Source organism: Cyprinodon tularosa, unplaced genomic scaffold, assembly GCF_016077235.1.
Source record: "Cyprinodon tularosa strain WSP-4 unplaced genomic scaffold, ASM1607723v1 ctg416, whole genome shotgun sequence".
Taxonomy (NCBI): Eukaryota; Metazoa; Chordata; class Actinopteri; order Cyprinodontiformes; family Cyprinodontidae; genus Cyprinodon; species Cyprinodon tularosa.
The window spans coordinates 464,736-608,914 of NW_024039137.1; the positions used below are offsets into that span (position 1 = coordinate 464,736).

The 144,179-nt window shown below is 36.1% G+C and overlaps 6 protein-coding genes across 10 annotated transcripts in view; 5 read left to right on the top strand and 1 right to left on the bottom strand.

Annotated features, from left to right (window-relative positions):
* Positions 1-15,869: 15,869 nt before the first annotated feature.
* On the bottom strand, positions 15,870-66,840 carry ngfrb (nerve growth factor receptor b). Its single transcript, XM_038298822.1, has 6 exons — positions 66,475-66,840; positions 58,069-58,210; positions 47,227-47,586; positions 24,804-25,038; positions 22,184-22,344; positions 15,870-20,094 (listed from the first exon to the last, which is right to left on the bottom strand). The coding sequence occupies exons 1-6, from the start codon at positions 66,526-66,528 to the stop codon at positions 19,751-19,753; spliced, it is 1,296 nt and encodes a 431-aa protein (XP_038154750.1). The 5' UTR covers positions 66,529-66,840; the 3' UTR covers positions 15,870-19,750.
* Positions 66,841-78,138: 11,298 nt separating this feature from the next.
* On the top strand, positions 78,139-96,556 carry slc4a1b (solute carrier family 4 member 1b (Diego blood group)). 2 transcript variants are annotated; one of them, XM_038298850.1, is made up of 18 exons: positions 78,139-78,204; positions 85,885-85,931; positions 88,246-88,424; positions 88,771-88,906; positions 91,220-91,292; positions 91,498-91,540; positions 91,652-91,836; positions 91,984-92,194; positions 93,077-93,280; positions 93,355-93,503; positions 93,584-93,778; positions 93,871-94,119; positions 94,299-94,388; positions 94,525-94,691; positions 95,488-95,729; positions 95,820-95,989; positions 96,177-96,350; positions 96,442-96,556. In XM_038298850.1, the coding sequence occupies exons 1-18, from the start codon at positions 78,154-78,156 to the stop codon at positions 96,520-96,522; spliced, it is 2,646 nt and encodes an 881-aa protein (XP_038154778.1). In that variant the 5' UTR covers positions 78,139-78,153; the 3' UTR covers positions 96,523-96,556. The 2 variants fall into 2 exon arrangements, with proteins under 2 accessions (XP_038154778.1, XP_038154779.1); XM_038298851.1 differs by lacking the exon at positions 78,139-78,204 and adding an exon at positions 82,949-83,049.
* A 2,134-nt stretch (positions 96,557-98,690) lies between these two features.
* LOC119792280 (nucleolar transcription factor 1-like) lies at positions 98,691-110,961 on the top strand. Its single transcript, XM_038298852.1, has 16 exons — positions 98,691-99,019; positions 99,090-99,280; positions 102,976-103,053; positions 103,234-103,389; positions 103,485-103,549; positions 103,631-103,691; positions 104,506-104,555; positions 105,221-105,362; positions 105,455-105,496; positions 106,782-106,850; positions 107,728-107,771; positions 107,994-108,180; positions 108,268-108,315; positions 108,402-108,461; positions 108,640-108,702; positions 110,417-110,961. Exons 1-16 carry the CDS (start codon positions 98,974-98,976, stop codon positions 110,468-110,470), a joined length of 1,356 nt encoding a protein of 451 aa, XP_038154780.1. The 5' UTR covers positions 98,691-98,973; the 3' UTR covers positions 110,471-110,961.
* A 1,267-nt stretch (positions 110,962-112,228) lies between these two features.
* Positions 112,229-120,480, top strand: LOC119792237 (nucleolar transcription factor 1-A-like). The gene is made up of 16 exons (XM_038298795.1): positions 112,229-112,330; positions 112,418-112,593; positions 113,939-114,016; positions 114,949-115,104; positions 115,190-115,254; positions 115,345-115,405; positions 115,551-115,582; positions 117,555-117,696; positions 117,774-117,815; positions 118,183-118,245; positions 118,550-118,584; positions 118,665-118,854; positions 118,937-118,984; positions 119,064-119,135; positions 119,254-119,322; positions 119,975-120,480. The coding sequence occupies exons 1-16, from the start codon at positions 112,300-112,302 to the stop codon at positions 120,008-120,010; spliced, it is 1,296 nt and encodes a 431-aa protein (XP_038154723.1). The 5' UTR covers positions 112,229-112,299; the 3' UTR covers positions 120,011-120,480.
* A 2,312-nt stretch (positions 120,481-122,792) lies between these two features.
* Positions 122,793-134,291, top strand: atxn7l3b (ataxin 7 like 3b). Of its 3 annotated transcripts, none has more exons than XM_038298845.1 (10): positions 122,793-122,914; positions 123,369-123,402; positions 123,478-123,601; positions 127,488-127,620; positions 128,665-128,836; positions 129,076-129,176; positions 129,290-129,312; positions 129,443-129,488; positions 131,456-131,536; positions 133,377-134,291. In XM_038298845.1, exons 3-10 carry the CDS (start codon positions 123,551-123,553, stop codon positions 133,454-133,456), a joined length of 687 nt encoding a protein of 228 aa, XP_038154773.1. In that variant the 5' UTR covers positions 122,793-122,914; positions 123,369-123,402; positions 123,478-123,550; the 3' UTR covers positions 133,457-134,291. The 3 variants fall into 3 exon arrangements, with proteins under 3 accessions (XP_038154773.1, XP_038154775.1, XP_038154774.1); XM_038298847.1 differs by having other exon boundaries at positions 131,456-131,532; XM_038298846.1 differs by having other exon boundaries at positions 131,456-131,464.
* Positions 134,292-135,801: 1,510 nt separating this feature from the next.
* The window catches only part of smarcd2 (SWI/SNF related, matrix associated, actin dependent regulator of chromatin, subfamily d, member 2), a 10,940-nt gene continuing 2,562 nt past the window's right edge, over positions 135,802-144,179 (top strand). The window contains exons 1-9 of one of the 2 annotated variants that reach the window (XM_038298838.1): positions 135,802-135,961; positions 136,068-136,220; positions 138,055-138,245; positions 139,946-139,988; positions 140,098-140,220; positions 141,646-141,765; positions 142,456-142,551; positions 143,472-143,573; positions 143,672-143,833. In XM_038298838.1, coding sequence (XP_038154766.1) covers positions 136,068-136,220; positions 138,055-138,245; positions 139,946-139,988; positions 140,098-140,220; positions 141,646-141,765; positions 142,456-142,551; positions 143,472-143,573; positions 143,672-143,833 — 990 coding nt within the window. In that variant the 5' untranslated portion in view covers positions 135,802-135,961. Of the gene's footprint in view, positions 136,221-138,054; positions 138,246-139,945; positions 139,989-140,097; positions 140,221-141,645; positions 141,766-142,455; positions 142,552-143,471; positions 143,574-143,671; positions 143,834-144,179 lie in introns of both variants that reach the window. The other variant, XM_038298837.1, reaches the window with a different exon arrangement.

Below are 144,179 nucleotides of genomic sequence, written 5' to 3' on the forward strand. Positions count from 1 at the left end.
AATAATTCCTAGCAATGCACTTACACACAATACACCAGCTTTGCTGATGTAACTGTCTCAGATCTATTAGGTCAAGTTAACCAAAAAAACTGAAGGAAAACAATTTATTTTTATTTGTTTAATTAGTGACTTTAGGAAGCCTGCATAAGAATTATACTAAAGCAAAGATATGGACAAAATATTCTGCAATGTTGATCTTTTTAATGAAATGCTTCTATTTAAGATCAAGTTAAAAAGCCAAATTCACAGAAAAAACATCTTCTGTCAAGACAACAAACAGCCATAATTCAATCTTAATTACATACATGCTTAGTTCAATTATAGCATGTAGTATTTAGTATAGTATGAAACAATGACTGACTTATATTTTCAGTTTGATATCATCATTGTGTTTTGTGTTTCTATATAATCATGTTGGATAGCTGTGGGTGAAAATCAGGCTGATGTAATAAGCGAGGTGATAGCTTTCCACTTTTCTATTTGTGGACATGTGCACTCTCTCGTTCACATATAGCCACTATTGAAAAGCACATTTCTATATTTATTATATATTCTTTTGTTGTGTTAATTGTATTCTTTAATTATATTAAATTATAGCTTAGGAACAAGAGACTGAAGATCACAAGGATCTGATATTATTTTCCCATGAATGCATATCAGTGAAAGTAAACCAAGTAAGAAATATTATAGCAATCTCAGAATGACATTACTGATTTTTTTCTATTAGCACTTCCCTTTTCACCAAGATAATAATAATAAGTTTACATTATTTTTATGCTTAGAAAATCACACCTGTGAGCTCTAGATTTCCATGTACCCAGGAGATTTATCGGAAAATCATTACTGAAACCTTTTGTCTAAGGCAGGACATCAAGAGAAAAAAACAAGCTGTGAATACTGACAGATGACTTCTTAAAAAATAACAATCAATTTATGTAGTTTAAAAATCATGTTTTTCCCCAGTTAAATCTCTGGAAAAAATATCAAACTAGATTTGCTTTTTTAAACTATTAGAGAGACCCAGATCCTAAGCCATAAGAATAATTGCTGCATAATATGTGTTTTTATAACAGCAAACTTGGAATCTAAGAGGGAGATAAGCTATTATTCTACTTTTTTGTTATGTTTGCACTTTTTTTTACTAAAATATATTTTTTTGCCAACATCAGAAATCATTGTTATAAATGACTACAGTGTTTTAACCCCCTGCCCTTTGTAATGTTAAGCTGACACAGAGTATCACTTTCACTCCAGCAGGTTTTTACCCCCAGGTGCACGAAACCTTTGAAGGCAACTTTCCTGTCTGACTTAGTGAACTGTGAAACTTTTCGTTGTTGTACAATGAAGATCCCTTTAGTTCAATGACTTGTCTGGATTGTGTAACAAAAGGAGATAAAAGGTGGAAATTCATAAATAATTTTCCCATAAATAATATGAAACTAATACCGGATCATTTTTTAGAATAGTTATAAAAATCTCCCACTAATCAACTTGAAGCACGACACATGCATTGAAACGTTTCGCCTTGCTGTACATAGTAGCTGATTTAAAGACACAGTCAGTCTTTAAGCTGATTGTTGTTTATTTTTCTAATACACGTTTAAAAATGTTTTTATGTAATTAAAAAGCTTAAACTTCCTGTTAAACAAAGCTTGAAAATGTTTTTTTTAACCCATTTTGTCTCCAAAACGATATCCTTCCCCAAAACTTACAGATTACTTAGAATCTAAAGTGATGGTTTTTAAGAGAGAAAATAGATACCTTGTCACAATTTGATAAAAACCTTTTCCACCTGATTTGAGGCCCACTTCATGCAGTTTCCTTTCAAAGTAGACATGTTATGATTTATTCTGGATTGAACTTTTATGTTCCAAAAAATTATAATACATTTTTTATCAATCTGTGGAAACAGCTTTTTATATTTTCAGTTTCTCAGTGGAAACAACTAGATACAACACAAGCAAATGGAAGGAGAGGCAACCTGTTTATGTGTGGTTCTCCCCTTTTGGACTTTGAGTTTTGAGTTATCTCTGTCATTCTGTTTAGTGGGTATTTGGTTTATTTACCATTTTGTGATATATTTAAGCAGTCTTGAGTTACTCCATGTTGCCCCCTTGTGCCTGTACCCTTTCTCCTGCCTCCCTTCTTGTCACGTCTTGGTTGAGGTTTGGAGGACCCAAATGCAGAGGCAGAGAGGCTGAGGTGAATACTTGTAGTTTTAATGAAAAAATGGTTAACAAAGGCAGTCCAAAAATCCAACTAAAATGTAACAGACCAGAACCATGGAGACATCAAGGGAAAACACGTAGAAGGAGGCAGGGAGAGACGAGGGGAGACGATTGCAGCGATGACAGGACCAGCAACAACAGAGGAACCAACAAAGAGTGAGAGCAGAGGGAGAGCATAATATAGCTGACAGAGACAAAGGGAGGGCTAACGAGCTGACAAGGAGCAGGTGTGAGGAGACAACGAGGGAGCCAAGGGGAAAGGAACACACACACACAAGAGGGCAACAGAGGACAACAGAAAAACATGAGAACTAACAAATCTAGAAATTACAACAAAATAGGAATTAAAAAAATAAAACTAGAAAACAAGGAGCAAAGTAAAGCACAACATAACCAAAACCATGACACTTCTAGTCACTTCTATGCACACCTGCTCCATATTAGCTGATTACCCCAGTCTTTGTCTTGTCTCCCATATATACTCTCCCTGTGCAGTTCTCCGTGCTGGTTTCATTTTGTAGAATAGTTATAAAAATCTCCCACTAATCAACTTGAAGCACGACACATGTAATGAAACGTTTTGTCTTGCTGTACATAGTAGCAGATTTAAATATACAGTCAGTCCAGGATAGGATAGGACATACTGAGACATACGAGAACATTTTAATGATTTATTTTCAGATACATCTCTTTTTGTGACATCTTCTGACTAATAGCAAAATAACCTTTTGAAGAAGCTTAGCTGGACTTCAATCTCATAGAAAATTAGGGGGGCAAAGGGAAGCATGCAATGATCAGCAGTTAAATCAGAGGTTGGTGTTGATTTGGCTACTGATTTTTGAAAAAGGGTGTCAATACTTTGTAATGATACATTTACTAAAAAAGTATAAATAAAATTATAATAAAACCTTTTTTTTTTTCGCTTTTTTCAATCATTTTAGTGATTCTACCTCTTCTTTAATATAACTAACTCATAAATTTTGTTGAATAAAAGTTACTTAAATATAATATATCCTTCTTGCAGTCACAACATCTACAACATGCTGCCACTACTGTGCTTAACACTGAGGATGGGCTCTCAGACTAAATGGTGGCAGACCAGACCGATTAAAATTTTTCTACCTAACAAATAGGAGCATTTGTGACAGTTCTAAAGTTTTGGGGTTTTAATTTGATATTTATATTGTATATATATATTTGTTCTTTACGTTCCTTCTATTCTTGAGCTATTTACATGTGTTCATTGGGTCTTTTTCTAATTATGTAATTCTTGCATTGTGGTCTTTTTTTTTATTTATAGATCATGTTCTTTTATAAGCCCTCCACTGGTTGTTGTAGCTCCAAGGATTCCCCTGTTTACTTTCATGTTCCCATGCCTGGTATTTCCTCTCCTTCATGCCCATTACATTTTCTCCCTACACATGACCTTTCTTTGCAACTTGACTTTATTTATTCACTTTTTTTTTAAACTTTATTTAAAAAATCTTTTTTTCTTACCTTGAACAAACTCTGTTTTTGGATATTTCACAGAACTAAATATGACAGCAGTATGTCTGAGGTGTTGCTTTAAAATACATGCAGACGGGCAACAATTTAATGCAAAAATACTTTGAATTAACGTATTAGAAGCTTACAGAGCGATAATATCATCCTCTCCTTGTTTAAGAGGCTGGAAATCTTAGTGAATGAAAATGCCTGATTCTCTGGAAAAATAATCACTTCTGCATTATTCTGTACCTTGGTATATTGCAACAATTTAGGAAAATCCCAATCGAATTAAAGTTTGGTTGATTTAATATTAAATGTTACGAAAGCTTTTGACTTCTAAAAAGTATTTAGATATCTGGTGAAAACTAGGCTATTATACAATAAGGGTGTATCGGAGTGGCTCATCAACAGACAGCATTGATGTAAGAACCACAGCTGGGTGGAATGCTTAATGTAGAGTCTGCCTTAGAGTAGGAAAAATCATTAAAGAAATATTTGATCCATTTTGAAATGAACCCAAAATCAATAAAGCCTCTTTTAGAAATGATCAAATTATTTTATAGTTGTTGGGGTTTTTTTTCTTTAAGCTGATGATTGTATATTTGTCTAATACATATTTAAAAATGTTTTTATGGAATTAAAAATCTTAAACTTCCTGTTAAACAAAGCTTGAACATGTTTTTTTGGGGGTTTTTTTTTAGCCCATTTGGTCTCCAAAACAATATCCTTCCCTAAAATTTACAGATTACTTAGAATCTGAAGTGATGGTTTTTAAGAGAGAAAATAAATATCATATTGTCACAATTTGATAAAAACCTTTTCCTCCTGATTTGAGGCCCACTTCATGCAGTTTCATAACTTTTGTCTGTTTTTTTTCAAGGCAACATGTTATGATTTATTCAGGATTTAACTTTTTTGTTCCAAAAAAATTACAATTAATTTTTTATCAGTCTGTGGAAACTGGTTTTTATATTTTCAGTTTCTCAGTGGAAACAACTAGATACAACACAAGCAAATGGAAGGAGAGGCAACCTGTTTATGTGTGGTTCTCCCCTTTTGGACTTTGAGTTTTGAGTTATCTATGTCATTCTATTTTGTGGGTATTTGGTTTATTTTCAATTTTGTGTTATACTGTATTTAAGCAGTCTTGAGTTACTCCATGTTGCCCCCTTATGCCTGTACCCTTTCCCCTACCTCCCATCTAGTCACTTCTATGCACACCTGCTCCTTATCAGCTGATTACCCCAGTCTTTGTTCTGTCTCCCATATAAACTCTCTCTGTGCAGTTCTCAGTGCTGGTTTCTTGTTGTTACTTGGCTCCCCATGTTTGTTTTCCCCTGATGTATCCTGGTTTTTGGTTTCCAGGATTTTGTTCTTGGATTTTGTTTCTATTACTTGTTTGATTTAATGAAACCTGCAAGAACTCAACTCTGCCTCCCTCATCTTTGCATTTGCTCCCTCAACCAACCTCTACCCCACCTTGACATTATGATGTCACAGACACTAAACAGAAACAAATAGTCAAAATGTCTAAATTATAATAGGCTTATCTGGATGAAGAGGAAAAATGGCTCTATTATAGGCTCAATAGTTTTTCCTCTCATCTCAGAGGGAAATAGACTGGACTCACCCTCTATCCCACTTTGCCTCTCTATCCACTCATCCATCCATTTGCTCATACAAGACAGATAATTTCATCAGTCTTCACTTAATTGTGTGGGTCGCAGGGAGAGCTTGGCTGTGTGTTTTAGCAAACAGAGGCTGGTGATAGAGGAGAGTTATGAGCAGAATAACAGAACAACGTCTGAAACCGCATCAATTCATTGTTTAGATTGACAGCTTAGGAGAAAATGGTTTAGATAATTTCTTTGAGAAATGAGTACAAGCAAAACACTACGCAGGTAGCTTAGAAACACCCATATTGACAGAATTGCATAACAGAATTTTTATTCAGTTTTTATGGATGGATGTATAGGAGGTGTGCTTTGAACTAGAGCCTTTGCTAATGCTCCCCAGGAACAGAAAAAGAGATAAAACTCAATGTATTGCTAGGAAACTTTCCTTGAATTGATCAGTACTAAAACTGTGGATGGATATATAAGGCAGGGAAACATTTTAAGCATGATAAATTCCTTGTGAAATGCAAAATGTCTATATTCTGCAAGATCAACAACAAAAGCTGTAAAAAAAAAAAAGCTGGAATGTATAGGATATGTAATAACATTCCTTTGTCCACCAAGGTTGGAGCGATCTGTCACTAAAGGAATTCTGCAGTTTTGCAACAGCTTCATGCATGGGTTGGGAGAAATGTGCTAGAGTGAACCTTTTATTATCAGGCTTCTCTTGGCTTCAGCCTGCATTGGGTTGAGCATGAGAAGGATGGAGTACCCAGAGAAGAAGCATGAATTTACTGGGAGAATATGCACAATTTCAGAAGAAAGACTCCAGAATCAAACCCAAAATATCCTTGCTGCAGGGCAGTAGTGTCCACAAATGTGCTATATTTCAGCCTCACTGTTATTGCTTCATGTAATGCGGTTCTCAATTGAATTCTTAAAGCTATATACTGTTAAAAAATTCAATTTCCTGTTTATTTTTGTATCGTTTTTTGATTAGTTTTTTTAATGCATTGGTGAATTAATCAGGAATTTGGTGTTTTTAGGTAAATGCAAATACTACCAAACAGAAATGCGGTCACCTCGATATGTTGGAAGTTTGCTATTTTCTTGTTCTGTAAAAAACATGTTTATTTTTATGATCTGATCCAAAAAAAAGAAGAAAATCACAGAACAGGTCTAATAAACAGTCTCCTGCTGATGTGTCAGGGGTTTTATATTTCAGACCCCACCTGCTTCACCCTTTCATGTTATGTTTACATAATAGGCTATTATTTGAAACTGACCCTCTAATCCACACCTATTTGTATCCAAGGTAGACAAATCCCTGCTTCATCTGTGATACCTTGTCAGAAAGAAACATTTGACCCAAGAGGATCAGTCACTTCTTCTTCTTTACCTAGCCGCCCAATAACAGCCCCTTTCAAATATCAGATCTTCTATTACACACTGGTGACACCAAAGTAGATAAGATTTCATCTGATATCATCTAAAGGGGACATAAAGCTACCTTTTATTTATCACCATCTACCAAGTTGATCACGGAGAGATCTTTTATTGGTTGCACAGAATAAAACACTGACTTGTGACCTTATTTCCAAAGAGGACCTTAGTACCTTACAGAATGTGAACTATAAAGACATATAAGACATGGTGAATGAAGCAGCATTGGAACTGGTTTCTGAAATGCTGATTTTGTTATTCAGGAAATGTAATTTCTGAAACATAGCTTTAAACTAAACTTTGGGTGAAACAGTTTGTCTCTTGTTGTTAAGATTTCCTATTTTTATTAATTCAAATCAGTGACTGCAAACCAACTGTTTTATTATCTGAACCTTCTGTTGTAGGTTGAAAATGCAGCCATGTAGTGCAAGGCAGGGTTGCAATGCACTGATGAATTATTGTAATTACCCTCAACGGAAATATAAACGCAACGATTTTGGTTTTGCTCCAATTTTTTATGAGATGAACTCAAAGATCTAAAACTGTTTCCACATACACAATATAGCAATTTCCCTCAAATATTGTTAACAGTCCAGTCTAAATCTGTGATAATGAGCACTTCTCCTTTGCTGAGATAATCCATCCTATCTCACAGGTGTACCATATCAAGATGCTGATTACACACCACGATTAGTGCTCAGGTGTGCCTTACACTGCCCACAATAAAGTTCCACTCTGAAAGGTACAGTTTTTTTTTTTTTTTTTTTTATGGGATGGGGGGTCTTGGTACTCAGAAAATAAGTCAGTATTTGGTGTGTCCACCTTTTGTCTCATGTGGGCAACACATCTCCTTCACATAGAGTTGATCAGGTTGTCAATTGTGGCCTGTGGAATGTTGGTGCACTCCTCTTCAATGGCTAAGCGAATTTGCTGGATATTGGCGGGAACCGGTGCAACCTGTCGATCTAAAGCATCCCAAACATGCTCAATGAGTAACATGTCCGGTGAGTATGCTGGTAATGCAAGAACTCGGATGTTTTCAGCTTCCAAGAATTGTGTAGAGATCCTTGCAACAGGAGGGCATGCATTATCCTGCTGCAATATGAGGTGATGTTTTTGGATGTATGGCACAACAATTGGCCTCAGGATCTTGTCATGGTATCATTCAAAATTAATAAAGAACAGTTTATTTCAGCATTAAAGGTTTAAAAAATGTTCCATACATTGGTTAGTAGTGATGGGAGTCTTTAAGGAGTCTATTAGGTGTCTTCCAGTGACAATATTTTGCCTTTATTGTCTTTAAATTAGCACTTCATATCCAATTGATCAACTAAACTCAATCTGACTTATTGCCTTTCACCGCCATAGGTCACTTCTGCACACATTCTCTTTCCATGTGAAGCTTTCCTTGTTAAAGACTCACTGCTGGGCAGCGGTTAGCTTGGCAATGTGTTTTCCATTTGAAGAAGGGGTCACTGACTAACTGATAATGGATGCCCTGGCTGTTATATAGTCTGCCTATGCAAATCTGATCTGAGCAAGTCAAGAAAGATCAAGGTGGAGCAAGACTTTTTGCACAGGTTAGAGATTATTGCATCACATTTATTTGCATGTGGAACTCGTAAAGCAGGTTTTAAGAGGATGTCCGTGAACAGTTTTGTTAGAGAAGTACAGAAAATTGTTTTCCTCCCTTCCTTCCTTCTTTTGCATGCGTTATTATGAAAGGTCCAATATTATGCTAAATGTCAAAATAAAAGAAGGTCCCAAGAGCATATTTTTGTTTTTTGTGCAGGAAAGTTTCTCTTAGATTAGGCAGAAACGTGTACTATAATTCACCCTTTTCAGTCCTCGTCTGGACCAGCTGTTTTTACTTTTCACTCCCTATCCTCCTGAAGGCCACACCTCGAAAACCCGTAACCAGGACACACTGCATGAAAAGTGAGATTTTCGTCCCCGTAAACCCCCGTAAACTCCTGCAGATCTGCCTGATTTTCGTCAGTTTTCGACAATTTGCAACCCGTGCTTGTCCGCGTTTGTCGTGCCACAAATTGTCGAAAACGTACCGTGACGTATGTGGAGAGCGATCAGCTGTACTAATGGCCATAATTAGCATATGAATGCAGCAAACCCGCGCGGCTGGCCAGGTCTGGCTTGAATAACCTTCTCAGTATTGGCTGAAACCACTATTCTCAAACAAATGAAATCGCTCGTGATTGGCAGCAAAACCACACGTGGCCACGCCAGGCTTTAATTTTCTTACTGAGTATTGGACGAACCACTTCTTTTTAAACAAGTAAAGTCGCTTGTGATTGGTTGGCAAATATATATATTTACATATATATATTTATTCATATATGTATGTATATATATATATATATATATATATTTATTCATTCATATATTTATTCATTCATATATTTATTCATTCATATATTTATTCATTCATATATTTATTCATTCATATGCTGTGTATTTATGTTATCCTACACTACTACACAATTATTATGCTACCATCAAGGACATGAATGAATTTATACAGGAAATGAAGATTTGCCAGGAAGCTGTTTATGCAAAGAAAGAGCTTTATTAAAACACACACAACTATATACAACGCGTATCCAAACACATGCGTTTCTAAAAATTACAACTCCATGAACGGTCCGTTTGCTTCCTCGGGGTTGGAGGTAACTGGCAGCATTCCCTCCGAGGCAGGTCCGATGTGCAGACGCCTACTGTGCGTGGCCCTGTACTTCGGCATCGCTTCTAACCGGGACTGCAGCTTAGCACAGAGTTCAGTGAGATCCGGCCTACGAAATGGCGGCGACCGTACAATCCATTCAGAGACATCGCCGACGACGCCATCTTCTTCGTCGGACATGAGGTCGACGGTGGCGGACTTCCAGAGTTCCACTTCCTCATCTGCTAGCACACTCTGCCTCGCCTTCAGCAGCTGAAAAAAAAACAATGAATCAGCGCACTGCATATGGACACAACACATCTATCAATGCACCTGAAAAATAGTCACCAAATAAAGTCTTACCCTCTTTCTTCTGGCCCGACTCCGAGCAGATAGCCTGGCAGCCTCCGCAGGCAGCGTGCTGGCTAGCAGCGTGTATCTGAAGCTCCTGCATACCGTCTCATAATACGTCTTACAGGCAGCTGGAAAACAATTAAATGAGAGTGGTATGAATGAAAAAAAAATCAAACGCAAGTCACAGTAACAAGGAAGGAGAAAACATTAAAACAAGTCACTTACACACAATGTCGTCTTTATCAACATCGTGCAAATCCGAGCAAATAGGAGGTCACCGCCTCATTGTGAGGCGACTGTAGTCTGTGAAAAAAAAAAAAGTACAGCATCCATGTCCTTTTACCGCAGAATGAAAGCATATTCTTTAAACCTTACCCCTGCTCCGGTTCATAGCGCCTGCAATTAGTCTCCGAGTTGTGAAGACGGTGTACTGGTTCCTGTGAATCACAAAAAATACACTTTAATAAAGCTTTAGGCTAGGCTGCTTTTAGCTTACCTAGCTAGGCTAGGTTGTCTTTAGCTTGCCTAGCTAGGCTGCTTTTAGCATAGCTACCAGTATCGAACATATATTTACCGCTAGCGTGGCATTGTGCACCCGTCTTCTCTTCCTCGAGTTCGTATATCCCGCAAAGTTGCTCGACTGGGTGGCCAGTTGTCCGGCTTTAGGGCGAACAGTCCGGATTTTCATTGCACTGTCCGGCGTCCGGCGCTGCACCCAGCCGGACGTGTATTTGTCCTCCTTTACCCCCAGATTCCACATCCTCCGCTCGTCACCGCCCACGTACGTCTTCTCCGTCCTTCACCGTCAAAATACGGAGCTGAGCTATTTTTTGCTCCCCTCCGGTCCGTCCAGATCAAGACCCGCTATTGCAATCGCACCAAACAGATAAAAGAATGTAGAGAAGACCCAGTTTGTCAAATTAAATTATAGTAAAAACAGATCGGTATCTAGAAATTAGAGCATAGTTTGTATATATTCCCAAAAACTAAGAGCAATTAATTAAATAATTGGATGCAGACTATTGGTGCTTCAACAGACCAGGAAGAAGTTGTGAGATTCTAGAGTGAATCTCACAACTTTAAAAGAAAATTCTAATTGCAGGAATGGATGAGATGATGAGTTTCGAAGCAGAGAATAAACAGAGTTCATACAAACTATGTATGATCCTAGTTATCCCTGTTACAAAAATCCACAACAGAAAGAAAATATTTGGGCAGAAACTGAACATCTGCTGGATGATGATGGGGATTTTTTTAATATGTCAGATTAAATTAAGCGTTCACAGGTTTTATACAGGAATGAGGAGCTCTAATTTAATGCTCTTTTAATGCTATTAGAAATAATTTTAATGCCATCAACAAGTATCATGTACACAAGTTATTAGTTTACATGAAATAAGGAGCTGTAAGCACAGTTCCATGACTCAAGTTTATACACATACATAAATATATCTCTATATCTATATATATATATATATATATATATATATATATATATATATATATATATATATAGATATGGATAGATAGAGAACATGGTGAAATCATCTTTACTCTCGACAGGCTGCAGCCATGTCATGAATTCCTCTTTTCCAGCCACTTTTTGCAGCTTGCATCGTCCTATTCTCTAGCTCTTTCTCGAGCTTCTTTTCCAAACAACTGCTTTATGATCAATTGCAGCAGTTCTGCACAAATTAATCGTGTTAAAAAATGGTCACTTTTTAAACACCACAATGTATTAAATAAATACAAATGCTGGGAACCAATTCTTTTTTACATTTCTTTAATATTTTGTTCTATTCAGCTACACAAGCATCCTCTTTAAACTACTAAGAATTGTGCTATAAATGTGACTTTACCCGATTCTTATGTACACCTTAGTAATTTATTGATATGCCGCACAATGTCCTCCTTTTTGGTGCTATAGAAATGGCCACCCCCCGCCATCTTGTCCTCTATGGACTGCAACCTGGAGTGCATCGAATTCTCCAGCTGAGTGAGCCGCTCATTCATGTCGGCAGTATGTTGGGCAAGCTGACGAGACAGTCCGCTGATAGCAATCAGCAGTTTCTTCTCGTCAGTCTGCGGGCTGGCCGAAAGTTGTGGACTAAGAGCAGTTGGAGGCGAGTTGAACGCGAGACGTCGTGCAGCCATTGTTCACGTAACAACAAAATACAAACACGGTAACTGGAGATGAAGTTCTTCTGAGTATAGTAACACAAACATGTCTGCTAATATGCTGGTCTCGCGAGAAGTCGTAGTGCACAAAAGCTCACACGTGATTGGACGATGGGGCCGAAGGCTCATCAGGCTCCTCCAATCACATACGACGTCATTGTTATACGGAAGGACTCGCGAGAAGAGCTCGCGTCGCTCCATTCTGGAAGGTGGCGGTAATGCACCTATAAATTGTTTGCAATTGCAATTGTTTGTCTCCATAAGATTGAATTTGAGCAGGTGGATATTAGAGATAATAAATGCAACAACAAGTTTTTGAATCAATATTCTATAAATAATATGTACCCAGGAAGAACAAAAAGCACAGCTCTCTTACAAAATTTTAAGAAATCTATGATAGTCAAAATTAGGACAAATTATTTGAAATTTCCAATTCCTCCTAAATATAAAGAATTACAATTTAAAATAATAAATAACATATATCCTTCAAATGAGTTTTTAAGAGAGAGATTTAAGTTTAATGCTGAGAATTGTGGCTTTTGTACAACTCAATTCGAAACAACTAAACATCTTTTTTTATGAATGTAAAGAAGTATTAAACTTATGGGATCAACTTTGAACCTTTCTGTCTTCTAAAACAATACATTTAGATTTTATTTCCTGGCAAAACATTCAATTCGGTTTATCCATTAAAGAAAAAAAATTTGGAATTTTTAATCAATATTCTAATAATTGTAACAAAGTATTATATCCATAAATGTCGCTATGCAAAATGCTCCCTCTCAATCTCTGCTCTCAAAAATGAACTTTCCCTTTTCAAAAGATGTCTGAGAAAGATGCAGAATTTAAATGCAATTAAATTGTTTGAGTTAATAGAAGAATTTCAGTTGATAGTCCCCACTGATTAATTTACTTTAACTACTATTATTATTTTATTTATTTTTATTTTATTTTATACTTTGTTCCAGCCTGTGCATTTAATTTTATTTTTCAAAAGCAGGAGTTGTGATATTTCTTATTGAATATTGACTTGTTATTTGAGATTGTTATTGTTTTCTTATATATTCAATAACAAAAAAAAAGTGGAAATCTAAAAAAAAAAATTAACCATTACAGCCAACTGATTCTGATTAAAACAAATTTTTGAAGTAAATTATTTTGTGTATTTTTTTTACATAACATTTGCATACACAGTAATCTAGCGTACTTTGATTAAATAAATCAATTCAAGCTAAAATGTAAGAGTCTATAATTAGGCTATACTGAGCCTGATCTATTTCTACCATCTATTTGGGGGATATTTATTGCCACACTTTGGGCCACTTAAAACCAATTTAGCATGCTGACCTATGACCTTATGACCACAGTGTACCAATCTTCTGATGGCTACTTCCAACAGGATAATGTGCCATGTTATAAAGTGAATCATCTCAGAATTATTTCTTGAAACTTTTCCACTTAAGTAATTGTGAATTGAGCATATTGACAGACAACATTTTATTTTTTATCTTAAATGCAAATTTAAAAAAAAAAAAATTACTGCTCTAAATGTATTGCTCTGTCAGCTAAAGATCTGTTTTGGTCTCTATACTTTAATTAAATAAATCAATTCAAGCTAAAATGTAAGAGGCTATACCTGATCTCTTTGTATCAGAGATTTTCTTACCCAGGGTTGCATTTGTATAGCTCACAGCATGTTCATTTACATGTTAAAGCCTCCCCTAGAATTCCATGGGGGGGAGGCATGGGGGGAACACTGCCTAAGAAATTCCACGTCAATTTCTGACAATTTACGGGAGTTTTCGGCGAAGCCTGCAAATTGCCGTAAACTGCCGCTAACCTGAAGTTCCACAACAATCTACAGTGCCGTATATTGACGAAAATCCCACTTTTCATGCAGTGACAACCAGTCAAAGTTCATAAAGATAGAGCCTCGAAACACAGAATATTACATTAGATGAAGACCAGAGCTTAACTGGTGGACTTTAGAGCAGACTGCTCTAGACAGATTATTTCCCCTTATGACATCATAAAGGGCATGCTTTTCAAACAGAGCATTTGAGCACATTAGCTAAGAGTTAGAGAAAGGAAGTGAGTTATTTTCATTTTTGACTCTTACACACAGTCTTCAGGACACATATTAATGTTACAAACTGTTTATAAAGTGAATTTTGCATAATATTCAACCTTTAAAGGCTGCCAGTCTCTATAAAGTTTTCTGTATATATGCCATAAATTCATAGTGATTTATTTTATTTTGATATGCATGATTAAAGCAAAGCAGTGAAAACTAAGTAAAGTTGAATCTGGAGAAGCTTCGATATTTCACATAAATATCGTGAGGTAAACCTGTAAAATACTTTAACATCCCATAGGATAAGTTGCACCTAACTTTCTTATTTCCGGGCCAAAACAAAGACTATGAAACATTTCTTATAACAATTCTTGTTCTTTAAAACTGTGATTAACTTGTTTTTCTCTTACCTTTTCCACTCGTTTTGGATCCGGGGAGGTAAATCATTACAATACATGACTTTTTTATGTTTTTATGCTAAAAAAAAGATCATATTTTCAATTCACCCCAAATCACATGGTTTGTTTTTGTATTATGTTAATTTGTCCATAAAATGAAGCCATGTTGACTATTTCATCAAGATCTTTATATCAATAAATCATTATGTATATACTGTCAAGTTTTAGTTATTTTAGATGCATTTAAAGAGATCTTAACTTTTTTTATATTTTTAGAAAGCATAAGTTAAAAATCATTGTAAAAAAATTATATGCTTTAATTATTGCTCACAGTATAATTCTTACCTTTATAACACAACCACCAACGAAAGCCCAGTGACGCCTCAATATGAAAACAGCATGTGCCTTTTCATGCACCATTTATTTTCCGTTTCATTCACCAGGCAGAGGAAACAGTGCTGACAGCCTGTTATGATAGTGTAGTGTTACCATTTACAACACGTTGTGCCATATTTCATGCAATTAGTTTGCGTAAGCTGAGAAAAAAAAATAACCCATTTTGCTTTGGTCTCCTCCTACCCACAAACCACATAATGTGTTATTCTCCTAAACCCTTCAATAATTAAGCTTTTTTTTATGTTTGTTAGAAATAAACTGAAGGAATATGCGTAGACCTGTTCAGTCCTGAATAATGGTTTCACAAATCAAACTTTGTTGTCAATAAAACTATATAGAAAAGGGATTTGATGTTTATAACCAATTATATAAAGAAAAAAAAAAGGTAAATAAAAAGTGAAATGCATTTTGAGCTTAAGTTAATTTTAATTTTTTTTTTTTTTTTGGTCATAAAAAAAAGAGAAATTCTTGATTTCTCTTTTTTTCCTTCAAGAAAATTTACCGTATATGAAAACAATTTATCATATCATTATGGAAATCTCAATCAAATAATTAAACATGTATGCCAAAAAAATGAGAAGCCAGCAGCTAAACTTCAGTTTAGGTTGGAATAACTACGGTAGTTGGATTTCCAAGTTGGATCTTCATACTTGCAGTGTAGGAAGAAAATGACTGCAATGCTTAAAACAATTTATAGTTGCAAGTATTAATGGTTAATTCTGATTTATGAATAAAACTGCAAATTATTTGGTAATTTATCTCCATACCATAATGCCTCAAGTGTTGCATTGTTGGCTTGTACTGCAGTAATTAGCATCACATGTAAATCCATTCAGTTTTTCAAATAGCTGCTAGAACATGCTTAACATCCCCCCCAAAAAATCTTAATAACAACTGAGTTTTGTTTAACGATTTTTACAGTGTATTTTAATTACTCTTACATTTTTTAGTTTTTTTATTTAATCAACGTGCCAAGCTAATAAAGCTTATTTATATTGTTGAATAAATAACGAAAACTGGTGAGTTAATGAGCTTTATTTACTGCTTGCCTACAGTAATAGCGCTGAAAGTAAATTCACATTCAATATAAGACTTTATATGTATAAGTATTAGTACATGGAACATTCACTGTTTATGTACAATTCAGTCCTGGTTTCCCATTATTGTTTCCTAAGACAGGGTTTTCTCACTAAATACACACCAAAAACAAGGTTTTTCATTCTTACACTCTCACCCAAACCTATCTATAACTCCCTTTTTGCATAATTAAGCTATAGTTTGTGCCTCAAGTGCAACGTAATTACATTCACCTTCTACTGTTTCTAGTGTGTTTAGCCAGAAAGAGAAATTATTTCTATTGTTTGAGATTAAAAAAATTAATAATAATCTAAATTCACATATAAAGTACAGATAATCCAGAGTCAGGATGCGGCCTTTAAGTCTGATAAATCCATTATGAATATAAAAAACTAAAACACAGATACCTCTTAATAGAACAATCTCTGGATTTTCTTCTATCTAATCTGGGACTTAAACTTTGAAGAAGATCTAAAAAACACGGTTGCTGGTGGAAATGTTCCAGATAATCTGATCTGGGAATGTTTTAGCATTTATTCTCTAATCTGTAATATTTTTATTAATGAAGAAGGTTGTCTGCTATAGCTTATTATATTGTACATATTAATACTACCATGCAAATATTAAAACTGTAAACCTTTGCGAATTACCTGATCCACAAATATGATGGACAATTTTGATTTGACTTAAAAAGAAAGAAATTTGTCTTTAATTTATAAATTTTGTTTAATTATTAGCAAACTAGCTTACAGCTTGCTAAATTAGAATAAAGATTTCACATCTCTGCTCCATGCAGTTACACAAACGAACTTCTAATGGCTGATTTTAAATTGGTAATTATTGTGTATGCCTTTACTCTCACAACTGAATGACTACTAAAAGAAATGTAAAATATGGCACTAATGGGTTTGTACAAACATGCTTAAATTAGCCTTTTATTAAAAGAAAAAAAAACGTGCTCTTGTTTGTTGAAATTATATTAGGTGTCATAAAATTTGGTAAACCACTTCTACTTAGATGCACTTGCTAATCCCCCAAATAACTGAGAATTTATTTTCGAATTCTTCCTTCCTCAAGCCTTTGAAACAGCTGATTACAATAATTATAATTAAAGCTCCATTCCTTTATGTTTAAATCAAACATAAACTGTAATAGAGTAAGCAATGTTTACATTTTTACTGTATAGCGGCAACTACAAGAATTTAACTAAACTAAACTAAGGAATAAATGCTAATTATTTACAAGCTGAAGAAAAAAAAAAAGCTCATTACACTTACAAATTCCTAAAATCAACAAATGTACAACATCAACATTCACCTGAAGTTCCCAGGCACTTGTGATGCATAGAAAACATGAATAATTACACATTTAAGTGCTACAATCAAACAGAAATGTAATACCATTTGAAATTGCTTGTTAGGAATCAAACAACCTTTGGAGTACTAGGAGTAGTAACAATACCTTCATACAAAGTAATACAACAGCATTATGCTCAGTATTCTAGTGAATAATAGGAATCTGTGCTTCATTGTAACAGATCAAGATGGAGAGTTGGGTCAGTTAGCCGTGTTGCTTGTATCTTCTGATGTTTTCCTCATACAGGCAGTGAACAAAAAATGTAGGTCCAAATTGCCCTCAACAAAAAAACACTATTTACAAAAATAAAACGTCACATTAGATGAAAAAAATATTCCCACAAATTCAAATTAAGAGACTACAATGCAATGTAAAAACAGTCTGCATGCTTTCACCTGAAAGAGCTGATTAACGTTTATACCTGGGTTTTACCTTTGCATTGATTGAAGTAATCTGAAACGTCTCCATTTCTCATACATCCTGTGACTTTTGTCTCAGCTAGTTTGCCTTTTATTTGGCAGTCATTGTTGCAAACAAAGAGGAAACAAAACTCCACTCTCCTATTTAGCTTTTTTCTACAGACCAGTTTCTACGTCCAATTCGTCCGTTAGAAGGATTGTCCATTGCAAGAATAATGACATATTTAGTCATCCTAAAGCAAATGTATTCAGTTGTTGACTGTTTAAGAGTTGAGCTCTAATTCCCTGAGAATTTTGGACACAAAAAGTTTGATGGTCGTAGTTTCACATGTTAAAGAGTTTTATGGTAACAGGGTTTAAAGGATTTTACCTAATAATCCAAGTGTTTTAATAGTTCACAACGAGATTAACAATGAAAGAGAGAATGTCCCGGTTGCTGCACCTCAGTTACTCATCTTATATGATATAATCAGGGCAGAGTGCTCTCCAGATAGCATGACATTCAAAGCAAAGCACTACGTTCCAGAAGCACAACTTTTTCTCTAAGTTTCGACTGCAGTTAATTCAGTCACTGAATAACTGACAGGAAATACCAAAACAAAGGAAACAGGCCACCATGAGCTTCAGCTTCTTCATAAGAAGACATTGTCAGCCAAAACAGGATTTAAATGTTCTACAGACTAAAGCTGTATGTGTTGAGTCAGCTAGGAGTTAACAAGAAATGAAAACTTTATTTTTTTTTATGCGAGTTACAAAGTACTTAGAATAATAACTTAGCTTACTTACCCAAGTTAAGCACTTTAATTCATTTTTGCATTTTCCTTATATAGTGTGTTTGCTGTAATACATCATGTTGCCCAAAAAAAGTCAAATCAAATTGCCACAAATATCAACATTAAACAGTATATGGTCCCATCAAGAGAGTCTGCCATTGCCTTATATGTGGCAGAATTGAGAGTTTTGTTTCTGTTTCTCTCATACATTTAGATGCAAATGCACAAAAAAATATGATTGTGTGTTTGTTCAGCACACTACATGCATGCAGAGCTACGGACGGTACAGTAGGTGTTTATGAATGTCAACTAAATCTATGCCTACATTAGTAGTCTACTTGTTTACGATGTAAATATAGTATGCAGGATTTCTACACGTTTTGTACCATTTTTAGGGTAATGAGTTATTTGAGTAATTGAGATACTTGAGTCATGTTTCACTGGCTAAAAACCTGGGCCTACAATCACAGGTTGCAACTAGCACTTTTTATAGCACTAGATGAAAAATAAAAACAAAACAAAAACAAGAATATCCACATGCACTGCTACTAATGAGGGAGGGAAGGGATGGGTTCCATTTTCACCTCCTTAGGCTGTCATATTTGCACGTATCCAAAGACTTACAAGAATGACAACCTCATCCAGTAAAAGAAACCAACTCAGTTGTAACAGACGCAAGCCATTTGTCAAATTAAATTTTAAAGGTCTGACATGGCATGTAAATAATGTCACTGAGCAGGTCAGGTCTGGAAACACTTCTGCTTCTTTGGTTACGTGGATGTAGTAGAACATAGAGTAAACAGTGGCAGGGCCAGAGAGATAGAGGATAAGGCAGAAGGAAGCTAACACAAGGTTGTCCACGGAAATTTGCGTTCAGAGCACACAACAGCTCGACACTGTGTTTGGTTAGAGGATTTTATGCTAGGTGTCACCAGCAGTCCAATTGAATTGCACTTTTTCAACTTTCAAATTGATTTCATTTTCCATTTGGTTTAACAGTTCAAATAATTAACCTAATTAAACATATTCTTGCAATTAACGGGTGGACTTGGGTGGAATTGTTTTTTGATATATTCGTTATGTTGTGTGTTTTATATAAAACATTCTTTTTGATAAATATAATTTTAGGGATTTCTTGGATCATATCATGAAGACATAATATCAAGCAACTGTTTCAGGGGTTAATGTGTGGAATAATCTAGGACACTGTTTTTGAAGTACTTAAACATTAAGGTTCAGGTGTTAAGTTTTTGCTGAAAGTTATGCAGAAAAGTTAAACCACGGAAGTAGCAGTCGGCTTTGTACCACCAGGGCTGAGGACCAGACTTTGAGCAACATCCTCGCGGTTGATCTTGCGAAGCGCTGTGCACAAAGCCTCGATGCTTGCACAGTCCTTCCTTGCCCAATCAGACAGGAGCGCTCGGACCGGATGCTCCTCCTGCTGAAAGGTCGCGATCCGCTCCTCCTCGTATCCGAGGAGACCTGCCAGGTTGCACCAGTCACTGTCCTGCATGTGATCAGAGTTTCCTCCTTCATTGCCTCGGGAAAGCAGCTTCTCCACGTTCTCTCTGGTGTGAAGAGGAAGGAGCAGACAAGGTTCTTCATCGATAGTCACAACTGTAAGGAAAAATTTGAAATATTTTATTTAATTAGAATGAATTACTTGCATAAACTTACAGATAGTTATTTTCTAATTCTCTATGGTTTATACAAAAAGCGGGGATCCAATACAAAGTGTTGGATCAAAGACCTATTCAAGCCAGAACTTCAATGCAGATCCAGATACCTGGATTTAGGGAACAGGGTCGTGAGTGGTTTTTGCACACAAAATTTATAAATATTATGGTTTATTTTTGCTTAATAGTCTAGCACTGTGTAGTATAAACCAGTGGTTTGCAAGTCTAGTTCTCATCAGCAACTACCCTTAAACTTTTAGATGAATCCCTTGAACACCAGAATCAAAATCTTGAATTGTATCATCGGCTCTTAGTCATTAGTCATAAGTTGGGGAGTGGCGGGCTAATGTTCTTAGAGAGGTTCTTAGTTCAAGCCCCACAGACTGCCACTCTGGCTCCTTGAGCAAGACCCTTTACCCCCACTCTGCTCCCCGGGTGCCGCACAGTGGCAGCCCACTGCTCCCAGAGGAGATGGGTCAAATGCAAAGGTGAATTTCTCCAGTGTGAGATTAATAAAGTGGGCTATGCAGGTCCACATGGCCTGATAACGAGCCAATTCATTTAATTTGATTGTTAGAGAAGTGATACCTCTATAGGTTGGATGATAGCAGTGCTTAATGACTGCACTTGGGCACCTGTGTGATAACCCATTTACATGGCCAGTTTGAAAAATAATCACCCTTTACCCTTTCATCCTACATCATTTATAATGAAAGATGAGGAATGGTGATAACCAGACAATCAGTCCAAAAAAATCTCAGATCTCTCTGTGCAAAGAAACACACTAAGGTGTATGCATTACTGTATTTGAAGTGAGCCTCATTTCCTCTCAGCTCATTATTGAAGACAGCTATTAGAAGTTAACATAGGGCAGAAAAACACACAGGAGTTACAATAAGAAGTCCTTATGTTTGTGATAGATAAGAAATTTAACGGCCTTGAGCAGCTAAATGTTTTGAGTCACATTTTGTTTAGAACATCCAAAATACACAAATTTTAGATTATGTGTTCTCAGAAGCATGTAATTGCTAAGAACTGATGACCTTTCAAAAATCTTTTATTTTTTTTTTTTTTTACCACATAAGAGTGACTCTCTGACTCTGCTTTGAGCTCAACTGAGAAGCCTGAGGTGAAACATTTTGGAGGATGTAATTTTCTCTTAAACACACACTGAAGGTTTTATGAAAATAATTTCCAATCATTTTTTTCAAATATTGAGATAGCCCGCTGTAAAACAGTGACGTTAAGTCAAAAATAGCAGATATAAATATCAGAGGCCCTTAACTAAAAGAGGGAGAAAATTCCCCAAAAAACAACCAAATCACTGTTAGATGCATGAAACAGTCAAAGCGAGTTGAAATGCTTGCTTAAAGGGGTTTTGCTAAGTAATGAGAATGCAAAACATTTTCATTTTTACTTAAGGCTGTTTTTTTTCTAGCTCTTTTATAAAAATACAACAAATATCTTAAATAAAAGAATGCAAAAGACAGACAGACAGACAGACAGACAGACAGACACACAGACAGATTCTATTTTGTCATTTTGGACACACAAGTGTAAATAAAAATATTTTTTCCATTTTATTATTGTTTTGCATTCAGCTGTTTAGAATTACATTTTGTGAACTGATTCTGAATGATGTTTCCTGTATCTAAAAATCTAAGAAACAGCTTTGGTACTATTTGTAGAGGGTTTTTTTTTTTTTGCTTTCTTTAATGTTTTACAGGTGGTAAAATATGCAGTAACAGTCATACATTTTTTCAACATGAATTAAGCAGCAGTGAGCACAGTCCAAAAAACCTAACTCCTAAACCCTGCAGTTTTGTGGACCTTGTCCTCTGAGTTGCTAGTTTCAAAGGTCATTGTCAACATGTAACTGAAGGTCTAAGATGCTTCATTCCTGAAGGGGAATATTTCTTTAAACTTACTAAGTGGAACAATATAGAGAAAAACTGAAACATTTAAAGGAAAAAAAATACATATATGCACTTATATCCTCGTATTGGTGAGCATTTCAAAAGTGAATTTACCAGTTTGTGACTGAGTCTGGCCCTGCTGCTCTTGCAGACTTTGGCTGTCGACAGAAATACCACTATCACTGTGGAGCTTCTCTCCCTCCGGTGACGGAGTCTGGTTGGTGTTGGTCGTGCAGTTGTTGGCTCCTTGCTTGTTCTGCTTACAGCTGTTCCACCTGATGAGAATAAGTAGAAACAAAAGGGTAACAATAACCATTGTATTTTGGGAGATAGTCCTATCAGGGGTTATTTATGCATGAATGGGAAGAACATGCAAACTTGCAGAAAGGCACCATGTCGGGATTCAACCGATGACCCTCTTGCTGCAAGAAACCCCATCTGACAACTACACAACTATTCAGGACTGTTACTATGGTCTAGACCAGCGGTAACCAATGAAAAATCAGCGGGGTGTGAAATAAAGAAAATCATCAACCAGTAACGTTTTTCATTATAATCTGTTACTTTGAACAGAATTTAACAAAAATGAGGATTTTATGCATCCATGTTATATATTGACTTAAAAGAAAAATGTTAAAATTTCAATTTGAAAATCTAATGTGTTTTTTGAAGTAAAGAACAACAATCGTTCAGTGTGGCAGTGACGTGCGGTGAGGTTCATAGCTGGTGAGGCACTGACGTCATCAGAATCAGATTTGCAAATAGATGCATAGATTGACAGCAGTTTACAGGTTATGTTTCACTTCTGCATCCTTACACATACAAACTGTAGCTCACAAAACACACATTTCCTTAAAAAACAAAACAAAATAAACGTTATTACTGTCTTACCTTTACTTATAAATGAATAGAAGTCCTCCTTATCTTCCTTCAGTTTTAAAAGTCTCTCTGTCTCAATGGAGATCACTGCCAGGGAAGAAAGCCTTCCTTGATCCGTCCTGTTCCTGCCTTATGTTTTCAGTCTCTTGAGCACCCCCTGCCATGAGGCAAGAGAACTGCCTGCCTCACCTCGAACTTGTTCTCTGCCGTTTATAATCGCTCATTACACGAAACACGTTACACAAACACAGTTGGTGACAAAAAGCTCAGTACATTATATACATAAGCCAAATTATTAGAAATAAGTTCACATATTACATTTGTTTAAACCATTTTATTGACGCCGTACAGCAACATGCTCTCTCCGCTTTGCAGCCAGCGCAGAGCCAGGGGTTGCGCAATCCAAGGTGAGGCAGAGCTCGCTGCTGCCTCACCGGCATCGCTTCCAAGCATTTGAATGGGAAAATAAGAAAATTCAGCGATTTTGAACAAATAAAAATCGAAATTGGTGAAGCTACATGAAAAATGAATATTTTTTAGTACAAACCACCGGATGAATATAACAATTTAAATTACTTTATGATTATATATTTTCTTTCTTTCCATGATGGCTGGTGAGGCACTGCCTCACCTGCCTCCCCTGACCGCACGTCACTGCAGTGTGGTATATAGACAATTTCCTGATTGACTCATCTATATCTAGTTTTCACTAGATATAGATGAAACCAATTTTAATAATTACTTTAAACAGAATTTAACACTGAACTGCTTTAGCTGACCTGTGAGACTTTAAACCTGGGTTTGAATGGTGATAAAGACATTCCAAAGCACATTTTCATTTTGAGCCCGGATCGATATTTTCTTTTGATTCTGTTTATGGTGGAGAATCCTGCTTCACAGCAGCAGGTTGAACCAAACATACTAAAAATGTGCATGGTCATCTTTGAGCACACCATTTCACTTTTCTGTCACTAGTTCACCGCGCTTCTTCCAGCAATCTACACTTTCTTTCACATTTTTTCATCATCGTTACCCACCAGCCGGCTTGCCATTGATTTGCCTGTTGTGTCTAAAAGTAGCTAGTGGCAAAAGCTCAGACTGACACATCTCATTGGCTAATATGCATCACATGCAGCCTTGTTCCCGAGGGCTTTAACGTACAAACAGGAGAAGCGGCACAAGTGAAGTTATACACTACCATCTGACAACATTCAGTGATTTATAAATGTTTTAAATCAGGTTGGGTCCGGAATAGCAAGCAGGTGGGTCCGGATCTGGACCGCGGTCCGCTAATCCGTGACCTCTGGTCTAGACTGTTAAAGCAATGAACTTGTTAGGAGCTGAATTGTTCACAATCTCCCATTTCTTTTCTTGGTTTCTTCCAAAATACTAAAAGCAATGCAACATTAATATAACTATTACAATATTAATGTCTAAAACATGTTGTGCATACATCATTTATGGAAAAAATGGATTAGAGGACCATAATGTGACCCATAAAACAAGAACACTACTCTAATATTGAAAAGCAGCCGCAGGTGATTCATTAAATATAAAAATATGGCAAAGAAAGAGAAAGCCAAAACCATGACAACCATATATTATATCCAGGATGTAAACAGATATCAATTTATCATTGAACTTTTATTTGTAGCATCACAAATACATAGATTAATTATAAAAAAAGAAAAAGTAGCAGCATTACGGTTAAACTTTATTCAGTTTTTAGCTGGTAAATCAGAGGCAATGTTGCTAATTGTAACATAGCTTATCCAGCTCTCTGATTCCTATTCTGTAAGATGATGCGCTTCAACCTCTATGGCAAAATATGCACTTTTAACTACACTGTACTCACCTCTTAAAGACAATGAAGGCCACAAGTCCTACAACAACCGCTGCCAGGATGGAGGAGTAGATGGGGATGAGCTTATCGTTCAATCCCGGGTTGAGTCTTTCTGGGGGGTGTCCATCAGTAGTGTTAGAATTGCTTTCAGTAGTGATCTCTGGTGGGAGGTCCTCTAGTGGGTTGAAAACCTCAGGGGGGTCCGAAGGACTTGGAGAAAATGTGCTTACATCTATTGGGTCGTTTGCTGCAAAGAATAAAGAAATATAAACTGGATTTGTTTTGAATGTATCCTAGTTACTGTAAGTTAAAAGGGCAGCATTCCAATAACAGGCTTGAACTTGTTGGCTCCTTTTGGCTACCTGCTAAGTGTCAGTGCGATATTCTTCCTCCTTTCAGCTCTCTGTTTGATTTAAAACTGGAAGAAACACCTAAAGACCTTATAAGTAGTAGGTACAACCTAATAAAATTTCATATATTAGGTTTCAGGGTCCAGATATCTTTAAAAAGCCTTACCTGAGTGTTTAATTAAAGAAGAAGAAAAAAATACCCTACGCAAAACACAGAAACGTCCTGAAAGAAAATAATTTACCCTTCCACTTTCTATAACATATGTATCAAACTCAGAGACCACCAGAATCCAGCAGCAGAGGCATTTTATCTGCTCCTCAACAGCTATAAATGGTAGGATATATCATGTCATAAAATAGATATAGTTTCCAAGTATGCACAAACATGCTAAACCCACTAAAAAAATGTAGCAGTGTGCTATTCGTAACTGAAAAAATGAAATAAATGTTTTATTTATAAAGCTGCAAACAGCATTAAAACATCATTGGTGTTTTAATACAATGCCAAAGGCAAAACGTTAAAGGGAAATATTTTAGGGGATGTTTTTTTTTTGTAATCTGCAGTTTGTCACTTTATAGTTTAAAGATACGTGTTAGATATTTTGCAATCCAAACGGTGTGGATTAAAACTATATGTTTTTGAGTGTGACTGAGTGAATGTGATGATTTCTCTCTATAAAATGTAGTCCATTTACAGTTCCATTTTTAGATGGTCCACTTTTAACAGGGCTAAATATGAGGTAACCTAAACTCAGTACATCATCCACATTTACCCAACTTTTTTTCTCTATTGTCAATTCACTCTTCCTGGTCTGGTGCAGGTCTACAATTCCCTTCCTGGTGTTCTCTGACCGTTGTCTGGTCTTGACCATGGCTGAGTTTGGAGTTTGACTATTTGAAGCTGTGGACAGGTGTCTGTATACAGATAATGACTTCAAACAGACGCCTTTTATACAAGTAATGAGTAGAGGAAAGAAGAGATTCTTCTGCACGTCTATGAAGGCCAGACATTATGCTTGTTTGTGCCTGAGAAAAAACTAGTTTTCCACCAAAACTTTCATATAATTCTTTAAAAATCTTTTATTGTGACATCCTAGATTTTCTTCATTGAAATGTATCCAAATTACAGAGCTTTCTTATATTTCTTACTTGGAGAAAAAAGCAGAAATAATGCTGGGAAAAGCAGCAGTAGAACAAGCAGTAAATTATTTACTGCTATGTTTGCATCATAAAAGAAAATGCTATGTCAGTGTGGGACTTTCCTTACAAGGAATCTTGAGGTTTAATGAGTAATCTCATTTCAAAATCAAATCTTCACTGCTGCTTTAATTCTTGTATGCACCCCTTTGAGGGTATTTTCAAGTGAGAGAAGAAAGCTGATCACAGAGAAAAGTTTAGAGAAACTGAAGCCTTTAATAGATTTTCCTCATGATGGCAGGTCAAGTGGTGTCAGATGACATCGTCTCAATTGATCTTTTTTTCACACATTTAATAGAAGTATTTGCAGCTTTCAGAGACACTTGCAGCTTTATTCGTGAGTTTGTTGATCTATGAAACATGGATGAAGTCAGAAGTAAACTCCTCCCAACAAAAGGTTGCATCTTTATAACCTGCTGCAGATGGAGCACTTTGCATCACAATCTTAAATATCTCACCAAGCAGGATGTTTTCGGTATGAATATTTCTTTGGAGGGGAGGGACAGAAACAACAGCCAAAAATATTGCACATCTGCCAGTCAGATCATTTATCTCCATGCTCCTCTTTCCTTTTTTAAATTCTATCCTCCGTTTTAAGTATAACCATGAATTCATCTCATTCTGGCAAACAAAGGAGCCAACCCCACACCACGCATATAAGATCCCATATCATGGTAATTTACCCCAATTCCCAGGGTAACCATTAATGAGCATAAGAGTGTGTTTGTCCATCCAGTCCTTCCCACATTGCTCCAACCATTAGCAGACATGTTCTCTCCTCACCGCGGATATGGAAACCTATCCTCGTCTGTCACTTACTTACTCTTACTCACATCATCAACAGGAAATAAGCCTGTTGGCTTCCAAGGGCTCTAAATACCTCATGAGAGCTGCTGAGTGCAAGGCATCCATTTTCAATTGAGGAGGTGAAAACATTCACAAGTCAATGCACAGAGCTTTTGTGGGGCTCTTGGGGTAGGAATTTTCAAGCATGTCAAACTTTTTTGCTTATGTACTTGTCAAGATATGCAGCCTAAGGCTATTTTTTTCAACTACCTTTTCTTAAGTTATGACACCCTTATTGAAGAGTTATGCTAAAGCCTGAGCAAATTAGATCTTGGTCAGTTTTTTTGGTGTTCATCACATAGCAAATGTATTAATTTCTTCTAGATTTGTATATTTCTAAATTTGGAAAGTTTATTTTTCTTCCTTACATAAATTCCCCAGTAACTTTCTATTTGGCAGCATTGCTGCTAAACTGAGTTGTAAGTTTACCTACTTGCTAGGTGTCCCCAAGTGCATTCAGCATTCAGTGCATTCTCTGTGTGTTGTGCTTATTTCAGATGCAGTGTTGATGATAGTGGAGGATTTACAACAGTGTGACAAATGCCACGTCTTAAGCAAAGTGTTAAAAATATCTGTAAACGCCTGATCTGTGCAGCACATCATGATTTGTAGGAGCAATGACTCAGCAGCACTGATTTATTTTTGGAAGACGACAACCAACGACAAATGACCAGACAGTGGTCATCTTCCAACTGAGAGGTCAGCAGACGTGGATCGTATCAATTGGATTGTACTCAAATGAACCAAAATGTAACAAACTAGCCAAAAATCGGAATTTAGCTAATTTAATTTTAATCTGATTTGATGTTAACAGGATTGTGTGCCTGCCCTTAAATGGCTATGGATTATTTTATTATATAAGACAGCACTAAACTTAAAGTAAACATTCAAATTTCACTTTTTTACATAGATTGAAAAGACTACATAAAATTTTTCTTCAGCCTCACTTTTTGACTTTTACAATAAATTGCCATGACTATTATTGTAATTTGGTTCAGCAATTGGTTCAACAATTTAACCGAATTTTACCTCAATCAGCCTCTTAACATATGCACAAGATTAGAGAGAATGTTTTTTATGCATACTAATTAGCCGGACTCTAGATGCATTAAGGAGCGTAATCACAGTTCCTCCTTCCCAGTAGCTCTTAAACTTTGAAAAACATCACTGTTCCCAAAAAAATAAGACAGTTTCCATCATCATTTCTCCATTTTATTTTTAGAAACAGTGTGTCACTCTTTTTATGCATATATATACATGAACATTTTGTACAAGTTGCATATCCCACTAATCAGCTACTTTTAACTTCATCTGAGTATGCCAATTACAGGTGCTGGTCATAAAATTAGAATATCATGAAAAAGTAGATTGATTTCAGTAATTCCATTTAAAAAGTGAAACTTGTATATTATATTCATACATTACATACAAACTCATATATTTCAGATGTTTATTTTGTTTAATTTTGATGATTACAAATGACAACAAATGAAAATCTCAAATTCATCATATCAGAAAATTAGAATATTGTGAAAAGGTTCAAAATTGATGGCCCCTGGTGCCACACTCTAATCAGCAAATAACTCAAACCACCTGCAAAAGCCTTTAAATGGTCTTTCAGTCTAGTTCTATAGGCTACACAATCATGGGGAAGACTGATGACTTGACAGTTGTCCAAAAGACGACCATCGACACCTTGCACAAGGAGGGCAAGACACAAAAGGTCATCGCTAAAGAGGCTGGCTGTTCACAGAGCTCAGTGTCCAAGCACATTAATAGAGAGGCGAAGGGAAGGAAAAGATGTGGTCGAAAAAAGTGTACAAGCAAGAGAGATAACCGCACCCTGGAGAGGATTGTGAAACAAAACCCATTCAAAAATGTGGGGGAGATTCACAAAGAGTGGACTGCAGCTGGAGTGAGTGCTTCAAGAACCACCACACACAGACGTATGAAAGACATGGGTTTCTGCTGTCGCATTCCTTGTGTCAAGCCACTCTTGAACCACAGACAGCGTCAGAAGCGTCTTGCCTGGGCTAAAGAGAAACAGGACTGGACTGCTGGTGAGTGGTCCAAAGTCATGTTCTCTGATGAAAGTAAATTTTGCATTTCCTTTGGAAATCAAGGTCCCAGAGTCTGGAGGAAAAGAAGAGAGGCACTTCATCCACGTTGCTTGAAGTCCAGTGTAAAGTTTCCACAGTCAGTGATGGTTTGGGGTGCCATGTCATCTGCTGGTGTTGGTCCATTGTGTTTTCTGAGGTCCAGGGTCAACGCAGCCACATACCAGGAAGTTTTAGAGCACTTCATGCTTCCTGCAGCTGACCAACTTTTTGGAGATGCAGATTTAATTTTCCAACAGGACTTGGCACCTGCACACAGTGCCAAAGCTACCAGTACCTGGTTGAAGGACCATGGTATCCCTGTTCTTAATTGGCCAGCAAACCTGGGCTATCATAACACCTGAGCAGTGCCACAGACTGATCGACTCCATGCCACGCCGCATTGCTGCAGTAATACAGGCCAAAGGAGGCCCAACTAAATACTGAGTGCTGTACATGCTCATACTTTTCATGTTCATAATTTTCAGTTGGCCAACATTTCTATAAATCCTTTGTTTTTATTGGTCTTCAGTAATATTCTAATTTTCTGATATGATGAATTTGAGATTTTCATTTGTTGTCATTTGTAATCATCAAAATTAAACAAAATAAACATCTGAAATATATGAGTTTGTATGTAATGTATGAATATAATATACAAGTTTCACTTTTTAAATGGAATTACTGAAATCAATCTACTTTTTCATGATATTCTAATTTTATGACCAGCACCTGTAAATAGGGGGTCCCCGCTCCATCTCGCCATCAGTTTGGGGGTCCTTGGTCTGGAAAAGAAGACCCCTGTTCTTGAGGGTTTTACTATCCATGTAACTTGTTTGTTAAACCTGCCTGGTATAATTTTCCAGGATTCCTTTTTATTATGTATTGAAATGGAATTTCAAATGGAAAAAATTATAAAAAAAAAAAAAAAAAACATTTGCACCTTAAAGACTACTTTCCTATTTTTCTTTTAATAATTACTCATAAAAAAGACCATTCAAGCAGCACATTTTTCCTGATGTTTTTGAGAATATACTGTAGGGGTGAAAGCTGCAGCTGCTACTAGTGTGAAGTGAATGGACAGCAACAAAGCATTAAAGCAACAATGGGGAAATGCTGTCCCCTCAATGCTAATGGAAACCCTGGTTGGATAAGGATTCAAAACTGGATATGAAGATGAAATCTGATGCACAGTTTCAGAGTTACAACTGATAAAATAATTGCTGTCTGTGGTTCTACAGTAGGCTATGGTGTAATTGAGCAATATATGAAAAAAAAAGAAAAAAAAGAACTATGAACTAGTTCGTTTTTTGGAATTGTGAACTATGAACTGAACTAGTTCATTTTAAAATGTGTGAACTGAACTTTGAACTAGTTCACGTAGAAAGATAACTTTCCCAACACTGATAACAGCCATATGTGTAACTTTGTCCCTCTCACTCTCTAGATAGCCCTGTTCTTGATCACTATCACTGTCACCCTGTGTTTCATGACTGTTGCAGGTTTAATTACAGGACCAAGTCTGGTTGGGAGATATCAATTCTGATGTTAATATTTTGTGTATTCCTTGTAACAAAAACACATTAGATAAAAAGAGAGTTGATTTTTTTTTCTCTTAATACAACATATCTAGTTTCATCCAGCCACCTTCAGTTAAAAACATACACACAGATCCAATACATTCACCTGTCCTGAATCTTCCCAGATATCTTTTACACTCTAAAAAACATATACCCATGGAACAGGACACCATGCATTGACAGAAATGCCCTTTCCAAAAATGTTCCCTCCCCAACTTCTCTATTCATTCTCCAGTCGTCTCTTTTTTATCTTCTGCTTCTATCCTATTTGCTTTATTTAATCTCCAAAGACATATACCATTACTCTTATTCATCCTTTCTGGATTCATATTAAATTCTCTTTATTCTAAACCCTGAATTCTGACCGTTTTCTGTGAGGAGAGGAGACATGCTACTAATATGAGAGTTGACAGCAACATATAATTCAATCCAACCTCATCATGAGACCTCTTGGCATTGTTCTTTGTAATACAGAGATCCAGAAAATTTTAACCTAAAAAAATGCTTTCTAAAGCAATTCTAACTGCATGGCAGCTTCATTGAGTACGTCTGTTTTTCTGCCTCTTTAGAGTAAGTGTCCCTGATGCTTTATACTGTAGCACCCATGGACATAAATGTCTATGGTAGCACCTAAAAGAATTTAGCCATGAAAACAGGGTGAAGATGTTTTTTTTTTTTAATTTAAAGTGAGCATGAGAATGGAAAAGAATGAACATAAGGCAGAATTTGGTGCAAGGCAGGATCATCTGAGTTTTTCATAAACGGTTTATTTATTTGGATTTTCCACACAATTGTCTCTGAGGTTTACAGAGAATCATCTCAAATAAAGATATCTAAGTGATCAGTAGCAGTGGGGATAATAAAGCTTTGTTGGTTTCAGAGTGCAAGAGGAAAAGGGATTACTGCTTTAAGACAAACAAGATGCTGAGGAACAGACAAAAAGACTAAGGCTACAATTGATACTAAAACAAAACAAGTAAAGATTGGAAAATGATGCAGACTCAGATCTGTTTCTCTTATGGCTATCCTGTATCTTATCTTCTACTCAGCAGGATAATGCATCATGTCTCAAAGCTCACTGTATTTTTTCAGTCACAAGCTCTCAACAAAATAAAGCACATTTGAGATGTTCTTTAAAAAGGAGATGAAAACCATAGATGTTCAGCTGATAAAGTCCTAGCGACTGTGTGATGCTGTCTTGTCAATATTGACAAAAGCTCTGAGGAAGCTTTCTGACACCTTCTTGGACCTATGCCATGAAGGATTAAGGTAGTTCTGCAGGTAAAAAGGAGTCCAACCCAGTATTAGCCATGTATAATAAAGCGGTTGTTGTCTAAATCCATCATTATTAGAATTTTTTTCTCAGGACTGCTCTTTGTTTACGTTCCAACATAGTAACCCCATACCACCCACAGCCTTAAAAACAAAAAAATTACAGACCAAAAATCAGAGGCAGAAAATCAGTTTAGACTTCAGGCATCTATTAAGTTTAATACAAACAAGCTTGTCAGTAACCATTTCAAATTTGAATGGTGCAAGACTTGAAATTGTCATGATCTATCAACTGTAAACCAACCATATAAGTATCAAAGCCTTTAACCAGTACTCCATTGAAGTTTATATCTTATTGTATGTTAAATTACAGTAATTTTACCTCTGGCATATTCTGCTAACATCACAGCTTGTAACAGGAAATCTACTTGTAGGTTGTGAGTGTTGTCTAACATGTAATTACATAGGAAGAAGCTGCTGCCTTACAGCCTTGCCTAACTGTTTTGTTTTTTGTTTTGTTTGTTTTTTATGCAAAGGGACTTTCTATGTATAAGCTATGTTCAGTCACGCCTGAGTTGAACTTGTAATTCCAGCTACGTGTGGACTCTTGCAAACAGCTGTTTGAAGTTTTAACACTATGCACTATACAGTCTTACTGTCAATGAAAGCAATGACTTCTTATTTATAAGCTGCACCCACTAAACAAACCTTGACAAGCCCAAAACACATTTTAAATGACATTTTGTAATATTCCTATGCTATTTTTAAAACAAGAGGAGACAAAAGACTGATGTTAAAGAATGGTGTTGTCCGTGTTTGTTTAATCTCTTGTTGAAAGGTCCCTGTCCACTTTGTCATGCTTTCCCTTTTTCTCCTTGAGACGTCTGGCTCTGATCCTAACTTACACAACACATCTCATTTTTCCCCCATGCATGCTTCACCCACACCTCTAAGTGTTCATGCATGTGGCTGGGAAGCTGCAGGGCTGTTGAGATTTGTGTGCACACTTGTGTCACTCCATGTGTGTATGTATGACACTCTAGTGTATGTGTGTGTCTTCTGCGGCAGAACGCGATCAGCACTTGTAGAGGTCAACTTGGGAAACCTGAGAATGCAGAAGAGTAACCCCATCGTTTTTATCGACCAAGTCACATTCTGAGCATCTGTTCTCTTTCTCCTCTTAGAATCTCTTGCTCTTTCATTTCTAAAGCTCCATGTTTATTCTTCCTGTTTATCAATTAATTTTGTCTTATATTATGCTGTTTGTTGCTCTGGCAACTGGCTTCTTGTTGAAAATGGTAGTAGTTTCTTGCTTAAACAGTGAGCCTGACAGTTTTTGTAATTATTACAAAAACTATAAACATTAATAATTTTTGCACAGAAGATCCTCAAAGCACTGAAAAGATGAAGAAAGTAAAATATGACTTCACTTGTTCTTAAACAAAATAAAAAACATGTTTTGCATATACTTCTATCTTTTTTATGATTTTTAGACAGTACTTTTATCAGGTTGTTGCCTAATGCTGTGGAAATAAATATAAAGGGGGCCTTATTCTTAGTTATAGAAATGTATGATGCTGTCATTGTTAATTTTTAACTTAAGACTTAAAGTTTTAAATATTTGTTCAGAACAGGATTTTTTTTCACTGTTTTCTACCAGTTTCGGGCACAGCCTCTTCACGATATCTTCTGCCATATTGTATTTTAATGTCTTTGCTAAGATTTGCCCAAAGAGGATATGAGATTAAAATAATCAGAACTAAAGTCTTAGTGGTTAGAGAAGAGTGCTGGCATTTTGATGAACGCTGCAAGCCCCATTCAGTCCTACACACACACTACCACTTGAGCCAGATCCTTAAAGGCAGACTATGCAACATTTTTCAGTTAATTAATGTGTACCATAACGTTTTGGATGGTTAAATGAGTCATTTCAGGTTGAACAAAGGTATTCTCGGCCGCCCTGGTGGTCTGTGGGGGAAATACCGCACTTGCAATTGCAGGAGCATCGACCCGCACCCACAGGCTCAGAAGTCTCGCGAGAGTCGGTCTTGCTTTACGGCAAGAACTGCTACACGCCCCCAGTTAAAAGCATTCTCGTTGCTAGCACAGTGGCGATCTTTGTGCAGTTATGCTACGTTCACACCGGACGCAGCAAAAGCAGCAAAATCGCGTCTGCTGCTTCATTGTTGCTGCTTGTACCAGTTAGTTCTGATGCGCGGCTGAAGCAGCTTTGCTGCTCTGGCTGCGCGGTGCAAAGGTGTGTGTGACGCGCGTTGGGCGGAGCTTCACTATCCTTTCTCTGCCTTGCAGCTATATTTGCTGTGATCAGTGGGAATAAAGTAGTTTTAATATGTTTTTAAGTGAGAAAATACACCTGAAAATGTAATCAGTGCAGTCAGTTCATTCAGATTATCATCCTGCCTTCCAATATTTTTTCTGTCGGAGCCGCTCAGACCCCCACATACTAGTGGTGCGCCGACAGTAGGAATTCCTTCATCAGCACCCTCTGGCCGGGTCTCCTCCTCGCAGCAGCTGGTAGGTGTTTTTCATCTAAGTAATCCAAACTGCAGGCAGCAGGATAATAAAAGCCAAAGCGCGTCAGATGCTTTAACGTGACCGAAGCGCTGCTTCAGTTGTTCAGACGCGCTGCGCCTGCTGCTCAAAACGCGCCACGGGACCTTTTGCTGCGCCTCAACCATTGACTTTGCATGTAAACTCGCTGCTTCTGTCACGCCAGCTGCTTCCGGTGTGAACGCAGCATTAGTCATTCGTTGCGCTCGCCTTTCTGCTAAGCACTACAAGTTGTTTACCGCTCTCCTTTGGTTATAAGTCTTGATTATTATGAATATTGATCAAATGGAGGCCTGTTCAACACCAATTCAAATGCCTATAATAAGAATATAGGCATTTGAATCTCTGCAAAGGCCTAGTACAAAGCATAATATTTGGTTCAGGTGTGTTGGAAAAGAGATATAGGTAAACCTTTCTTAATAAATACATACATCTTAATAAATATATATTTTACTGACAAAAATCACAAGAGTCAACCTAAAATTATCATTAAAACTTCTTATGCCAGAGTGTAGAACCTTTGCTGGAGGCAAATTAAATTAAAAGAAAATATCATTACAAAAGATACTTTATAAAGACGTTACCCAACACATTTCTCTACATCCTCATGAGACGCTAGACTTTTCACAATGATTTGACGGCACGAGTGCAGAGGGAGTGTTTTGTTCACCCTTGTCACCCAACACATTCGCTGGTGTAAAATCACACCCAAAAGCTTTTTGGCCTGGAATGTCAGGGCAAATTCCTGTGTGCTGGCTGGCAGCTTGACAAGATAGAGTCAGAGTGCATGTATGTCCGGCAGCAGGAATGGTGACACAGTCGCCTTTGAAAAAAACTCCTCGTCGTCACAATGCGCAGACTGTGTGGAACAAGGATCAAGAGGGTTAAAAAAGAGGAGGTCAGCTGTGACAGTACAGCCCAGTTTAGTTGAGATATGGGTCAGTACATGTGATGCAAACTATATGCTGTACAAAGACCGACTGTCATAAACAAAGACTGAGAATTGTTAAGTTTGAATGGGTTTGAGGATTCCTCGTTTCTACAGAATTGATGTGGCTTTACATGCAGAAAATCGGGAATTTTGATGCCATTTTGTCCTTTTGTGATTCACTACATGATTCACATTGTTTTTGTATATTGGTTAAATGCTTTTCAAATTCACATTTGGATACTTATTTTATTATTTGTTGACATCCAGACCCTCCATGCAAATTAAGTCTTTAAATCCCCATGTGAAAGGGGTTGATTTGGACCTTTGTTTCAATTTTACAGCATTTTTTTTGTCTGACTCTGTGGGATATTAAGATTTTGGATACATAAAGTATCTCATTAAATGGGAAAGATATTAAACTAAGGACGCAGATTAGGGTTGTGGCAAAGATCCCCATCAAAGATGGATCTTTAAAACAGTTGTAGGAAGAAAAAAAACAGCTGTAATGCTGATGATTATTTTTTCTTTTAAATTGATACATGGTCCTTTTTAAGAGATACTTGCATCATTTACAAAGAAAAGCAAAATTAAAACTGTTTTTATTTCAAAGTTTCCAGATATTTATACATAAGTACTTTTTTACTTAAAGAACATGGGTGGTAAATGTAATTTATCATGACAAAGTAAATGTTAACTTAATTCAATGTTTACTGTCTTCTGTCTGCATGTAGAGGATGGTTGAGAGCTGGGATTTGTTTTGGTTTTATCCTTGGAATTTTCCTTTTATCTTACCGCAGCTTTTGTTGATTAATTTTAAATAGAACAAATCAATGCACCTTTAAAACTTCACCATAGAAGAACCAATGCCTGTAAAATCATTGTGCATGAATGCAAGGTTAATTGTGTGGATTGTGTTTGTTTTTTCATTAGGGCACATAACAAAATAATGAAACAAAACAAATAAAAAACAGTGCAAAAGTTCACTATTTGATATACTGAGTAAGCCAAAGAGCCCCTTGCGACTCTGGAGCTGCAGGTTGCGGACCCCTCATCTATCAGATCAAAATTGTGATGTTATCTAATTACAACTAAAGCTAAACATGCAACACATTCATTTGTAAATTCCTGTAAAGAATGAGTTAAGGTAAAAAGTTAAATTAGTGCAAGAAACCAGCCAGTTCTCATTTCTGTGTCAGCACATATTATCATCAGTTGATTTAGTATTATGAGTTCAGTAAAAGGGGAATAAAAGGGGCCAGGATAAACAGGGGCCCTGGCCCCTGTTGGCCCCTGTATAGAGATGCCCGTGTCTGTTGGCCTTTTTATGTACCTTAATTCTTTACACACTTGGCTTCTCGTCCCGTCCCTCTCTTTGTGTGCATTATGCTGGTTAGTCAATCATGCTATCGAAGGGCACACCATCTATTGTTAAGGTCAGCTGAATCCAGGAAGGAAACAACTCCTGCCCTTCTCACCTATCGACTCAATACCAAAATGGACATGACCCAGTCAATTTCTCCTTTCCTTCCCCTGAACCTTCATCTTTCCATCTGTAATACTTAATCGGTTATCGTATTGATTTCAATCTTTGCTGAGAAGTAATAGTACCTGGAAACAATCACATGGCTTAGATTTTATTTTGAGTGTGTGTTGTAACTCACACTCAACAACCCCCCCAATGTGCCTTTTTTCTTTAGTGTACATGTCTTTATGACTAAAATGATTACACATGTGCTGCAAACCACAACCTGTTGGTTTTACTGCCTTAGAACCTGAACCTCTGGTTTTGGGTGATAGGTTACAGCACATCGGTCCTGTCAGCTCTGGCTAAGGTCCCAAGGAAGAGAGAGCATCTTTGTCCTTCAGGGCTTTTAGCCAAAACCTCAGCCTGATAAGAACGGGCAGCACCTATTTTGTCAAACTCAAGTACATCTCATTCATCTTTAATCCTGTCAATAAAAGACCTTGGAATGTTGTGCTAGCTTGGCTCCCCACTCATATTAATTATGTATTTTGAAAAACCTCTGTGGGGACTTAGTGTGCATAACTTCAAATCAGCACTCTATTCCCCCTTACTACACATAATTATCAATAACCGGGGAATGCACAGCAAACAACTGCTTTTCAGATAAGGGCCATTGTATTTGCCAACTCTTTATCTCAAACAATTTACATTTCTAACTGGATGTGGTGCAGATATTTATAACTAGCTCATTTGGAACTGCAATACAGGATAAATACAGATGAATTGGACAAATGTATTTTGTATTAGTATTTTTTATTATAAAGATGTTAAATGTTACTCGATTAAGTCGTCTGTCTGTGACATCATGACCATGCGTGAGCGGCGCAGACTTCAAAACAGCTTGGCGGAGTGCGGAGAAGTCACAGAGCTGGAGATTGTTAACAATATTTAACAAGCTTCCGTAGCTGCTGACACCATAACTGCTGCAGCAGCATCAAGGTAACATCAGTCCCTAAATGAAGGGCATCTTGAAAGATGATTGGCTTCAGAGGAGGTGCAATCCTAACTTTGATTGGCTGAAGCTTAAGCAAGGGACATCGCTAGTGGTCCAGGTAAAGCTGATAAGTCTTCCAGAATGAATTTTCACTTCAGCTTCATTACAATGACAGTAATAGCAAGTTCAACCTCTGTTCATTAACCTGCAGCCATGTCAATTGCATATATCATTTTATATCAATGTTTTTATTGTAATATTTTATACAGAAAAACAGCCGTGGAAGCAGCAATTAAATCAAGTTTGGATTTAACCTGAAGAGATGTTTTACCTTTACCTATATATTAAAGTTGTAATATTTCCAAGTAAAAAAAAGCAGTGAAATCAGCAGATAAAACTACTGTTAAAACATCTAACGCATATAACGGATCGGATGCTTTGAAATGAGCTAAGATCATCCTTTAATTGACTCAGAAACCATGAATTGTGATAAAATTTGAATCGTTGTTTAAAATGAATCATTACAGCTCTACCAAAAATATCCATGGCAATGGTGCTGTCAGACTGACTTTGACAACACACCTCAGGTGTAGGTCTATTTGTTACAGACAGCAATCCAACCACTTATTGGTTGACATGAGACATGACGGATTCACTAAAGAAAATGACTAAAAACAATTTGTTGCTACTGCAAACAATTAAAAATCGAACAAAAAACCTACAATCAACCATACGTATGCAAACAAATGCTGCAACTATAAACAAAATACTAAAATCACAGAGAGAAAATTGTGTTAATTAAAACCCGAAGCACGAACAAGCCATGTTGGACCAGACCTTCTATACAAACAAGAAGTCAAAGGATTTCTTATTAAAAGAGAGTCGTAAAAAGAAAGAAAAGCCTTGTTATCATTCTTCTCATTTTGTAATTCCTATTGTCTTACATATTACAGAATAAAAGCATGTATAGTAACATACACATATACATGTAGACTGTCTCAATACCAATCAAATTTTCTTTCAAAAACTTGTTACAGGTAGTTGAATGAAAAGTAAATGTAAATCTATTTCTGCCAGAATCATTTTGGCAGATACGCTCTGGAGCAGAAATCTTAAATTGGTGTCCTGCCTCTTTTAAGTTTGTCTCCAGTTCAACACCTCGGAGTCACATAATAAGGTCGTCAGCAGGTCTCTGGAGAACATGAATGCATTCTATGCATTCTAGGGTGCAGGACTCCAGCTCTGTAACTGAGAAACCCTGCTCTAGAGTAAACCAGTATTTTTTCCCCCAAAAAAATTGGTTGGCATAGCTCAGTATTTTGCAAATGCACCATTTTGACATCAATGAATTTAATTTCCTTGAAATTAAATTTGAATTAAAGCAATTGAACCTGATTCATTCTATTTGACAGAATTGCATTGATGTGGATTGATTTAATTTTTATAGATGTGACTTGGACCTGAGCTCTAAACCTGAAAATGAATGAAGTGTATGCTAGAGGGCATAGAATGCACAGCTTTAGTAATGGGATAGGTTAATACATAAAATAGAACATCTCAGATCAAACCTCTGAGAGGATTTAATGATATTCAGCTCTGGTTAGAGCTCAAACTACCTGAAAGTCAAAGTTGAAACTGCTCAAAACACAAGACTCCCATGATCTTTAACCTTTGACCTTGCTCTGTAGCCTACAGAGGAGTGGAAGCCATATCACGCTTCTTAAGATAACCATCTCGTTGTCAAAGAGTCACCTCTGACAGTCTAGCCTAAAAGAAATCTGGTCAGTATTATAGCATACTTGCTAAAACAGTCAGATGAAAATGTTTGTTGAATTGAAAACATAAATGTATCCCGCTGGGGAAGTTGGTGGGACACTGGAAGTCTTTCTCAGCAAATGTTTGAGATTTTATCCATGGAAACCCTGAATAGTCACTGGGGAAATCCGCTTCTAACCTAATTTTAGGTATAATCAAAACAGAGAAAGAGGAAATCGTGTTTTCTCTCAAAGGATAACCCTGATTAAAGATGTTCTGCTCCTTCCACCTACAGCTAAACTATGTCTCTAGTATCTCAAGTTACAGCTTGCCTTTTCACAGGCAATGACCTTCTGTGTGTTCCTTACAGCCCTTTTACCTTCCTAACTGTGTTTAGCCTTCAGGCCTGCCTCGCCTGACTCCACAACATTAATGGATATGAACATCTGGCAGCGCCACAGATTTTTAAGCCCTGATAACGTGTGTTCCTCCCTAAAAAGATTACATTAGAAATAAAAGGCACATTATTGGGTTAGAGGGAGGAGTAGGATATGGCAATAAAGCCCATATGCAGTGGGCTGTAAGTCATCATGTTTGAAATCACAGTTAATTCACATTCATCATGAGTTATAGTTTATTTTTGTTTTAGTTTTTTTTATCAGAAAGGATGTATTACCGTTGATGTTCTGGCTTCCTGTATCTTGATCTTGGAGTCATCAAAATAAAAGCCACTCCCACTCATAGACCAGAGCCTGTATTAAGCTGTTAAAGCATCATTCTCAATGGAAGTAGCTCTTACAGTAGCACCATACTTGGTAGAAAACATCAATAAATGTTTTCATCCACTTTTGCTTGTCAAATAACCTAATCCATCTGTGGTCTATTTCCCAAGCTGCCTCTAAATCTAGAAATACAACATACAATTTAATACTGTTGCATTAACTCAATCTGTGAAGCTTAAGCACAAGTGAGTGACCCAAGTTTATCATATCTAGACAGGATGCATTTGACGTAATTAAAATTTATGGTTCATACAGTACACTTTTTCCCTTCACACTTTCTGACCTTTTATTCTTGAATACAAATTTTGTTACAGTGAAAAACAAACTGAGCTACCTAAGAAGTTTTACTATCGTATGTTCCATAACAAAAATCAAAACAGAAATGAAATTTATCTTTTAGAGTTTGATCAACAATCAAAGAAAAAACTGTAAACTCTCTGGGTTTTTTTTGTTGTGTTTTTTTATTTTTTATTTTACTGAATGTGTGCATAGCCAGTTAGTCATGATCGATACAAATGCAAGCAAATCTAGATGTGATATTTTAAATTTAAAAAAGAACATAAACTATAAACGCAACATGTAAAAACTACTGCAAGTAAAGAATGTTACTGATTTTTACTCTTTCAATATTGAAGATAGACAAACTGTCAAATCAAACCATGATCTATTTTTCTTTTATTTTTTCCCTTTTTTACCATGCCATTCTAGATCTGTAATTTCCAAGTACAGATATAAAAAGATCTGAACTCACACTTTTAAAAACTGTAAAGGATTTTGTTGTTATTGTAGTATCGTTTGTGTTGGGATCTGGAGATCTGCCACCTGTCTCCAGCAGGGTGCACTGTGGATCTCCAGGGCTGGAGCCCTCCAGCACAGCTGACGTTCATCAGCCCATCAGGAGACCTGCCTATTTAAGCAGCTGCCAGACCTTCCTTCAACGCCGCAGTGTTGACCTAGTTTGGTTAGCACACCTGAGCCTCTGTTACCTGACTGAATCGTTGTTATCTCAAAGAGAGAAACCTGATTCTAATCTGCCTCTGTCTTTGCTCACAGGAAACCTGTCTCAAGTCTGAAGCTCTGGATAAGCTTAACCTGCCTGCCAGCCCTGGTGAGCCAAACCTGAAGATTCCAATCTGGATTTCTCCTGCTGCTCTCAGAAAAGAGCTGGAAACTCTGATCAAGGTCTGCCATTCAAAGTCAGAAGCTAGACGCTGCTGCTGCTTGTGCACTCTGCTGAACCAACAGTCTCTGGACCCAACGGTTCCCTCTCTCACAAGTAAAGCCTGGACTTCTTCAAGGTAGACTCTGAATTATCCAAAGACTCAATTAATCATCTGACTGCCTGGCTAATCAAACTGTCCATCTCTGCAGACATCAGTGAACCCAACCCGGACCAGTACCTGAACCAGTTCATGTCTTTGTGTGAAAACCTATTTCAATAAACTCTGTTAAACTTTTATTCAGCCTCCGTTTGTAATCTGCATGTGGGTTTAGCCTTAAACCAATCATGACAGTTTGTTATGTAATTGGGCTGCAGTCTCTTCCACAGCTATTTTTTTTCCCGACTGTGCAATATATATTTACTCTGTAGGATGAAGTTAAATGAGATTGTTCTTTTGTCTGCTTCTTCTTTTTCATTGCTAACAACTGTGTGTAATTGTCTGTGTGTAAGTCACTGTAATACCCAAATTTGTGAATTTGCAAAATTATTCTTAGCTCTGAAAGTAATTTTAGTTTTACTAACTGCTCTTAAATGAAAATGTTCATGATCAATATGCAAAGTATGTGGCACTTTCAGAGATGTTCATAACTAGTTAAAATATGATTTTCCTCTGTTCTTTTATAGATCAGCACTAGGGTTGTCACGATACTAAACTTTTCAACTCGATACCGATACTAAGGAAAATATTCGATACGCGATACCATTTTCGATACCACAAGGATAAAAACAAAGACTCCAAAATTCTACAGAAAATGTTCATTAATAAATAAAATACAATAAATAAATACAATAATGGTTGTATGCTGTGCACAATATTAAGCAAGCTTGATAAAAAACTTATAAAATTAAAATTAAGTGTTCCTTCCTTGGCTATGCTTTGCACACATAACAATGACACTAGCCAAACCGGTTAAGAAACAAAAATAATCCTCAGCAGCTGCACCTGTTACAAAAAAAAAAGTCTGAAACTGAAAAGTGCAGAGAATTATTCAATCACACAGTGTTCTGATTGTGCTTTTAGGTAGCACAATGAACTGTACCAAAGGTCCTCTAAGGACTCTAAGGCTATGTTCACACTGCAGGCCTTGATGCCCAATTCCGATTTTTTTTTGTGAAATCCTGTTTTTTTTGCGTTGCCTTTCACACTTCCAAATATATGGGATTTGTATGTGATCTCCTTTGTAAACTGCATTTATACAGCTTAAGTGTCCCGCATGCGCAGTAGAGGATGCAATGCGTCACAAGCCAGCATGCTCTGTGTTTATGGAGGTAAACATGAATAGTAGTGCCGGAGCTCATCTAGCGATCTTTCCAAACCTTTAAACCTCAATCTTTTCAAGATGGTTAAAAATAATACTGCTCTTCGCATCATCGTCCACCATAGTGTTTGTTTTCTTGCTGCTTCTGTGTAGCAAGAAGAAGAATAGTGACCTATGTTGGTTACTAATGACATTCAGGTCGGATGAATGTGACCTTGCTGTTCAGACACAGGTCGCATTTGAAAGATCAGATTCGTATCGGATCTAGGACCACATAGCCAAGCGGCCTGGGTCGCATTGGAAAAAATCGGATTTGAGTTGTTCAGACTGTCATGAAAAGATCAGATCCAGGTCGCATGTGGGCCAAAAAAATCGGATTTTGGTCACTTCAGGCTGTGAATGTAGCCTTAGACAACACCCAATTACAGCTTTGCATCTATGCTTTATAACAACAGCATTATTACGCTTTACATTTTTGAGAATAATTTTTGAATCTACTAATTATCAAATACGTTTGATTATTGAGAAGACATTAAATTTGCTTCTTTACTCAAAGTTAGATCCTTTTTGTAGCCTCTGGCTAAAGCAAAAGTGCTCACTTGCCACACAAGATCATACGAGAGGTACAAAAGACTCCTTTCAGCTCAACACTAGCTCTATGTTTGTAGCTGTATTCACATCTTTCAAACCGATGCCTCAACAGACTGCATGGGTAATCAACAGGGTCCTTTCATTGTCAGTTCACAAAAGCATTGATTTAATCTTTGAGGCATCATATCATTGGAATGAAGTGACTGTTCTCATAAGGAATTTCTGATTTGAGGCATGATACCCAAAGGGTCCAATGATATGAAAAAAAAAGTTTATAGATGTGACCTTGACAAAACCCAAAATATTGAAAAAAAAGACTGTAACTCTTGTTTCTGGAGAGGGGATGAGTCGGTGAAGACAATGAGATGAGCCTCAGCTTGGCATTTAGGTCGATGGGCCAACAACGCCTTTAGTGTTGAACTGAGATGAGCTGATAATGTGGCTGACAAATGATGTGTCCAGTCAGTCGGACTGTCTGCTCAGCAAATATGCACTCAGTTATATTCCATTCACTTCAACATGACCCTGGGCCGTGAACCCAGTAAATCAGCTTGACTCTGCACAGTTCATGATAAATGTGTTTGTTCATAAGATAGAGTATACGCCATGTCTATTTGTCAATAAACAATATGAGTTTTCAATACTTATCAATTACTGAAATAATCAACAATTTAGGAATCGATTATTCAAAAATGAGAGTAAACTGATTAAAATATGCCATCTGTTGAAGGACAACCCACAGACAGCTAGAATTCAACCAAAACTGACAGAAATATGCGTGCTTTCATATAAAAATTGAAACCCGAATTTGTCTGTTAACATGCCATTTCCTTTGCTCTTGAAAGGGCAAAATTTTAACATCATTGGGTTAAAATTCTGTCAAAATATCTTATATCATTCCTTTTCTCCCATCTATTGATTAATTTATCGAAAAAATAATCGTCATTCATTGATTAGAAAAATAAGCCTTATTTGCAGCTCTAGGTAGGATATAAATAACTTAAAATACATTTTAATTAGAGCAAAACTATGTTTCTGTTTTTCTTTTTACACTTAAGTTAATGTTACTTTGTGCATTTTATCCGATCATTTTAGAAATGTCCAGGTCATGTTCTATCAGAGTCCTTGTAATGGCAGATTTAAGTGGTCAAAAACAAAGTCCACATACTTTTTGAGATTTATACAAAAATACATTTTGAAAAAGGCACATCCCACACTTCCTAAAATAACAAGGCTGTATTATGCTGAATATCAGATCCCTGACCAAAAAAAAGTATAAAAGAACAACTTGGTTGTCACATTTTAAAGAAAAGACTGTGAGACTACCTCCTAACCCCCAAGATCCCGGCTTGTGACACCGCTTGCCACCAGCTTTATATATTCTTAATCAATTTCCTAGAAATCTATTGGCTCCGACTAAAGGGTCCATGGTTGAACCTTGGGATTCTGAAGATTTATTCTTTCAAGTATTTGACACAAATTCAAAATTCATTTTGAACTGAAAAAGCTTCCTGGGTGGGAAGCTACACGTCTTCAAACTTGGAACTTGGATTACTATGACCTGGATGACTGAGAATCTTCACCGGCAAACTGAAACAAGGTTATTGTTTCATCTGTTTGTACTACTTTGAAAACTGCAATGTTTTTGTTGCTGTATGAGTTTTTTAGTTTGTATTTTCCCCAAAACAATGTGTTACACCTTGCCACCCTGTCTCACTTCCTATCTAACTCATGACACCCCCATCACATTGCGGAGTATCTTTAACCTAAATAGACCATCTTGGTCGTACACTATGAATAGCAGTCATAGGGAAATGTGAGTGGTCCGCGCTGCCCCATACTTCAATGTGTTATAGTCACTACTCACATATAGCAATCTATATTTAATTCTTTTTTTTTCTTTTTTTTTTGATTAAGTGTATTTTGGGGGAAATACAAAATAAGTAGTTATGAGCCTGATCTTCAAAGTTTCAAACTAAGGGATAGGGATGCACACTTTAAGGTGAATATGTCCCATTACAAGTTATGTGATTGTTTTTGTTTTTCTTGTGGCTGTTACTGTTCAGTTTTATTATTTATATTTAAAAAAACAATTATTGCATTTATTGTCTACAGTTCTGCTGTATTAATCTGTGCCGCATAGACATTTTTTCTACTATTACTAATCTTTTAAACTTTGCACACTCGCACAGAATTGCTAATTATGCAGTGAGCATCTTTAAAGAGATCGACTCGGTGCGGTTGGGGTCAGACCACGGCAAGATTGCATCATTGCACCATAGTGGTGTAGAAGTAGTAGTAAAACAATGAACCAGTAAATAAGCCGTTTTGCCAGTATTACCAGTCTCTTGCATCCCTGCTCTTATCTAATTTCCTTTACTATTCTTTGAATGTATCAAGGTTGAGTTAAAATATCTATTTTTTCTTTTTTTTTATCAGTGCATATATTTATTACTGCTGTTGATTAACCATGTGGATAGATTGTTGTGTTACCAAAAAGTCTAGAAAATTAAATCCACCGTCTGTACCTGTAGCTTTTACTTGTAAAAATGACTGGTTCCTCTTTACTTTTCATAAACTGACTTCCTGCTATAGATTGATGGGCAGAAGGAGCAGCAGGCGGCTAAAATAGAACAGCCGCCTATTTCAGAGTAACTGCCAGGTGCCTGCACGTCTGGGACGTTTCAGAAATGCACCATGGTACAGCCGGTGAAACTAAGTGATTGACTACAATTGCTGCAATCAGCTGGGACAGCATGGCGGAGCCGCAACACGTTGCCTTTACACCCGCTGAAACCATGTGGCTACAGTCCAAATGTGACAAATGTGCACAGACCATCTTTGTGTCACTGTACCAGTTCCTTCTTTCTGGTAAAAATGACTGTGAATAATTTGAGTTTTTGGCGCTTGACTTTCAAACATGCTAAATATGAAAAGAAAAAATATGAAAGTCGTCTGTTTCATATATGATCAATTGCTTTGCATCTGGTAAAGAATTAGATATGCATTGCCACAACGTATTTTTACATTTGTCATAATCATATGAACTGCATATTACTGAGAGTTGCGCTTGCTGTTCTGCTCATTTTACACACTTAGTCGCATTTGCACCTGAATTGTAAACCTGCCTTTCACAGGCTATCGCATGTGCATGTGTTTTTATATGTGCATACCTTTAAAACATCAGGCCCTAAGCATACAAGGTGTAAGGCATAAACAGGTATTCACGGCGTTTATGTGTGTTGGAAGGTAGAGACTGGTAAAAGTTACTTTCAGTGAAGGGGGGACCATAACTTGGTAACTAATAAGAATGAGTAATACTACTGCAATAAAATCTTGAATATAAAAAATTGATAAAATCTACCTTTATTAACTCCTCAAAATACATTCTAAAGTATCTGCCCTTTTCTAGGGTACATATCAAATATGATATACATGCTAAGACGAGTACAAAATAGGAAATGAATTATACTGTATATTTTAACAGTATATTTTAGTATAAAATAGAACATATAATAACTTACATTTGCAAACAGTATCGCTGATAGAGGTGCACTCCTGCAACACCTCATCTTCCTCATCACACGTTGTACAGGGGATACATGGGTCCCTGTAATTATCCTGGTCAGAGAAAGTGTCGTCGGTGCATTCCTCGCACACTGTGTCATGGTCCGACTCACACTTGTACAACATGCCCTGGCCTTCGGGACATTTGGTGCAAGCTTCACACCTTTGAGTGACTCTGTTTAGATAGTAGCCGTAGTTGCATGTGCAAATGGCATCATTGGTATCGGTGCAGGGCGTCTGCATGCGGAGCAGCCCAGTACATTTTGTACAAAGCTTGCATTTTTCAGTGTGGCTGAAGCTCTCTGAGAAAGTTTCACCTGAAAGAAGAAGAGTACAAAGAAAAATGTATTAACTATTACAGATACTACACACAATATAGTTGAAAATGATTTTAGTATTACAATAACTTGCCTACAAAACTACTAAAAAGAGATTAAGAAAACAAATATTTGGACAGCTTGAAAAGTTCTGTTTTATTGAATAAAGGCTTTGTAAATGTCGACCACCATATAGAGCAACCTCTCTTTGGAATTTAATTTGTTTTGACTTGCCTCCTTGGGATTAGAACCTATATCTAGATCACAGGTTTCTTTAGTCTCTTCTGCTTTAGCTTAATAAAACAATTCTTAAAGCGGTGCTAAATAACTTTCAGTTGTAGTCGTTTTTGGCTACCTCAAGTGGACAACAGCTGTATTGTTCTGCCTGAAGGAAGACAACTGCTAAGTTCTAATTCATGGGATGCATCCTACGAAGGCCAGATTCGTAGGCCGATTACTTCATAGCGCGGCACCGAGACCTGTTCAGATTGGAAGAGTCCTTGTTATAGGGCCGACAAATACATCCTTCTTTTTTGCACGTTTTGAAGGAAGAGTCCAGTGTATCCTACGTAGCCTTGGATATCTCGTGAATCATTGCGAGTCCATGCAAGCCGGCTTCTCTGTGCTCAGACGTAAAAGATACTTGGCGCCCAATACTGGAGAATATTGGAAGTACAGTTTAAAATAATATAATTGTAATTATAATATATAATTCACATAATAGAAATATGTGAATAGTTCCATCTGAATTAAATGAAAATAGTTGTTTTAAATGGTTCTTTAGTCAGATATGTGATGGGTTATGTTTGGTTTATTGAAATTTTGTTTTTTTTTATCTGTGCCTCTGTAAATGGGTTTGGCTGATATTTAAGGACAGACTCTACCATACCTGCATTGTTGGGAACTATAAATCTGATATGATGCACTGTTGAAGCTCCCCAAAAATGTTATTAACACCCAGAACAGCAGTGAGAAGTTGGGTATTCATTATTTTCCTGTTTTGTGTGTCAATTCTCACGGCTGCGGTAAAAGCTACGGAAGGCTGGAGCTGTTTGAATCAATCAATCATTGTTTGTCAGGTTTACTGACATCCTCCTCAGAGTTGCTTTGTGCTGGTGAAAGCGATATTAACCCCCCCAGGCCATGACAGATGTGTCATTCAACTAGTTGTAAGACAACATTAACTCAAAAAAAGGTTGAAAAGTATTTATTATAGCTTTATTATTATGCAATAATTTCTAATATTGTATGAGTCTCAGTAAAACTTTTAAATAAACAGCTAAGCACACATTTTCATTATTTCACAATATAATATATTATATTGTATAATATAATATCATGTTATATTATATTCTGTAATATAATTCTTTCTTTCCTTTTTCCCATACAACTGGCATTCAAGTCTGTCTCTAAGGTTTAGATGCTAGATGTTGCTCTATGTACCAGGCTTACAACCTCACCAAACGTATGTCTTTCTCCCTTCCATCTTTGCTGAAATGTTGGTATAATCTAATCCTATCTATACCAGTGATTGAGATTGCATAGCTCACTATCTAAACTGCTTTTGCTTGCATGGATTGCAGCTTTAATTGTTGCACTGGGGAGATTTGCCTATTTGGCAGTACAACACAATTTTTATCTAAGCACTTCATCCCTCCATCCATTTTCTGGCACGCTTCATCCAAAGTGGGGTCGCGAGGGGTGCTAGTGCCTATCTCCAGCTGTCTACGGGCGAAAGGCGGAGTACACCCTGGACAGGTCGACAGTCCATCGCAGATTTATGCACTTCTTCTAGCAGTTTGTACCTGTAACTTGCCACGTCATACCGATGTGCAACCTGCTTTTTTAATAAATATTTACCATGTTTTATATATCAGCTTATCATATCATATACTTTCTTTTGTGTGGATTGGCAATTTGTGCGATTTAAGAAAATTAATAACAGTTAAAAAAACTGTTATAAATTCTTTAATGTTCCTTATTATGAAAAAACAATGTATTTAAGTTAGCAGATGCTTTCAATGTAACCAATAATCTTTTGACATAGGTCATCTGATATGTAACATACTAAATAAAATGTCCATCACTTATTTTCCCCAAAATGCATTCAGTCTTAACAAAATGAACTACAAAATTTGAGGCAACCTGATTTTTGCTTAGTTTTTCTTACACTTGCACCTCAAGAAGGAATAACACACCTCTGAAAACCACAATTTTCAAATTTTGGACAGAGAGGACGGATGGTTTGAAAGGGATAAGGGAAGCCATCTCCGTTAAAAGGGGAAAGAAATCTCTGGACAGAGGGGAACGATTCCAAAGAAGAAATAAGCACATTCATCATGATTCAGACACACAACCCATGCACAACTAAAGACTTCAGCAAACCAGATGGTGGCTATTTCTCTAATTAAGAATGTGCTTTCTCAAATGTGTGGTGACAGAATTCAGTTCAGTTCAGTTTTTTGGTCATCAAAACAAATGTAAATGTATGTCTCAATGTAATACAGTAGACTCGATTTATAGTTATGGACACCTACCAAAAGGGTTCAGGGAGACATGAAACCTATTAAAGCCAATCCCTTTCGCTTTCTTGGATAAGAATTACTGGCAGCATTTATTTGCTTATGCCACAAACCTTTCTAAATGTTCTGGGAGTACAAATGAGGAGAGAGAGAAGAATCTAAACATATAAATGCTTTCTTATGAGCTCATTCTCACTGTTTTCCCTGGTTACCTCAGATATTTTTGTTTTATGAGTTGGTTAATTGACAAAGGCTAGAGTCTGGGTGCCTCAAATTTACCGTAAGCCTGATTTATGGTTTCCATAATCGGATGACTGAAAATTCGTACAGGTATATTAGTAAAGTCTTTAACATAATTTGACTTTAAATATTGAGCTTATCAGTCTTTTTTCCCCCTTGTTTTGGTGTTTCTTACACTTTTTTCAAAATGTTTTAGAATTGCTAAAAATAAGTAACAACAGTTTAGTGAAGTTTTTTATTTTTATTTTAAATGTCTGTGCAACTTAGGCAGGTGTGTAAAAACAAATAATGTTATGGATGTCAGATATATTGGCAAAGGTTTCAATCAATAATTTATGGAGTATGGAATTGTATTTCGGCTAGATAGAGAGCTGGGAAATGCACTAAATTATGCAAGAGACCCATTTGTAAAAGCAGTTTGTGTGTGTGGGTGGGTGGGCAGGGAGGGGGCATATCTGTGTTTTTAAGACTGAACAGCAACAGAGATGTAGTTTCACAAGATATAACCAATGCAAATGTGACTGAATCCTTTTTTTTAATCTACAGAATCAAATTTCATTTATTAAAGTCATTTATTAAAATCTAGAGGTACAAAGGACACATTTAAACCTCAGAAGGTTTTCAGCTTTCCTTTTATTTTGTTACAGCTGAAAAACATTGTATTGATCCTTTTGGGATGAATAACGTATCTTTGAGTTTAACTGAATTAAAATAAAATAAAAATGCTTTTAATAGTAACCAGCTTTAGCCCTTTTTTCCACTTCCATTCTTTTTTCAAATCACAAAAAATATATTTTTCCCGTATCATATTTTTGTAGCTGTGATTGTCTCTGGAGCATCCATTCTATTAAGATGTGGTTTTGTACGTGGTTATATGATTTTTTTCGCTATAATGTTTAAGGAAGTTAAAATAAAACTTAAAGCAAAAAAGGATTAAATAATCTATTTTGCACAAATGGGGCAAATGAAAATCAGTAAAAATATACCCTGATTGTTCTTGTTTCTAATTCTAGTATACACATCTATTATTCTAGTATTACAGCTTCTCTCTGTCAAATGGGATTGCAGGGCTTGAGTGGTAAATGATGAATGTTCCAAATAAATAATTTATAGAAACACTGAAGAAAATAGAACTGCTCATCTTTTCTTGGTATGTTCACTTAATAGATGAGCCAGAAAATCAAGCATGATTAGCATCCTTAAAGGCCAAATGAAAAAACTGGATACATTTTCTCTTGTCTTAGTTATGCTGCAGATGTTATTGATGTAAAAGATGTAGAAAACTAAAAACATATCATTCACCAACCAAAAACATGTTGATTTTTTTCTTTTAATGCAGAAAAACCAACATTTTCATCGAAATGTTGGTATGTCTAAATATAAAAGAACTTAAACAAATCTGTGGGACCATTATTCCATACATTAGAACTACATATATCACAATATTTTCTTCAAAAAAACATTCTATTCAGCCATGCTGTTTTTTTTTTCAATCAGTTTTCTCTGTAAATGCAACAAATCAATAGCGAATGCTGCCAGAGGATGCAAAGATTTTTTTTAACATTTAAACCCCTAAATCAAACTAAATAAGAAGTCTCATCATAAGTAGTCTTATAGTTACTCACTTTCATGCCAGGGCAGACACTTTAAGTATTCAGCCTGCCAAGACATTTGAATCTTCATTGCTGCAGACTGAGCTACTGCATAGCATATCATGAAAGCAAATAATATTGGATCATTTGTGCAATATATGCATACCATTTATGAAAATTTCACTGCATAGTGACCATATTTGTTACCTAACAAGTCTTTGAAATAATTTGCGACTTTTCTTTAAATATACCAGACTCCGTGGTTATCATAAGACCATATTATATATCCAACTTTATGCGTATGCTGAAAAAAGCAATAAGCACTACATACTTATTCAAGAAGATTTGCCGAAAATATGTAGATCCATATAGATAGGCTGTAACTACTTTGAGCATTAAATTAAAAATAGCTTTCCATGACAAATCACAATCTTGAGAGTTTGCTTTCACCTTGCGGACAACTAAACCTGATCAGACATTGTAAAATTATTCAGAAACTGATTAAAGGATCACAGTACTTTTTGAACTTTTTCAGGAATATGCTTAAAAGTCTTTTTGTAAAGGCAGGTAGTAGTTATCTGAATTGTTTATTCTGTTTAATTTATTGTTTATAACTAAACTGAAGACAAAAGAAGGTATTGCAGGAGCTACGGTAGGTATACATTCTTTAAGTAGTTCCCTAGCTTAGTGTTTTGTTGAAGGTTAAGTTCTCAGTCTGCATTATTTGCCCACCAACCATGCCAAAAGCTCCGATTCTGCAGAGATTAAATCAGAGATGACGAGAGATAGATAGACCCTGAGACTAAAACACGACAAGCAGGGAGAGGAAAAGAAATCTAACACTGTCATTTGAGATCCAGATGAATCGCAGTTCAATGCAGTAGTGTCTTTAATTGGTGGTGTCAAATGTAGGTCCCTCGCATTTTTGTTTAATTGTGTCTTTTCAGAGCTCCAAACCATCAGGGCCTGCTAGCCATGTGGGTATTTTGGTGTCCAGTCATGTAGTGCAATCCCATTTTCCCACCATCTCCCCATTATCTCCTCTCCTAAACAGACGCACACTCGGACTACTCTGACTGTCCCCCATGAGTCCTCTAAGAGCCATTATCATAATGCCATGCATCAATAATGCAAGTCAATACATTAATAACAGTGACTGCAGCTTGGAGAGAATGAGAAATGGGAGAAGGGAGAGGTTATAAATGCAAAAAGATTAATGAAATACACACTGAGCTCTCTGTCTGAAGGGCAAGATATCATTACTGTTATCATTGGACAAACATGCGGTACTGTATTTCTTTTGTTTTAAACACCCAAATAAGGACTTCTACCTCACCCACTTTGGCTTGCTGTAAAACGTATTGTGATTGTGTGAGTGTGCATGTGATGCATCTATTATTTGCTGAAAAGTTTGCCTTTGTCTCCATTCCAGCTCTACTTGTTCTGTTTTGTCTCCAGTTATCTGCTCATTCATCCCAACTCTTCTTGTGTTTTACTTGGCTAACCTTTTAGTACTTCTGCCAGGCCTCTGGTTTCTATCTGATTTAAATTAACCCTTTGTGGAAACTTTGCACTGTGTGTTATGACTATAATCTTTAGTGAATTATACCAGATTGGTAGGACTTGGATGCACAAAGAAGAGATTTTTTTAAACAATCGTTGGCACATTGATCACCAGACCCCATTAACACATACAAAACACTTAATATCAAAAGTGTTGGCAAAGAGTTGACTTTTTTAATTCATATTCCCTCTTACCTTGTATTTCCTAATGCCCTTCTCTTAAGTCATTGTCCTGATAAACCATTTTGAGGCTTCTCTGGTTGCTTTTAAGCTTGGGAATTGGTTTGTATATGCTTGATTAGCTACAGAATGATAGTTTTGCATTAAATTCCCCACCAGCTGGCCCCAAAAACCATCTGTTGTCACTTAATCACATCTACGAGACACAATGGTAGTTTGGATGATCTAAATGATGTAGGGAGCATGCTTGGCAAGTTTGGGGTGGTAACAGCAGCCGGTTAGTTTAAACCTTTTCTGTTTCCTTCATCTTCTCACAAAAGAGAGTCTAAGTCTTGCTTTGTTTAGTTAAAAGGAGAACAATACTACATTTTTTTTTTTAAAAGAGCTCCAGGAATGTCTGACTTAAAGCAAATTAGGCATTTATTGAATAGAATAATATGCTCATTGTTTGGAGAATAAATGTTATAACAGATCTATATTTACCTGTTAACATAAGAACCATGCAAGGGTGTAAAGCATCATGAGCTCTAATACAAATTTTTTTAGGTTGACTTGAGTGTCCGCGGAACTTTAGATTTGTAAAACATGACTTCCTACCACCTTTGGCTACAATTATGATGTGGCATATAGGATCACTTCTGTTAGTGGTAGGGCAACAGGCTTTGCTACCACAGAGAATAAGGGAGAGACATACTACATACATCACTGTTGGAGAACTGCAGCACAGAGGCCTCTTGTTCGCTGCGCCGATACCTGACCTAATTGCTTACTTCACTCACCTGCCTAACTCTACCCTGTTGTTAATTTTCTCCCATCTTATCCACCTGCACTTGCTGCTTTATATTCGGCTCAGCTCAGCTATCTGGGCCAGATCATTATACATATATGTTTGTTTGTTCGCTTTTAGTTACGTTTTTGGCTCGGGGGTGTTTAAAGCTCTGTAGTCCTGGTTTTTATCCACTTAGCGTGCTCTGTTCCTGTTTTGCCTTGGTGAAGGGAGCCAGTTTAAAGCTCTGCAGTTTTCCTGGTGTCGTGTCTTGTTCTGCGCCTCAGCTGAGCCTGCCTGTCTGCATCCAAACGTGTCTGCCTGAACTCTGTTGGTGTCTTGGAATCATGAACCTGCCTGAACTATCTGTGGGATCATGGAACCCCAGATCTGTCTGTCCCGGTTCTGATCGGAACCCCTGACTGGGCTATGGACTGGATCTCCGAACCGTCCTGTTCCAAACTGTTTGCCTGACCTGGCTCGAACTCATGCTTGCTCACTGGGGCTACTGCATCGGGGACACTCTGGGCGGCTCCCATCTCATCTAGTTGGCAGTGCATCGGCTGGATTCTGCCTCATTCTGAGAGGATGGACATTTCTCCCTCAACCATAGTGCCAGTAATGGGTTGCGCCCCGCCTCCCCCCACAGCCACTGCATATCCGCAGATCCACAGCTCCACATGCAACATGTTATTTCTGTTTGTGTGATTAAACGTTTTGAACTTTCCCACTGTCTGGCCTGAATATTGGGTCCTACATTCTGGGTTTCATTAGAGGGCCATCATGGGGTCACAAAGCCTCCACAACAAATATTAAATATTTATTTTATTTGCAAAGCAGTTTTTGGAGAGGCACATGAGGAAAAAGCCTTTTCTATACCACCACCTCAAAATTTAAACAGGTTAAGTTTTCTACAGCTGAGACTTTTCCTGCAACAGTGTGCTACAGAGTCAGATGAGATCAAAGCTACCTTCACACCAGGCAGATTTACCTGTTATCCCTATGTACAGGTGTACAACAGCCGCAACGCAACGCAAAAAAGATGTAACAGACTTGTTGCCAGCTATGTTTAAGGTTTCCATTTTGGCACTTCCACCAATACGGGAACAATGCGACACAGTTGTAATTGGAAAATCTGAACTTTTGCATCGTGACGATCAATTACGGACTGGATGTGGTTGTTACATGGGGTGAAGGAAGCCATATGTGACTTACTTCTTTTCAATTAAAACTGGAAGATAGCAAAAAAAACTATAGCGACAAAGGTTGTGGTGCTGAATCTCTAAAGAGATTTGTTGGTGTCTTTTAAAAAATCTGTTTTAATTTTGACCTGGGAGGTCTGTTAAATCTTTCATCCTTCATCCTGCTCTTCTAGCTCCAGGGCGAGGCAGAGCCAGTTGCCTCTGACCCACTCTGGTGCTTCTCTGATGAGATTTTGCTCTGATCTCCCGCTGCTACTGTTTGAGCGGCAGAACACCACCTCACTTTGTCCAAGCAATTCCTCTCTAAAGCAGGATGCTTCCAGGTTCTGGTCAGACAGGAGCACAGTGGAAAGGGTCAGCAATCCAGGCTGTGTAACTTAAAGGTCAGAGTGTGTCCAGTTTAAGCCAGAGCGAAAGACATAGTTTAGATGTTTCTGCTAAAAAACGTATCAATTCATCTTAATTTGTACCTGTGAGATAAAATCTGACAAGGTAATCTGCATTTCTTCTTGTCAATGATTGAAAGCATATAGTTTGTCAGGGTGCATTTGCTCATGCCTGAGCAGAACAAGAACTGTGAACAATTACCTATTAAACCTTCCATTTTGCAGAACTGAAAGCAAGTTGCATATTAAATTAAATTCAAAAATATTTTACCAATCTCAAAGGAAAAACAAATCAATTCTGAATTTATTTATTTTTTTGTTAAACAAAGCTGTCCACAAGTGAACTCTTAACTTAAGGTGCAGTATCAAAGACATACAACTGTCCAAAGAAACTCTACAGACATACTTTAATAAATCTTCAATCTCTGTGACTTATCTCATGACCTCCATTTAAATTATTTACTTACTGAAAGACCTCTTCAGTCTAGGTTTGCAATCTTTCACTGACCCAATGGGGTTGACATCTACTTCCTGGCCAGGATGAGGGAAACTTGGGGAATTTATAAGTGAAAAACTCTGGGAACACTATAGAAACTGGCTGTGGACCAGCCATGTCCTCCATAGAGGAAAAGAAAACCTTTGACCTCATGTAATGCCCCCCCCTTCAACATCCAACCACCCCCATACTCAACCATCAATTCACCTCAAAACGACAGGCTTTAATAATACACTTCTGAGACTACCGGTTGTACTCATCTGTTTGAATTTACAATGCTTATTTTTTGTAATAGAGTTCAACAATGTATCCGATGCTTTAAATATATTCCCCTGGAGATCCTTTCAGCAACATCTGGAGCACATCTCCCCTAAGCTACTGTCCTTATGTCTTTTAGTCATCCAGAGCTTCTCTCCCTACATGGTGAAGGCCAGGGGGAGGGCAGCTGTGCTGGAGAATAGCTATGCATGGCATTTGTTTCACTTTCTAGCCTGATAAAAATGATTCTGTCTTTTATGCAGTAAGTTGAATGCTTAAAGATGCATACGCCTCAACATTTAGTTTTGGTTTATATTGCATATTCTGATTGTCACAATGTTAGGTGTTTTATTGTCATATGAGATGAATCCCTAGTTAATCTCAAACGCCTTATTTTGCCTCATATTCTTATGCAATTTGGTTTCCCGTCTTTACTTATAATACGAAAGTCCTGCCAAATAAAACTGTCTTGCTGAAGTAGAATAAGCCTTTCCAAATGTACCATATGCCGCTTTAAAATCAATATAGTTGTTTATCATTAAAGGTTCCAGTGCAAGTTGCCAATGCCAAAGTGTTTTAATGCACGTCTAATGTAGATGGATGGTCATTACCAGCCTTGGCCACATTAAAAATCCATAATCTCAAAAACAGAACAAACTGTTTATCCATAACATATCTAAAGATGATGCTCATAGCTGCTCCAATGATCAAGGTGCCGCACAAAAAGCATCACCTTGATCATTTCATACGGCATCTGGTTTAGAAAAGGCGAACTGTTTATTAGCTAAGCGGAACAGAATAGTAAGTAACGATGCAGCGCTACAATGCTGATATTGCTGTATTGACCGATCCCAATATTGACCCGATACAATATTAACATGAATCCTTCATATTTTTATTTGTGATATTATAGTGTACAATAATAGAAAACTCTTAATTATTAACATCAGGTCTAAGAACAACTGACCCATTTCTTATTCCACAAAAATAAAACAGAATAGAATTAAACTTAAAAAGCAACTAAATATACTTTGCATCTACCCAAAAGCGCTATACAGGATATAACTAGTTATTTACATGTGTACAGAATCTATGTATGTAAAGTTGGAAACCAGTTGGTAGAACCAGTTAAGGAGACGTTGCATCATTAAAAAAACATCTTATCTTTAACTTTCAACAGCTTTAATATTATTTTTCTTTCCTTTTGTAAAGTACGCAGAAGTTAACACATCACAGAATAATTTTGGTTAAGAAAAAATTGTGTTTGTTGTACTTACTGTCAAGGCATGGAGCGCACACAGTCTGTTTGGCTTCGCAGGGTGAGACAACGCCCTCGCCGGGCGGACACTGCTTGCAGCATTGTCCACTGGTCGTATTCTTGCCCGACGGACAAGAATTCACAGAGGCTCTGGAATCAGCCTGAAATTCAAGAAAAAAATGTCAAGCAAAACCCTTACATACATTTAGCTGTGAAAGCATAATATTATAAAAATGTGCGAGTTGCACCATAAGGAGAGGTGTAAACAGTGTTCTTCCAAAAGGCAGCTGAGAGAGATATAATTTTTTTTTTTTTAGAAGAATATGCAACAGAGAAATAAATACAAAAAAATGCTAGACCTTCCACCAATGTCTGTCTTTCTTTCTTTATTTCCTTTGTTAAATATTGGGTATCTGATAATCAGATATCCAGGCCTGGAAAAAATATAAACATTTCAGCTATTTTCTCAATTTCCCATGCTCTTCTGAAAAACAAAACTGCGTATGATAATCTGGCTTATAAACATAGCTGAGATAATCAGCAGAGGACAAATTTATCTCTGTGGTTGAACTGATCTCAACCTCAAGAAAAAATTACTTTTTATGGAGAAAATGTGGTAAAACAAAAAGTTTCCATTGAGATGGTTTAGGCATAAACCCACAGTGTATAAAGTCATCTTAATTTACTGCTATTTTTAATATCAAACTAAACAAGAACATTGCATTATAACTTTTCTTTGAAGTTGGATAAGATGAAAGAGAAGTAATTTGATTAAAATCAGACTTTTATAGCTCTTCTAAACTGAATATAATAATGTACGATACTAGTATTAAAACCACTCTACTGTTTGGTTTTGAAAGGGTTAATGCTTCATAAAACTTTAGGCCAGCTCAGCATATGTATTTATACCTGTAAGTGAGAGGCTGTAAACAAAGCCAAACAATAACACATCCATACCAAGTTAAGTCACTCTGCTCTTCAAGCATTCTTTAGTGTGACCCGCTGAGTGCTTTATCTTAGCTGTTGACAGGAAGAGATGTTTGTGCGTGCCTCTGCTTATGCATAAATGCATGAGAATTACAAACCCTTGCACACTCATGCCTGAATGTTGAAATTCCCACATTTGTGTAAAAACTTTACCTGTGATCTTTGACAGCATCCAGCCACTAAACCTGTCTCACACCATGTTTTTAAAATTCTTATCTAAGAAACGACTCAATTCCCTCACCAAACGCAGATAGGAGCAGTGATAAGTTTCAGATCTGATTGTACTACTCTACGGTTACAACAGGATGGTTAAGAGTCAGACTGCCGTTTCTCCTCAGTAGTTTCCCAATGTGTCTCCCACTCCATGGAACAGGGGCCAACAGAAAACTGTTTTCATCTAAGTTTAAAGCATGCCTCATCCAGTGAGCAACATGTGAGTCAGCTTGTTCCCCACTGGGGCGAATTTGGTTTGAGGCGCATCGTAGGCAAGTTAATTGCATTTAGAGGGATGTGCGTACACATGTAGGTTTTAAGTGAAGGAGGTACACTCTGCATAAATCGTCAGGGTTCAGGTGTGTGTGGAATGTAGCTGACAGGGGAGAGGAGCTACAGAAAAAAAAAAAACAAGCATCCCCTCAGGCACCTCTGAGTCAGCTTATGTGTGTTTCTACATCTGTGGGAGTGTGCAAAAGTGAGCATGCACTCACACAACCTTAACCCTGCTGGGCCTTTGGTCTCCTCAACTTGGAAGTTTGACAGTAAGTACCACAAGATTCCTTTTCTGTTTAAGGATGCACAATGCAGGTAGTGTAAAACTCTAATTACTGTATGACCCAGAATACTAGAGATCTCTTCAATTAAGATGATCAAAAAGATTATTAAGTCTATACAGTTATATCTTCTTACAATGTTTAAGATCTGTTGCTTAAAACACCACTGACTATGCCCTAGAAATGGTACCTTTTAAAAGTGCTTGTTTTGAATTTTGCTTTTTCTTGTCATAGAAAGGTCATGTGACCAAAAAAAAAAAAAAATGGTAGGCTGGAATATTGCATCAGGCAACACACCACACCCTGGATCACAGGAATCTGGGCCAAATGAAAAGACAAAATTAGTGATATATATACGTATATATATATATATATATATATATATATATATATATATATATATATATATATATATATATATATATATATATATATATATATATATATATATTAGAACCAAGATACACATGTAGAACAGTACAGACTTTAGCTGCCCGGGTTTTGGTCAGAATTTATAAAAAGAAAATAGACCATGATCAAGAACAGCAATTTTGAGAGAAATTCAGGGTGTTAAACCAAAGCAAGCTCAAAGGACTGATATGCAAGATATGCAAAAAAAATATCAAACTTGATTGAGCAAATTACTGTAACTAATGGAACCATGATCTCAGCACTCTAGAACATATAAATGTAATCTTAATCAAACCTGAGATATGCAGCAGACATTTATCCAAATCAGACTAGCAAATCCAAATCAAAGAATCAAAAATAAAAGGTGGTTTAGACAAAGGCTCCTAATTAGAGATACCTAATTAGGCATACTCTCTTTATAGGAATAGGGTTGTACATGTGACATTTTTTTTAAGTGAAAAGGGCGGGTTTGTTCAAAAATTCGCAAAAATCATCCACTATACCTTTAAGAGTGTTTCTTGTCTTCCACTGATCTTTTCCTCATTTTTTTCCAAACTTGCAGCACTTTCTTCATTACTATACAAGTTTACAAAAGTAGACATTAAAATGTGGATCAAAGCCACATCCTTTATGGTTCCCCTCGACAGCCCCACATACAACACAAATACACACACATCTGCACCAGCTTGCTGACAAACCTCCCATGATGTGAACGAACCTGTTTTAAAAGGACTCTTAAAATGACTCCAGCATTTGGTATTAGCCTTTTTTTTTCTTTGACATGTTCTTAGCTTCAGGTGTAGGCGCAACAGAACATCGCCTCATACACCAACACTGAGGTTAAATATATCAGCTAGCTAATAACTGATGATCTGAGCAAAAGGATTATTAAAATTATGTACTTTGAGCAAATTTCACGTTAAAGGAGAAAAAAAAAAGGATGTACGCCTTTTTTAACAAGTTGAAGCTCGACTTTCCTAGTTCTATAAGCCAGTTTTGATGTGGGGTGATGAGCTGATTTCCTCGATGATGGAACAATATGTACACTACTTATAAATGCGAAGCCTGGAAAGAAATTCCCTGGGATGTTAGGACAGAATTTTGGTGCTATGATGGACCCTACAACTGCCTGACCTCAGAACATGTTGGACATGTCAACAAAATTGTTGGAACTGAAAAAAGCTGTCACAAAAAACTTGAATCTGACAAAAGTATTGATAAATAAAAATTCTATGAAAATAAATCAATGAAAGTCAGACTTTGCTTTTCAACCATGCTGCTTTTCAACCATGCTCCGACATAATGATTTAAAAATATAAACAGGCCTGTACAAAAAAAAGACTAAAAGACTAAGTAATGTGACCAAAGGGACATGTTAAAATAAGGTGTGTCCAATGATTAGCATCACAGGTGTCTGTGTTCTTATAATCAGTTAGTGTGCCTTTAAATAAGGGGTATAGGGGGGTCACTGTGCTGTTTGGTAATATGGTGTGTACCACACTCAAAATGGACCGGAGGAAGCAAAGTTGTCTCAGGAGATTAGAGAGAAACTTTTAGACAAGCATGTTAAGGGTAAAGGCTATTAGACCATATCCAAGCAGCTTGATGCTTCTGTGACTAGTTGCACATATTGTTTTGAAATTTGGGATCCGTTGGACTATAGCCAACCTTCTTAGATGTGGCCACAGTAGTAAAATTGATGACCAATCAAAGGGAAAGATAATATGCAAATAAAACAAGAAAAAAAATCTGAAGAGATAAAGTTAAATTTCCAAATTGACGATCATCAGTGTCAGATCGCATCATCCAACATTATTTAGGCCAAAGTATCTTAATGTGAAACAACTGAGAAGGACACCATTGTTTTGGCAATATATGTTAATTTTTGGCCGCCCGATATATACCCACCTTTCTGTTCCTAGTATTGATTTGAAAAAAATTAATAAATAGACCACATGAGATAGCACTATGGAGCCATTTTGCTGTGCAGTGCAGCACCATATTTGTAGATGAGGCAGTCACAGTCGAAGACGTGGACTAACTCAAACCCCCAAAATCAAGGATACCAAAATAAATACACAATCAATATCATCTGATGAACATATATAGAGCACATGCTTTTTTATCTATACATTTAATTATGATAGATGGAAAAAAATATCACAATATAAAGAGATATCGCAATATTGTGATAACATCGTACCATGTCCGAGGTATTGTGACATGTATCGTATCGCAACACCCATGCCAATACTCACCCATAGTTGGACACAAACAATAAAAAGCCAGACTGCAATTCAGAAGTACATCTTGACAAGCCACAATACTTATGCAAAAAGTGTCCTATGGACAGTTGAGACAAAAATTTTATTTTTCCACTCTGAGTTCACAGAAGGGAAAACATCCTGATTCATCTGGCAGAGGATGTCTTAAATCTCTGCAGCGTACAATGAAACCTCAAGACTACCAGGGGATTCTATAGAGAAATGCGTCAGAAACCTTGGTATCAGTTGCAGGTCAACAGGATTATGACCCAAAACACACAGCTAAAAACATCCAAGAACGACTGTAAGGAAACCACTGGACCAGTCTAAAGTGGCCTTCTATGAGCCCTGATCTAAAACCTATTGAGCATCTGCAGGGGGCTGAAACATGCCGTCTGGAAAAGGCAGCCTTCGAACTTTGTTCATGAGGAGTGGACCAAAATACCTGCTGAGAGGAGCTGCAGTCTCATTGATAGCTACAGAAATCATTTGATCACAGTGATTGCCTCAAAAGGTTGTGCAACAAGATTTTCATTAAGAGGAAACATCATTTTTGTCCAGACTTGTTTTATGAGTTTATTCTTTTCAAGTAATTCTGTTGAAGCATGGTTAAAAAACAATGTCTGACTTTTATTTGTCATTTTTTTAATGTTCATTTATACTTTTGTCAGGTTCAAGTTATTTTAGTAACATTGTAGTTTCTTTTTTCATTAAACAATGACAAATAATTTTTATCTACGTGTGTTAAGGCATACACCTTTATGTATTAATATATATTTTCATGCATCTGTTGCATTGTTATGCTTACCTAAATCTAAGGTGCTGTCAAAGGCTAATGAGAATGCAAAAAACAAAATGTATGATTTCGATAAAATCAGTTTTATTGATTTAGCTTTCAGTGCATAATAACACAGATGAAGCTTGATCAGATTTTGGAGTATGCAACTGTGCTGACAGTGGAAAGAGGGAAAGAGAAAATCTCAAAAACAGAGAAATGTGTGTTAATATAAAACCGTCCAAAAGGTAAGGAGAAAAGGTCAAGAATTTTAGGTCACCCTCCTTCTGCTACAGAGCAGAAAACGTGGAACTGTAGCTTCCACTGGTGGAATGATTAATAGGAGTCTCTGCCCCAATTGTGTATGTCCCTGACTGACAACACAAACACATCTACCCTCCAAACACTGTGCATCCAGGCACATAAATGTTTGTGCCATTTCTTGTCCTTATTTAGACAATAGAAATACAACTTTCAGAGCCCATAAACAGCAGCCACCTTCATTCTAAAGATGGATTCTTAAGCATAGGCTAATATAACAAGTATATCCTGACTCAATATGGGCATCAACAAATATTTTAGATGAAAATGCTTTAATTAAGCTAAATTGCAAACAGTTTATTTAATATTGCCAAATACTCAGATGTGTTGCTATTTTTATCGGCAGGTATCCTTGACCCAGTATTCCTCTGTTTAAGCGTCTTTTTTTTTCTTTTAACAAAAAACCACTAACTGATAACATCCTTGGTATCCATAGATAAAAAGACTGGCTCAGGGCTACTGCTGCCTTTCATTCAGTTTTCTTTATTTTCTATCATTATAGAGGGCAGGTCTGTGTTAACCCATATTTGTTCTTTTTAGTGACTATCTGCTTTTTTCCTTTTCAGCCACAATTATTCACTTAAAATTAGCAGTATATATTTGTAGGATTCTTCCTGCATTAAGGGGGTTTCTCTCCACTGTCGCCACATGTTTGCTCACTATAAGAACCAACTGAAAAGACAAGAACTCAACACTACTGGTTCAACTTAATTTGGTAGATAATTCTTTTACTTTTTATCAATCACTGCATGTCTATTTAAAAACTAAAATCTTTTTTTATATAGTAGTGTTAGCTTAGTTTTTTTTTTTTTTTACTGTGAACAGTGAACTCATACTTTTAATCTGTTGTAAAACATTGAAAAGATGACTTTGTGGGTTTGGCAGCAAAGCTAATCATGAAGTTTGAAGAGCAAAAATACATAAAAAATGTAGCAATTTGTTTCTTGTATTAGAATAACAGATAAATTAGAAAATAGTTAATATCTCTAATATGTTAGAGAATGGTCATAACTAAAACAGCTTGTTATCTTCTACTTATGCCAGACACCAGTTTGGTCTATTTTCAAACAGTATTTTCCATTCATTGTCTGTGTCCTTCTGTTTGGCAAAACAGCTTGCTCAAGCTGGTCCATAAAGGATTTTGTGGGGCTGAGGCTATAAGTCCAGAAATATAATTCTATTTTCTCTGATTCTATGATTTACATCTGAGGATCATTTATGGTCCCCATGTGAGTGGAGATGGTATGTGGAAGCAGAATCCCATCTTAATATTAGATTAAATTAGATTCAACTTTATTGTCATTACACAGGTACAGGTACAAGGCAACGAAATGCAGTTTAGGTCTAACCAGAAGTGCAATAGCAGCAATTGCAGAATAAATAATGGTTCCATAAGTACTGGACATGGGTTTCTACTGAATAAATATAGAGAGGAATACCATTATAAACAGAATTTTACTGATAGATTTGTCCTATGAATATTATGTATAGATAGTGTTATGAACTAAATTTACAGCTGGATATGTACCGAATATAATATACAGGTGGATATTACTATAAATAGGGTTTTTATCGATATCTACAATAGCACAATATACATATATCACACTGCATTGAGGGTGTCTTCTTTAATAGCAGGTCTTGGCTTTCCAATGAGAGCCATCACCCCATAGCATCACCCTGCCTCCACCAAAAGTGGCTCATTTTTAGAAGAGTGAATTTCAGTGGCACATCCAATAGATTGTCTTCATATAAATGCAGGACACTGTAAGAGGAAGTCCAAAGTATATAAGAAACATTGTTAAAATAAAAGTTCCTTATGTTTTGTGCCAGATCCATTTTTATTATTTATGAGATGAACTCACTTTAAAAAATCAAGGATATAATCAATGCACAATGGGCATTATGGATTTCACAAAAGAAAATTAATACTGCTGAATCATCACTGCTGAACAATGACAACGGAGATGCAAAAGACCATAAGATGGAGAGGTAAAAGAAGAGGAGGAAGATTGAGGAGGAGGAGGAGGAGAAAGGTCCAACACCTATCAATATTGCATGTGCTGAGCCAGCAAATTGATGCTTAGCCATCTGTAGGAGCAGCTGCCATGTACTGTAGATGTACCAGGCTCCTAAATCAGGACCTCAACAACCTCATGAACACTGTCCGTGTGCTGTCACAAACTGGGAGATTTATTTCCTGGCTGGACCAGAAGGTAATTCAAAGGTATTATAAAACACAACTGTCAAGGCGGCTCCCTCTCCTGTTCTCCTGATGTTTGAAAAATGCCCTGCTACTTTTTTGGCTCTTGTGTAAGTGTTGATATGTGGTCATGTGACACTCTCTCTAAACGACAACGCACCTTTTATACCAACTGGACTAGATAAATTGGCATAAAGTGAGTAAATCAGGCCTTTTATGTAAATGTAGGCTTTATGGATTAGCTGCTCCACAGATTCCTCTGTTATTGTCCTTTTCTCTGTGGGAACACATGTAACTGAGACGGGTGGAACTACAGCTCCATGCACCAATCTGAGCTATAAAGTGTCAACCTGAAAGGCTGATCTGCTGCATGCATCCTGCTTTAACTTGCTGTCAATCTCAATCCTTCTCAAAACAGGACAGGTGCAAGCGCAAGAAGCAAAAAGGCACCATGGCGCATCACCAGGAGTTATAACACTATAATAACATTAAAAAAAAAATTAGGGTGTAAAATAAATTTAAATAAATTTGCAGTTAATTTGATCATGCTAAAATAATTTAAATGCTTTTTTCTGTTTTTCACAAACTCTATGATGCATAAATAAACTCTCCATAAAGGTCTGCTAAAGTTTAAAGCATCACAATATTGGTTACTCAACGCACTTAATTTGTACAAAAGGAGGAGGACACTTACCAGTCCAAGCAAAGCTGCAATCAAAACCAACTTCATCCTGTATCTCCCTTGCATATTTCTAGGAGCTTCAGAAAGCAGGTGCAAGAATAAAGCGGGGTGAAGTCTCAGCAACTTAGGGGGGAAGCAATCACGACTGTCATCGCTGCGTCTTCCCGATCCTATCTAGCTTTATATTCAAAGAGAATAAGAGAAATGAACTGTCCCAATAAAGAAGTCGTTTTAAAAGTAGCTCTGTGTATAAGGCGCCCCCTGCGCGCAGTTTACAATCCAGTCTGAGGGTCCAAATGACGCATGGAAAGGGTTTATCTGGCTCGGTGCGCCTCTTTTCCGCTGGGTTGGTTCATGTGGTTGAAACACTTCAGCTCTGTGCGCCTTCAGGGAAGGAGTCCTCTCCTATCCACGCCCACTCGGAGGACGCAGCTCGTTCAGTCTTTGACAACTCGCTCCAGGATGTTGTTGTTGATTCGGACAAACCGACAGAAATGCAACATAATACCAGTTAGATGGTGAATGCATTGTATGTGAGGTTTTTCCGCATATTGGGTCAGAATGATCTCCAAACATATATATATATATATATATATATATATATATATATATATATATATATATATATATATATATATATATATATATATATATATATAGAAATATATAAATAGAAATATATATAAATATATAAATATATAAATAGAAATATATATATTTCTATTTTTTTTTTTTTTTTTTTTGAAGTCATTATAACTGTATTTTTTCCTATATTTGCTCTTTACTGACTGTTGGTATGTGGCCTATTTTACTTTGAATAATGACCTTCTCTTAAACAGGTTCAGACAGCATGTTTTCTCATTTCTTATTTCTGTTCATGTGCTCTCTTCATCCTCTGACATGGGAGTTGGCTCAGAGTTTGTCTGCCTGGCTGTGTGTTTCCTGGACAGACCGCCTTTTACAGCTGCTTTTTGTATCTCTGCTTCTGTCTCCTTGAACCCCAGTCCGCGTCGGCAGATGGCCGCTCAGACTGAGCCTGGTTCTGCTGCAGGTTTCTTCCTGTTAATAGGGAGTTTTTCCTCTCCACTGTCGCTACAAGCATGCTTAGTGTGAGGGATTGCATTGGAATCAATGAGTCGATGCAATCAACTGGTTTTCCTTAGATAGAAAACATTGAATCAATCTGACAGTATGATCTGGTGAACTGTAAAGTGCCTTGAGATGACATGTGTTGTGAATTTGTGCTATATAAATAAAGTGAATTGAATTGTTCTGTGGTTCATGTATAGACGTTTCACAACAAAACAGGTTTCAGTGAAAACTCTTAACTAAGCAACTGAATCTCAACTAAAAACAACTAGATTTGAAACCAAATTTTATCTCAATAAGTTTAGAATGAGAAATTACCTTTTATACTAATTAAGAACAATTGGGATGTGCTTAAACCAATCCAAAATGAAAATCCAAGAGGCAAATAATACTCTATTTGGTAAAATAATATGTCATTAGATGATCATTAATTAGTAAAAAATCACTCTTAGTGCAATGGATCAATGTACTGAATAAAACAGATGAAATATACTGATATTTCAGTTATATTGTAATTTAAATTTACATTAAATTTTACATATTCTATAGATTCTGAAGCATTTGCTTAAAAAAATCACAAAGGTGAAGTAAATGTTTCGGATGGCAATGACTATCTGTAACATTTGACATCTGCTCATCTGTTTAAATTTCCTTTTCTTTTTCCTCATGACATAATTAGGTTAATGCCTAAAGACAGAGGGCAGATAAACTGAGCTCAGGAAGACTTCCCCCATCAGGAATGAATACACCATTTAGCAGGAAACCTGAGATCCACAGCAGCACAGATTTAAAAAGTCCGCTCTACCTCATTGTTGTCTTTCTGTATTGTATCTCTAATATCAATAATTTATGCGAAACGTCAAGAGAGCTGACATAAGATGAAATATTAGGAATATATGATAAAATATTTCTGCTTTAGGCTTTATGGGTTGATTAAGAAAGCTTCTTCTGAGCATTATAAACAACCAAATCTGACATTTATTTGCAACTGTTCCAGCTGTTCTGCAGCATTTTTTGCCACTTGCTCTCATACCCTTTAGCAAAATTCATTAAAACATGTTTTATGGCTGCATTTCCATCTCTTGTTGAGTTTTCCATGTTGTTGGTTTACTGTCCTTGACATTTGAACAGGAATAAACCTGTTAGTCTTCACCTAAAATGAGTTACGGGAAGATGATAGATCTTTCTACAGAGAGTTACTCCAGAGATCGTAAAAAAGATAAAATCTGTATTGCATTTGGTAGTTAGATAGACAGACGGACGGAAGAAGGACAGACGGAAGGATAGGTAGGTAAATAGATAATCTTTTTAAAAATGTACATGTTTCTCATGTAAATGTAGAAATTTTTTTAAAAATCACATTCCCCATGCTAAAAAGCCTTCAAAATATGTGTTTCTAAGTATAAGACACTTAATGTTATTATCTATTCTTTGCATACCTTTTAATGCACAAGAAATCCCATCCATCCATCCATCCATCCATCCATCCATCCATCCATCCATCCATCCATCCATCCATCCATCCATCCATCCATCTTCTCCCACTTACTGTATTCCATCAGGGTCTCAGTGGGCTGCTGCCTATCTCCAGCAGTCTATAGGCAAGAGGCGGGGTACACTTTGGAGATCTCGCCAGTCTGTCGCAGGGCAACATAGAGACACAACCATGCACACAAACAAACTCACACCTAAGTACAATTTAGAGAAGCCAATTAACCTAACAGTCATGTTTTTGGACTATGGGAGGAAGCCGGAGTACCCAGAGAAAACCCAGGCATGCACACAGAGAACAAGCAAACTCCATGCAGAAAGACGCCATGCACCTTCCAGCTGCAATGCAACAGTGCTACCCACTGCTCCACCATGCAGCCCTAAGAAATCCCAGTAATTAGTACATTTTCTTAAAAAGCTTTTAGAGGATCAGCTGATTAGGGTCTCTAGCACACAAAGGCCTCTTCACCTTTGTTAGTCTTAGAAACAGAAGAAGACAAGCTGTTCAGGTAGATAGATGTGTTTTGATAATCAGAAAACCCTCTTTAGAAGGTTGCTTTAAAGATAAAGTTGTGGATTTGTAAATATTTTTACTACAGTAACAAATGTGGTTTCAAGTAATTGAAACAAGATTATATTACTTTTTTGCTTGTTTTTTGTCAGCACATAGAAGGATATTAAGAAAATACATAAAGCAGGTCTCTATAACTAAAAGAGCAACATCCTGGGTTTACAATGTCCCCAAAAAATCTGTTTATTTTATGTTTTATGTACATATCCATAGCCGGGTCATTGATTGTGGACGTTTCAGTATCTCCTAACTTGATTACTACAGTCCAACATCCATGACAGTGTTTGCAGTATTTTTACAGCAGGAGGTTGACAGTGAAGCCTCAAAGATTACACTGTGATTTATAGAAACCCTGTCAGAACTAAGTGCTATGTGGGATGTGGGTTTACAACTGATGGGGAGGAAGAGAAAAAGCTCCTTTACTATTTGTAGATAAATAATTAATGAAAACAAAAACAGTGAAGAAAGTACCAAAATAGCTTATTAGGATATTAGAAATTTTTTTGTATTAAAGAATAAAGTTTAGATATTGTGAATATACTTTTAAAGTGTGAGCCAGAAAAAAAAAGGATGTTAAGAAGATACATTAACTGTTTTTATACTGTGTTGTAAACACATTTTTAAAAAAATCTATTTTAAGTCCTATTCATGACACATTTGATCTAAGTTTTGAGATCTTCCACTGATTATATAATTATTGATTACAGTTATCAAGGAAACAATAAAAGATTCAACCTAAATTTTAGGAACAAAGATTCTCAAAGAACGAGAAATCAAATATCACTGTCTTCAATGTAATGATTTAAGATCAAACCATGATCTTAAATCATTTTTTAAATCATCTTGGAGTTTAGGTGAAAAAATTATTGCTCAGCCATTGCTAAATGATTCTTGGTTCTTTCAGTCGTGAGCCAGATTTCATGACAAAAAGTGGGAATACACTGTATGTATAAACACAAAATTGTAGTAGAATATTGTTGATGTCAATGGAGTTTTAGTTTTACTTTTAGGAATTTTAGTTAACTCTTTTGCTGTTTAGTCACCACAATGTAAGACAAGCTGCTTCCTTCCTGTTTTATTTCAGACATTCTAAGATAACCACAACTACATCAACTCAAATTCATGTTCAAGATAAATTGCCAAAAAAGAGGCACAGGTTTTAAAAGAAATCATCTTGTATATCTGTTTTACTTTGTAAAAATAAGAATGCTAAAGCATAACCTTATCTTTTTCAGGTCTGAAATGACAGCTGTGCCATGCAAAGTCTCACAGTCACCATCTGCTCCAAGAGAGTTAATAGAGGATGGGTGGTCCATGGCAAACTAACTATCCTATCTAAGGTTTCAGTAAATGGATCCTGTTCTTTTATCAGAGCCATATATCTCAAGCCAAACTAAAACTATCAATTTGGGGGGGAAAAAAGATAATTTAACAGTATAATCTTAATTCAAGGATAAAGTAAATTCTGTCAGAATCATATGTAACTCTAATTTAACACATTTAGAAAATGCATGTCTGTTTTTTCTTTATTCACTTTACTGTTCCAGAAAGCTTTAGTGAATTATACGGTTAGTTTGATTAACTATATTACTCCACAAGACTGAGAAACAAGGATAAGCCCCATATTATATTATTTAATCCATATACTAAAACACTCCATTGCTATTTTCTTTGCTTTTTTATATGAAGTTTATTTAAGATTTTTACGTTTTCTGCATACACACCACATTATTCCAATGATCATTACCTCATTTTTACATTTACCGTGTAATATTTCTTAGAACCTTTTAGCTTTCCATCTAATTTTGTCTTTTCAGTGATTCATATCATCTGTTTGCACCTTGTTAGCGTATCACAACCCAGTTATATAACATCTCTATGTATGATAACTGTTTGTTTTTTTCAACTCCATCTCCAGAAAGTTCAACTGTCTCTCAAGCATCAGCTGCAGTGGAGAAGCATAAACAACTCTGGGCAACGTGATCCATGATTTTCTTTTGAGCTGGCCCTCTAATGTACTGTAATAGCTGCAGGGGCATCATATGACGAGCAGAGGAAGCCCTTGAATTACTCTGAGAGCACTCACACCAATAACTGGAGCAATATCATGTTGTGCGCAGTGCTGCACTGTTGTGATGGTTATATCCATATGATTTTGAAGAAAGTTCAACAAAACAATTGTTAGATCCTGAAAGCCCCTAATTGGTTAGGTTGACTCAGATCCTTTTTATAAAACAGTTGTAGGAAGTGGATGGTTGCATCAGAGGGAACTGCAAGGGGGCCAGATGGCAACAGACCCAACTTTTTCCCCTGTGATCCTCTCATCTGTGCTTTATTGATCTGATCTTTCTAACCCTCTCTTCTCTGTGTCCATGCTCGATCCTTTGTTCACTGCTGCATGGTATTAATAATTTAATCTTTATGCATTCAGAATAAAATAGTTCCCACTTTAAGCTTTTTATTCACATTAACTGTTTTTATGTAATAAACTGAATTTAATGTTGTTTTTATATGTACATATTAGTCACCTTTTGTTCTTACACTTCTGCATGATGAACTGGTCAAAATCTATATCCTTTTTTTAAAGTCTCTGATCTGTGTTTTAGTTTTCTGCGCTACGTGTTTTTCATGTTATTTTGCTCAGGCCTTGGATATTTTTTGTGAATCTTTTCTTCATTGTTAAAAGGTCCACCTTTGTTGCAGTTGATTTGAGTGACATCTTTTTATATATTGTAGCAGTCAGGACAGGTAAAACCTGGTAAAATAAAATAATGTGGGATTTTTCACACTTACATTTAATCAATGTAAATTAGTTAGTTAATAGTACATTATTATTTATATTTTCCAAACAAAACTTTAAGATAGGAAGTAAGTGAATGGGAGTGTTGGCCTAGTGGTTAGAGCAGTGAGCATGTACTCTGAGAAGGTTGCAGGTACCTGTTCAATCCCCACAGCCTGCACTCTGGGTTCCTGAGCAAAACCCTTAACCCCACTCTGCTCCCCAGATGCCACACAATGGCAGCCCACTGCTCCCCAAGTGGATGGTTCAAAATGCAGAGAGTACATTTTCGCATTGTGGGACAATTATGGGATTTCCATTTAAGGTACCTAGACCCAATACCTTGCAGAACTGCTTTCTCTGCAGTACAAAGAAATTCTTTAAAGTTCCTCTCATCAGAAAACCTCAGTTTTGGATGACTCCTTAGGATGACGTGCAGCGCAGGTTTGTAGTTGTGTAAAAAATTATTTTTAATTGATCGGTTGTAAATGAGTGCAGTAATCTATATGTTCAAAGATTGTTTTGTGACCCAAAAAGTTAAACTTAAGATACTCCAAAACATTTGCTTTGATTCTTGGTAATAATGCTGTTTGTCCATGAATTTCATACGACAAAACTCTGAGGCCTGCAAAGCTTGATTAGATGGACTAATAAATTAACGCAGCTTGTTATTGTTATCAATTGTTTTTACAGGAAAAACATGTAAAAAAAAAAAATATAAAAAAAAAACGTACATTATTTTTCCATCCATCTCACAATCATGCACATTTTTGTTATGCTTTTCAACAAAATGTATATTAGGTGTTTCTAATAGTTAAGCAAATTTTTCATGTTTCATGTCTCTTGTGGCCATTATCTGTATATTTGCATCCTTTATTTGTTTAATAATAAGATGTTCAGCATCTTTTTAGTATTTCTCAAACACACTAATGTGGTAGTCATAGTCATAAAGGCAGTAGGAGAGTCTTTTTTTGGATATAATTGAAAAAAGGGGTTACCAGAATCGTTTCTCTTCTTTACGCCAGTACATCTTCTATGAAGGTTCTGCTAAAGCTAGGCCACATGACTAGACTATTATCATGAGATTTGTTCCTGAAAATCCTTGATGAATGAAGAATTAAAGGTCATTCTCCCTTCTACTGCTGAACTTAGCCTCCTCGCTGTGGTCTGAACCCGAAGAATAAGGACCTACAGTGGATGACGTCGGTAGAATGTATTGCGCCTGTGTGCAACATTCTGCCACGATATAAAGTGTGCTCTGATTAATATCACCAAGAATTTTCCATTTTTCCTTGGGTGATGATTAGTAACAGATTATTTGCTTGTTTTTTAAAGCTGCAGATGTTGAGCTGATATATTTATATTTCTACTCTAATTTTGTTCTTTTATTTTAGGAGGGAGTGAATGGAATTCAATCAGCCTCTTTATTGATTAGAGTTTGGCGGACACATCTACAACTGAAATACTGGGGTTAAAATGAGCCTCAGGCTAAAGACAGTCAATGCAGTCTATTATGCAAAAGACTCTCGGTTGTGTGACAAGTAATGTGCTCACTTTTACAAAAGTAACTGATTTAATTCAGACAATAAATTTAAGTCAGCAATATTGTTTATAGGACCCTAGACTAACTATTTTTATCACGTTGTTTTAAGACATGTCTAAAGATTTGTTTTTGTTGTCAATCAAATGGGTAAAACAACAGAAAATGCCAAATGAAGCAAAACAATGTAGGTTTGTCTTTTGTTAGTGAAGAAATCGCAACAAGATTCAGAAATTCACCTATATCAAAATATATGAAATGTATTTTAAGTTTTCAAATATATTTAAAATAATAAAAATAAAGGGAAGAATGTTTGAAAAACACAATGTCCACTAATAATTTAGAGTGATGGTGTGGGTTATTTTTTCTTGTGTTGGTATACATGGCAGATTTTTTTTTAATAAAAGCATATTTGAAATAAAAATCTGGTGGCTTCAGTCATTAAACTGAACACAAACTCTTTAGTTCTCATCTCACTTTGCATAAGGCGCCGTATGCCTACTAAAGCTACTGTGGCTTTAATTATTAAGACAGTTTATGATGTTCTTAATTTCCAAAATCCCCAAAATTGTGTGAATTTGTCATAGTTATTTGCTCTTTAGAGGAGATAGTTTTTCTAAGTGGGCTAATATGTATCTTCAAACTGAAGGTAATCCCTGGTGTCAGAGGTTAAACGCTAAACAATTATGACTCAGCAAAGAATTTCTTTCAACAAATATTCATTTAAAACACCTATTTATTATATTCAATTGACAGACGGCAGGAAAAACAGATGCTCCTCCGGCACGCAGGCGGCAAAATTAGTCATTTGTGAAGAATAGTTGAACATCTGTCGGCACGTTTGAGGAAACCTGTGGTGGATTATACCCTGAAGGCTAAACTCTGTCAACAATGTCCACAAAGACAAATATGGAGTAAATAAAGTTTGGTAAAGTATACTGATGCTTATGTATGACTTTGTGCAGAATTTACTTTTGCACTCTGTTTTGAATTTATATACTTTATGAGCTGGAATAAGTTGAATAAATTAGACATCCTGCAATGAAGCTGCATGATGACGAACGTAACTGAACTGAATCACTGTATGAATGGCTTTTTTGTCTGTAAAGGTGCTAAAACTGAACATTAGACCTTTTAAAATAAGCAGTATTAATCAGATCAATAGGTAACACTTATTTTGATGGAAATACACAAAGTTAAGTGTTATGGGAAGCCATTTTTTCAAAATTGGGATTTGCTCAACAACCAATTAGTTTAAGTCATCAGGTTAACAAGTCAGATAAAATAGACAGTGCAACAAGTAATTCAATTCTGCCCCCTGGTGGCCATCATCGGTAAGATTGTTAAAGAAATGCCTTTCTCCATGACTCAAATTTAGACGTTCTCATTTTGATATATTTACTTAAAAGTGTAAAGCAATTGATGCTTAACAGCATTGAATTAAAATAGTTAAGTAAAAATCTAAAATGTCCCTGAGGTGACATGAGTTAAGGTAACCTGGAGTTAGCATGCAGTACATTGTAATATGTAATATAAAAAAGAAAGGCAGAGCTCAGTAGTGAAACTTGGCTGATCATTACGTATCAACATACCACAAGTTTAAGGTTAATGTAATGCACATGTTTTTCTCCAGGTTGACAAAAACAGCACGATCACAATGAGCTTAGTACCAATAGTTTATTAATTTGAACGATTATTATCACATTGATATGGTGGATTTTTTTCAGTTTATTTTTAGATCTATATATAGATATACATATGCAGTGTTTATTTGTTTGAAGTCAAAATTATGATCATTAATTTAATATGCATGATTTCCTTATTTGTTGGGAACAGTTTCTTGCAGCTTTGGAACTTTTGTGGAGGCATCCCTGTGTCCAACCAAGTCATGTTATTCCAACTCAAGCAAACAAAGTCAGCCTCTTTGTACTGACTGGCTTGGAACCTCAGCAGCAACCTTATTTTCATTATTCACCCTATTACAAAAGCAAAGAAGGTCTGTTAAGGGTGTCTAGTCTAAATTATTAAGAGAGAAATTAAAAGGCTAATAATGTAAATATGTAACTGTACTTTTAGAAACAAATATCTAAGAGTCCAAGTAGTCATCACTGTGGTTTGTGGTCAATATGTTTATTACCTCCGTCAAGGAGGTTGTTTTTAGGAGTATGTCTGTCTGTCTGTCTGTCTGCAGGATAACTTGGAAAGTCAAGAACGAATTTTAATGACATTTTTACTAAAGTTGCACCTCAGCACAAGAAAGAAGAGATTTTGGAGATTGATCCAGATCACCATCTTGATCCAGGAATTATTTCAAAGATTCTATGAATACAGGTGTTAACCTAAGGTGGAGGGCTGTGCTCTCCGAGTGCTTTATTAGTTATTGCAAGTATTCAATCAAATATGCTGACATTTAGAAGTTTTTATATTATTCACTGGCTTGATTCTGCAACCTAGTGTGTACACACATTACCTTCACACAAAGTAACTATACTTCAGTTAAAAATATGTCTGTAATCCTTATCTCGACTTTTCATGTTCTCATCTAGCCTGTGGCACTTGTCCTGCCTGTCCTAACCTGATTACATTGTATATACTCATAATAAATAGCTTTTACAGTCCAGAAAATCTTTCATGTGTGCTCAGTGGCAGGAGAGATTGTTCATACTGTCTTATGTGTGTATTTTTTTATATGGTCTGCCAACAAATGATGTGGAAGATATTGCTACAAAATATAAACAGACCCAAACCATTTTTCTTATTTCTCTTATGTCAAAGTGACTTTTAGAATGAAAACATTTGTGAATAAAGTTTAACATTTGACCATCTTGGAATCTATTATTGAATCTTCATTTTAAAAACAAAATCTGAAAAAGAAAAATTTGAAGAAAAGTCTACATTTATTTAAACAAAAAACATACCAAGAAGATAATTTAAAAAAAAGTTTAGTTATATTAAGATTTGAAAACTGCACTAGAATTGAAATTTCATGCAGTCTTTTGTGGATTTATGCAACAATAAAGAATTATTTATCACCCAAAATTTGGGTTTTAAATAAATAGAAAACACCTTTTAAATTCACCAGAATAAAATGGTTTCCAGTCAAAGTATGTCAGAAGTAGAGCAGAGGGGAAATTATTTTGGTTTTTTTAATCAGTTTTATTATGTTTTAGGTAGAGATTAGTAGCCCCTGTTTTCATTTATGCAGGTACAAATACTGCTTCTAACACGTTTCATTGGGAATTTATGTCATAGAGAAACAAAAAGTGATGATGAGCAATTTACCTGTGCAAGAAAAAAGAATCAAGGTTTTTAAACTTCTTGAAATTTTTAGATGATAATATCTGGCTAAATTCAGGCATATTTAAGTGAATACTCAAAATAAATGCCAACCTGTATTTAATAGGTAAAGGTTTATATTGAGGTATTCAGCCTTAGTATAAACACAATTGTTCTGAACATGGATGGGTTTTTTTTTATCTTAAGCGAACATAAGCTGACAAAAAAAATACTATAAAACTAATAAACAATATGAAATATTCTGTAAAATAAGGTTATAAAACAATTCCATAAGCTTTTAAAATAAAAGATTAATATATATATATATATATATATATATATATATATATATATATATATATATATATATATATATATATATATATATATATATATGTATATATATATATATATATGTATATATATATATATATATATATATGTATATATATATATATATATATATATATATATATATATATATATATATATATATATATATATATATATATATATATATATATATATATATATATATATATATATATATATATATATGCAGGGATGTATGCAGTGAAACTTGAGGAAAACAATGTTCACTGTGAAAACATGATTCCAATGATAAGGTAGGTCTCATCATGCTGTGGTATTACACTCCTTTGGATGGAACGCTGAAGATGGTCAGAGTTGATAAGAGAACAACCCTGTGGCAAAACCTTTCAGAGGCATAATGCTTGAGGATCAGAGGGAGATTCACTTTTTTTTGCAGAACAACAACTTAAAACTTTGAATAAAAGGTTTAGGTTGAACAGATTCAGGTGGAACTGTCATGAAATGCGAACAGAGGGACCCAGTATTCAAGGAGAGACAGTCAATAGGAAAGTTCAAAACGTTTCTTAAATAAAACAAAACAAAAGCAGAGATGTGGCTTGCGGACACTGCAGGATGGGGAGCGGGGCACCGCCCAATCACAGACACTCTGCAGGAGAAACACAGGTAAGTGACCACGATCATCTGACTGAATCTGATGATGTTCTCAGTGAGTCACTTACCTGGTTTAGCAGTTCAGTCCATGAATGTCCCTAAGTGCTGCAGTTCCAGAGGACATGCTGGAAGCCTATCCTGGTCAGGGATCCAGAACACACAGGAAAAGGATCCAGATCAGGCAGGAACAGAACAGGTGGCAGGATCCAGACCAGGCAGGAGAAGAACAGGTGGCAGGATCCAGACTTCCAGGCATCCACAAGCCCCAGAAGGGTTCAGAGTCTGACTGGGACCAGAAGCATGACCAGATGGTCACGCACAGGAGCAGACAGGATCAGGTGCAGATGAGCAGGCTCAGTGGAAGAGGGTAGCCGAGACAGGATGTGGAACCAGAACTAGATGCAGGACTTTAAACTGGTCTCCTTCCTGGAGCCAGGCTTACTGGAATAAAAACTGAATCTCCCCACATATAGAGCCAAAAACCCAGAAAATATTTCGAAAAAAAACATGGTGCATAGCATGAACTAAAAATGTGTACAATGACTTTAAATGTAGACCTGAAATTAAATGATCATTTATTGAAAATACCCAATTTTTTTTTTTTTTTATAAACTAGTGAGTTGTACCAGTATACAGCTAAAAACTGAATGCAAAAAGAATTTCAAGAGTTTAAAACCACATATGGATATTATATCACAAGTAATTGCAAACATGGAACCTGTATAGAAACACTTAATTATATATTTTTACCTGTATATCAGTTATCTATTATATTTAAAGTAAGCAGCCTGTAATCAGCAGTAATTTTACTTCTTTTACAGTTTCCAAGTTTATTGTAATGTATAAAAAATAAATAAATAGGGAAATGAAAAACTTCATGCAGAAGTTTAACAGCATGTCTTTAACCCAGTCAAAGGAATGTTGGTTAATTGTATGACACCCTTAACTAAGCTCTTTTTTCCCCCGAAACACGCCAATATAAGGGCTTGGGGTAAACTTATTTTCTACCTTTACATTTTTTTTTCCACTCAGGCCAAAATAATATGATTAAGCAACTGACATTCAAAGCAGCCACTGGCCCATGCGTAAGGTCAGGGGTTATCTTGATCAGGAATACTTTGGCTGCAGTGAAAGGGCATCAACCGTGCCTCTGGACATAATTTTTCTTGTCCCTGTTTAGATGAGTGAGGGTCAGTAGTGTCAGAGCCTTTTGGCCCCTATAAACAATGTTTTGAGATGAATTTACACAGACAGTCACACTAATGACTCTGGAACCTGCAGTTTCACCCGCAGTGTACGATACTGCTGGTGTCCTCTGCCTTCACCCCATGTGTGTATTGTGTAAACACACGTACATGTATAGAAACTATTTAGAGCTCTGTGGTTGTTCAGTTGTGCACATATAATAATTTCCTCTTATTCAAAGTTATTTTTTTATACTGTAATGTACGTCAAATTTAGTAAAAAGCTGATTTTGAAATTCGGTAAGAAAGAATAGGTTGGATTCTTTTTTTTTTTTTTTTTGTTTAAAAAATATTTGAAAATATTTGTCTAACATTTAAAAATTAAACTGGTCCAAGTTTGAAATCTAACACAGTTTTTGGACAAACAGAAAACAAATGATGGTGGTAACTGGTGTATGATGCAATGGAAAATAGGGCTGCAACAGATACAGGGAAGCAAGAGCATTTAAGTACATTTGGGCCAATTAAAATCATACCAGTGAGCCAATCAAATGAAAACAGATTTGAAAGTTATGTGTTAATCAGGTAAAAGACGTGCAGCAGCAGGTGATGATAAAGTGAAGGCTGACTGACACCAAAAGCTCTATTCTCACATCAGGCTTATACTTGCTCATGTTTTGCTGTCACCTCTAACTAAAATAAGCATTTTTGTTAAACTGATTTCATTAAAACAATAATAATAATAGTAATGATAATGATAATAATAATAATAATAATAATAATAATAATAATAATAATAATAATAATAATAATAATAATAACATATTTAACTGCCTCCTTAATTGTTACCTGCTAGTTGAAATTTGGTCCTGAGCCTTAAGGGTAACAAGAAGTGTATGTGAAATATTTTATACTGATTCAAAAACATACATATTTGAAGATTACATTAACCATAATTTGTTCCAAATTGGAGATAAGATCAACATGGTCTGATTTAAAAGTAAAAAGATCAGAGCTTGCAGGATTCCTGTAGTTTATCTCATTTATGCAGGGAATGATTCACCATCACTTACTTTAAAAAACTGTAGCTGTAAAAGTGACAAGTTTCTGATAATGTCTGATAATAACCAGTGTGTAAAGTACTACTTTGCAGTAGACAGTTTCAGCTATGCAAGGAACTTTACTTGCAGTTTTCAAATGCAATATAAATAAAAATCTGTAAAATTGCTTAGGAAAAATCTCTATGAGAGATTTACGGATTAGAGGACACCTTTAAAACAGTGTATTGAATCATTTTTAACAAACACGCCCCAGTATAAAAAGCCCTAGTAAAACATTGTGTTCTCTTAATTGAATATTTGTTGACTGTTTGCAAGGATGGTTGACATGCTGCCACAGTTAATTTCCTCTGAATCAACAGTAGATGCAGGGCAGGATTTGGGACACAATGGCCACTGACCTCCTCAGGACTTTGAATGAGCCCATGAAACATCACACGTAGCATATATTCTGTTTTGTTTAGTTTTTTTAGTTTTTTTGTTAGAAGATATGACTATTGATAATATAAATTGTTAAAACTCTGCTCTTACATGCTTGGGAGCAACTTGGGAATTTGGGAAAGGTTAGTTTTGTGAATGGTTGTATGTCTTGCGATGGACTAGCGACCTGTCCAGGGTACACCCCGCCTCTCGTGCATTGACTGCTGGCACCAGCACCCCTCGCGACCCCAATTGGGACAAGCGTATCAGATGATGGATGGATGGATGCTAGGATTGTATAAAGGCCTATCTCCACTGTCAATACATGTAGTCACTCGGCTCTTTGCTGCCTTAACACAAAGATGTCTGCCTCCACAAATGGGATCCGACTCCAATGTAATTCAAAACATAAAGGTTAAGATTCTCAGTTTGTAGATAATAAATAACATAAGTATGTAATAATGTGATTATTACCAATTGTACCTCTAAGTGAATAATCATGGATGATTAAAAATAAAAACATTGACCTGCCTTCTAAATCCAACCAGAAAAAAACAAGTAATGGGAGAAAATTGGCCAGTGTGCACATTTATGTCAGGCATATGATTGGACAGCTTTACTTTGGATGGAACTGTTATAATAAAACATGGCTATAATTTAATTAAAAAAAGAAAATTATGATTAGTTTCTTCCATTTTGCTGTATAACAATGTTTAGAAGTAAAACTGAAAAGGTTTTTTGAATTGACAATTATATTGATTATAATGATTATATTGTTTTATAATATACATTTAACTGCTTATGATGGCACAAAGCAAGAAGAACTCAAAAAGTCAGCAATATATGTGTGGTGAGAAACAAAAACAACACCAAAAAATACAAAAACTAACAATGGACATCACTTTGAACAAACCAATTCCACCATAAAGCACAGTGATGGCAACATCATGCTATGGGGATAGTTTAAGAAGAGAACCTGTTGAAGCTGCAAAGGAGTTTGGAGAAGATGGATGTTTTCTGAGGGACACTAGCTTTAAAGATACAGCAGGAGCTATGTTGGAAAGATTTTTGGGTGTTTTAGAGGGATAGAGTGAAACTCTAAGCCTGTAATCAAACTAAAACTTTGTGGTAACACTTCTAATGCTGTTAATAGTCACTTTCAATGACTTGCATACATATCTCAGTCTTTAAATGGTAGAGACCAGCAAAAAAAAAGAATGACAGAAAAGTAAAATTGTAGGTTTTCCTTTTAATATTAAATCCGGGCGCCTGACAGCAAATGATCTCAACAGTTTTTACATTTATTTTTATTTGCATAAATATAAGGAATGTCATATTTCTCTTGAAAGTTTTTGCAACACTTTAATTAGCCCGACATTCTAAATTTTACTAAATATTTTCAAAGTTTGACAAAATATGTCAGGTAAGAAACACAACAGTAAAAACTATTCAATAAACATTTGCTTTAACTTTTTATACAGATAAGTTTTCCTTATTTCTCTCCTTTATTTATTACATCTGAACTTCTTCTACCAATAATAATAATACATTTTATTTGTATTGCACTTTACATAAAAAAAAAAAAAATCTCAAAGTGCTACAAAATTCATAATTAAAACAAAACCGTACAATAAAAACAGCATACATAGTTAAAATGAGACATTACAATAAAATAACATACGCAGTAAAAACAAAACAGTAAAATAACCATAAAACCACACAGATAAAATACTAACTAACTACTAGTATGCTAGTAGTAGTATACTAGTAATGCTACTAGTAGTAGCATTTCTGCATTAAGTTAAAGCGTGGCCAAAGAAGACGACAAAGGTTAGTGGACAGACACAGCAGAGTAATCCAAGACTTTGTTGTCAAATAAACACAGAAAAAAGTTTGATAGGATGCTGGCTGGACAGTGTGACACTATGACTGGTTTACTGGCATGTCAAGTCAGTGTATGTACCATCAATATTATGGGTTAGTGCTGAACACACGGCCCTGTAGAAGGATGTCCCAGAGATTTAAAGTGTTCATGTTCATGTCTGTCTCCATGCGTATATGTTTTAGTCCCTCCCATCATAACAAAAAAGGTATTTGCATATGCAGAAACAGTGGGTTTTAGGAGGGAATGTTTATAAAGTCACACTTTTTTTCCCATTTTGAACACTTACATCTCAGCGCTTTGCCTGCAGAAGGTGAGTGTCACTTTTTTTATGCTGAAGTTTTGCATGCAAGTAAAGCTGTAACTTTGTAGGGTGAAAATATGGGAGCAGAGCAATTCTTGGAAGACGCAAACTTGTATTGTTTTCTGGGTCATTGTGCATTGGATGGTTTTCACAATTCGGTGCAGAAATTTTTCATTATCTGCACTCAATTAGTCATAAAAACTTTAGTTTTCTACTGAAAAATAAAGAAAGAAATTAATATATTTGACAAATACTTTTCCATTCTATTATATATTCTATTCTTTTATATTATATTATAATTTGTCAGATTATATTAGATATACTATGTATATAAATGAGTGTATTTATTTCCATTTTAAAATGCTGAAAATAAATTATATAATAACTATCTAAGACATACCAATAAAGTATGTATCCTTAAATCGTTTTAATATTTGACATGCTCTTTAATATTTATGTGTATAAATACAAACACAATTGATAACAGCAATAAAGTTGATGTAGATACTTCTGTTCATATCATTTAACCAAATTAATATACTTAGCAGTATATTCACATGATGCTAGTGAATAGCCAACCTCTGCAACTGCTATTTTGGAGATTTGAAAGCAAAAGTTTGGGGAGGCTTTTATAATTACCTCTGGTTAACTCTTTAACTTTATGAATGAAAAGTGCTCAGATTAAGCTCCTTTTCTAATTATAACTGTGAAAAAAATAATTCAGATGTGCACACCATAGGTAAAGCATGCATATTTATTACTATATATACAGTTGTGCTTGAAGATTTACATACCCTTCCATTAAGGACAGAAATAAAATAGCTGCTAATAAAAAAATAGAAATTGAGAAAAGTAATAAAAATGGTAATCATGTCACTGATTCTGAATATACATCTATCTATCTATCTATCTATCTATCTATCTATCTATCTATCTATCTATCTATCTATCTATCTATATATATATATATATATATATATATATATATATATATATATATATATATATATATATATATATATATATATATATATATATATATATATATATATATATATAAAGCCTGATGGGGCTCCTAAACTAAAATACTGAAATCAGGAAAAGTTCAGTAGGACTTCTGCTTCCGATATGTTGGTTCACTGTTAATGAGCAAGGCACTTTAATTTGCTTGGGACATTTTGTCTTTAGAGTTTACCACTATCAGTTTACCACCAATCCTAAAAAAAAAAAAAAGCATTGCCCCTAAAAGTGACCATGTTCTCCATTTGCACAACCTTTTTTTGTATTTTGAAAGATATATGCCTCTATGTGGATGTTCTTTAATTTACCATCTATAGCCTTAAAAACAGGGGTCTAGCAAGTAGGCTTTTAGGTTTTTAGAAGGTAAATATTTATTCTAGTAAGTTCTAAGTAGGCAGTTTAAATGAAGCTTAACCAAAAATTGTGGAAAACTCTTAGCAACCTTAGCTGAGCCACCTGTGATGTCCCTCGTTCACCTTCAGCCAATCAGCACCGGAGCGCACCTCCTCTGAAGCCAATCATCTTTCAAGATCATTTAGCTCCTGGCCTAGCTTCTCTCCAGTACACAAGCGAACTTTCATCCCACCTCCACCCCACCTCCTCTGTCACTCTCAGACTATTCTCAGTCCCTCTCCCCCTCTGGCTTTTTCCACCATTAGTGTAGAGTAGTCTTGCATGGTTACTCATGCGAGTGAATGTCGATTCTCAGCATCGAAGTCTTTTCCTGGGCCCCGGCACCAAATAACTTATTTAAATTTTCTCAATATCTGTATATCTGCTTCTATGTCTTTGAACACCAGTCAGCCTCAGTAGCTGGCTGCTCACACTGAGTCTTGTTCTAACAGGAGGTTTTTTTCTGTTAAAAGGAAGTCTTCCTCTCTACTGTTGCTACAAGCATGCTCAGTGTGACGGATTACAGAGTCAAAGACTCGATGCAATCAGCTGGTTTTCCATAGAAAAATTTTGACCCATCTGACTGTGTTACGTGTATAAATTAATTGAATTAATCTGAATAAAAACCTTGATTATCAAGATATTGCTAAATCTAAACCAGACTAAATTTGAAAGAAGCTCAAAAGAGGACTTCTGACTTGGAAAGTATGGTCTGCATCTTGTATTACTGGGCTTTGGAATACATAAGCCACAGGTGTTGAATAGTTCTCAAAGGCCAGACTCCAACAAGGAATCTTTAGAACTGATCAGATGCTTAGAAGGGAATAAGAATTTCCTTCTTCTGTTGGAACATAGGACAAATATAAAGGTAGAAGGACATCATCGCTTAAGGCCTGGAGTTTGACACCCTTTAGTTCTTCAGAGAGCAAGAGATTATATGAGAAAAGATCCTAAATAGGAAACATAAATATATAGACACAGACACGTAGACCTACCATTAGGCAAAAGCCAAGATAGCATCATCCCAGTTTAATCTTCAGGATCTCCAGCTCTGTGTTATGGAAATAAATCTTTTTGTTGTTACATAAAACTTAAGGTTTGATCTAAGATAGAATCGAAAATATGTAAACATAACAGAGATTTGACCGAGCTAAAATAAAAAAGTAAAGAAAAATACCCAAAATAAATGAAAATGCTACTTTTTGTTATATATGTTATATATTGAATACTTGGATTTAAAAGCATACAGAGAAAACAGTTTCAGATTAATTGCTGGTCTCATTCATTTGTGCTCCCACGTGGACCAGTTCAGGTTCATGCTGGACGTTAACAGATAAAACAAAGGGTACACGCTGGAGAGGCCCCCTATTTAAATCTTTGTTTGTTAATGTTCTTAATTATTCCTAATTTCATCAATCATGTTTGTTCCAGAGGAAAGAAAACAGCCTCAAACGAAGATCGTTTTGGAAGACTGCCAGGTGAGTGAGACACCCCAACCCACTCACCAGATACACTAAGAGGGTAAACAGGTCCTGTGTGAGCAATAACCTACTGGTATGTTTAGAAAAGAAATCAGCAATGAAGCCGACCATAGAGCCAATTTCCTCCTAAAACAGGATAGCCACCATGTTTACTTCAGACACAAAGCGTTACCTTCCCAGTTTCAGCTGATCCATATCCAGTTTGTCAGAGAGGATTGACATAACTTCATGTGGTCCCTCTTACCGCTGCAGGGAAAAACAACACCCATAATATCGTGTGTGTCTCTGTCTTGCAATAGAGCATGAAGGTGATTTTTATCTGATCCTGTGGTCTGTGAAGTCTTTCAGTGATCCAGGTCCTGGTAATCCATTGTGTGTGAAGAGAAATCAATTGAACCACAACAGAGGGTTCATTTGCCCTCGATCATTCATATTCGCACTACAACAATATTCACACTCCATTAGATCTTTCCATATTTTATCACAAAACAACCAAAAACTTTTGTGTTTTTTGTTGGGACATTGTGTAATAGACCAACAGAAAGCACAGTCTAACTAGGTATTGAGGGGAAAATGATATCTGCAGTTATTTATTTTTCTTACATGAATGCATTTGTATTTGTAAGGCCCTTTGAGTCAAATATTTAAAGAAACTATTTTTGTAACTACAACTGCAGCTCTGAGTGCTCTGAGCTACAGTTTGAACAGCTTTTCAAATCTGCAGAATACAATTTTTGACCATTTCATTTAGCAAATAAAAACTTTGCTTTTTCAAATTGAATGAAGAGCATATTTGAACATACATTTTTAGGTCTTGCTGCAGATTCTTTATACGATTTACGTCTAACCTTTGACTCAGACATTCTAACAAAAGTACATTTGTTTGAAACATTTGAGTGCTTCATGTTCATTTTATTTATTTATTTTTTTAGTCTGGTGTTAGTCAGTCTGGTGATGTGGCAATAAGAATAATTGTCTTGATGCCAAAAAGAGCCCGACAGATTTTGCTTTCACAAAATGGAGCAGTACGGGTATCTCCATAGTGTTCCGCTTGATTTATGCATATAAATAGCTTTATTGTAATTCATGCGGGGTCTATCCAACCCATCTGCCTGCTTCGGACCCGAGTGTTTCATGTTTAAAAAGCATGAAATTGGTCCAGTTTAATTCCATCTGAATTATGTTTATTAATGAGGTGACAAATGCATCCTCACTCAAACTAAGAAAGTGGAGCACCTGACTCCAGTAAAGTCCTTCCTCTACCCCTCACTTTAAAATGCCTGTGTTAGTGCATAAAACACTGCATGGCTAAACACCAAAATACATGACAGACTTTTTTTCAGTGTATCGACAACCCAGACCTCACAGGTCTTCTGGCTAAAATCTACTCTGCAAACCCAGAATCAGAACCAGGCATGGAGAGCCAGCTTTTAGTTTTCATGCACCAGCAATCTGAAATGAACTCCCAGAAACAATAAAGGTGCTAAAACCCTAGTTTGCTTTTAATCAAAATGTCAAAAGTGTTTTTTAGAGCGGTCTTTGGCTTTGTTATCTAAATGTTATTAGTGTACATTTGTATTCCCACATTCTTTAATTATTATTATTAATCATATTATTCATTTTTATATATATAATTTAATCATGATAATTATTCATTTTTAGATAACAAAAACATTTATCATTTGAACTTTTGAATTACATTTAAATATAAACTTTCCTAAAATGTAAATAAACTCTTTTTGCCTTTGAATTTGGTTGAACTTGAATTGAATTGGAGTATAAGAGTAAAGGTGGCTTCATACATAAGTACACCACACTTTTCAGAGGCAGAGTACTGTAGTTTAGATCTTTCTGCTGTATCTTTAGCAGCCAATCCTCCAAATGATAAAGTTAAACCTAAAACAATAACAACAGAATGGACAAGAAAACAGATAATCCCATGAGTTATTACAGATGAGCTACTTCCCTGTCTTTATTGTGTGTAGAAAAATCTGAGTTAGTTTGAAAAAATGAAATAAAAAAATTAATTGTATTTGTTTTTCTTTCTGGGGGGGTGGGGCAGTTCTATGATTGTAAATTCAGACTAAGATGCAGAACTATTACAAAGAAACCACTGGCTTATCCCTCACTAACCTGACTGATTCCACTTCACGTACATGCAATGACCAAAGAAACCTCAGCTGTGGACAACATGCTAAGGCTGTGCCTGTAGGCGGTGCAGCTCCAATTCATCCACCATCCCTGACCAGCGTTTCATTCAACCAGCAACACAACCATGTCCTTACCTCTGCATGCATCTGTATGCCCACAGGTGTGTGAAGCAGAAGGAGGAGATGAAGGACCAGGAGAAGCAGGGTTACTGGAAGGAGACGGGTCGATGGGCAGGTTACGAGGAGAGCTTCGACCCACATTCTGGGATGTGGGCATCCTCGCATATCTCCTACCTCACCTTCAAGAGCCTCATCCAGCTGAGACGCACCATGAACACTGGTTTGTGACTTTGATAAAATAATGTATCTTGAAAAGTTTATGTGTTTTAAAAGGATTTGGAAAAAAAACACAATGAACTATAGAAAAAAATGTAGTTTAATAAACCTTTAAGACTTACAACTTAAATCTACTATTTCCTAAAAAAATGCAATATATAGATATTTTAACATCATGACATAATTTTGAACAATGCTTTATTGGTGCTTCGTATGTTACTTTTTGTTAACTATCTTTATTTCACTATTTACTTTAAATAAAAGGTGATACCCATGTCAGTTTATTTTAACTACAACCAAATATTTATTTTCTTGTGTTATAATAAACCTTTAATATTTCTTCTTTTAAGTTGTGACAATCTTCGACTGCGAGGAAAAGACTTTAGCCACCATTGCTGAGAAGATGGTTGGCGAGATGGTTAGCAAGAAAGAGATTAGATCTGGAGACCGGGAAGGTGTGCTGAAATCTCTGCTTCAAAACCGCAGGTATCGTTAAAGACACCACCCATCAGTGACTCAAACACAGTGACATACATTTAGGTTTTAACTGAGGCCATTAACTAAAGCTGCGCTACATGCGTTAGAGAAAGTTGCTGCTCGGAAACCCAAACGTATGATTATGAGAAGCCATCACTGACCACCAAACAGTCTGCCTGCAGCACAACCAGCATGAACAATAGTTACCTTAGCTGTTTAGAGTGGAACTTGGTTTTAAGACCCATCATAAAGATAATAAAACACTTTTATATTCACAAAATATATTCAGTAAATATTTTTTCTAAAATCAAAATATATTTTGCTATTTTGCCAAAGATAGATCTACACACATATGGTCATTTTATTGCCTTTAAATTCGTTATTTGTTGGGTTTAATTAAAAACCTGCTTACCCTTTCAGTCGCTTCTGGTGTTATCATCCTATTTAATGGCCATTATTTAGATTGAGCCTCCTACCTCTCAGTAGGCTGAGATGGTTATCACCAAATGAAACCTAATCCTAAAGTAATTCCTTTATTGCCAATGGAATTAATGAATCCATGTGTAATCTGAACATAATTTTAGTAGTTCTTCAAATTATAAAAAAAAAATTATCTGTATGTCGCTCATATTAACCAAACCAAAACAAAAAATCTCATATTCTCTCAACTGAGTTGTTTTAAAACATCACATTACATATGTATGACTGAAAAATGGGGGAATTGATTCAAAGAAAAGCTTTAAAACACAGTTAAAAAAATAAAATGTAGGTATGTTGTAAATGAAGAGATAAAAAGTATAAAAATTGGGTAAATTGTGAATAAAACATATGATTTTTAGACGGGGCCAAAGCAGCTGTTACTATACCAACAATAAGCTGCATATTATCAGCCACAAGAAATCTAGAAGGTAGAGGAGGCACGGTCTGAGAGCATTCTATGGAACTGATAACGGACATTTAATGTTTGACCCTTTGCAGCTACAACAGTTTCTACTCTACCGGAAAGCCTTTTCATACAGAGCATTTGTTAGATCAGACACTGATGTTGGATGACAATGTTGGACTTACAGTTGTTGCTTTAAATCATTCCAAATGTATTCCCTTAGGTTAACATCATGACACTTTTCAAGTTATTCAACACAAACCCCTATGTGGACTGAAAGGCAGGCTGGAACAGTAAGAAGAATTCTTCAAACTGAAAAAAATAATAAGCTTAAAATCCCCAAATTTCTTTCAATAATGAAGTATTAAAACGTCTTTTCATTGGAACTAAGGGACAAAGCCCATGACCTGAAAACGAGCCTCCAAGGGCCAAAATTAATTTGTACCAAACCTTAAATTCGTCCCCGGTCACTCAGCCAACAGTTGTTTTCCTGCCAAATGCAGAACACAGGCTCAGAAATTGGATTTCCAAACACATCTCCACTTCTATATAGTCCAGTGCTGACATTCTTTACAAATGACATATTTTAATTATACCAGATGGGTTATTGTCAAGATTAAAACCCATTGAAGCTCTACAGTATGTACAGTGTCCTTGAACCTCAGCACCTGCTGATCCTGCTCTGTGATTTTACTTTAGATGCCACCTCCTGGTTGAGTTGAAGTCATTCCTCTTGCCCTCATGGCAAGTAATTTTTTCATAAATGGTGGATCAAGCACTTTTCATCCTTAGGTATAGGAATTTATATAGAGAGACAGCTAAGATGTTTTCCCTTTGTGAATATTGTAGTTTCTCTCAAAACTTTTAAGTACCTCTGATGGTACTTGGGTGACTTTTGGAGGCAATCAGAAGATAGTTTTGCAATAATGATTTACAATACAAGTTTAAGGAAGACAGCAGCTATACGTTTGGTCACGCAAACACAATGTTTTCCAGGAAGTGGGTCAAAACTACATAATCTTTTTCAAGATGAAATAAATAAAAATATCAAACAGGTCATACATTAGCTTTAGAGACAAAGTCAGGTCAGTACATAACATTAACTTGCCCTTTAAATTTGTCTTTGACATTTAGAGCTTATTGGGTTTTTTTTTTTCAATTATAAATTAATTAGTTTCCTTAAAATGAATAAATAAATTGAATGGATTTCTTTACTTTAACATAGATATAAGTAATAGTTAATAGTCTACAATTAAATGGGCAGAAGTAATTTAGTTTTTCTGCTTTTGCAGACAAAACAAAATTTCAATCTGTTACTTTGACAGATGGAGAATTTTTGAACAGATTCTTGTTTAAAGTTATATTGGAATATTTAACCAGTTTTCATGTCTGTATTACATATTTAAGACAAATTAATTATATTATTGCTCTACTTGCAGTGAATCGGCGGACCCAGAAAGCCAAAAGCTGACTGATGGGATGGACCTGCAAAGGTTTTCAGTGAAGGAAAGAGTAAGTTTCCTATTAGACTGAGAATTTCCTTCAGCCACTGAGGAGGTAACATGGAAAAATGTATATAAATTGTTAAATATTTGAACAAATACATTTTTGATTTGTCTGAAATATAGATAGATTAAAGCATTTACCATGTGAATGAGAGCTTCTTTGGTTTTACGGGTGAATATATAATTTTAACCCCTTTTTTGTGTTTTTTTAGAAAGAAGAAAGTGATCATATTGAGGCCTCCATGGTACTAGTTGGTTAGCAGTTTTTAAATTTCTTTGGCAGTGATGGATCTATAGTCTTTTATTGGACATCTTCATTATATCTCCACAGTTTAACTATGACACAATCTGTTTTCTTATGACCAGGAGCTTTAGACTTTCTGGAAAAACCCACAGTTGCTTTTGTGAGGCTGAAAGAGGCAGTGTCCCTTGATTCTGCTTTGGAAGCCCCCGTTCCTGCTCGCTTTCTCTTTGTTCTGATTGGCCCAAGCAACACTGACCTGGACTACCATGAGACTGGTCGTGCTATGGCAGCTCTGATGGCCGATCAAGTGAGAGATTTGACAAACATATAGTGTTTCTTTGCCAAATATAAAATTGCATGAAATATATAATGAATATATGTTGATAATTAAACAAACAAATTATTAAAGTATTTGTTTACTATTAATTGAAATTATTAACTTTCTCCATTCAAGGTTTTCAATCAGACAGCCTTCCAAGCAAAGAGTGCCAGGGATTTAACAGATGCTTTGGTGGATTTTATCGACTGCAGCATCGTTATCCCACCCATTGAAATCAAGGATGAAGCGATGCTCAGCTCCATCATCGATTTTCAGAAGAAAATCCTGAAGGACAGGCTGCAGTGTAGAGATCTTATGCTCCGAAGAGACTCCAAAGCTGGCAGAGGTGAGGGCTACAGGGCCATGTGCTCCTAAAACCACTCCTTGTAAAGATGTGTAAAACCTGTTAAAACTGATTTCTACTGCAGGGTGGCAGACAGGACTGATAATTTCAGAACAAATACATTGTTTTTTTTTTTTTTTTTATGAATTAAACCTTTTTTAAATATGCTCTGCACAGTGATGAGCGGATTCAAAGGAGATTTGTGCAGATCATTTTTGTCAGATATTGGCAAAAAATAAAACAGCTTTAACTCTTCTATATATTGTATGTAGCCAAGAAAATTATGCAAACTGATTCAAAGAATTAGAACCGGGATAAAGACGGAGGATCCATGTTAGCACACACAGTGAATTTGATAGTAAAGTGTATAGTGCATATTTAAATCTATTCTAAAGTGTTATAAACTTTGCTGATGAGGTTGGTGTATCAGCACACCAAAACAACATCTGCAATGGTTTTTAACCAATAACTGCTAACTTCCCTCATCACAACATTGTGTATCTGCATCATTTTAAATATAAAACAAATCAAAGTTCCACTGTTTATATCTGAAAATTATTATTATATCACTTGGGAGCACTGAAATATAATTCCCATATACATGAAGAAATAAACAAATATACAGTTAGAGAAGCAAAAGTTCCGTAACCTACCTTGGCAAAGAACAACATCGTTGATGCAATCACTATTCACAATTTATATAAAATGTGTATTAAAGTCTGTACACCTATTTGAAATACAAATGAGGACTTGTTGTTACACAAAAAATTTAGTTTTTATCATAGTACCATAATACCAGCATAGCAATAAAAAAAAAACAAGCACACTTAGGAGCAGGGTTAATGTTGAACATAGATTTTTGATAATATCTGATCTTTTCTGTAGTTTCTGTAGGTAGTGGGACTCTTGCAGAGGATCCCCTTTCACGCACCGGTCGACCGTTTGGTGGGATGATTCGAGACATAAAGAGGCGCTACCAATACTACAAAAGTGACCTCACAGATGCCCTGAATGCCCAGGCGCTTGCTGCCATTATCTTTATCTACTTTGCCGCTTTGTCTCCTGCCATCACTTTTGGAGGCTTACTAGGTGTGTAATTCATTTCTATTTAAATATATAGAAAGTTAAATGTTCAAATGAACTTAAAATATTTCTGTCTTCAGCTGATAAGGTGGAAAACATGATGGGTGTACCAGAGCTGCTCATTTCCACCAGCATCCAGGGCATCATCTTCTGCTTTGTTGCTGCTCAGCCCATACTGGTCATTGGTTTTTCCGGCCCTCTTTTAGTATTTGAAGAGGCTTTTTTTGCGGTGAGTTTTAATGGTCGTATCTTAAAAAAGACATTTGATCATGGCCATAGTTCACTATATCCCTAATTTCCTTTTTCCAGTTCTGTAAGTCCCAGGACATTGAGTACATCGTTGGGAGGGTGTGGGTCGGGGTGTGGCTCGTCATCATTGTGGTGATCATTGTGGCCTTTGAGGGCAGCTTTCTAGTGCGCTACATCTCACGCTTCACCCAGGAGATCTTCTCCATCCTAATCTCCATCATCTTCATTTATGAAACCTTTGCCAAGTTGGGAAGGGTAAACAAAAACTTCAAAACATAGATAATTTCATCTGCTCAAATAAATTATTTCAAGTCAATTTATTTGTTCTCTTTACCTTTATTTATTAGATCTTCAAGGCTCACCCCCTGATTCTAAACTATGATCATGTGAATGCAACTTTGGAAAATCCCTGGTACCCAAGGATAGAGGAGACCACTGCTTATGACAATGCTACTGGAAACATAACTGTAGTTGTAAACACTGTGATGACGCCGTACCCAAACACAGCCCTGCTGTCCATGTGCCTCATGTTTGGCTGCTTTTTTATTGCCTATTTTTTGAGGCAGTTCAAGAACGGCACATTTCTTCCTGGTAATGTAAGTCTACCAGACATAAAAGGATGATGGATTCCTATTTCTATTTATTTTTGTTTAGGTTTTATAAATGCATGCCAACTAGCACCTTACCAACTAGCACTTAACACCTTTGGTTTTACTAAAATAAAGATATTTTATCATCATATTTGACTTCTTTTATTTTTGTCTCCCCAATTTAGGTCAGGCGTCTCATTGGTGACTTTGGAGTGCCCATTGCTATTTTCCTCATGATTGTTGCAGACTATAACATTGAGGATACCTACACTCAGGTAGGTCTTTTTTTTCTTTTTTTTATAACTTCTACCTCTAAGACTAAAAGATGTTGAACAGTTTTAAAAACAGATTTGGGAGGGTAGTCAACCTTCAATGCCCAGAAAAGACTTGACTTGACTTTTTCATTTTCAGAAACTAGTTGTCCCTAAAGGATTGATGGTATCCAATCCAGCCAAAAGAGGTTGGCTTATCAATCCCTTCGGAGAGCACAAATCTTTTCCAGTGTGGCTGATGTTTGCATCCTGCATCCCTGCTCTACTTGTCTTTATCCTCATTTTCTTGGAGTCTCAAATCACTACGTGAGTATGGTGCCTTGCAAGAAAGCCAATCTCCTTACCTTTTTTGACATTTTGTCCAAACCACAAACTTCAGGATCATTTATTCTGATTTAATGGAAAAGATCAACACAAAGAAGTACATAAAGGGAAAATAATTACTTTTAAAAAATATTTTTGAAAAATAAAAGTAGAAAAAAAAAACTCTTCTCAGCCTCTTGTTTCTGATCCACTTAGTTGAAATCCAGTGCAACCAGGTGCTTTTCGATATATAGGAAAGACTGTCCATCTGTGTGTAAATATTTTTTTGTGGCTGTCACCTGGAAAACTTATATCGATAAACTCCACAAGCCTGTACACTTTGGAAGAATAGCAAGGAGAACACTATTGTAGAACAAAATACATCAGGAGCTTCATTGAAAGTTTGCCACAACAAACGTCGTAGATGTTAATATGGTCAAATAAGTCCAAAATGATATTTCTGGCCTACTGGTAAAACAATATATTTTGAAAAACTAAAACTGAGCATTATCCTTAATGCATCTTAACTACGGTGAAACATGGTGCAGCCCGAGTAATGTCATAGAAAAATTTTCATTGATAGGAAGCTAGTGAAAAAGTGGTTGAACCTAAATAAAGGGATAATCTAAGAAGAACATTTGTTAGAGGCTGAATATTAAGAAATAAAAATTTTGTGTTGTTCTAATACATTAAAAACACACCAACTTCACATTTCTGATAATTGTGAAAAAGCTCTTTCACTGACCTTTAACCCCAGGCATTTTGGTAACTGTTGCCTTTGATTTAACCTTTTCTGCAGTCTGATCATCAGTAAACCTGAGCGCAAGATGGTCAAAGGTTCTGGTTTCCACTTTGACTTGCTGGTTCTAGTGGGCATGGGAGGCCTCAGTGCCATATTTGGTGTGCCTTGGCTGAGTGCCGCAACAGTCCGCACTGTAACCCACGCCAACGCTCTCACAGTCATGAGCAAAGGAACAAAGCCCAAGATAGAAAGCGTCGTGGAGCAAAGGGTGAGCGGCATTGTGGTCGCCCTGCTTATTGGTAGGTTCTGTTTATTTTCACTCTCCTCCCAGGTAGAAACCCATATTACACAAAATAAATCTTCCTCATTAAATATATCTTTACAACCAGGTTTATCAATTCTGATGGAGCCGATCTTGAAGTTGATCCCCATGTCAGCCTTGTTTGGGATCTTCCTCTACATGGGAGTGACATCACTAAATGGCATCCAGCTTTGGGATCGTATGCTGCTTCTTTTCATTCCAAAGAAATACCATCCAAATGAACCTTATGCCACCAAAGTAAGAATCTCCTAACTTTTACTGTAACTAAAAACCATGTTGCAGGAAATCAGTTTATGCAAAATCATGCTGATAGTAATGCAGTAAAGTCTAAAACAGCCTATCTTACAAAACTTGATTCATGCTCTTATTTATCATATATAATATTATCGCCTGCTTGATGGGATTCTGTGTGTTTTGGATAAAGGTGAGAACAGGGAGAATGCACCTGTTTACGGCCATCCAGGTAGTTTGCCTCGCCATCCTGTGGCTTGTGAAGTCCAGCCCAATATCCCTTGCTCTTCCCTTTATTCTTATCCTCACAATCCCTCTCCGCATGCTCATGACCGGCCGTCTCTTCACCCAACTGGAGATGAAATGTGTAAGTATCCTCTTATCTAAATGTTAATAAATGTTCAACCTGCATGTATAAAACTCATAATATTTGTTTTTCCTCATTTAATATGTTTCAGTTGGATGCTGATGATGCCAAGGTGATGTTTGAGGAGGAGCCTGGGCAGGATGTGTACTGTGAAACTCAGATGCCTTTGTAGAGGACTTCAACAATGGCTGCTGATACTTTTTTTTTTTAAAACCCTAACAGAAAATTTATAGTTATTTTTTTAGGCTCAATGGACTTTTTTATTTTCCCAATGAGCAACAATACATGCGTTATTTATTTACTATATTATCACAAATGCAGATACATATTATATTCATTGATTGTGATCAATGATAGCTTTAGCATTTTGCCGAAATCCATCTAGTAATAATATTCTGAGAATATTTATTTATGCTTTTTTCTTTTTTTGCATTTCTGAAGCTAAACATAAAAACATCTAAACTTGTTTGAAAAAGCTCAAATGTCTTTCATAAATGTAGCAAAGAAAGTAATGCGCTTCTTGAAATATAAAATATTATCACTGCATTTGTAAAGTGTGATTTTTTTCTGACTCATCCTGGATCAAAACCCCCAAAATTCCTGTGTTTAAATGAAAAATAACAAGGAAAGAAGAAAAAGAGGTTGAATGATAAAAAAAAAAAAACTGAACATGAAAATGAAGAAATGGAAGAAAAAACATGAAACGTTCCAAGGATAAATTGTAGTTACCCAGCTAGCTTTAAAGTGTATAGTCCTGGTTTTCAGCTGACAAATAGTGTAGTTGTCACCTCCTCTTAGTTCATCTCCTATAATGCTGTATGATTTTAGTTTTTCATGAAGTGTACTTGCAGTTTTTTTTTTCTTACATTCATTTTTTTTTTTTTTATGGAATGCATGTCAGTTGATTGTTAGTTGATCATGAATGAGTAGAGAACTGATTTACAATAAATAATAGAATGTAAACATTTTCAAAAAGTTTTAAAACTGATACAATTCATATCAAAAGCTGTAAATTTCTTACATGAAATTAAACTGACCTTAATATAGGCAAAAGGAAAAACTTTTGCTATGTGTGTTTTCTTACTTAAAGACAAATACTGATAAAATTTTTTTGGAATTTTAAAGCATATATGGCTGCAAAATGAATGGAGGCTTTGGTAGTAGGACAATAGTGATCTGTTACAAAATATAGGATGAAAACATTTGATGCTTTCTCCTTGTCATTTTAAAAGTGCTTATAAATAAAGGACAGCTTATTATCCCCATGTTTTGTTGGTTACCCTTTATTATACTGAGAAAACATGGGAAATGTATTTGGTTCACCAATTATCTAAAATCAAAGATATTCACTAAATATCTTTCTTGGGGGGAGTCTCTGAGGAGAATCCCCCTAAGAAAGGCCCCAGTCCAGGGCGGGTGTACAAGGAGTGTGCAGGGCAACATTTTTTAAACACCTCGCTGGATCAATCCATAGTGCCAGCATCATTCCAGTCTCAAAAAAGCCTCAAGTCACCTCCCTCAATGACTAAAATTAAGCTATTCACTAAATAAATTCAAAGATATTCATTCAACTAATATCAAAGATATTCCATAACTAAAATCTGAAATTTTCACCAACTAAAATGAAGACATTTACTAACTAAAATTAAAGATATTTACTAAATGAAATAACAATATTCATTAACTAATATCAAAGATATTCACTAAATAAAATAAATATATTCACTAACTAAAATCAAAGATCTTCACTAAATAAAATAAAAGATGTTTACTAACTAAAATCAAAAGATATTCATTAACTAAAATAAAACTAGATTGTCAATAACTAAAATAATACATTCATAACTAAAATATCACAATAAATACAGGGCCCCCACTATGTCTAAGGTCCATGGTTGCAGAAGTTTAGATAATATGTTTAACACTTCTGTGATGGAATCTAAAGAAAAAATACCAATCTGAGGTCATAGTTTCCCTTTACAAAAATCCATGTACTGGAAGCAGCAATCATATGGAAGAAAGCAGTGGGATCAGATCAGAATAAGAAAGGAGAGTTCAAAATTTGGAAAAAATACTGAAAATACTGTGCATCACAGTACCCAGGTGATAAGGAGGTGGGCAGAGTACCTGGAAATTGAATAAAACTCAAAATATATGATACTTAGACTGTCAATATGTCTTTCTTCTTCCATAATTGGAACAAAAATAAATAAAACAAACGAAAACGAGAAAAAAACGATTGTTGACGGGTTCTTTTTGTTTGTTTTGTTTTTTTGCCCTCTCTGTGACGTTGCGCTCATGTCGCGTCTGATTGGATGCTCCCTCCATTTGGCTCCGCCTATACGGAAGTTGACACGGAAGTAGAACAAAACAGCCAGGAAAGCCATGTGTGCGCGTTAGTTGCTTGTAAAGGCTGATTTAGCCTTTTGAATTTAGTGAGAATCAATATTTATTTGTTCAACTATCCCTTCTCTGGTCTGTGTTTTCAGATAAGAGTTGTTAATGTAAAAAATCGCCCTCTTTTAAAGTTTGTTTCTGCTTTTTAGATTTTTAAGTATCACCTGGCCTGGTTTATTTTTCAAAACATTGCAGATTGTTCCCAGAAAAGAAAATCTACTTTGACATGTATAAGATAAATGAGGAAGATGTTGATTCAGATGCTGATTCGGGTGAGTACACTTGATTGAAGCTTAACTAAATCTTAGCATGTATAATATTTAACTTTTCTTTTCTTTAAAGATACTCTGACTCCAGAATGGACGCAGAAAAACCTCAAGCAGCTCATTGCTTCTCTGAAAGAACACCTCCCAACGGGCAGGAGACCGGAAACGTATATCCGAGAAATGAAGGCTGTAGACTGGCATAAAGTTGCATTCTCTCCCTTTTCTGCAGAGGAATGCCAGGAGAAGTGGAACAGTATTATGGTGAAGGTGAGAAAAGGGTTTATTCTTAACATGCACTTGATTTCCTGATCAAATGCTGGTGTTAAGTTTGGATAAAAAAACAGTACAATGAGAAATGATGCGTTTTCAGACTGATTCTCTATCCCAGAGTTTTAAACAGTGGTGGACGAAATACTCAACAGTAGTACTTGAGTAAAAGTATTGATACTCCTAGTCAAATCTTACTAAACTACAATAAAGTTACTCAGTCAATAATCTACTCATTTATTAAAGAACTCTCTTTTGAAAATACATAAGTATATAAAAGTACATACATTTTAAAGTACTTAAGTATTCAAAAATTTCTAACATCGGTACTTTTCTGTAAAATTTTCAGAGTAAAAAAGTAAAAAGAGTAAAAAGTAATGAGTAAAGAACCTTGTAACTTTCAGAAACTACCTGATGTATTAATGCTTCTGCTACAAATTCTGCACCTCCTGTAAAGAACTTCAGCCAAAAAATGCTACAAAAACATAAGGACATATTGATTATTATTTTTTATTAAATAAAACAAAGAGAAAAGAGGAGAGTGTTGATTCTCATCACACTTTAACTATGGAATAGAGGTTTAAGGTTGAGTCTATTACCGCAAATTTATCCTACCTCTTGGACATATGGCATCAACTCACTCCTTAATAAAAGTTATAGACAACAAATGACATCTGCCCTGAGTTTCTCACATTTGTGGAATGTCATTCAAATCTCCAAAACAGTGGTATCCAGATTCAGCACTAGAGGCTGCTATCCTGCATGTTGAAATTGCATTTCAAGAAAAGGAAACAAACAGCAGATTACAAAGGTAGGCTTAGCCAAAAGGAACAAGTAACTAGCAGGTTCCTGGTAATGTAGTGGAATAAGAAGTACAATATTTGACTTAAAAATATAGTGACAAAATATTGGCTCAAGTAAAGATACAAAGATACTAAAAATAAAATGATGTGATCCATGTCTGTTTTTAAAAGTTAGTCATGCATCCAGTCATCCTGCCTTCTTTCATTTTGCAAACATGACCACATTAGAAATATATCACATTGTTTGTGATGACTGTAATAAACCCTAGAGAAATACTCATTTGACTGATTTCTGCAAAGTTGAATTGAATCTGATTCAGTAAAGATCGGCTGACTTTGATCCTGCATATTATCAGCTTGTTTTTAAAGTGAAACCCTCAGAATGTGATTCAGGGATTACTGTTCATTGGGCTCTCAGTTTACTTTATGAAGCATACATTCTGGCCCAATTTGCCTTTACCAATAATGATGTGGTTACTATAAATCTGGCCTCGGATGTTTTCTTTTGTCAAAAAATGGTTAAAGTAGCACTTTTGGGTTTTCACAACCAAAACAGAAGCTTCACAAATTGTAATCTGTCTCATTCCTGTGTATGCCAAAGAATAACAAAAGCTAACTCTTTATAAAAACGAATTGAACGGATTAAATAATTCATGTTTTTGATTAATGGATGAAGGAATTATGATATTAAGTAAGCAGACTGGGGAATGATGTCACTCTGTATTTACAAGCTGATTTCTACCAGTTTACTTGGATCTCTTTACTCTAAATAACAGTTTTAATCATATTCAGTTTTTTAGTATTGCAAAGTTCTTGTTCCTCTTTTTTCCAATATGCCTCTGACTCTATTTTAATGGCCATTCAGTAAATGTTGTATTGCAGTGATAAAGTCTGTCTGTTTTTTTTTATTTTTGTAACATTTTACTGTATGTTGGTCTCAGGCAACATTTAGAAGTACTTTCTCTTCTTGTTTAACAAGACCTATAAAACCCATGACTGACCTAGTTCTCTGCCTGCAGCGGTCTAATGCATGATGATATAAAAAATATGGGTAAAAACAGAAACTAGGGTTGAGCAATGCAGCCCAAAAATCTTATACAAATTTTTTTGACTTTTTTCTGGCTACCAAGTTGGATTGGTAGATATTGGATTGGTAGATAGAAAAAAATGTTTTTTTTATAATAGAAACTGACAAATGACATGCATTGCTTTCAGAAATATAGCACACATATCAGTCATTCCCCTCGACGAAGTGTTGATAGTAACATTATATGCCTATACAGAAAAAACTAAAAGCCATTTGACCATGATTTTAAAAAAGTCTGGACACACTATGTATTTATCCTGAAAGTGATTTTGATATTTCAGTCTAAATACAGTTCCAGGGAAATAAGCGGAGAGAAAAAATGTGCACCATCTGCTGGCAGTACAGTAGAACAATCAGAAAACTAGATGGCAAAAATTGATGCTGCAATGCCTCATGGTAAAAGGACAGCTCAGCATGGTCGAAACAAACAGCTCTATATAAAGACTTCCCATCAATATAAAGAATTTTTAAGGTATGTTGTAAAAACAGTTAATATGGGTATTTATAAACTGTTTTGCCATAGTTTATAAAAATTATTTTAGTGCAGCAATAATGATCAGAGCTCGCTCTCTGTTCCTTCTACATAACAATCCATTCCTCCTGCATTTTTTACCTTTGGAGTTTAACTCCCTTGATACTTATCTATTTTTCATATGCAAAAGCTCTGCAGAAGCAATGACAGCTTGCATGTCGTGTCTGTCTCCCTCCAAAAAAAACTCCTAGATCAGCATTTCTGATTAGTTGATGCTCCGGCATCCAGTGAGATAAGTTCAATTTACTGAAATCCAATGTCAAACGCTGGATGCTCGGACTCCAAAATGCTCAGATACGTCTCTCCTTACTCTGAACCTTAAGCCGACATCCCCCATAGACTTTGCATGTAAATCAGGCACTTGCCACCAAGAATGGTGTGAATAACTATTAGGGCAGGGTCATACTTTACACCATCGGTTTTATCCCATTTCAGCTCACTGGGTATCAAAAGTAGAAATGGCCTCCGGTCACGCTTCCAAAATCCCTATTCTGACGGGATTAGTGGGGATCCCCCATGTCTGCTTTTTTTATTTATTTATTTATTTATTTTTTTATGTGCTGTATTTGGAGAAATACCTGTAGTCTGAGTTTTGACCAAAGATTGCAGACATCAGGTAAATGATATCAATGTTGCATACTGCCAAACAGCTCACAGTGGTTGCAATGGATGATAATTTACAGTCGAAGTATATTTACATACAGACTGAACATTTGTGGACCCCCATACATAACTCATGAATGTGCACCACGTTCGCATGCTGTTGTCCAATATGACCCTCTTGCACTGGGATAATGTGATTTAGGGGTCTATTCCATATGTGACTGGTAAAACCGCCTTGATCACTCCGATTCAAAAGTTAATTCTTATACATAATTGTAATGAATGTAATGCTTATTTACATTGGAGGAGTGTTATCAGAGGAAATCGGTGTTTAGCAAATTAAAGCAGGGAATTTGTGGAGAATTATTATAATAATGAATCACCAACATGACTGATTTGCATGAGATTAACATAACAGACATTAATTATTACATCTTATATATGGTCTCTGGTAAAACTCCCATCAGAATATGGCTCATGGTGGAAACATGCCTCTATCATTACCTTTTACAGTAAAATTTTCACCAAAACAGCCAATAACTATGTTTTAAAACTTTGTGGGAGAATGTCCTTGTAAATGTATTAACACCAACAGGACAGTTGAGCCACAGTCCAGAACTAAATCTGACCCAAAATCAGATGGAGTGTGATAACTTCTGTTGTCGCTCAGATGCGCAGGTACCGCACCCTTCCCGAGCTCCTTGATGAGGCTGAAGCTCTGCTTTCACACCCTGTCAATTACAAAACTGTAAGTCGAAAACTGTCAAACCTACATATGTTTGATGTGTAACTATAACTATTTCTTTACAGTGCAATAATATTTCATTTATAATTTAATTTTGTGTGTTTTGCTAGTATTAGATGTACAGCAGACTCATCTTTGTTTTTGTAAATGTAAGGTTGTTTTTTTTTTGTTTTTTTTTTGCAGATCCACTCAGAGTTGCCCAAACTACCTGTTAATCCTAAAATGAAATATATTGCGAAAGAAATGTCCAACTGTAAGAATAACCATCCAGAACTGTCTTGTCCAGAGATTACAAAGTTATTGGCCAAGAAGTATGATTCCCTCCCAGATGAGGAGAAGGTGGGTTTTCCATTGTTATCCTGTGTGTGAAATAATACTAACTATTACCAACAGACAGAAATCTGGCAGATAATCTACATTTTTTTTCTCTTTAGGCTGAATATGTGAGGAAACATTCACTTGAACTTAGTGAATATAACAAAAAGAAGCACGACTTCTGGTAGAGAAGCAACTTAAATCTTTATTTCTTGATAAAATTGCCAAACTAAATGAAAAATATAAAGAAAATTCTTTCTTTCAGTATTAGCAATAAACTGCGCCTTCCTATGAAAAGGAGTTGGAAAAGGAGGTCCAATAAAAATGTAAGTGATTTTTCCGTCTTCACCCTTTCCTGGTAATGAATTGCATAAGGCTTGTATGAATTGCTGGGAAAAAAGCATTCCTACTAAATGCTAAACCAATTTAATCAGCTTTAATTGTTTACATTGGTAGATAGGATGGGAATTGACAGGAATGTAGCAATACGATACATGATAAATATGATAAATTTGGATAAAAAAAAAAATATAGCACTGAAAAACCTGATGAGATATTGTTGCTCTGCTGCAGCATACCGTAACAGCCTTGGGCTTTATACTACCAACTAGCAGCTGGAGGTTTAAGACTTATGGAAAAGTAAGACAATGAAATCGATGTTTGCCTTTAAATATATTTATTTTTACCATCAGCCAATCTAGAATCTTTTTCAGTATCTGTATGAGTTTTTAGAAAAACGTATTTATCCAATTGGCTTTTCCTCTGGAATCTTTAAGAAATGTGTTCTTTTATTTGTGTTGTTCACTTAAATTGACCTTTTTGTTCGTTTTCTTGGCAATTCTGCATTTTTCGGTCAAGACTATTTGTTTTAAATGACTGAAAAGGGGGTAATGTTGAGGACCTAAAGGGTTCAGGGTTCTTCTTTATGCGAAATCTCTAAAGATCAGCTTTAGATTAGACCTATCTGGCTATAGACCCAGTTTAAATATCAGGACATTATAAGTCAGTCTAAATGCTTTAGATTTCAAAGTACAGCTATTTTAGTTTAGCTTTCTGAAAAAGCTTTGAAATTTGAGTCTGTGTAAAAACCACTGAAGTAGGTAATAAGTATTTAGTAATTATGGTCCTTTTTTTTTAAAGGGAGGTGAAGGCTGTAGTAAAGACGAAGAACTGCCTGAGAAGCCGCCTCCGTAAGTAACACTCACTGTTCTCCACCTTATTTTTTACTTCGTCAGAAGTAAGCTTTGGCAAATGAGAAGTGACACATGATATATATTTATTATCAAACTGTATGCTGTTATACCGGTATATTTATCTTGCAAAGACGACCGTTTTCTCACTGTGAGATGATCTTTTCCTTGTTTTTATGCCTTTTGTTTTGAGGATATTTCACATTTCAAATTTTGACTCTGCTTTTTCTGCGATGTTGAGCAGGCATCTGTAAACCTTTGTCTCTGCAGCTTTAGCTCCTATTTTAGTGAAGTACATTGCTACTTGTGTCTTGTACCTCTCAGCATCCAATTCAGTTTATTTATATAACACCAATTCACAACAAATGTCATCTCAAGGCACTTTACAGTTCACCAGATCATACAGTCAGACTGATACAAAGTTTTCTATCTAAGGAAAACCAGTTGATTGCATCGACTCATTGAGTCTTCAGCAATCCCTCACACTAAGCATGCTTGTAGCGACAGTGGAGAGGAAAAACTCCCTTTTAACAGGAAGAAACCTCCAGCAGAACCAGGCTCAGTGAGAGCCTGGTTCTTTAGTGCTACGTATAGGCAAACCCTGACCGGATCAATGCAACTATATATGTGTAAAGTGCATCTCTTATTATTTTCTAAATCTTTAGACATGGTCGTGCCCTGTTCCTTAAGGAATTTTCTAAAGCGAGTGGGCCTTCACTTGGAGCTAACTTTTTGAAGACCTCGAGTCAACGCTGGAGAGAAATGAGTAAAAAAGAGAAGCAGAAGTACAATTCACGCTGTGACGAGGTATGAACAGATAACCAAGCAAAGAGAATTTTTTTTTTTATATTTTTTTAACCTCAAGTGTATTTAGTTTTGTAATTTGTTTTTTATTTCAGATGAAGAAAGAGTATAAGAACAAACTGCTCAAATATCTAGATGTAAGTTAATACTTCTTTTTTACTACAAGAGTATTAGTATATTTTATTCTTTTTTTAGCTTATAAACACAGCTCTCTTTATGAGAGACACATCTGCACACTTGGCTACAGTCATCATGGCTACTTGGTACAATCATCTCTTAGCATAGAGATTTAGTTCAGTTTATTTATATAGCTCAAATTTACACACGTCATCTCAAGGCACTTTATAGAGATGGTCCAATCAGATCATACTGTTAGCTTGGTTAAACGTTTTCTATCTAAGGAACCCAAGCCGATTGTATTGAATCAACAGCAGTCCTTCAAACTAAGCATGCATGCAGCGATAGTGGAGAGGAAAACTCCCTTTTAACAATAAGAAACCTCCAGCAGAACCAGGCTCAGTGTGAGCAACTATCTGCTGAGCCTAGAGGATCAAGTAGACAGAAGCAGAAATAAAAGATTAAGATAGAATCACTGATCTATAAATACTTTTGTGTTTCAAAAAGTAGTGTAAACTAGCGCCACAGGTAGCTCTTTTTGGGAAAGAATTAAGCAGACAAGCTCTTAGCCAATTTTTATGGTGAAGGGATAAAAGAGAACCCATTAAGTAGGACTGGGCGATATGACCTCAAATCAATATCACGATGAATTGGGCAGTTTTACCTCAATAGTGATAAATGCTCCTGCTCCTCTATCAGACATAACAAATAAATAATATTAAGTTATGTAATTTAGTTTACACCTGTGTAAGATGCTTCTTTGCTGGGCTGGAGTCACGTGACAGACGTGCTGCAGTGTCTTAAAGGGGAAGGAAATGCCACCCACCTTCACACACAGGAAAAAGGCACAATTAAGTTTATTTCTTTTACCAACATGGGAAAAATTTTCCCCAGTTATTGCAATAAAGGACAAAACGGCAAAAAATTTGGTTTTTCGTCCAGCCCTAACATACAGTCAGTAAATAATGAGCTCATAGCTATGTCTAGGATAGAAAAAGAACTTGGCGCTTAAATCTATTACCAAAGGTATAGACGACTTTATCAAAAATGAAAGTTTTAAGCATATCGGCTCTTTAGACTTAAGCTGGCTTCAATCACAGTAGTTTTAACCTAACTCTGGATAGAGTCGATATTGTGAGAAGACCCGAGTGGTGAGATAACAGTTAAGTGAAATAAGTTGCGCTAAAAATTAGAGCAACTTAATGATCCATTTATTTGCTAGCAATTCTACAGCTTAATTACTGTGTCCTAATTGAAAGAGCCAATGCTTAACATTTTTTGTGTGTGTGTGTTTGTCTTTTACAGCAATTAGATGTTGAGGAGAGGCAGCGGATCATCAAAGAAAAAAACATAAAAGTCCCAAAGGCAACTTTGGTGAGGTGTAATGTTTGACTTTGTAATGAGACTTACTGATATAAGACTTTAAACAAACCCTTCTTTGATGGGAAGCGAAAAGTCTTCAAACTTAGAAAAAAATGTCCAATAGATTGTTTTTTAATTTTCTTTTTATTGGCATCACATGTTTTATTGGTCAACCTACCGGCCTATAAGATGTCATCATGACAACAGGAAACAGGCACTTCTTGGGGCCGTTCATAGATCCAACAGGTAGCGCTCTGATGCATGGATAGGAACGCAGGCGATGGAGGATGTGGGATTTCAGGGTTAGAGTGCTCTGCTCTGATGGATGTTAGTTCCTGCTTGGTTCCTCATGAGTCTATCAGCTCCTCCCAACAGAAACACATCCACCATAAAAATATTTAATTATCGTGTTTCTATAATTTCATCAATGCAACAAAAACGTGGTGCAACAAAAACGTGGTGAGAGCATTCACTGCGCGTCCCTCATCTCCTGCTACTATGTGACATTTGCTCCAGGATAAACATTTAATCATGAATGCTTATTACATATTTAAGCCCACATAGTGCTTTTCCATAGTGGGCTAATACACTTAGAGCCCAAGTTGCTATACGAGGCTTATATAAGACTTTTACATGTTTGCGGCTCCAGGCAGATTTATTTTTTGTTTTTTTTGGTACAATATGGGTCTTTGAGCAGTTTGGGTTGCCGACCCCTGGGCTAGATCAATTCAGAGTTGAGGATTTGAGTGTTAGTTTGTTTAAACCTGCTAATTGTAATGGACCCCAGGAGAGACTTTGAAAGCTCTGGTTTTTTTTCTGTGTCTGTTTCCTTTGGGGTGAATGTATTTTTGAAATGCCTATAGATTGAACTGAACTCATGTCTCTGCAGGGTCATTATGTGAAAATGCCGGGCGAGCCTAAGATGCCCACACAGTGAGTAAACACTGAGCTATACAAAAAGTGTTATCCCAACTTTTGTCTCCCAAAAATTAAACAAAAAAATATCACAATTATTCAAATTTATTAAGAGGGACAATGTATATCCAACCCCACATGGGCCTATGTTTGAAAAAGTAATCAGTCCCCTTGTTACATCATGAATTACTATCTAATTATGAGTAATTAGCAACTACACTTTTTTTTTCTTTTTTTCAGCTCTAGATTTATCTATTTTCATAAAGAGCAGGTAAAATATATTGATAAGGCCTTGAAAGGAAAGGACCAAATTCAAATGATCAAGAAACAATGGCATGAGCTTCCTGAATCAGAGAGGAAACGTTATACAAAAATTATCAAGGAAGACATGAGAAAATACAAAGAAGACTTGAAACAGTGGTTTCAGGTATTTATCCAGTTATTCATTTTAACTCGGGCATTTAAAATGCCTTCGAGGATATTATTTTAATCACATTGTGTATTTTTTGAATAGACGCTGTCTCCAAAAGAGCAGAAGGATTACTTGAAAAGGAAACCTAGAGTAAGTTCCATAAAATGGATTTATTTATTTTGTATTCATAGGTGTCTGAAACAAATGTATTATTTAAATCATTTCATGTTTTACAGAAGCAACAGTATCTTAAACAAAGCTTGTCAATCAAAGAAAGGAATCTTAAACTACCTTCAGTAAGTATTAATACGGTTATATTTGCATCCATCTCTTAGCCTGTATCAATATTTTAACTTTTTCCATCTGCTAGAAACACCAGATGGCATGAATTTTATTAAACTGACAATTCTACATCATAAATCAAAAGGATAAAAGATTTGAAAAATAATTAATAATGTTTGTTTTGGCACACAGGACTCAGAAGATGAAGACATCGTCTTGAGTGGTGATGAAGAGGAAAACCTTATCGAATCTGAGGTTTTTATATTTTATATACCATATAAAGGCACATAGTCATATTGTCCTCCTTGTTTGTCAAATTGAGAGTCAGACTTTTTTTCCCCAAAATTATTTTGATTTGCTAAATGCAAAAATAACAGAAGAGTGCGTTTTCTTTTTTTTAAATTCAGAAGTAGAGATGTTTCCTTTTTTATTTGTTTAAATTTTCTTTTATGTTTATAACTTTAAAAGTAACTTTGTGACGTTTTTTCCTCAGTCTTTGTCCAAACCCTCCAAACGGACCTGCTGTAACCGATGTTTATTCACCTTCTTTACTCTTCCTCTTTCCTATGGTACTAAAATAGGTGTTTGTTATGGCCACTCCAATACACTGACGCTGTCTTTAATTCAGTAACAAAATTCTGGTATTTTTAGGGACATGGTTTAATTACAAGATCAATTTGTAAGTTACACTTCTTTCTTCAGATGTTGCTTTCAGAGGTGTCAAAAGTATTCATGTTTATATCTCAAGTAGTTTTATAAATCCTACTGTTTAAAAACACTTTTGCAGAAGTTAGAGTATCAACTTAAGCTTTTTACTCAAGTAAAAGTGTAAAAGTACCATTTTTTAAATAAAAGTATAAAAGTAAAAGGAATACAGGACAAAAATGTTAAGGACAGTTGCTTCACTGTGCTACCTTTTAAAGGAAAATTTCTCTACATTTCTGGATGACTTCCATATGCCTAATTTTCTTAGTTGTATAACTATTGATAATAGTGTCAAATTTATCTTTGCATCATACTGAAAAACACATTTTTTTGGGGGGGGTGGGGGGGGGGGGTGGGGGTGTAAATTAATTATCTGGATAAAACTAATTATTTTTGATGGTTCTTATTTTTTTTTTAAATACCAAAATAACGAGTCTATTTTTAAAATGTAAGGAGTAGAAAGTAGAGATTAATTGCAAAAAATGTAAGGAGTACAAGTAAAAAGTTCTCTAAAAAATAATTACTCAGGTAAAGTATAGATTAGCCAAAACTTTTACTCGAGTAAGGTAACAAAGTATTTGTACTTTGTAACTTAACACCTCTGGTTGCTTCAATATTTTACCTAATGCTGTGTCCTCCTGACACCCTCTGTTTTAGTACACCAGTCCCTCCAGCCTAAAAATGCCCCAACTCCATCATACTACCTTCCATTTGCTTCAGTTGGGATGTTTTTCTTTGGTTTGCAACTTTCATCTCTTCATGTTCCAGTTATTAAAATTTCAGGTTTAAAGGCCCTCACTCCTGATTGCATTTGGAGTAAAGCCTTCCTACACCCTCAGTAATCTTTCAGCAGATGATGATGAAGAACTTGTTTCATTATAGATGACTGTCTGACCAGGTTGGGTCTAGAATCCTGTAAGGTTTTACACGTTTGTTCTGAGTTGTATATGTTGCAATAAAACATGTTCCCAGCTCTTCACAGACACTGTATCCTTCCCGAGCTGAATGACGGTTGGATATTTCCGTGCTTTCAGTTCACGTTTTCATCCTGAAATCACAAAGAAATTATTTCCCATTATGGCATTTATTGAATAGAAATAATTCTGATCTACAAACTACAATGTTGAGTCTAATTTGTTACACAATGAGGAAAAAAGGTTGTATTATAAATAGAAATAGCTATTTTATTTATGTATAAAATGCATTTTTATTAATCTTACCTGATAAATTTCCTTATGTTTGATTATCATGTTTTCATCATTAGGTTGAAGAGTCAGAAGAGGAAGAATGCAGCGACATGTTTGACATGTATGATTAATAACAGACAGGTTTTCCCTTGTCAAATCCATAACAATGATCAATGGACTGGTTTCTGTCATGGAAAGCCCAAAGAAAACACAACCTGGGACTCTGTGTAACCAAAGATCGTCTGACCTGCTGAGAGGCCTGGATGCGCTATCGGAATATAGGGATGGACTTAATGCAATGGAGGAAAAAGGAATTTCCCACTTGGTAAACTTTCTTTAGAAAGAATTATGTCTCCATTGTGGACCCATAAGCCTGTAGTCTTGACTTTGTTCTCAGATTGTTAATCAACTTCAGATTAAAGTGAACACCTTTAATGGAGCTTTGAAAAAGATACCTAAAAGATGAAAGGGAAAAAAAGATGCAAATGGTTAATATTCTTTGCTTTTTTTATCTGGACTTTATTTTATTTATATATATCTTTGTGTTATTCATTGGGTCATATGTTATAGATTTGTCCGCTACTATGCTCAGTGTAAAAATAAAATCATTTTCTTTTCACTATTCTTTTTGATTTGCTTTTCCAGCTGAATGGTCCTGAATGTCCCATTAGATTCAAGGGGGGAGAAGAAATATTCTTCTTTAAAGTTGCAAAAAGTAATTTTACCAAGTGTTTTTATATTAACTACAGAACAAATCAAACCAATGAAGACGCATCTTAAGTCCACTTTGAAAATCCTTTGTTAAAATGAGGTAATGAGCTGGAGTGCTGAATTACAAATCTATTTTAAAGGTTCCGAAAAGAAACATCCTTGATTCTTTTGAAAACAGTTTTATTAAAATATTCACTGTCAGGGGGCCAACTGCTTTAAAGGCTAAATCAGCTCCTGCTTGTTGGAGTGTAACATTTTTGTTTCCTGCAACAGTGTACATGTTTGTCTTTTTTGGGGGGATATTTTGTTTTTGTTTTTCTTTACTGGTAATTGACTCTTAAAACCATAACAATGATGAATACTTATTTTTTATAATTTAAGTTAGAAAAGTAAAGGAATAAAATCCCTACTGATTGTCACAGCCTGTCAGATCGGTTAAGACAAAGATGCATTGTATAAAATAAATCAGGTGAATGGATGAGTGTAATGAACCTTAATGTAAAAGATAAAGAAGGAATTAATTTTTTTTTATTATTCAAAATAAAGTGGATGGGATTAACTAGTATTTTATGGGTATCAGCTCAATGGAAGTAAAGGAAAATACATAAAAGATTGCAAATCTAAAATTGTTACATTCTATAATAGTAAATTAGAGGCAGCATTTATCATTAGCTGAAAGGCTGGCATAAAAGTAGGAAGGAAGGGATATAGTTTTTATAGGATCAAAAGGAAAAGGGAGGAACAAGATTAAGATGTGGATGTAACTACATTATATGTGGGAAAGTGACCACTGTTGTAACGTCAAAAGGTAAGCAATAAAGTAGATACACGAGACGGTTGAAAATACAGTATTTAAGGAAACAAAATAATTAATCTTTTAGGACTTAGGAATTTACATCAAGAGAAGCCACAATCCACACCAGTAGGTGGCGACTATGCTCACTCTACAGTGCTTTGCCAACCATTAATAAACTAGTAGAACAAGAAACAACTTTTTATTGGTTAATTTTTTTAGTGCTCTGGTGACGTTTATCAGTTCTGCGTTTTTATTGGACTTTCCCACTGCAAGGTTCCGGTTTTGAGCAAAGTACCCTTAGGAGTGTTTTCAGAACTGTAACGAGAGACATGTGGATGGTATCAGTCTTCTGGAGGTTTTAATCTGCTCCTTAAGCTTCTTTAAGCTTACTAGCTCAGCTACGTGTTTTAACACTTTTAAAACTTTTTAAAGGAAAGACCCTTTGGTTTAAAAATGAGTGAAAATGAAATGGATGCAAATTCTGGTGAGTAAATTTAATTGGAAAATGAAAATACTCTTGTTAAATCAATATTAAACGATTATTTTCCTTGTATGTGTGTATTGGCTATAGAGTGGAGCACTGCAAACATCCTGAAGCTCATTGGTTCTATTAGAGGCAACATCCCAGACAGTGAGAAGACGAGAGGTTATCGTATCGCTCTCTCTGCTGTAGATTGGGATAAAGTAGCGTTTCCTCCCTATTCTCCCGAGGAATGCCAGAATAAGTGGAAAAGTGTGATGATGAAGGTGAGCTACGTAAAAACGGTCAACTCATCACGAATTTAAATCAAACTTATTCATATATAAAACAATAACTCACGAGGGAAATGAACAGAGCTACATTGCCCCCTAGGTAACATGACATCAATTTATGGAAAGTTTATTTACATATATATATATATATATATATATATATATATATATATATATTTAAAAATTCCTCAACATTTTGCTCGTTCCTGGATTCGATTCCTGGCCTGGGGATCTTTCTGCAGGGAGTTTGCATGTTCTCCCTGAGCATGCGTGGGTTCTCTCCAGGTACTCCGGCTTCCTCCCACAGTCCAAAAACATGACTGTTAGGTTAATTGGCTTCTCTAAATTCTCCTTAGGTGTGTGTGTGGATGGTTGTTTGTCTCTTTGTTGCCCTGCGATGGACTGGTGACCTGTCCAGGGTGGACCCCGCCTCTTGCCCATAGACAGCTGGGGATAGGCACCAGCACCCCTCGTGACCCCGCTTGGGATAAGCGTGACAGAAAATGGATGGATGTATAGAGACATTTAAAGTTGTAGATGCAGACTCTGTCCTACATTGTTTGTATTGAAATGATAAAATGACTAATTATTATTACTTTCTATTAAAAATGGCTGTCAACTTGTCACTCTTCTGTGAAGGACAGACTTGAGGCATACATTTTTAATGGATCGTGGTGTCCTCGTTAAAAGCTGTGGTTATTAGGGCTGCAACTAACTAACGATTATTTTGCAAATCACTTCATCTGTTGAGTTTGAGTTGGGTTGAGTTTTTTTTCCCGATGAATAATCAGATAAACAAAGATTGAAGAAGATTTTTTGCGAAATTCAACCAGCTTAAACTAAAACTTTTCTGCTTGAGGAGTTCTGATAGAGCATATTGACAGAGAATTTTTTATCTTGAATACAAAATATTTATATATATATATTTGTTTTTTTAATCTTGGTATAATTACCGCTCTGAGTCACTCTGTCAGCTGAAAGCATGTTTTAGAGTTTCTATACTCAAGTAAACAATTCATCGATTACTAGATTAGTTGACGATTATTTCAATAATCGATTTATCACGATTAATTGTTTTTTGGCCCTAGTGGATACATTTCTCAATAAGAACTAGATTATATTTTCTGGCCATTTAAATTCTGAAGGTTTTTGGCTACACAGGCAAAAAAAAAAAAAGAACATTGGAATATTGGGGGGGGGATCTTTCCACTTGATATTCAACACTATTTTGTTTTAATCTAGCACAGACACACCTAAAAAAATATATATATACTTAAAATAAGTAAAAAAAATTTCATTTCACTGTATGGAGTGTGATAAATGTGTCTTTTCTGTTTAGATGCGCAAGATTCGGAGCCTCACAGAGCTCGTTGCCGAAGCTGAAGAGGCCATTTGTGATCCTTTTAACCACAGAAAGGTAAATGTCCAATGTGCAATGTGTCCATTGTTCTTAAATTGATTTTCAGGTCCAGTTTAAACCTGTCCCCAAAATGTGACCCATATGATTAAGTCAGAAATCAACGCCTCTCAGTAAGCTGCTCCAAGACTTTATGTAAAATCTATTGAAATTATCAAAATCTTACTTTAGATATAATTTCTTTGTTGTCAATTTTGAACTCAACTTTCCATTTATTTCTGAGACATATCAGGATGTACATCTGCCACACCTGTGTTGTTTGTCACTACCCGATCTGTCTGGAAGCATGATCCATCCTGCGCATTTCTTCTTATATACGTTCTAGCTTCACCATATGATCAAGAGCAGTACTGACAGCAGATGACTAAAATTGGTATTGAGAGGTATATCATTATAGTTCTCATATTATATCGCAGTCAGGAATGTTCACCAACTGATCCAAGTAAAAGCATCTCAGACCACCTCTGAAAATGGTCCCTTTTCATTGTTTTAACATCTGATTGTTAGTGCAGTCCCATTCGTTGAGAGTGCATGTTGGTGTCAGGTCTGAATTAAACAGAACAACTTTACTGATTTATAAAAACCTGGTAATATTTAATATCTTTCTTTGATAAGAAATCCTTTGTTTTTAAGTTGATTGTGCCAGAATCTCGTAATGCTGATGTGATGCTTTTTGTGGAACTAGTTTCTTGTTTATTAAAACTGAAATCATTTACATGGTCTAAACGGATCCCATTTTTACACAAAAATATATATTCTGATCTATGAAATAATAAAGCCAGTTAAAGTCAGCTCTAATTCAGCCTTAGATCTAAAACTACAAGTTCTTATCCTGCTCAGGTAATCTAGGAACTGATTCAGTTCCCAAAATGAACTGAACAGCAGCATGTTTTGCTTCTTTGTCAGGATTTCTACTTTTGATTTTCTTGCAGATCTACCCAGAGTTCCCCAAACCCCCTCCTCATCCGAGAATAGTCTATTCGGGGAAACAGTTTTCTTTGATAAAGCAGAAAAAACCTGAGTTGAGTTTTTCAAAGATTGCAAAGAAAGCATTCAAAATGTATGACAAACTCCCAGATGAGCAGAAGGTAAGTCATCTAGAAGTTGAAATATAATGAAATTAAAGAGCAGAATGGCTGAAACTGTAACGGATTCTTTTACTTTATGCTCTAGGTTCAGAATAAGAAGGAGCACGTCCTTGCACTCAAGAAATACAGGAGAGAGATGCATAACTTTTGGTAAAAAAAATAAATAAAATCCCTGTCTGCAAGTTTGATTTAGCAAAACTGATGGTCTGAATTTATATTGTGAACCATTTTGTTTTTCAGTAAAAAAAACAACCTACCTCCAGTTAGGACAACTTTGTGGAAAAATAAATCCTATTTAAATGTAAGACTTTCATTCAGGACATGTTGCCTGCATGATTTACTGGATAAAAAATGTAAATGCGGACTTAATAAGTTCCAACTGCAGATGATCTTAGGTGCTGTCCATACTTTTGTAAAACTATACATTTTTGTTACTTTTTCTATAGGAAGAAGATGGTCTGCCTAAAAAACCACCAATGTAAGCAACTCTCCTTATATTTTGCATCTTTATTTAATTTAAAAAACATCAGACTTTTCTTAAGGTTATCATTGTGTTTATGTTACATTCATTACAAGACATTACAAGAACGAGTTTAAAAAAAATGTAGGTTTTCTGATGTGGGTTTATTCATTTGTTTACTGCAAAACTTACCTTTTTGGGATCTTGGAAAAGCTTAAAGTATAAGTTTTCACTCCCTCTAAGTGAATATTTTCACTTATTTGAGACATTTATTGGTGTATTAGAAAACATTATATTTAGCCTGAGTAGCCGAAATGAATGAACAGAAAATAGGAACTAAAGCATAGTATACACTTATTATTATTATTATTATTATTATTATTTCATCCACTTATTGCTTTAGTCACAGTTAACAGAGGAAACACAGAAAATAGCTGTTCATGGGTCATTATTTGTTACCCAGCTCGTTTAGGGTCATTTCAAATGTCCGTCTATCACTTTAAACTTCTAAAAAAAAAAAATATTCCTGGAACACATTTACTGGCCTAATTTGAAATTTCTGGACATAAAAAAAATGTAAGCATCCTTTCAAGTTACGAGCTCCTCCTATTTGAAGAGGTCTTGCTTTAAAACATAGATTTCAGTTGTAAAAATGTTTATTAACCCTCTCAGGCTCAAAATAAGTTGTAGTTGATATTTGGAGAAAATGACCATATGGGGTAATCATATACAATTCAGACTTTTTTTTGAGAGAGACCTTCACATGCAATGAATTCTGGGATGTTGCAGATTTGCAACAGTGGCCCGGAGTGATAAATTAGCACTGAAGACTGAATCTGATATGGACGTTAACTTTATTTGAATGTCACAAGCAAAAATTAACAAAACAAAATTCGAAAAAAAAAAATTCTCTCATAAAATTAGAGACAACTTTTTCTCAAACTTTTTCTCCACCGACATCTCAAAACCTCTTGAGAAGGACGTTTCTGTTAAACTGTTGCTCAAAATATAGGCAAACTAGTAGATAAAGCATGTAGCATCCACTGGTACCTGTTTGGACACACGTGAAGCCACAACATTGAAATTGAGATGTCTCTGGTGAAAAACCCATAGGATATAAAATCTACTAATTGGCATGTGTCATATCTATACACAGTCATGATTCATCTTATGTAGTATTGATTTCAAAATAATGGAAATTGATGGTGATACATGAAATTGGTGCTTAGAAAATCTGTTTCAGTGACACCAAGGACTCAGCTATGCTGAAAGTAAGTCAGCAGTGACATCTGGTGAGCTGGAGAGAAACTGTTTGTTGCAAATGCACAACTAAGTCCTTCTGTTGTACTTCTGAGTTACAAAAGCTCTTAAAATATGGATGTAGAGTAATTAGCTAAGTGGGATTTAGCTGTTGCAAACCTGCATCATCTGCCTGGAGAGTGTTTTATTAAAATCTGCTTTGAAATAGCCGGCTTAGTGTAGAAAGGTATAAATGTTGCATAACTTTTATTTAAAATCCTTCCAGCCACAATGCAGAGCTGAAAAACACCCATTTAAAGTGTAAGTGATCATTTCTCCCTGATTTACCAAACTTGATATCACTCTGATTTCTGCTCCTGGTGTCGTTACTCGGATCCACCTTTAAGCAGCTATTAGGAACAATTAAAGGGTCTTTTTAAGATTGTAGCCTATTGCTTAATCTTTTTTTCCTTACACTTATAGGTTCCTTTTCTAACACAGTTTGCAATATATAGCTCTCTTTTGTTTTGTTTGTTTTCTTTTCTCATTTTATGTTGTATTTGATTTGCATAAAGTCAAAATATTTTGTCGTTTAGGAATATTTTGAAATGTTGAAAGCTAAGTTTGGGTCCATGTAGAACTGAGCCACAGTTTTTTTTTGTTTTTTTTCCTCATTATTTGCAGATAAATTAAGTAGCTGATTAAGGACTCTGGGTTGGTCTAATGTTCTTTGTTTTTCTTATTTCTTCAGAAATGGTGTGAGTCTGTTTTTCAAGGAATATACTGAAGAGCATAAGTCTTCATCTAAAGCAAATGCGTTCAAAGTTATGAGCGAACTCTGGAAAAAATTGAGTGACACGGAGAAGGAGAAGTACAACACACGCTGTAAAGAGGTACGTTTAAAAAGAAAATGTATATTTTCTTAGGAGCTGTTAGAAATACACAAAATATTTTTTTATTACTGTTTCAGATGAATATTGAGTATAATAACAAGCTGATGGAACATCTGGAGGTAAGTTAAGAGACTTTTCTTGAGTTGTTGGCAGAGAGTTTGGCTGAGTCAGAACGTCCGCCTGTCCCCTAAACCCCTCAATCACTATATAGATCAGGGACTATATAGTGGACTTTATAGTGAACTCGGTTAACTGACCGTTCGAACAGCTGGTCACTACTTTTCGCTCCCTGTTGGTCACATAAATCTGCCTCCCCATATGGTGCCCGCTCCATCTTTATTTGTCACCTCTGACGTGTAACGACTCTGCTCGTCTAGTGACCACCAATGTGGGAAATTTCGAGCCCACTACTTTTTTATCCACTCATTTAAAATGCCGTAGACACTAGTGCACAGCCTTTGTGTGACTTTTTGTTTGTGTCCTTAGAGGTTTGATGCGATGGAGAGCGAGCGGATCATCAAAAGAGGAATGAAGTTACAGAAGTCTTTGGTAAGATAATGATTTAAAGGTTTCCTTTGTTAACAAAATGAAGAAATGTGTCACTTCTCTGCATATGGATATTGTTTTTTAAAGTTGTCTTTTGAGCTGAGATGACTTTCAGGGTGACGTTTTACCTGTTGGCAGTTGTTCATATTGTAAACAATCTGTAAACTGTAATCTTCAAAGTACAATAAATAAATAAAAAGTTAGAGGGGTATGAGTACTTTGGAAGAGACTCTGCCGGTTGCTATTCTGCATTTTTTTTTATCCAACGTTACTCAGTCCTAAAGTCTCCTTTGTCATTTCTGTGTAGAGGGCGTTGCCAGGCGAGCCCAAGATGCCAAGCCAGTAAGTAAAAAGCTAATTATCATAAATATTCCTTAAAAGATTCAGTTTAAGTAATTTTTTTTTTTTTTCTATATTTTTAGGTCTGTGTATGTGTATTTTGTCAAAGATCAGATGAAGATTTTGAAGGAGACAATTTCCAACTACGCAGATCGTATGGTTAAAGTTAAGAAACTGTGGCAGAAGCTCCCTATAAGGGAGAAGGAACGTTACAAAGGACAGATTCAAGCAAACATGGAAAAATACTCAAATGACCTGAAAAAGTGGTTCAAGGTATTTAGAAAATGTCCGTCTTCACGCTGGGTTTCTAAAATGTTCTGGGAAGTAGATTGACCATTTTTCCATCTCTGTGCAGACGCTGACCCCAGAACAGCAAGCTGAATATTTAGAACAAACCCCCAGAGTAAGTGTTTCACAATTCCTGATTCTAAGGCTTCTGAACTTCATTTTTTTGGGAATACATTTTAAATCTGGTGTTGCAGAAACGGAAATTCCTTGATGCCCAGAAAAAAAGGGTGTATGACAGGGAGGAGCTACTTCAGTCTCAACCTTCAGTAAGTTGGGATGTAAATAGAGTTTTTATGCTGATGGGGACATTTTGAGAGGTGTTTAATAAAGAAAATTTCCCAAATCGACTCGTAATTTTGTTTTCTTTATTTTTTTGGTACAAAGGACTCAGAGGATGAAGTCATGCGTGATGTCAGCATTGAAAATGAAGAAGATATTTGGAGCTATTGTGAGGTAAAGCTGATGGTTCCTAACATAAATTAGTAGATAAACTATTTCACTAACAAGTCCCAACTACGTGGAACCAGCTGGTGTTTTTTTTCCACAGCTTATTTGATCTTTTATTACAGCTGCATAATTTCAATCTGTCAAATTTCATTTACTTACATTTATTTTATTTTCATTTTTACACTGTATTTTTCCACTTTACAAAGTTGAGGTGCACAGAGTGGGGGATCACTAACGATTGCTCTTTGCCGAATCTCACCCCATCATTCAGAGATCCCTCAGCTCCTAAAGACAGCTTTCCCATTGCCTTTGTGTCAGTTTTTAGGGATTTTGGAATTAAATAACTTGTTGATCCTAAGATTACATGCTTAGCTGTTCATCCAAAGTATAAATTACAAATTGAATATGTTTTATAAGAATTGCCGCCAATTGATACCAATGTGGATTCTGTTTTTTAACATTTTTTACACCCCCACTTATGATGCTTAGATCAAAGGCCAGAATGTTGAGTGTTTCTCCTTGAAATTAGGCTAACATCCTAAAATATGACTTTATTCAAATGTATTATATACATCATTAGTGGGGCTGCTCGTATGAAAGGTCTGTATGATCAGTGATGTTTGCACCAGTATGCTAATTATGCCTTTCCCTTTCATAGGAGGAGGATGGCGAGATGTTTGAGATGTTATGCTAACAGAGCTGATCAACAACAAACACTGGAATAGAGTTAAAAGGAAAGCTTAGGTTTTCAGACGCATCATCAGCTAAATTTCATAGGATAAAGAAATGCAACTAGAAGGCTGAATAAAGCCACATTATTCTCTTTTCTGGGGTCGGGTGTTCGCTACAAGACACGTTTACTTGTGAAGACTTACGCTATGAACTTAGCCAACAATTATCATACCTACATTAGAAGTATGTTTTAGAGCTTAAGGCTGTTCCTGACTGTATCCATATTGCTCTGACTTAAAGCTGCATTCAAATTGTCTGTCAAAATATCTGCTGTCAAAGAGGAAAATTAGAATGTTATTTTTCATTTTATGGAACTCTCTTGGTTTAAATTCTTTCAACTGAACAACTAATGTTTTATAATAGGTTTTTGAGACTGTCAAAAAAGAAGAATTGCTATTTTAATGGATGTGATAAATAAAAAAATCACATGAAGGCATTTGAATGTTTTAATAGAATGGGACATGAATGAATGAATGAATGAATAAAAATACCCTAAAGATACTGGGTTGTGTGTGTGTGTATTATTATTATTATATATATATATATATATATATATATATATATATATATATATATATATATACCCTTATTGTCATAAAGAGGTGAAATCCAGGTATGACAGTGGCAAAGAAATTGTAGAGTGGAGAAATTTTACAGTTCGCACAAGATCCAATGAAATTAAAGACTATTTTAAAGTTGAACCGCAGAAGATTATCAGATCTCAGGATACTGTGTAGTTATAAATGAAAATAATGCACATTTAGAGTAAAAAGAAGTGGCCTCTTTAAAGTAAGATGGAAAAACAGTGATAAGCATGATAATAGAAAACTTTTCTAGAGCAGGAAAAGGACCTCGACAAATGGTCATTAACATCTGTTAATCTGCAGATCTCTATATATGTACAAATGTATATTTTTAACAGATTATACAGAAAGCAAACTGCATAGCATAAACTTCTTGATCAGCCAGGTCTCCCTCGAAAAAGATTTTATCTCAAGGGACTTCCTGGTAAAATAAAGTTTAAATAAAATAAAAAAGAAAACTGTGCCTCATATGGTATGGCTGTACACACCTTTGGGACAAATATGCCATTTGGGAAAGAAATGGTACATGACCACATCAAGAATATGTCAGACGTGTATCTAAAACTTTTAAAGTTGATCTAAACTATTTTCCTATGAGAACATTTAATCTTAATGTTTCTGCATAAAATGTTTTAATATTTAAATAACACTACAATCCAGTCTAATAATTTTTTCCTACACTTTCGTATTTTCATTTATCTTATTTTACAATACTGTCATTTATGTGTAATAACTTCCTCATTCAAAACCGTTTTATTGTGTGCCTCACTGTATTATTTCTGCACCAGCATTTAGAATACTTAATCTTTTGAAAGAAATGGTTCAATTTGTTTATTTTTTGTGAGTGTGTCTGCAAGGGCGTCATAAATGTTTGTGGTGAAAATATTTTTTTGGTTCCCCACTGGTTTGAGATCCGGTGAGTTTGAGTGTTTTGTACATTTTAGGACATCCTCAGGTTTCAGGTAAAACGTTGGAGAAAAGATTATTGTTCCTGACAACTTCTCCTCTTCAAACTGTGCTTTACCAGCTAGAAGTAATCATCACAAGGTTGGGACACTGCTCAGGAAGGAAAGCACATGTCCGGCTGCAATACTAATTTGGCTTGTGGAGTTTAAATTATGCTAAATTATTGTTTTTCTTTAATTATACAAGCATATGGAGTATAAGCAAATGAGGAAAAGAGAAGCAAAGAAAACTCTGAGGCTTAATTTCTGTTTAATCTCTGTCTCTGGTACATGCCTTAAAAACAAAAATTTTTCCCATGAAGCCTAAGCTGTCTGTTGTACAGAAAGTTGAATGTTGTGGATGTATTACAAACATTTTGAACAATATTCCAAAAAAGTTAAAAAACAATCCACTGGACTTTGTTTGCAAGTTTGATTCCCACCCAGGAAGCTTTTTCAATTCAAAATGTCAGGAATTGGTAAAAACTTCCTGAATTGGAAGCGAAATGTCTTCAAACTTGGAAACAAAGTCCAGTGGATTGTTTTTATTTTTTTTGGAATGACTATGACATGGATGACTGAGAACCTTCGGCATTTTGAACAATGAAGTACAACTTAATACAAATATCTAGTTGAATCCATAGTCTGATTTAATTATGCATAAAACCATCTGAGCTTATATTTGCCTTAAAATCACGTGGTGATTGTGCTTTATATGTGCAACATAACTATCGTATTATAAGTGTAGAAATGCTCTATCACATTTTAATATGCTAATTGTAAGGTTTTATAAAACTTTTTGTTTCCAATGTAAAAAAGGCTCAAAACCAGTAAAATTATATTTTTTTTGGTATACTTTAAAGGTTATCATGACACAATTTTAAATTTATCAAATTATTAAATTCAGAGGCGTAGTCAAAATTTTTTTATAAGGGTGGCCAGGCATTAACCAATGTACACTTAGGGGTGGCCGAAAAATCCACATTCTCTAAAAAAGACAAACTAAATATTATGAACAGGATGACTGTGCTGTGATAATTACAAGGGACGCATCGATGAGACTGGCGATCCATTGCTTCTGTCTGATATTGTTGAATATTAGTGCATATTTGAACATACATGTCTTCAATTAGGCTGTTCAAGTAGAATTTTAATCATGTACATGAAAAAATAAACACCCATGTATTTTATATTTATGTTATTCGGTGGTGGGGGGGAGAAAAAACGGCATGAAGGCAGCAAGATAATCAGTGCGGCACAGGAGGGAATTGGTGGAACTAGCGCAGAGATCGATTGCTTCTGTTTGATTCCAGTAAAGATGGATGCCTGTCGAAATAGGTAAATAAACTTAATTAAGCTTTTCATGGGAACGTGGTTGCGATAATCCCTGCGGAGAAGGTTTTATTTTGGGAAATAAATGCAGTATTTTCGCTGGCGGGTTATTTTAGAGCAAACAGGGCGGCGGGCAGCCGCAGTGCTGTGTTCAGGGACGTGCTGCCTAGCTACCGTTGGATGTTTCTTTAACTGCGAAGCAATTAAAAATATATATTTGTGTCGCTGCTTTTAAGACCCCCTGCTGTGCATCTTTGCCCACCTCCCTTGTAGCCATATTAGCTGTTGACGCAGTCCTCCTCCTTTTTATCTCCTGGTAGTGTCGGCACCTCCAGCCTGTTCATAGCCGCTCTTTGTTTCGTCCAGGTTCAAGCTAAGCTCCTTTCATTGAATGGTTGAAGCAACGCAGTGTTTGGACTCTGCTGATAGCCCGTGTTTTGTTTTGTGTGCTTGTTCTCAGGTTGTGAGTGTGTTCAGCGACTCTCTGCTCAGTGGTGAGTATCTGCATCCCATTCCCAGTGAGAGACTGTGGTGTCTGTGCTGCTAACTGTGCTTCTCTCCTGCTGCAGTCCAGGTTTGGCCAATGCTTGCTGCGCTACAGCATGACCACAGCAACGTCTGCTCATCTGGTGGATCTGGCAAATGAAAATGGAGGAGCTTTCGGTGTCCAGCCTGGACAACAGCAAGCTGGAGGTAGTTTGTAGGAAAAGCTGCAATTTGTAAACATAACAGTGCTGTAAAGAAACATTTACCTGCTTTTTTTTCTTCTTTGAATTTAAATGAATCCAGAGGCGTAGCCAGAACATTTTTTTTATAAGGGTGGCCAGGTAATAACCAATGTACACTGAGGGGTGGCCGAAAGCGGGGTTAAACCAAATAAAAATCAGCGTGGTCTGAATAAAGAAAATCATTACCACTAAAGGTCCGAAAACATTTTTAATTATAATCTGTTACTTTAAACAGAATTTATCATTGAAATAAAACGAGGTGTTTATGCATCCATTTTATACATTGACTTTTTAAATAAAAAAAAAAAAGAAACATTTTTTAGCCTAGTAAACTAGCCCCACCCGCCAGCGGCCAAAATTCATTTTTGCCTGCATGTTGGTCTAGCCTCGATCAATGCCCCAGGCCCTAGAACTGGCGGGCCAATCATAACGCAGAGATGTGTTTTCATTAAACGTGAGCAGGAAGACGCTCTATGCTCACTCATTTTTAAGAAGGACGTATTCGTCGTTTTACCGACAGGTTGTGTGTTTACACTCCCCCACCAGCTTCCTGTCGCACTTCCTACGTCACAGTCAGTTACGCTCATTGGTCAGAGCGTTGGCCAATAGGCACACACAGCGGTTTGAAAAATGACGGGTTGTTCTCGTCAACAATCTTCCAATGTTTCATTCATCGGGGCCAGACTAAATAACACCTTTCTTCTCCCATTAAGTGTGGTTTATCAGGCTAACATTTTTCCATTTTAAAATCAAAAGTGCTTTTTGAAGTAGAGGGCAATAATCATTCAGTTTGGTATATAGACAATTTCCTGATACACATATTTTATAAAACACCTGAACTGACTGTTATTTTTCTTTCTTTTTTCTGGCTTAATGAGAGCAGTGGGCTTCAGGCTGCCCTGCAAGGCTTTAAACCTGGGTTTGAATGGAGACAAAGCCATTCTAAAGCACATATCAAGGTGCTAATCTGGTCCTGGATTGATATTTATTATTGATTATGTTCATGGTTTAGAATCCTGCTTCACAGCAGCAGGTTGAGCCAAACATACTCTAAATGTTCAGGCTCGGCTCCGGTCCGGCCAGGTCAAGATCCGCTATTACAATCGCACCAAACAGGAAAAAAAACAGCGAGAAGTTCTGGGCTGTCAAATTAAAATATAGTAACAACAAATTAGAGCATAATTCTTATATATTTTTTAAAAAACTAACAACGTTTATTTAAAAGATTGGATGCAAACTATTGGTACTTCAACAGACCAGGAAGCAGATTTCTCATCTCTATCAGAAACCGCACATATGCTGGATGCTGATTGGGATTTTTAAAATATTAAATTAAGTGTTCATTTCTGCATGTTTTGCTCCTACAAATTTAATGATGATATTGCACATGCTCTCTTCGAGCTCAGAGGATAAGCCAGGTTCAGCAATACGGGAGGAACAGCAGAGGCTGTAGGCTTTGCGTTTAGCAGGAGGTCTGGTGCGCTGTGGGGCTGAGCGGAGACAGAGGATGTGGGATTTCGGGGTAACAGGAGAAGCTGCGCAAGTGACATTTAGACACTGTTGTCAGACAACGTGTGCTAAATGTTTTAAATCAGGTTGGGTCCAGATTAGCCAGCAGGTGGGTCCGGATCAGGACTGCAGTCCGCTAATCCGTGACCTCTGATCTCCACTGTTCTAACAGGAAAATTAACGAGCAAAACATCCATATTTTCTAAATAAAGACAAAATTTACTTTCGTACAGCCTTTGCTAAGAAGTAAACGCATATATTTAAACATTTGTGCTTTCCAGTGACGTGCGGTGAGGTTCATAGCTGGTGAGGCACTGACGTCATCAGAATCAGATTTGCAAATAGATGCATAGATTGACAGCAGTTTACAGGTTATGTTTCACTTCTGCATCCTTACACATACAAACTGTAGCTCACAAAACACACATTTCCTTAAAAAACAAAACAAAATAAATGTTATTACTGTCTTACCTTTACTTATAAATGAATAGAAGTCCTCCTTATCTTCCTTCAGTTTTAAAAGTCTCTCTGTCTCAATGGAGATCACTGCCAGGGAAGAAAGCCTTCCTTGATCCGTCCTGTTCCTGCCTTATGTTTTCAGTCTCTTGAGCACCCCCTGCCATGAGGCAAGAGAACTGCCTGCCTCACCTCGAACTTGTTCTCTGCCGTTTATAATCGCTCATTACACGAAACACGTTACACAAACACAGTTGGTGACAAAAAGCTCTGTACATTATATACATAAGCCAAATTATTAGAAATAAGTTCACATATTACATTTGTTTAAACCATTTTATTGACGCCGTACAGCAACATGCTCTCTCCGCTTTGCAGCCAGCGCAGAGCCAGGGGTTGCGCAATCCAAGGTGAGGCAGAGCTCGCTGCTGCCTCACCGGCATCGCTTCCAAGCATTTGAATGGGAAAATAAGAAAATTCAGCGATTTTGAACAAATAAAAATCGAAATTGGTGAAGCTACGTGAAAAATGAATATTTTTTAGTACAAACCACCGGATGAATATAACAATTTAAATTACTTTATGATTATATATTTTCTTTCTTTCCATGATGGCTGGTGAGGCACTGCCTCACCTGCCTCCCCTGACCGCACGTCACTGGTGCTTTCTAAATAAAAGGTATAGTAGATAAAATTCTTTCAGTTTTGAGATCTGGGGCGTAATTCTTTTCCGTCGTCATTAATTCCCTACTTTGTATAAATAAACATTCTTTATTAAATTGATATTTACAAGCACTAATATCTACATAAATTGATGATTTAATAACTTTTTTATTAAAATTGTTATTTATCTATGATTTCACTGAAGACTCCCAAATGACTTACAGAGACACATTTTCTCTTTACCCAATATAACACAAAATCTAGTTCTGAAAAGAGCATGAATTCTGTATTTATCATATTTGATGTTAATATATTGATGTGTATAATTAACCACACAAAATTGTAATGTTTTGAATATTCCACTTGAGTGTATTACTGCTGCCACCATCTGTATTAGAGGGAAAAAATGGTAGGGGTGACCACAGGGGTGGCAAATGATGGCCATTGCCACCCCTGGCCCCCATCTAGCTCCACCCCTGAATGGATCAGCTCATCCAAAATCTTGTAATATCGCAAATGGAAGCAAAAAAATTTCACTCATTTCAATTCAAATGTATCCAACCAACTTATTGAAATGTAGGATTTCCCATAGTTTGTCATAAATTAAGAGTGGAAAAACAAACATTTTTGTTTAAATGTACAACCAGGAATAGTGGTTGATAATATAGCATCAAGATATTTTAAAAACATAATCTATAAATAATCTCCAAAAGCAACGAATCATGACCCAGTCTAAATAAATTTGTCCTGAAGGAAATATGACTCCATCAACATCTGTCAGGAAGGGATAACAAAGCCATTTCTAAGGCTTTGATACACCAGCAAGCCATTCTTCACAAATGAATGCATTTGGAAAACGGTTCAAGGAGTGCAATACCTACTAAAGTTACTCAAACAGCAATTTGACAGCTCATCTAGGAGGTCACCAGTGCTCAGAACATCTAAAGCTCCACAGATTGCTAATCCTTAGGGCTAACAATGGATTAACAATACGAAAGACGGAGCACATAAAGTTTGTAAAGTTTTCCTCCTTTTTATAAAAAAAAAAAAGTAAAATGTTTTTGCAATAATTTTAATAATTTATTTCTGGTTATATCTCAAACGTGTGAGATTAGAAAAAAACAAGTAAATTAGTATGGGGTAAATACTTTTCACATCACAATAAAACTCGACGGACAAATTGCAGAGTTCCTTATGAATAGAAACGCATGTCCTCCCTGGCAGGCCCTGGCTCAGGACATCCTGTCTGACCTGGTGGAGGATGCATGCCTGGGTCTTTGCTTTGAGGTCCACCGGGCTGTGAAACAGGGCTATTTCTTCCTGGATGACACGGACCAAGAAAGCATGAGGGACTTTGGTAAGAATAATCTATTTTCCCTTATTTGAAAAAAAAATAAATAAATAAATTGTTTTCCCTTTCTTAAAGGGAAATAATCTGAATATAGGAGATTGTCAAAACAAACATTAAAGTAAAATATTAACTAGGGCTGAAACAATTAATCGGACTAATTCAATATTTGAAATAATCGTCAACTAATTTAGTAATTGTTAAAGGTATAGAGGACAATCTTTTATTTCCAGGTGGATCATCTAAATAAGTCGTCCTCCTGATTTTCAATCATTCTGGTGATATGTTTACGTAAGGACTTCCTACATGCTCGTCCCGTTAGCCATCTTTTTCTGCCCATGTGCATTTTCAGGTGTATATCTGTGGTGAGCTACAGTTTCAGACAGTCATTGAAGCTCACCTTTCTCAGCATGATTCTTTAAAAAATGGCTGAGGGTCATAAGAGAAAAAGTGTCTACGAAGTGTATGAGAAGAAAAGAATGGCATCAAAATAGGCAGATATATCCCGGAAGGCTTTGCACATAGAGTTCTCGTTCCCTCTCTTTAGCGGGTACAGAGTTGTGCATTTTTTTAAAGTTTGCGAAAATTCTTTGCAATACCTTTAACTGCAGTTGAGAGACTATAAACTATGCTTTTAGGTGACAGATCAACGAACCCTTGAGCAGCAGTTATACAAAAATTGTTGAAAAGAAAAATCATATAAACATTTTGCATTGAAAAAAAAAAAAGCTTTTTCATCTGTCAATATCCTCTATCCAGAACACATTTGCTACTTGATTATTAATCAATCAAAACTATCTCTAACTTTTCTGAAGTCAGAGTAATTATTAAACAGCTGGAACAATTAAAACCATGGCTGAAAAAGGATTCAGGTTAGAAAATAATTGCATACAGGATAACACTAAAGTAAGATGGATGTATTTATAGTTGATGAGGCCAGGAAACACACAACACATAAATATTCCTACATTATAAGGAGCTTTTTTCCTAAAATCTTCAAGGTGAGATTTTGTTGCAGATTTATTCAAAGTGCTTGATTTGTACCTATTTCAGAAATTGTGGACCAGCCTGGCCTGGATGTGTTTGGCCAAGTGTACAACCAGTGGAAAAACAAGGAGTGCGTTTGTCCCAACTGCAGCCGGAGCATCGCTGCCTCCCGCTTCGCCCCACACCTGGAGAAATGTCTCGGGATGGGACGCAACAGCAGCCGCATAGCAAATCGCAGGTCTGTTGAGAAAACGGGAAACTCAAATTAGCATTGTCTTGGTTGTTGATATTAAAATCATTAAAAGGCTTAGTAAGTTACCCCACTGTGTATCCAGAGAGATTCACTTTGAGCTGTACATTCAACAATAATTTATTTTAGCAGTAAAACTATGACATCGTTTTACAATGAATTGTGTTTTGTTTTAAGCTGTTATTCACTTCAAGTCGTTGCTTGTTTCGTCTCTCACTGTTTCACAGAATAGTTACTGGTAACAACACCAATAACAAATCAGAGAGTGACCAAGAAGATAATGACGATGTCAATGATAACGACTGGTCCTACGGAGCAGAAAAGAAAGGTGATGTGCTAGAGCATCTTGATGTTCCACACAAGTTTAATCTTGCAAATCTTGTTTTTTTTTGTTTTGTTTTTTTGTTTTTGTTCTTATGTTTGCTTGTTTTTCTTTTACAGCAAAGAAAAGAAAGTCAGACAAGGTGCTTTTATTTTCCCCCTGCATAAATATGTTTTTTTTTGTTTTGTTTGTTATGGAAAATATGAATAAATTAAGAAATTTCCATCTGGACTAAATATAATCACTTTTCTTTGTTTCTTTTTTATCCTCAGAATCCAAATTCACCAAGAAGATCCAAATCATTTAAGCATAAAAGCAGTAAGTAAACATCTACTACTATTTTTGTAATTGTAAAAGTTAGATAAAAATATACGGTTACAAAACTTCTATTGTATTTCTCTTAAAAACTTCAAATTCACAATTACAATAGACAAATATTTGATTCAAAATTACCTTCATACTAAAAGGTTTTTAATTAAAAGTAGTATACCAGTTTGACCCTGACCAAGTCTGGGTTTTATACACTTGTGAAAAAGATAAAAATTGTGAACAACCCCAAACTCTTGACATTTTTCAGGAATATATCAATCAATATCAATTAGAAAAGTACTGGAATGACAAAAGTTCTTTAAATGGTGTCTGTCTGCATGTTTAGCGTGTGCTGGTGTTTTTTTTTTTTTTATCTTGTCATATTCTGAAGTAAGAAAATACAGTTTTCATGGAATGTTTTAGAATTTACACAATATAAAAGATACTTGAAAATGGCGAATTTTCTACAGATTTTTACACCTGTCATGAAATAAATTCGAAATATCATTTTAAGACAAAGAAAGAGGGTTGTTTATATTATAGCATAAGATGAAATGTAACATAAAGGACAGAGCTACATTACAGGGAAAATGTGTGATGTGCCTTTCTGATGTGGATAAGAAAGAAAATTGCATAATTGTTTCAGTATTATTTGTATTCTTAGATTTTATTTCCATCGCAATCTCTCAAAGTCGTATTTCTCAATCTTCCCATTTATCTGTTTGTTTGCCTGTCTATCCATTACCCATTTATCTAGGCTTCCAATTATTGATCCATTTGTCCAGACATCCATCCATGCATTTCTCAGTCTGTCCATCTATCTCCCCGCTGCTTCAGTAATGTTTGTAGTTTCCCTTTTTAAATCCCTAACCCTTGCAGAACTATCTGCACTTAGCCTTATATCTTAAAGGTATATTGGAGGATGTTCATTTTCCGGGTGGATCATCTAAATAAGTGGTCCTCTTAATTGTCAATCATTCTGGTGATATGTTCACGTAAGGCCGTCCTACGTGCTCGTCCCCATTTTCACCTAACCCTATGCCGAGAAATACCTGGCTGCCCAGAATTACGTCCCCTCTCTCACACTGAAGGACTGAAACAAATTGAAATATGAATGAAAAGAGAGCTTTTAAACATATTCTTAATGTTTTCATATTTCTTATTCATGGATGCCCTAAAATGTATAGTTTTGGTGGACAGATAAATTTGAATGAATATGATTTTTACTTGTATAGAGACACGTTTTAGTCGATGAGCTACAGTCAGTGTCCAATGAATATGTTCTCTGCTCAGTGGATAGCAATTTCTGCTTTTTCTATCAACACCATTCCATATAATTTCTGACAAATCAATAAGAATATGTTTAAAATTTCCCCCATATTTCAATCTTTTTTCCCAACAATATGCAAGAGTTTAGGGCGATGCATGCTCCTGCGACAGGGGAGGTATTCCTTGGCATTTATCTGTCTACCAAAACTCTCAATTTTAGGGCACCCATGCATAAGAAGTATGAAAAAATATGAAAAGTTCCCTTTTCATACGTATTTCAATCCCTTTTCTCATCAGCGTGCGAGAGGGGAGGTATTTCTCGGCATAACACGGTGGTGAGTCTGACATGGCGGAAAATTGCAAATCCTCTTTTCGAAGTAAGCTTGTATGAGCGATGCAAACAGCAACTTATAAACAGAGCGTGCACTAGGAGAAATGGGCTTATGCATGCACACATGCTTAATAAGGTGTTCCCTCTCTCGAGCAGGTACAGGGTTGTGTATGTGTGTTTTTTTTTTTTAAGTGGAGAGGGACGGTTTTTTCAAAAATTAATGAAAATCCTCCATTATACCTTTTAAAGTTAGCCTACAAAGGGTTCTAGAAAAGTCTAAAATGACTTTGAGCTCGAACATGTACAGAAGCCCTGATGAGCTTTGTAATTCTCAACTAGCTTCACAAGCTCTGCCTTTTATCCAACTGTTTCACAGGTACAGCAAGTAAGACCAATCAAGACAATGAAGCTCATGCAACGCCCAAAGACTCGTACATTGCCTCTTCAAGGCCTGTGGGTAGGGACAGGGGGTAATCTTTAATATGGGTTTGCAGCTGATAAACAGCATTTGTTTTTATTTTGGTTGATACACAGAGCTGCTTATTGTGCAACAGTTTGCATTGTAAGTAGAATGGAGGAAGCAGTTAAAATCTTAATGTGGACTGTATCTGTATGTGTAGAATTACGTTTTAAAGTTCTCTGTTTTGCTTAGATTTTATTAGTTTTAAATATATTTAGTCCAATTTATGCCACATCCTCTAATCATAATGACAACCCAGCCAAAAATGGGTGAAATGTCTTTTTATAGCAGAAGCACAACTATAAATATTTCTGAAATCAGTATAGAAGAGTTTTTACTTTGTAATCCATAAATATCTATTTTTTTAGGGTATACTGTTCCATTTAACCACTCTAAAAATGAGAAGGGCTGAAAAGAAGTTGAAGGTTTGTTTTGCTACCAAGGAAGATAAGGGAGGGAAAAAGTTTCCAAAGCTTCTCATCAGAGAACTTCTGCATCTTAGTGGCTCCAAGTCTCCATAACAACCATTAGAGACTACAGGCTTATATGGAATCTTTTATCAGGAAATCAAATGTATTCAGACCTTCCATCACAAATGTAAATAATCAGTTAAATCCTGGAGGACCTTTAATTGGAACTAAGGGTTATGGTCAGATTAGGCTGAGCTTCTCAGCAACAAACACTGAGTTTGAATTGAAGGATAAATGTGTAAGAAATGGCGTCATGCTTACTGTTAGGCACAGGGACAATCATTGCAAGTTTTAAAATGAAAAATCGTATTTCTTTAATCAATTTTTTCCTAAAAACTAATATTTTTGCAACTAGGGTTAAAAATGGATGCCTTTACATAAATATTTACCAGTGGTGCCAATAGGGCACCTTATTAAAACTTATATTAATCACTGAAAATGGATACTTGTAGGGGACTTTGTTTCTCTGGTTTCTGCACCAAAATAATCTTCTTCCCTCTAAAAAGTGTAAAACGTTACCATGTTAAATTCTACAAAAATGTATGCAGGCCTGTTTCTGCCACATGAAAGTTTAAAAAATGCTAATTAGAAAGTCATAACTATGAGATTCAAAGCTGAGATGGGGGATCTGGAGTCAACAAGTCATCTCTTTGTCATGTATTTGTTCTTCCCAGCTACTGAACCAGGTGAGTCCAATCTAGTTTAACCTGTGCAGATTGGACTCACCTGGTCAGAACAAATACATGACATAGAGATGACTTGATGACTCCAGATCCCCCATCTCTGATTCAAAGTCACAATTTCGAATCTCAAATTCATAATTATGAGATATTTGGCATTCAAACTTATGTATCTTATAATTAATGCTTTGAAACTCAAAATTATGACTTTGTATCTCATAATTATGGCTTTCAAAGTCATAATTATGACTTTGACAGTCGTAATTATGACTGCATCTCATAATTAGGACTTGAAATTATGACTTTGTAATGACTTTGTAACTCATAATTATGACTTTGAAAGTCGTAATTATGACTAACTCATAATTATGATTTTGTGTCCCGTAATTATGACTTTCTATTTGGCATTTTTTGATTTTCATGTGGCGGAAATGGGCTTCCATAAAAATGTAGCCTCTGATGTGATTTTTAGTTTACCCTTAGATTTGTTTAAATCGTTTAATTTTCTTTTTTGCTAATTTACCAACTGTTGCATTTATCCTATACAGTTATTTAGTTTTCAGATTTCCCTCTAGCAATAATTAGAAATTGAATTATGATGCATAATTAGTCATATCTTTAATGACAATACTTGTTTTCATATGCTAGAAACAAATGAGTGACTTCCTGCTTTTTATTTCTGCACAGGCATGATGGGTCCTAGACGTCGTATAGAGAACCAGGAGAGTCCCCGCATGCTGATGAAAGACGAGGCTTTCTCACAGTAATGCACTTGGCCGCAAACACACCTTGAACTGTGTAGATGAACGCGCACAGGCAGAGAAAACAAGGGAAAGGAGGAGCGCCTCAGCTTCGGTTCCTAAAGTCGAGCCAGCTGACATTGAGCTTATCGGTGACATTTGTGGTGTTTGCTGCTCTGCAGGAGCAATCCTGAACTCTCAAATTGTTCTTAATGGATCTGTTTTAGTTTTAATCACAGAATCATTGAACCAAACAATGTTTTCCCTTTTTTTTTTTTTTTATAGTGAGTATCGTGTATAATTTCTCTGCACACCTTAAGAATCAAGGAACGATTCATTGGCTGAGTGCAGACAGTTGTATTTAGTGCAAATATCTGCACACATTGTTTTTTTTTTAAGAAAGAAAAGATCAGGCTATAGGTGAGCTGAAATCTCTTTTGTTTTTTTTAAGAAAATTTGATTATTTAAGAGTTGGTGTCAAAGACAATCATTGAAAATGGTTTGTCTTTTGTTTTCCCATTCTTCATCAGGGGTTGTAGATTTTCAGTTCACAATGTGAGCAGCTCTGTTTTTGCTCACCTGAGGAAAATGGTTTAGAAATGTCCAGTAAATGAACATCTAATTTTGGAAGCAGGCAGGTTGCCCTCAGGAAGCAGGTTTCTTTTGGTTTGTCTTTTAGTGGATAGACTCTGCTTGTTTTTTTAGCATTCAAATATGTCTCTGTATTATGTTTACATTGTAAAGGGTCACATATGTCCTTGGTGTGATGTGATAGTGTAAATATTCTAATAGTCCTATTGCTGCTGTCATGGCTCAGTTTGTTTTCATCTGTCTAGCATAATAAATGATTTGTAACCTGTCAGATGGCTCTGTAATTGTTTAACTAGAACGTAGTGACCAGTAGGGGGCATCCCTGATCACAAGAGCTACACTAATCACCAATTCAGTCTGGTTTTGTTTTGAGACATCTCACTCCTTCGTGGCTGTTTAATAAATGCAAGAAGATTCTGTAGTTTTTCAAAAATAGATAAAAGATTCTGCTTGTGTTTTGAGCCTAAACCTCATCCTCTTCATCTTTTTTGCAATTCTATACTTGGTTTAAAGAGGGGTTATGTTCTGAACTGAAACTACATGCAGGGAAATACTTGAATCAAACCTGTTCTTCAAAAGACCCTAGACTGAGAAAACAGACTTCCAATTAGATGATAACCCCAAACATACAGTCAGAGCTTTGATATAATTGTTTAGAGCAAAGCATTTATGGTTTCTATTAAGGTTTAGTCCACGTATGTCAGACCTCCAGTCCTCGAGGACAGGTGTCCTGAAACTTTAAGATGTCTGCTTCAGGATACCCTCAATTATATGGTCCATAGCAGGACTTTGCAGAGCTTCATTTTGGCTTTAATTAAGCCATTTGATTCAAGTATGTTTAACCACAGACGTATGTAAAAGTTGCATGATACTAGCCCCTGAGCACTTCAGATTGACATCCCTGGGTCACAGTTTGTCAGATTTGTAAAATGTATTTTTATTGATGCTCTCAATGCAATCCGTCAGCTTGTTTAAAGCTGTTAGTAGCAGACCCTAAAAGACAGATGGAACTCCTAGCGAAAGGTGGTTTCAAGTCGATTATAGAAAATTGTAAAACTCTAACCAACACCCTATGGAGGATCAATGCTACCATAATTAAAAATAAATACAGAAATAAATAAATGCTCCAAAAATAATTAAGCATACAATTAATCCCCCCCAAAAAATACAATAAACAAATAAATGTAGATAGAAATTAAATTATACAGCGAGACATAAATAAATAAATATATATATATATATATATATATATATATATATATATATATATATATATATACCTTATTTAATTATTGTCTGTTATATTTTTTTAACTTTTTCAACTATTTATTCATTACTTCTTTAAGCTTTTATTTTTAATTATGGCAGGATTGGTCCTCCATAATCTACTACAGCACTTTATGCATAAAGCTTAGGAGCACAAAAACTATATGCAGTATTATTTCCAGTTAAACATCTCTCCCTTTTATTGTGGAACCACCTTTTATTGTTAAAACTTTTATTTCTACTTGGGGAAAAAAAATCAGCAGTGGGGAGAAAGTAGGAATTTTTCCTAATTCCGATGGTATTTGAAGGCACCACTAGTGTTTGGTGTGGGCAGAGCTCCTGGCAGAGCTGCTGCTGCTTTGGCTTTAGGTCTCTGAACTAGTGTGAAGTGAGGAGCTGTTAGACACTAACTGAAGCCTCTGGTGAGGAAGGAAAGTAGGTGTGAGTTGGTCATGTCCTGGAGGAGGGGAACTTGGTGATTTTGTGTGTGTGTGTGTGTGTGTGAGAGAGAGTGTGTGGGAGGGGGGAGGGAGTAAAGCTGCAGTAAAGGCGAGGTTTAAAAACCCCGGAACTTGAAACGGTCGGAAACGAGCTAACAGCGGTTAGCTTCTCGTTGACAGCGTGTTTGCTGTCAAAGTCGCCGCAGCTCAGACTCCGAAAGGCGGAAGCCCTAAAGTAGGTTTCTCACTTTTTGCGCCCATTTTTCCAGCCTTCCGTGCTCCTGTTTACACACCAGAAACTGGAGTTTCAGTAACTATTTAACCAGTCTTGGACCCTGAAGATGACATCCAGAGGGGGCTTCCCTGCTCCTCAGTTGAATCCGACCGTGAGCCCCATGAGTGTCGGTCACGTCGGGGCCATGAGGATGCCCGGGATGCCGCAGCTTCCCGCGGGTTACTCCCGCAGCATGAGCAGCAACCCCCAGTACCACCAGGTTTGACTTTCCCTTTTTAACCCTCTCTCTTTATTTAGTTTTAATTTTTTTATTTTATTTTATGATCCGATCTAACTTACTAAAATTGATTGAAAACAACTTAAAAGTAAAAAATCTGGTTATTAAACTTGCATTTCCGCCTTTCAAAGCACTACAGTAATTTCCTGTCACATAATCTGCTTATATGTTCTACATATTAATATTAATTTTATTTATAGATTTATGATGATCTGCATTTGATTAAGAAATTTAAAAAAAATTGTATAATAAATATGCTCCCTTCAAGTATGAAAGAGAAAGTCAGATTGTTTCCCTCAGCCTCCTGTCAGTTAGGGAAAACACACTTATCATCACCACCATCTGCCCCAAAGCAATCCTGCATACATTATCCCAGTTCTGCTACCATCTGCAGGTTCTTGTTGTCAAAACAGATATGCAAAAACACTAAAGTCTCTTTGGCCGTTCAAACATGCAGGGCTTCAGTTATTTTACTTGAGATCAGAAAAAAACTAGGTTGAAACACCAAAAAGTGTCATTTCCTCATGCATCGTCATGCCTAAAAACGCTGCATATGACCTGTTTCTAATTGCTCAAGAACATTTCTGCTGCACCATTATGATTTACAACCTTAAAGTTTCCAGTTTCACAACTTTTTTTTTTTGTTTAAACAAACACAAGGTGACACCATTTGCTTATTTTTTTTAAACACAAAAGCAAATAACTATTGTTACCTAGGCGTAATAAAACTCAAGGTATTTCTTTATTTATTCTTTTTCTATTACAAAACATAACAAATAGAGAAATGCTTACTAAATGTAATAGTTTTCCTTTGGGCAAACTTTTTGCCTTTTTTGCCTTTTATAGAAAATAGACATCTGGTAACTTAGCCGACCTGCATTTAATTACTTGACGGCCATGTTACTGATATCGTTCCAATTTCAGTTTTAATAGAAATGGTGACTCCTTTAATTCCTATGCGCAGACTGCTCATTAGTTTATGATTGCAAATATTATCTACTTTGAAAGAAAACCTATACATCTCAACACTTTCCACTGCTTCCCTTTTAGAGGTGGGTTCAAAAGTATAGGAGGAGTAACACAAATTTTGAAACCTATTACCACTGCAGCACATCTTAATGACTGTAATCAAAAGATCTTTTTAAATTTACAGAGATGACGATTTGATGCTAGAAAAAATATCCCACATTGAAACATTTTATTACTGGTCCAAACCAGATAAAACCTGAGTAAATATACTTGTAGAACAGACTGCATTGATTAAAGCCTTGTTCAAATGATTCCTTAAGAAGTTTGAAGATATGAAAGTAAAAATAAATTACGCTGTGCTCTCTGAGCCATCCCTCCAAAACGTCTTGCCTAGGAAAAGGAGGTTCTGTCGTTCCTGGTGGGTGTGACTGGACTAAAAACCACCAGAATGAAGAATTTTCATCCAGAATTTTGGGTGTAGCTCAAAAATGTGAACACATCTTTTATATTAGAAGGAAAGAGTCAAACTTTTTCCAATTAAGGAGGGGAGTTGCTGCTTAACACACACAAAAAAAGTCTTGACGTTGATTATAAACCTTATCTGAAGGGACATACTAGCCCTTAGCTTGACACTCCATCAAAGGGGGCTAATAACGGCCACACACCTCATGGTATTTTTGTTATTCTACATTTTATCTAATTGTTGTTTATTTAACTATTCTGTAAGTCTGCTACAGAAATCTGTAAAATGATCAAGGAGGAATAGTTCCTCCTTTGGATTTTAGAGCTAATAAAAGAAAAGAAAATTACAAAAATTGATTAGTCATTTTCATTTTCTTGACTCCAGCGGTCCGGGATGCTGCCCAGCAGAATGGGGGGTCTCCTAGGGTCGATGGGGGGTCAGATGCCAGGTCCTTCATACGGTAGTGGCAGTATTCCTATGCGGCCAGGCATAAGCCATCCCAGCATGGATCCTTCCAGGAAGCGCTTCCTTCATCAGCAGCAGCAGCAGGAGACGCTTGGAGGCATGAGAAGAGGGTAAACTGTTCTACTGTTTTAGCATTATCAGGTGTGACTAAGATATTATAAATGAAAGTGATTGTTTTTTTTTTATTATTTGTAATACAGACACCAATCAGAATTGTCTTGGCTGATTTTTGTAAAGGTCTTATCCTGCCGATTCAGATTTTAGACCTTTCTGATTTCTTTCCTCTTAAGAAGTATAGATTATACTAAAGTACTTTTTCAACCTAGTTTAAGTTTTTTGTCTTGATAACTAAAAGGATTACAGAATTAAAGGGAAAGATTTACTCCAAAACAGTCCTAAAATCCTCAGAGTTAAAAGATCAGTACTCCCCCCCCCCCCCCCCCCCCCCCCCAAAAGATTATCACTCAGAGAAACTTTGTATTTTTTTGCAGAATTAAAAGCATAGAAGTGAAATTATTTAGTGTTACATTGTGTATTCTTTGACCAGAGGTGATGTCACACTGGGTGAGAACGAGTAGTTGACATTACACAGGCCTGAGCTTTAACACGTTTTTAAACCAAGATTAAATTATTACATCTTTATTTTTATTTTCATTTTGGATCATCAGCAGAGTTATAGACATTAGCATTAATGGCTGTAAATATCGATTTGTTTGTCTGTTTGCTGCAAAATTCAACCTAACCTAAACTGTGAGGTTTTAAAATAACCTACATTTACTAATCCAGCATCTGCAGTGACGGGATACCAAAAAAAATGGTCACTTTGATGTAACATATTCATCTTCTGACCTCTAACTCTATTATGTGATTCCTCTGACTTGATTTCAAGACACTTAAATAACACAGATAAATGTGTGGCCTTGAGTGTTCTTTCCTTTAGTAATAACTTCCTCACTGAAGGGTGCTGCTGGCCTGGCTTTGTTTTGGTTCAGTCACCGACAAAAAGATCAGACACAATTCCTTGTTTCTGAAGCAGATGGTTCTAAGAGTCAAATCTGACAACTTCAGTAAAATTTGCTTCTTATGACTTATTTAGGAAAAAAAGGCCAACATCAGACAAAAACCAAGGAGCTCATATTTGGCCTATTCAGAGTTTAAATAAAGAACTTGGCTCACGCCAAAAGATCAAACCAAAGTATTTTTGTTCTTTTTACTGTTGGGGCTTCCTTAATGTCATGATCCTTTAGGAAGATCTTTGAAAGTGGCTGTACTGTTAAAGCTGTCAGTGAAACAAGGAGACCAGTATCTCATGACTGCCCTTTGGCTTTCAAAGAGTCTATTTGGATTTCGAACCATTTTGTGACGTCAAACTCATGAAAGTGTTGCATTGTGGCGTGAAACAACATTTACAGCATCAGCCTTAATCAATCTCCAAGGCATTGAGGTTTATTTAGTAACAGTAAAATTTATTAAAGTGAGGAAGCCACGTTGTGAATAAGATGGGGGGGACCGTATAATTCCTTTAGAGGAACAGATCAGCTTTTGTTTGTTCAGTAGCTAATAATCAGCAGAGACTTCATGCAGATTTAATAAAGTTGACTGATCACACTGTGAAGTTGTCCGCCAGTATTTGATAATCAAATAGGCTCTTACAATTAATTTACGGCGTTCCTTAGAAATTGGTTAACTTAAGAATTATGAGACAAAAAATAGAAATGCTTGATGGAAGTTTTAGATGATGGCCTTCCTGTTCCTGAATGTTTTTATCTGCGCTTCTATGAGCTCATGGATTCTGTTCTGCTTGGTTTAGAGCAAAACGACGCAAAATGGCTGACAAGGTTCTTCCACAGAGGGTGGGTAAAAGTTTCCCTCAAGGGTCATTTAAAAAAAAAAAAAAATCAAACAAAATCCATTAGAGGCTACTAGATTTCATTAATATTTTGCCCTTCTCTTGATGTTTAGATACGAGACCTGGTCCCAGAGTCTCAGGCTTACATGGATCTTCTGGCCTTTGAGAGGAAGCTGGATCAGACCATTGCTCGAAAACGGATGGAGATTCAGGAGGCCATCAAAAAGCCCATCATGGTATTTGCTTTTCATTAAGCGTTGTCTTCATTTTCAGCGGGGGTTTTTGGGGGTTTTTTTTTTTCTACTTTAAAAAGCAGTTGAGAATTTCTTTGTTAGTTTCAGCCCTAATCATACATATAAACTTTGTTCATTATTTGCATACCAGGTCTTCATTTGATTCAAATTCGTGTATGGAAACAGTTGCTGTAAACCCTCATGTGGTCAGAAAAACATTTAATGAAATTAAGCTATCCCTTTTAGGTTACAAAGGGATAAAGGAGCCACTACACTTTGATCCATTTTGAGAATAAACTGCAGCAAACAACCTAATTTTCCACCAGTAACATCAGTGCTGATCTTTGAAATATTTTTTTCAAAGAAACCCTTGTTTAGTATTCGATAATATGATGAAAACTATCCAGTCTACCATAAAGAACAGGAATTAAAGTCACAAACCTTTTAAATGTAGAATTCAAAGGACACCATCAGACTTCACCAAACAATAAGTTAGTTATATGACGCTAAAAGATTAACATGTAGAAGTAAACCTCAATAAAAGCACAAAGGAGGCTTGGAATGTATCATAATCCAAATCATAAAATCTAGAGTGAAAACATTGGCCTGCATGGTTCCCAATTAGATTTCTGGTTTATTGACTAATCATTTAATGTTGCCACCCAGCGCATGGAGCCAAAAAATAAGAAAGATGGACAAATGTCTCAAGCAACCAAGTCCTGGTGAAAACCAGTGTACGACACAAAGATTTCAACATATGGAGCAGAATCTGTGGATTGGTTTTGCCTCTAAAGGCTCAGAGATCTTTCTTAAAGATTATGGTATTATGGACTTAAACATTATAGATACAAACCAGGTGCCCTTCAACCATAAAACTGGTTTTAGTCATCTTTTTAATTGTATTGTTTGAGCAAGTTTCCCAAAATATGGTTCAAACACAAAAATGTGTAACCATACACAAAATCAACCTTTTGTCATCATTGCCATCTTAGTTGCCAAACCTAAATCCTGTCAGAAATCTGTGGACTGAGGTGAGAAGAGGGGAAAAAGCAGAACGTAGGATAGAGATTTTATAAAGTGGTCAAAGATTCTTCTCTCTCCACACTTAAACCTTGGGAAATGTAATGGGAGATGACTGATTGCTGCCCTGAGGACATACCACCAGTGCCAGCAAATATCTCACAGTTTTTTTTTATTTTTGCGTTTATTAAACCCTGCTCTAAAAATGTTATAAATTTAAATCCTTGATTTTTCTTTAGGATTAAGATACTGCAACACTTCTTAGCCATTTTTCCAGTGATGCCTGCATCTCTAGAGGGTTCTCTATTTTAGAGACAGGTTTTATAAAAGCGCTGATTAAACAGCTGCTGTGTCAGAGCCTTTATGTTGGTCTCATTGTAAAGCTTTTTGTTTCTCTCCTTGACACAGCAAAAGCGTAAACTCCGGATCTACATTTCTAACACTTACACTCCCAGCAAGCCTGAGGGTGAGGAATCTGAGAAAGTGTCCTCCTGGGAGCTGAGAGTGGAAGGCAAACTCTTGGAGGAAGTAAGTGAACAGCGCAGCTGGGAAATTGGACTTTTGTTCTGTTTAGACGTTTTTCTCTTTGCTCTCTGACTCCAAGTATTTTGATCCCTGTTGTTGTGTTTCAGTAAGTTTCAGTTGGTCCTTGGCTCAGACCGTGCAGCCAGATGTGCGTTAACAGCTTTCTTCTCTCCCAGCCCCACAACAGCTAACATACTTCCACACGCACACACAAGCTCTCTGTTGAAACACGGAATTGAAACCACTGGCCGTTGCATACCAAAAGCTGACATGCCTCCCCTCCCTCCATCAATTCTGGCCCAGCTCATTGTGTCATCTGGGGCCACAGAAGATGGATTCTCAATTTTTTTTTTTCTTTCTTTTTTTCCGGTTAATTTTTTCCCCTCATGCTTATTGGTTCAGGCATGTGTAGGAGAGCTGCACAGAGCAACTGAGGAAAAAAGGGATGTCAGGGAAGGAGTGAGTGGGGTCATGTTGAGCAAACACCAGGGCAGTGAGGTGGCTGGGGTGTATGTGTGTGTGATGGTGGGTGTGCAACAGCTTTTTTTACTCAACAGTTTGGTTCCTCACTCCCGATGTGGTCACAGCTAAACAATGCAACTGTAGACTCACACTGCAGAGTAAAGAAACACTAGGGCCAAGCATGTTCTGCTCAGTTTTTTCACTCTTTGTGCTCTCTCTCTCTGTTTTCAGCCTGGTAAGCAGAAGAAGAAGTTCTCCTCTTTCTTCAAAAGTCTCGTGATTGAGCTCGATAAGGAGCTTTATGGACCCGACAATCACCTAGTAGAGGTAGGAAGTGATGACTCAGTAGCAAAACAAACTCGGGAAATTGTTAAAAACCTAAATGCTCAAAACTGGTTCATCCCCCAAACGTCTTTTGATTTTTTAAATTCAAATATTTAATCAGTATAAAGTCAAAAGATGTGTCTTGTCTCTTCTCTCCATAAAGTATCTTCTTTAAAGTAGAGCTTAAGCATCTGGAGGAATAGATCTCCAATATTTACACCAGAAAACAAAATCTTTTCTGTTGCTTAGTAATTACAAATACAGTCTCTTTAACTGTATTTGTATTCATGCCCTTGTTGACATCTTTTTTTTAAGATCGTTTTGATGGACCAACAAACTTTATGGTTTAAGAGAAAAAAGATTTGGGCTCCTTAGTTTTATTATCTATGTAAAAGTCATTGCTTTGTATAATGTTTCATCATTTAATTCACTTCTTTGCCTTTTTAAGGTAGGTTTATAGCTTTGTGTCTCTGGAGCCTAAAATTGTTTCCCTTCCTTAAATCTCTTGAACTTACCTGCGTAGAAGAAGAGCATTTGTAAACTGAGTTTTTGCAGTTCTCACAACAGTTTATGTTTGATTTATGTCTGAATGTTGACTAATCAATTCTAACGAAGACTAGGTTTAGATAAAAGGGGAGTGGCGAGCTAGTGGTTAGGGAATAGAGCTTGGAATGCAAAGGTTCTGGGTGCGAGCTCCACTCCCACAGACTGCCACACTGGCTCCCTGAGCAAAGACCTTTAACCCCACATTGTGCGGCTCCTTGGCCGCCGCACAATGGCAGCCCACTGCTCCTCAAGGGGATGGGTTAAATACAGAGAGTTCATTTTGTTGCTCTGTACTTGTTACAGTGTAATGACAATAAAAGGCTGGGGGGAAGAAAGGAATCAAGGCATCTAAAATCTATCTATGTGTTATATTCTAGTGGCACAGGATGCCCACCACTCAGGAGACAGATGGTTTCCAGGTCAAAAGGCCTGGAGATGTGAATGTCAAATGCACTCTTCTGCTCATGCTTGACCATCAGGTAACTTCAACTAACTCGTTTCCTTTTTTTTGTAACCTGTCTTGTGCAATTTTGTTAACCATTTTGGCCAAACCTCTCTGCCTTCTTCTGTGCTTCAGCCTCCGCAGTATAAACTGGACCCTCGTTTGGCTCGTCTCCTTGGCGTGCACACGCAGACTCGGGCCAACATCATGCAAGCTCTCTGGATCTACATCAAGAACAACAAGTTGCAGGACGGTCATGAGAAGGAGTACATCAACTGCAATCGCTACTTCAGACAGGTAAGACCACAGGTTTTTATTGCCTATTATTAGGGCATTTTAAAACTTGTATTATTTTCAGGTTAGGCCATCAGTTTGTTGATTTGGTGTCTGATGTTTCTCTTTGTAGTGAGATGAATATGGAGAATTGTACCGTCAGGTTCCTTGTAATTCAGAGAATTTCAATTAATCTTCAATCTCAGTTTTTAGGAATCATCATCCCCATGTTTCCCTCTTTGCATAGAATTGTTAGATTAATAGATTGCTTAGTTCTGGCCTATTAACAAAAGATGGTTGCCTTTGTAAAATTATCATTATGTTATACCTGGTTAATTTATGCTAAATTAACCAATTATTAGTTGTGTTG

Excerpts from the sequence above, each read along its gene's own strand:
- ngfrb (XM_038298822.1), bottom strand. The coding sequence starts at position 66,528 with ATGCAAGGGAGATACAGGATGAAGTTGGTTTTGATTGCAGCTTTGCTT. Across the intron at positions 47,587-58,068 it reads GTGCGCTCCATGCCTTGACA|GTGAAACTTTCTCAGAGAGC; the intron begins GTAAGTACAACA and ends TTCTTCTTTCAG. Across the intron at positions 22,345-24,803 it reads GCCTTCATTGTCTTTAAGAG|GTGGAACAGCTGTAAGCAGA; the intron begins GTGAGTACAGTG and ends TATTCTCATCAG.
- slc4a1b (XM_038298850.1), top strand. The coding sequence starts at position 78,154 with ATGGGGAGCGGGGCACCGCCCAATCACAGACACTCTGCAGGAGAAACA. Across the intron at positions 91,541-91,651 it reads GGCCTCCATGGTACTAGTTG|GAGCTTTAGACTTTCTGGAA; the intron begins GTTAGCAGTTTT and ends TCTTATGACCAG. Across the intron at positions 92,195-93,076 it reads AGACTCCAAAGCTGGCAGAG|TTTCTGTAGGTAGTGGGACT; the intron begins GTGAGGGCTACA and ends TCTTTTCTGTAG.
- LOC119792280 (XM_038298852.1), top strand. The coding sequence starts at position 98,974 with ATGTATAAGATAAATGAGGAAGATGTTGATTCAGATGCTGATTCGG. Across the intron at positions 103,550-103,630 it reads AAAAAGAAGCACGACTTCTG|TATTAGCAATAAACTGCGCC; the intron begins GTAGAGAAGCAA and ends TCTTTCTTTCAG. Across the intron at positions 108,181-108,267 it reads ACTTGAAACAGTGGTTTCAG|ACGCTGTCTCCAAAAGAGCA; the intron begins GTATTTATCCAG and ends TTTTTTGAATAG.
- LOC119792237 (XM_038298795.1), top strand. The coding sequence starts at position 112,300 with ATGAGTGAAAATGAAATGGATGCAAATTCTG. Across the intron at positions 112,594-113,938 it reads GGAAAAGTGTGATGATGAAG|ATGCGCAAGATTCGGAGCCT; the intron begins GTGAGCTACGTA and ends TTTTCTGTTTAG. Across the intron at positions 117,697-117,773 it reads ACAACACACGCTGTAAAGAG|ATGAATATTGAGTATAATAA; the intron begins GTACGTTTAAAA and ends TTACTGTTTCAG.
- atxn7l3b (XM_038298845.1), top strand. The coding sequence starts at position 123,551 with ATGAAAATGGAGGAGCTTTCGGTGTCCAGCCTGGACAACAGCAAGCTG. Across the intron at positions 129,177-129,289 it reads CTACGGAGCAGAAAAGAAAG|CAAAGAAAAGAAAGTCAGAC; the intron begins GTGATGTGCTAG and ends TTTCTTTTACAG. Across the intron at positions 131,537-133,376 it reads TGCCTCTTCAAGGCCTGTGG|GCATGATGGGTCCTAGACGT; the intron begins GTAGGGACAGGG and ends ATTTCTGCACAG.